Source organism: Eptesicus fuscus, chromosome 23 (assembly GCF_027574615.1).
Source record: "Eptesicus fuscus isolate TK198812 chromosome 23, DD_ASM_mEF_20220401, whole genome shotgun sequence".
NCBI classification, from domain to species: Eukaryota; Metazoa; Chordata; class Mammalia; order Chiroptera; family Vespertilionidae; genus Eptesicus; species Eptesicus fuscus.
In genome coordinates this window covers 8,553,649-8,680,261 of record NC_072495.1, presented here as the reverse complement: position 1 = coordinate 8,680,261, position 126,613 = coordinate 8,553,649, and the positions used below count along the sequence as shown (strand labels likewise).

Genomic DNA, 126,613 nt, shown 5'->3' with positions numbered 1-126,613 from the left:
GGATAGAGTGTTCCCAGTTCTTTTCAAGCCAGTATTTGGCCCTGCAATATTTAGAGTTTCGGGAATTTATTACTATTTTATCTTTTTTTTTTTTTCTTTCTGCTGGTCACTACTGGTGGTGCCCTGTTTCATTGTATGCCTGGTTATTTCTATGCTCGTCACAGTACTTGAAAGTATTTGTGAGGTAATTTGGAGCTTTGGATCATCTATCTCCCTGCAGAGGGAATTTTGTTTGCTTCTAGAAGGCACTTAGGAAGTGCTTGAAGTGCTTCCTCTGAGTTATTTTTCATAATATCCTTCTAAAAATTCTTTTTATTTATTTCAGAGAGGAAGGGAGAGGGAGAGAGAGAAACAGCAATGATGAGAGAGAATCATTGATCGACTGCCTCCTGCACGCCCCGCACTGGGGATCGAGCCTGCAACCTGGGCATGTGCCCTGACCGGGAATCGAACCGTGACCTCCTGGTTGATAGGTCGACGCTCAGCCACTGAGCAACACCGGCCGGGCTCATCATGTCCTTTTAAGGTAGATGCTGTTATTACCGTTCACTTGGTAAATGAGAAAAGCGAGGCTTTGAGAGTGGTCTGCCCAGCCCGGCCCGTGTGGCTCAATGGCTGAGCATCGACCTGGCACCAGGAGGTCACCAATTCCGTTGCCTGGGTGTGGGTTCTTTCTCATCGATGTTTCTATCTCTCTCTCCCTCTCCCTTCCTCTCTCCCTAAGAATCAATAAGGACATATTTGAAAGGAAGGAAGGAAGGAAGGAAGGAAGGAAGGAAGGAAGGAAGGAAGGGAAGGAAGGAAGGAAGGAAGGAAGGAAGGAAGGAAGGAAGGGAAGGAAGGAAGGAAGGAAGGAAGGAAGGAAAAAGAGTTGTCTCCCAGAATCAGGCGAGGTTGGAGCCAGGATTCAATCAGAATCCAGAGCCCCAGCCCTAACCAGGGTCAGCGACCTCTTTCCCTAAACCACGAGGTAGTAAATGTGTTAGACTGTGGGCACGTCTCTGTCTTGGCTACTCAACGCAGGCTTTGGAGCGGGAAAGCCACAGACGGCACATGCATGAGCGTGACTGCGCGCCAAGAAAACGTTATTTACAAAAGCAGGCGGGAGGCTGGATTCGGCCATTCAGCTCATTTTTCTGGCTGTTTTTCCTCCTCTCAGTGTAAGGAGAAACTTGAAAGTTCCCTGCCTCCTCAGTACGCCCTGGAGCTCCTGACGGTCTACGCTTGGGAGCGTGCAGGCCGGCAAACGGACTTCATCACAGCGCAGGGGTTTCAGACGGTCTTGGAATTAGTCGTGAACCACCGGCAGCTGTGCATCTACTGGACACAGTATTACGACATTTCACATCCCGTGATTGGTCCATACCTGCGGAGGCAGCTCCAGAAACCCAGGTACTCGGTCCCCACAGGGCTTCGCGCCCCCTCCCCGCGTGCATGGGCCCGGGGCTCAGCTCTGGTGCCTTGGGAATGAGGAAGCGGGAGGCTCCACGCCTGTGGGTCATCTGCTGCTGCCAATGCCAGTGGCGGGCACCTTTCGGCCATCCGATCAGACTACAGGCAGCCCCGCGAGGCAGGCACTGAGGGTCTGAGCGGGGAGGAGCTGGCCTGAACCTTCACAGGAAATGAGCGCAGAAGCTGCAGTGTGGGCTGAAACAGTTGTTCCCCGGGGTGAAAAGCTTGCTGTGGGGCTAACACACCCGAACAGGAAAACGTATTATCACGAGGACCGATGTGGATGGGCCCCCCCCCATGAGGCTGGGTCCCCAGTACTGGGCGGAGCATTTCACATCCTTGGAGGTGGGCATGTTCAGCTCGCCCCATTTCACAGATGAGGAAACCGAGGCTGAGGGAGCTCAAGTGACCTACCCAAGGGCACACCCCGAATCAAGGGCACAGGTGGCCTTCCAACTCAGGTCTGTAAGGCCCAAGCGCAAAGCTCCTTTTCCTGGGTTTGCTGTTCACCAGGACACTCGGGGTGAGCCCCAGGAAGTAGCGCCCTGCTGGGCCCTTCCGCCTACCCCCAGTCCCACCTGCCCCAGGCGTTTTGCAATTACAGGAGCATCTAGACTCCGGAGACCCAGCCCAGCTCCTCAGCTGTCCCTCTCTCAATGTTGCTCCTCAGGCCTGTGATTCTGGACCCAGCGGACCCTACGGGAAACGTCGGTGGTGGACATCAAAGAGGCTGGGTGCTGCTGGCGAGAGAGGCTAGGGCCTGGATGAAGTACCAGTGCTTTCGCAAAGGAGATGGGTCTCCAGTGGGCTCCTGGAACATACAGGTGAGACCGCCTGCTCCCTCCCTGTCCTCCCTCCCTGTCCCCTCCACACAGCTTGGGGACCCTTGTTTCCACAGAAATGGCCTCTCACATTCATGTAGCTTCAGGCTGAGCTCCCGATTTTACAGTCACTTCAGAATCACGTTGACTCCACGCTGAGGGTTCCTCGAATGTCCACGTCCTTTGTTCAAAGTTCATTCTTTAATTCAGGCCTCCTTGGCCGAAGGTCGCGTTTTTAATCACTCCAGTTGTCTCATTCTTCTAATGATAACAAACATAGCAACCACTGCTCGTGGAATGTTTGTCTGGCGCCCAGCTTCTGTCCCAAGCCCTTTAACACGCATTGTTTTATTCGATCATTGAGCCTCGCAGCACCCGATGAGGCAGGTTTTCTGCTCTCGTCTCACGGATGAGAGGAGGCTCAGAGGGGTGGTGCATTCAGCGAGGGAGCGGCAGAGCTGGGACTCAGACCTGCAGAGTCCAAGGCTGGTGCCCATTCCCCTGTGTAAACAGCCTGCCTGCCCCCGCCCCTCCCCAGACCTCCAGCACCTGACAAACAGGAGACTCAGCAGCCGAGTGGCGAGGGCATGTCACACAGCTAGTAGGGGCAGCAGCCACTCCTGAACTGGGGTCTTCCCACTCCCAGGGCCGGGGTCTTTCTCACGCCAGGGGATTGGTGATGTTATGGGGGTTCCCCCGGAAGCAGACTCTGAGAGGGGGTGTGGTGTGCAGGAACCGGCACCCGTGGAACAGAGTGGAAGGAAGCAGGTGTGGGCACAGGGCGAGTCCAGCTGGGATGCAGCCCGACCACAGTGTCAGCTCCCCTCACCCCCCGGGGCCCTGGAGCTCCAGTGGCCTTGAGAGTTGGCCTCCTGCAGTCTGAGGGGGTCAGGCGGTTATACCCGCCCTGGGCCCTGGATCGGTTCCTAAATGGGGCTACTGAGGAAGGGGAGTGGCCCAAGCCAGGGGCTCCCTGCAGCCCAGGGACCCTAAAGGGCCCATCACTGAAGTCCGTTGCAACAGCCCCCCTGGCCCACGTGGGACTTGCTCCCCTTTCCTTGAGGAGGAGCCGAGTGGCCTGTCACGGAGCCACCACAAAGCCAAGGCGGGCAGCAGCTCTACAATGTGATCGTGCACTTGACTCTTGCAGGCCTAAGGAGGCAGCGGAGATGCCTGGGTAACATCTGCTCTCAAGACACATCAGCTCCCCGATTGTGGACAGCACCCTGGGTCCTTTCGCAGCGGCCTTCACCAGGCAGAGTGCCCCTCCCGGGTGGAAGAGAACAGAACACACACCTGTTGCCTTTCAGATGCAAACCAGCCAATCAGAGCCCAGACCCCGACTCACCCAGGGCAGGTCCCAGACAACTGGGCAGAGCCCACTGGAATTATTCAAACTGGCCCATCCTAGGCCTGCTTACCCGCCTTGCCTTTTCCGTGGGAACTATGATAAAGGTTCTTCTTCTTTTTTTTTTTTTTTTGTTAATCCTCACCCACAGATATTTTTCCTATTGATTTTTAGAAACAGTGGAAGGGAGGGGAGAGACAGTGAGAGAAACATCGATGTGAGAGAGACACATTGACTGGTTGCCTCCCAGATGCGCCCCGACCAGGGCCAGGATGGAGCCTGCAGCCGAGGTACATGCCCTCGACCAGAATCAAACCCGGGACCTTTCCGCACGAGGGCCAAGGCTCTATCTACTGAGCCACACCAGCCAGGGCTGTGGTGAAGGTTCTCGCCCATGTTTTCCCTCACTCCCTGTGGCTCAACCCCGGTGCTTCCCGCGTGGCCCTGTGCGGGACCCTCCCTCCTGTTTCTAGGGATCTGTGAGCATAAACGTCTTCCTTCGTGACAATACCTAGTTATTGTCTTTAACATTCGCAAAATGAATCATTTGAAATAAAACAACAACACTCCCACAATCTTCCCCCTCCCACCTGGTAAAATCTGGGCGCCTGTCTCCTCAGCCCTTTTCTCTGCCTCTGCCTGTCTCCCTGGGTATGCGGTGTCTTTTTTAACGGGCGTGAGGTTAAAAAAGACACTGCTCTGACAGTCCCCCGAATTTCATGTGTGGTTTTTTTTCCATATTATTCTTAGGTACTTGTTTCTATGTTATTGTACGTAAGCATGTTTTCTTTAATTTCATTTTGTAATGATTGGTTCCTGGAAGACCTAAATGTTTCAGTGTGTATATTTGATTTTAGCATTATGAGTGATCTTAATACTTTTCTGAATTTTCTGATGTTATATAAATTTAAACTTGTATTGCTTGTATGACCACAAGAAAACACACACCATAATAAAGCAATTTTTCTTGCAAAAACATATTTTAAAATAAGTATTTCTCTCAGCTAAGCTCGGATTGTCTGTGAAATGCCAGCAAGACCAGGTTATAGAAAGATCTGGCGTGCTGGTATTTGGAGTTGGCTGGTTCAAGGGCAAGTTCATGAGATTTGGAAACAGGGGAGCAATTGTGGAAGGGATGATGGAAATTGAAACACCTGAGACAGCCTCGCTGGTGTGGCTCCGTTGTTTGGAGCATCGTCCTGTGCACCCAAAGGTGGCAGGTTCAATTCCTGGTCAGGGCACATACTGAGGTGGTGGGTTTGATCCCTGGTCAGGGCTTCTGGGAAGCAACCAATGGATGTTTCCCTCTCACATCGATGTTTCTCTTTTCCCCTCCCTTCCTAAAACAAACAAACAAACAAAAAACCCGAGACATAAATTTCTGGGCCCCAGAGATAAGGCTACTTTCTAGGTAACTTCCTGCTGGGGAAACGAAACTGAGAAAAGCGCTGATGCTTAGTCAGCAGATGAGGGTGTAGGTCACGGAGGCGATGAGAACACAGTGGAAAGGCTGTCAGAGAGGTTGTGTCGTGTGCGGTTTGCGGTCCTGGGTTAATGGGGACTCCCAGGGTGCTCGGGTTTATGCTGAGGTCCTCCCAGCTCAACTGGATTTTATTTTTGTTTATTTTTTCTTTTAATTGATTTTTTTTAGAGAGGAAGGGAGAGGGTTAGAGAAATAGAAACGTCAATGAGAGAGAAACATTATTGATCAGCTGCCTCCTGCATGCTCCCTACTGGGGATCGAGACCCAAACCAAACCTGACATGTGCCCTGCCCGAGAATCAACCAGTCAACCCTTGGTTCCTGGGTGGATGCTCAACCACTGAGCCACATCAGCCAGGCTTCACCGGACTGTAATGTACTGACACCTGGAAGCCTGTGTGATCGGTCCCAGATACCCCTTCTCCTCCTCCTCCCACAGCCCCTCCCTCCTGCCCCTCACCTCTGTCTGTGATATGCCAGGATCCCTTCCCTCCCGCATAGTTACCGCCTTCCTCCTGTGCTCTGGGTTCTAATTTCCTCCTCCATCCAACCCCACAGCTCCTTCAGGAGTCTCAGAGGACCCAGCAGCAGCAGCCGTTATGTTCATCTCTCCTGTTACTCCTAGAGGTCTGGGTGGAGAGGAAGGCTTGTGCACTGGGTCGGTCCACCACCTTGTTCCCATCTTGGCCCTTCTGCTTTTTACTTTCTAAAAACTGCTCAACTGTTCCGGGCCCTCGATGGCACGCTCTCTCCATTCCCCATCTGTTGAGTTGCATGATACTTAAAGTATATCTTTGCTGCCAGGCTGAGGTGGCTCAGTTGGTTGAGCGTCGCCCTGCGCACCGAAAGGTTGCCAGTTCAATTCCTGATCAGGGCACATACCTGGGTTTCAGGTTCGATCTCCGCGTGGGGCACGTACAGAAGGCAATCAATCACTGTTCTCTCTCACGCTGATGTTCCTCTCTCTCTCCCCCTCTCTCCCTTCCTCTCTCTAAGCATGTCCTCGGGTGAGGACTAAAAACATTTAATACATCTTTGCTGTCATTTCAGTAGGGTCTTGGGCATATGTTCAGTCCACCGTCCCACACAGAAGATTTCTCACGTGGCCTGTGAATCAGGAAGACGACTGTGATTAATGAGTAAGTGAATCCTCTTCACAACCTCTCACCTATGATCCAGTCTTCCTCCTCTACTTGAATGCCCCAGTGACGTGGCACTCACTACTCACAATATAGACTGTGTACACCCTGGCGGCCTACCACCACTCCCTCTGACCTCTGAAATGCTCTCACCCCCTGACCCCCCCTGTCATTGCCTCTCAGTTACTGCGGGCCTCAGGAAGCTCTTGTCAAGATTGACTGTCACCTGAGGGTTACTCAGAGGCAGAATAAATGCTGGATCCTTGAGTGACGTGGCAGAGGACTAATGGTCTGAGTGAGACAGGGAGGAGGGGGTGGGCCCTGGCACGGCCCCCCAGAGAAAGAAGGTGGGGAAGCAGCTGAACAGCGAGTCCAGGCCCGGAAGCTAGAAACAGCCACGGGCTGCCCTGCAGAGTCCAGTGTCCACGCTGCAGCTTACCTCCTGCTGGGGGCCAGGCCCCAAAGGAGTTGAGTCCTGAAGCCTTGTAACGTGCTAATAGGTGATACTGGGCGAAAGGTGCGGTTCTAAACTGACTTCCTTTCTCATTTCTCCTCGTTAAAAACAAAAACAAAAACGTAATTGTTAGTCACTTTAGAATGATGTGTTTGCAATGTTAGGAAATGGACTTTTTACTGGAATTGCATCCAATGTATAAACGATTTGGGAAGAGTTGGCTCCCGCAGGAATAGAGGGAGCCGTGAGAGCTGGCACAAACCGGTTTGAATCCCGTCCGACGACTTCCCACCCACCCGTGTGACCTTTGACAGGAGGCCCAGGTTCTGCACTCCTGGCCCGTGAAACGGAGTGATAACAAAACGGAGTGATAACAAAACGGAGTGATAACGCGGCGCGCACATCAGGGCCGTTGGGGGCGCTGAGTGAGGGGGTGTGTGTAGGGGGTGCAGGACCCCCTCTAGTTGCTCCTGGTCGGTGGGGTTCAGAGCGCACCCTCCAGCCGAGCGGGCGGAGCTCTGTTTGTGGGACTCTCCTGCCATCCACCCCAGAAGTCCTGCGGGGCCCGTGCACGCTCTGCGGACGTTACTCCGCGCCCCGGTCTGCGGTCTGCGGGCGGACGTGCTGCTTGAAGGCGCTTTGTTCCCGTGTGTTCCGTGCATCGGGCCCCGGGGAAGGTCGGCCCGGAGCTGGGAGAGGGGGGACCGAGCAAAAAGAGGGAGCGCGACTGGGAAGGCGACCGGAAATGGTAGCCCAGGCCCAGAAACGAAACTGAAAGCGGGAAAGGAGGGGACGAGGGAGGGCGGGGAGTGGGGTATGAGAGCTAGTGGGGAAGTGGGGAGACCGGCTCGGTAGCACCGCTCGTTCCCTCTCCCGAGCCGGGCGCACGACCGGGACGCACACCCAGAGGCGGAGAGCGCTCTGGAGCCCCGACCCCCGCGCCCGGCCGCCCCGGGCCATGGACGTGTACCGCACCCCCGCCGCCGCGCTGGACGGCCTGGTGGCCAGCAGCCTGCAGCCGCCCGCCGAGTTCGTGGGGACCGCGCGGCGCGCCCTGGGCGCCCTGGGAGCGGCCCTGAGAGAGCGCGGGGGCCGCCCCGGACCCGGACCCGGACCCGGAGCCGCTGCGCCGCCGTGGCGGGTGCTGAAAATCGCCAAGGTGGGCTCTCAGGGGACAGGGGCGACCTCGGGGGACCATCCTCGGAGGACGCCGGGCACGGGGGACACGGCGGGGCTTTATCAGTCTCTCCATTCATTTGAACACTTCCAGCACACTGACTCGCTCCTGGCGTTCAAAGGGGCCTGAACATGCACTACTGCTCACAACACCTCTGCACCCGAGGTACTATGTACCCCCCTTGACAGATGGGGAAACTGAGGCACAGCGAGCCGAAGCAACATACCCACGCCTATCAGAAGTCCAGTCAAGATTCAGTCAGGAAGTCTGATTCCTGGATCTGTGCTGCTAAGGGCTGCCTCTTGTACATTCATTCATTCATTCATTCACTCATTCATTCTTCACTCACATGCACCCAAACAGACCAGGGACCTCACTAGGCCTGCCCCTGAGGATGCAGCTGTGATAATTCTCTAGAATTGCTGTCACAGCCCCATTTACTGAGGAATCACCGAATAACAATGAGCATTGTCTCATTATCTTATCTCACGCAATCCTCCCATTTCGTCTGGTGGAGATGACTGTCCCTGTTTAATGGGTGAGGAAACTGAGCCTGGGTCACTTTTTGGCCGGGTCACTTTTTGTCATGCTGACTCTGGGCTCAGGACTCCCACAGACGCGGGGAGAAGGCAAGTGCCACCTGCTGTATCCCCAAGATAAACTCGGGGGTGCCGGGGTGGATCCGGGAAACCTGGGTGGGATAGAGGGGCACCTGGAGTTTATCAGGGGAGAGGTGAAAGCAGGTGCCAGATGGCCTCAGAGCAGCCGGCGGTGCTGGGGCTTCGGAGGCCAGGAGCGGTGCGGCCACAGTCCCCACCCAGCCCACTTGCCTCCCTCACCCTGCCAGCCCCGGGGCTCTAGGATGGGAGCGTGCAGAATTCTGAGGTCTGTGTTTTCTCCATAGGGAGGCTCCGCTGGCCGGGGCACAGCTCTGCGGGGTGGCTGCGATTCCGAACTTGTCGTCTTCCTCGACTGCTTCAAGAGCTACGAGGACCAGCGGGCGCTGCGGACAGAGATCCTCACGGAGATGAGGGCGCTGCTGGGGTCCTGGTGGCAGACGCCGGTCCCTGGTCTGAGCCTTGAGTTTCCTAAACAGGACACGCCCGGGGCCCTCCAGTTCCGACTGGCATCCACAGACCTTGAAAACTGGATGGACGTTAGCTTGGTGCCCGCCTTTGACGCTCTGGGTAAGACACTCCGGGGTTGGGGCAAGGTCATGAGGAGTAAGTCAGGGCTAACAGTTCGAGTCCTGCCACCAACTTGCTGTGTGACCTGGGCCACCCTCTCTGGGCTTCCGTTTCTTTCTTTTCTTTCTTTAGGTATATTTTTAAAATTGGTTTCAGAGAGGAAGGGAGAGGGAGAGAGATAGAAACATCGATGATGAGAGAGAATCATTGATAGGCTGCACACCCCCCTACTGGGGATCGAGCCCACAGCCCAGGCATGTGCCCTGACCATGAACGGAACCGTGACCTCCTGATGCATAGGTCGATGCTCAACCACGGAGCCACGCTGGCTGGGCATGGGCTTCAGTGTCTTGACTAAACGTACTGGGTTTGGACCAGACAAAGGCCCATTCCTCCTGGATCTGTGGTCCTTGCTCCAACAACTGGGGAGAGTTTCCTTCAGCCACTGCCTCGTGCAGCGCAGCTCAGCCCTTCCCTAGACACCCCACAGGACAAGGCAGATGGACACATGCCGGCAGCAGGGGTCTGGGGACAAGGCCAGAATTCTGCAAAATCTCATCTGTTATCTTAAAAGCATCAATGGGATTTTTTTCACTCCCCTTTGTAATAAACCCATGCTTGATTTAATGTAATAATATGCGTCTGCGGAATGCAGATGATAATTATAGGACAGTAGTAGTTTGTTCTGGAAAGACTTTATGCGTTAATGCATGTAATGAACTTAGAACAGTGCCTGGCGCGTGATAGGGCTATATGAGTGCTTGCTATTCTTATTTCTATTCTTATTATTGTTTCTGTTATCATCATCATCACCATCATTTACCATGATGCTCTGGGAGATAGCTGTCTTGAGTTTATCCAGGGTTCTGCTGACCTGGCAGACAGCCACACTCTCCCACACCTAACTACCCACCTTGTTATTAATCCTAATAGCTGCTCCTTATTAAATGCCTCACTATTCCAAGCACTTGACATGTTTTATCTCCGTTCTCCTCTAAACAAACCTATGAGGTCTGTACTGTCTCATCTTCCATTTTACCAATAGGAACTCTAAGGCACAGAGACATACGGTAACTCATCCGAAGTCACACAGCAAGTAAATGATGTCAGGGACCTAGGAAGTTCTGGGGAGTGTTTACTTTTCCCGAGCCTGGCCCAGCACAGCGGGGCACATACTGTAGAGTCAGCCGGCTCCGCATTCCAATCCTGTCTCCAGCTGCCTCCCTGAATGTCCTTGTGCCTCAGTTTCCACAGCTATAAAACGAGGTGGAGAACTGCCGGCTTTTAGTGGGGATACAATGAGGGGATTGGTGTAAAACTTGCAGCACAGTGAGTGCCTGGCATGTGGTAAGTGCTCAAAAAATATTAGCAATTACTGCTAAGGAATCAGAACCTCTTGCCTTGTATTTCTCTGGCATCATCTCCTCTTCGCAGGGCACCGATTAATTAAAGGTCTGTGCAGCGGTATTTTAGTATGGCCTGCGGGGAGCCTCGGGGAGGGAAGAACTGCCAGGTTATAGAACTCCCGACTCAGCAGGCAGCATCTTGCCTACTAACCTGGGAATGAGGCTGCACTTCTTCCGACGACCTCTGGGGGCGCCTGGCCATTTGGGAACAGGAACCCTCCCTTCTGGTCCAGAGCTTTCCCCTCTGGCTCCCTGAGACGCTCCAGGCTCTCTTCCTCATCCTCCAGTGCCCATGCAGGGGTACCCCGCCCCTCAAATCCTCCTCACGCTCCCCCAGCGCCCCAAGCGGAGCTCAGCACCAGCATTGCCCTTCATCCTGGGTCCTCAGCACCCTTCCTCACTCGCAGGCCTTCACATCCCCAGGTCAGCTCAGCTCCAATGTCAAACCCAAGCCCCAGGTCTACGCCACCCTCCTCAGAAGTGGCTGCCAGAAGGGCGAGCACGCGGCCTGCTTCGCAGAGCTGCGGAGGAACTTCGTGAACACGCGGCCAGCCAAGCTGAAGAACCTGATCCTGCTGGTGAAGCACTGGCACCGCCAGGTGAGGCCACTAGGGGGCGTCCCAGGCATGCGACCGATGGACTGTGTGCCTCCGTGATAGTGAGACCGTTTCCCTATGTTTAGCAGCCATTCGTGTTTCTCTTCCTGGGAATTGTCTGTTCATGTAATTTGCCCATTATTTTCTACTAGGTTAGCTGCCCCTTCTTGTTGTTGATTGGTTGGAGCTCTTTATATATTGTGGGTGCTGGTTTGTATTTCGTTAACACAGTGCAAATCTATCCTCCCCACCCGGGGCTTATACTTCCACTTTGTGTATAGATCTTTTGACACAGAAAGTGTTTGTGTTTTAATGGAGTCAGGTGTGTACACCCCTTTCTTATGTGATGTGGGCTTTGTGTGCCTTGTTTAAGAACTCTTTGCCTTTTCGGACTTTCTAAAATAATTCTCCCATGTTCCCTCCCAAAAAATGTTTGTGGTTTTGTGTTTGTTTTTTTAATATATTTTATTGATTTTTTTACAGAGAGGAAGGGAGAGGGAGAGAGAGTTAGAAACGTCGATGAGAGAGAAACATCGATCAGCTGCCTCCTGCACACCCCCCATCGGGGATGTGCCCGCAACCAAGGTACATGCCCTTGACCGGAATCGAACCTGGGACCCTTCAGTCCGAGGCCGATGCTCTATCCACTGAGCCAAACCGGTTAGGGCCCAAAGAATGTTTGAATGCTTTCTTTTACTATTTAGGGCTTTGAGACTGTCTGGAGTGTTTTATGTACAGTATGAAGTGTGTGGCGTCTGTGCACCTCCCATCCTGGCTCAGGAATGCCCTGACCTGCCCTTGGCTTGGTCCTTCTCCTCCTACAGCAGGTCTGGAAGGAGGAGATCCTGGACGCCCGTTCTGGCTCAGCCAGGGACTCGCTGTGCTTTTCCTTGGGGGATAACAGTCTCAGACTACCCGCTGGCCCCTCCCTGGCTGCTCCCCCCCCCCCCCCGAGGGGGGGCTTGCATCTCGTACCTCTCCCTCCCCCACCACAACATGAGCCAAGCACATTGCTGAAGCCCCAGCAGTGAGGGAGTGGGGGAAGCGCCAGCCTGCTTTTGGAACAGGCTTGGCACACAGCATCTCGTCCCAGGCTCAGCCTGCTGGTGTCCACCCCGGGAGACTGGGAGCTCCTGCAAAATTCTCCAGAGAGCTAGCTCCTCCTCCCTGTCCTCCTCTGAGCACCTCCCCCCGCCCTGTCCTCTTGCAGGTGTGCCCGCAGGCGAGGCGGGAGGAGATGCCCCCTGCCTACGCCCTGGAGCTGCTGACCATCTTCGCCTGGGAGCAGGGCTGTGGGAAGGAGGCCTTCAGCCTGGCCCGAGGCCTCCGCACCGTCCTGGGCCTGATCCAGCAGTACCAGCACCTGCGTGTTTTCTGGACCACCTACTACAGCTCGGAGGACCCTGCGCTTAAGAAGTTCTTGCAGCGCCAGCTTGAGGGACCCAGGTACCTCCTCGTACCCAGCACCCGCTCTCCTGTGCCTGTGCCTGTGCCTGGGAGAGAATTAACAATGACAAAGCAGGTCGTAGCTAATGAGAGTCAAAGCCAACTGCTACCAGGTCACCTCCTCATACAGCGCATCCAGCCCCAGGTGTAAATTAGAATCGCTTAAGATGTTGTTTCTTTTTAAATATATTTTTATTGATTTCAGAGAGGGAGAGGGAGAGACAGAGACAGAGAGAGAGACAGAGAGAGAGAGAGAGCGAGAGAGAGAAACATCAATGATGAGAGAGAATCATTGATCGGCTGCTTCCTGTACGCCCCACACTGGGGATCAAGCCCACAGCCTGGGCATGTGCCCTGATGAGGGATTGAACCATGACCTCCTGGTTCATAGGTTGATGTCAACCACTGAGCCATGCTGGCCGAGCGGGGGCAGTTTGTAAAGCATACCACCCGTTCTGTGTGTGAGCGTCTTCGTGGTGCACAGCACAGTTTGATGCCTTTCTCAGAAGTGAGCTCACCTGCGAACCCCCATTCGCTCACGGCAGAGTATCCCGGCACCCCAGGAGCTTCCCTTGTGCCCCTCCCACAGGGAACCCCCTTCTGACTGTGATCAGTCCAGCTGTGCTGTGAAATCACATTTCAGTGGGGCCGCACAGCATGGGCTCTTGTGTGGCCTTCTCTCTCCCAGAATTCAGTCTTTGAGGTTCTCCATACGGTTGCGTGTAGCCGTGGCTCCTTCTCGTCCGCTGCTGAACAGCATTTCCTGGTGTGAGTTTGTCGCCATGTGTTCTCCATCCCACTCAGCAGGCGTGTTTGGGTGAGGCGCACGGCCTCGCACTGCAGGGCAGACACTGGGCCCTGGTATCTTGTGACTCTTAACAGGCAGGTGAGGTTGAGGACCATCGCTCTCATGCGGTCTCCACGGCAGCCTGTCAGCTCAGGCATTGCTGTGGTCCCCGTTCTGCAGGTGAGGAAACCGAGGCGCCGAGAAGCCAGTCATCTGCCTCCGGTCACACAGCCGGAAAAGGAGCAGAGCTGAGATTGGAACCCGTCGGCCTGACTCCGGAGCCCCTGGCTCTGGCCATCTCGCTAACCAGAATCTTCTTGTCCCTGGGGATTGGCAGGCCCGTGATCCTGGACCCGGCTGACCCCACGTGGGACGTGGGGAGCGGGGCAGCCTGGCGCTGGGACGTGCTGGCCCGAGAGGCAGAGTCCTGCTCTGACCGCCCGTGTTTCCTGCAGCCGGCAGGGGGCGCTGTGCAGCCCTGGGAGGTGCCGGTGAGTGAGGGGCTCCTGGGATCCGTGGCGTTTACACCTAACTTGTGTGCTCCGTGTTTTCTGAGCATCTGCGGTGCGGTGCGCGGGAGGCCATGGGGGTGGAACAGAGCTGAAAAGTGGGGACAGCGGGCGTGTGAAACGGTCTAATCACCCATCTTTGTGTAGTTGCTGTCTGCTTACCAAGTGTCCCACCTCAGGGGGACCGTTTTATTTTTTTTTAATTAAATCTTTATTGTTGAAAGTATTACATATGCCCCCCTCTTTCCCCCATTGACCCCCTCTAGCCTGCCCTGGGGGAGTTTTTTATAATGTGTCCCCTTCATAAGGGCACCTCTTCTCATTTGCACAAGGCACCATATGGGCTACCTCTCCCTTCCCCTCTCTGAGCCTCAGTCACCCTGACCGAGGTGGGGGCGGGGGCTGCCAAGAGAAGGAACGTAGAACCCCGCATGTGTAAGACAGCTCCTTCCCCAACCTTCCAGGGCCTTCCATGCTCTGGGCGCTCAGGTGTGGACCAGCCCATCCTGCGAGGCCCGGCCCAGAGGACCCTCAAGGACAGCAGCAGTGTTGATGCTGGATGCTCAAAGGCAGGGAACAGGCGGCCCTTATGCCCAGCTCCCGACCCCTCGGTGGACGGCATCGCCCCCTGTACACCGGAGGGGGTCCCGGATCTGTCTCAGGTCCCCGCCAAGGAGCTGGACCGCTTCATCCAGGACCACCTCAAGCCCAGCCCCCAGTTCCAGAAGCAGGTGAGCAAGGCCGTCGATGGCATCCTGAGCCGCCTCCGGGAGAACTGTGTCCACAAGGCCTCGAGAGTCGGCAAGGTGAGCGGCCGGTGGAGACACCGATGGGACCCGACGGGGGGACCGCCGTGGGGACGGGAACAAGTCACAGAGACACAGCTAGGGCGGGCAGAGGACGTGGACATCAGGGAGGGATGTCCCCAGTTTGCTGGGGGAGGGATGTATCTATAAGAGCCAGCTGCTTTTTTTTAATGATATTTTTTTTTAACCACTATTACCATAATGAGATCACTTCCCTTCTCTGCACAAAATCCTCCAAGGTTTCACAGAGGACAGTGGCCTCAGGTTTGTGGGGTCTGGCCCTGGTCTCTCTCTGCCCCTCACTCCACACTGGCTCCCCAGGCACACCTCCCCGCTGGCTGTTTTCTCTTTCTCGAATGTTCTTCCTCCATCCACTTGGCTCTCTCCCTCTCCTGTGTGTGTGTGTGTGTGTGTGTGTGTGTGTGTAATTGATTTCAGAGAGGAAGGGAGAGGAAGAGAGAAATAGTAACCTCAATGATAAAAGTCATTAATCACCTGCCTCCTGCATGCCCCACACTAGGGATCGAGCCTGCAAACCCGGGCATGTGCCCTGACCAGTAATCAAACCGTGACTTCCTGGTTCATAGGTTGGCACTCAACCACTGAGCCACACCGGCCGGTCCCTCCCCTCCTTTAAATCTGTGATCCAAGCCCCCTTCTCAAGGAGCCTGGCTGCTCATTGACAATTACAACCTCCACTCCCCCGCCAGGCCCCTTATGATTGGCCTCTGCACAGCAGTTAGGGCTTTGGGGGGCTCCTGTTTGCTGACTGTCCCTGCCTCCCCCTCCCTCTCCTCCTGGTACAATATAAGTTCCAAGAAAACAAGCATTTTATCCACTTGCATACCCATATATGTAATTGCTCAATAAATATCTGTTGAATGCATACATGAATGAATGAATGAATGAATGAATGATTGAAAGAGGCCAAGTACATCTGCAGACCCTTATTGGGTCAGGACCCCAATTAGCAACCTGGGATCCAGATGTGCAGTCAGTAGGTGCTGCAGATGTTTGGCTAAAATCTTGGACCGCTGCCCTCTCCACCCGCCCGTCCCTGTTATCTGCGGCTGCACGTTGTCTGACTTCACGCACGCTTCGTGGGTTGGAAGGCAGACGCCTTCAGATATAGTCAGATATAGCCTGACCCTGCCGGCTTCTGATGGTCAGAGGTCACAGCCTGCGTCTGTCATGGTGCCCAAGAGCCAGCATCAGTGAGCGAGCAGTTCCAGGGCTGCAGCTGGGGGGTGCGGGGGTGCTGGGGGGTCCCAGTCTGACTTAAATCGAGTCATGAGTCTGAGACGCTGTTTTCTCTGCAGGGGGGCTCCTTCGGCCGGGGCACAGACCTCAAGGGTGGCTGTGATGCCGAACTCGTCATCTTCCTCAACTGCTTCGAGGACTACAAGGACCAGCGGCCCCGGCGGGCGGAGATCCTCACTGATATGCGGGACCAGCTGGAATCCTGGGGGCGGGATCCGGTCCCCGGCCTGACCCTGAACTTTCCAGAGCAGACCATGACCGAGGCGTTGCGGTTCCAGCTGATGGCCCCGGCCCTAGCGAGCTGGACGGACGTGAGCCTGCTGCCTGTCTTTGATGCCGTGGGTGAGGGGTGCCCAGCCTGTGCCGTGGGGGGGTCAGGGAACATCTCACGGGCTCTTGCAATCCTCTCTGTGGCTAATTCCCCTACCTCACCAAGCATTGGGACTACTATGAGATCCCGGAAGTCATGATCATCAACTCATAACTATTTAGTGCTTTTAACTTTACAGAAGTTTTAATTATAAACTATTTCAAACATACAGAAAACTATAGACATCATGTGACCCTGTACTCCAATTCCAATTTCACAAGTATTAACCATTCTCCATGTCTGCTTGAAACTTTTTTTTTTTTTAAAGAAATTACATGGCCCTAGCTGGTTTGGCTCAGTGGATAGAGTATCAGCCTGGGGGCTGAAAGGTCCTGGGTTCGATTCCAGTCAAGGGCACATGCCCAGGTTGCAGGCTCAATCCACAGTAGGGGGTGTGCAGAAGGCAGCCGATCAATGATTCTCTCTCATCATTGATGTTTCTGTCTCTCTCTTCCTTCCTCTCTGTAATCAATAAAAATATATTATATATATATAAAAAAAGAAATTACATGTAATTTCCTTTCTTTTTTCTTTCTTTTTTCTTTTTTTGGTTAATCCTCACTTGAGGGTATTTTTTTCCATTGATTTTTTAGAGAGAATGGGAGGAAGGGGTGGGGGAGAGAAAGAGAAACATCAGTGTGAGAGAGACACATTGATTGATAGCCTTTCGCAAGCGCCAGGGCTGGTGATCAGACCTGCAGCCCCACTATGTGCCCTTGCCTGGGAATAGAATCCACCACTGGGAATTGAACTGTGACCTCCTGGTTCATAGGTCGCTGCTCAACCACTGAGCAACACCGGGCTCTTTTTCTATTTTTAATTGTAGTCAGAAAATATACCCCCAACATATAAATTCTTTGGGATTTGTTAGCACTTCCTAAGTTTCCCATGGTGGGAAAGAGTGCACGATTCCCATTGGGGAATGCAGGCTTCTGTACAGATCCTTTAGGTTAGCTTAGGATCTTTGTTCAGATCTGTGTTACTTATTTTTTCCTTATTTTGTCCATCAGTTTATGAATGGGCTCCCAGAATCTCCTGCTCTGGGTAAAGATTTGTCAGTTTCTCCTTGTAATTCTGGAAAGTTTTGATTTTAATATTTTGAGGCGATGTTATTAAGGAACGTGTAAGAATATAATTATATTTTATTGGATTGTTCCTTTTATCATCAAGTAATAATCCTCATTATTTCTAAAAATATATATAAGTTTGCCTTAAAGCCTTTTATCTGACATTAATAGAGCTGCACTGGTCTTGGCAGTGTTTTCCTGAAATACCTTTTTCCATTTTTTATTTGTAAGGATATGCTATTAGATTTTAATTGTACCTTATATAAGTAACATAAAACTAGAAGACAAAAATGGAGCAAACAATAATAATATCATTTTGAGGGGATTAGCAATCTATTAGAACTAACATACAAGACACTAACAATAAGAAAGATTATCTTCTTTGCTTTTGTTTTTATAGCTGTGTAAATTAAAACCTATCCCTGTGTAAATTAAAACCTCTGAACATAATTAGAAATATTTTCCCCCTTGCTAATGCTTCTTAATTTCCAGTTCTTCCTCTGGATTCATGTCCTGCTTACAGAAATACATCCTGTAGTACTTCTTCAGAAGGGTGTATAAGTGATAAATTCTCACAGACTTTGTCTAAAACACCTGTCTCACCTTCCTCTTGGAGGAAATGTTTGACATTTGTTTTTCTCAGTTTCTACTGTCTTCTGACCTTTATAGTTGTTGATGAGAAGTTGGCTGTTTACTTCTTTGTTGGTGTGTGTGTGTGTGTGTTTCCTTTTTGGTAGCTTTTAAGACTTTTCTTAGTCCATAGAATCCTTCAGTTTCTGAGGTTTGTACATTGATTTCTTTTTAATTATACTATTTGGAATTTGTTGTGCTGATTGAATCTGAGGACTCCATTCTTCCTTTAGTTTTGGGAAAATGCCTCCCAGTAGCTCTTCAAATATCGCTTCTCCTCTGTGTCCTCCATTCTCTGCTTCTGGAACTCTATTAAATGGTGTCTCACTCCATCCTCCCTGTCTCATCGCTCTCATTTTCCCATCTCTCAGGGCTGCCTGCTGCTCCGTTGCTCAAAATAAATCTTCCAGTTTCTTTCTTCAAATGTGTCTGATCTGCCTAAGCTTACTTTTTAAAAACCCCAGGGACTTTGTCTTTCACGTCTAGAAGTTCTAGAAGTTCTGGTTGTTATTCTGTGTTCTAGATTGTGTGTCATTGATCGCAATGTTATATAATTAACTAGTAGCCCATTTGCAGGAAGAATCCTGCAAGCGGCCGCTGCGCCTGCACCTGCGTGCCGCTGCCGCCCGCCCCGCTCTGCCCCGCTCCACCCCGCCTGGGCTTTCCCTCTGGCAGCCACCTTGCTTTCCGCTTTTCCTCCCTCTTCCTTCTAAGTTGTCTTCAGTCTTCACTCCTCCCTCCTTCAGCGTATGCAAATTAACCGCCATCTTTGTTGGGTGATTTGCATACTCTCCCTGATTGGCTGGTGGGCGTGGCTTTGGCTGGTGAAGGTGCGGTCAATTTGCATATTACTGTTTTATTAGGTAGGCTGTTTAAATATTAGAGGCAGGTGAGCGGCCGGGTTGGGAAATGCTGCTGTCTTCCGTTAGAAATGCATCCTCAGCATCTTTCCAACATCCACAGGGCCGCTCAGTGCTGGCACCAAACCGGACCCCAAGATCTACCAGACTCTCCTGGACAGCGGCTGCCGGGAGGGGGAGCACGCGGCCTGCTTTGCAGAGCTGCGGAGGAGCTTCGTGAACTCGCGCCCAGCCAAGCTGAAGAACCTGATCCTGCTGGTGAAGCACTGGCACCGCCAGGTGAGGCCTCTCTGCCCCCTGGCTCCTCCCAGAAAACAGCCGCTGTCATGGCAACTGCCTCGGCCAATCAGCTCATCCCCGACACAGCGCCCCTCCTTTACATTTTATTGGCCATCCCAACCAGAAGGACTGCCTCCTCCACCCTTCATTCCCTGGTAGCCCCTGGCTGAGAGAGAATCTCCATCAAGTCCCCAAATCCTCGTGTCTTGTGATTGGGTCCCCGCCCCTCTCTAGCCTTCTCTCCTCACCCTGCTAATGCTTTCCCTGTTTCTCACCTCCAAGCCTTGGCTTATGTTGTTCCTCCATCACCATCTCCTGTGCAAGCTACGCTAACGCCTGAGCATCCTTCAGAGCCCCCTCAGCAAATATTCTCTGAATGCCAACTCTCTTTTTTTATTATTATTTTTTAAATATATTTTATTGATTTTTTTTACAGAGAGGAAGAGAGAGGGACAGAGAGTTAGAAACATCGATGAGAGAGAAACATCCATCAGCTGCCTCTTGCACAACCCCTACTGGGGATGTGCCCGCAACCAAGGTACATGCCCTTGACCAGAATCGAACCTGGGACCTTTCAGTCCGCAGGCCGATGCTCTATCCACTGAGCCAAACCTGTTTCGGCTGAATGCCAACTCTCTTATTCAACCGACATCTATTGACCACCCACTATTGCTAACTTCTTCTGGGTGTTGAAATGCCAAGATGACTATGTGGCAGACCCCACTCCTGTTCGAAAGACTCTAGGCACAGACCAAGTCTGACCTTCTTAGTCTCGCTCAGTGACCTTGGACAAGTCACTACCCCCGCTCTGGACCTCCGTTTATTCTCCTGTAAAACGAGGCGGGTGCGCCAGGCCATCCCCGAGGCTCTGTTCTTTCTGTTGTCTGTGCTGTGTTTTCTGTATTCCCCTCCTTCTCCAAGGAGGGCCATGCTCAGCAGACAGGAAGTGCTCACTCCACTGAGTCTTTGATTTGGGTGCCATAGGTTGCCGCCGGGAACAAAGGAGAATGGCCGGCCCGTGCCTCCCTGCCCCCAGCCTACGCCCTGGAGCTCCTGACCATCTTCGCCTGGGAGCAGGGCTGTGGGAAGGACCGCTTCAACACGGCCGAGGGCCTGAGGACCGTCCTGGGGCTTGTCCAGCAGCACCGGCAGCTCTGCGTCTTCTGGACGGTCAACTACAGCTCTGAGGACCCGGCTGTCAGAACGCACCTTCTTGGCCAGCTTCGGAAACCCAGGTGCACCCACTACCTCATCTCCCGCCCTATCATTTCCCCCTCCCCCCATTGTCACCTGGAGTCACTGCATCCAGGCGGGGCCCAGGGTGGGGTTTGGGTGCCCCAGCCCCATCCTCCTCGCTCTGCATCTTTCTGGACTCTTTGCTGAGGAAGCATGGAGACATGACCCCCAAAGGAAGCCAGGGCCAGTTTCATTAATACAAGACAATCCCCATCTCAAACTAAGGGGTCACCCCATAGCTTCCGGACCAAGGTGGCCAAGCAGGGACCCTGCTGTGCGTGGGCAAGATTGCACCAACCCTAAGGTGCTGACACTCTTCTCTCCCCGCCCCCACCCCTTCCCGATGTCTCCCACCCCCTGCTCCTTCACTGATTCTCACCTGCCTGCCCACCCGCTCTGCCCCCAGACCCCTGATCCTGGACCCCGCCGACCCCACCTGGAACGTGGGCCTGGGCAGCTGGGAGCTGTTGGCCCAGGAGGCGGCAGCCCTGGAGACGCAGGCCTGCTTTATGGGCACAGACGGGACGCCCGTGCAGCCCTGGGATGTGATGGTAAGAGGTGGGTCCCGGAGGGGGAAGACGCTGCGGGTGCCCCGTCCCCGATGCCCTTTCCCTGCAGGTGCCACATCCCCGGCTGCTCGGAGTGTTGGCTGCTGACGGCTTATAGCCAAGGCACAGGTTGTGCCGTCCCAGCCAGTGCTCGGGTGACATGCGCATAAAAGGCCCGCCCCGTTGCAAGGCAGGGCCAGCTCTGTGATGCAATTGCTGCTCCAGCGCCCGCTCTGGCTTTCGGGGGAAAAGCGTTCTCCAGCTGAGCCTCCCCACCAGCTCCTGCTCCCCTCCCTCCCCTTCTGCCAGCCCCGTCTCAGTTAATCACATGCACAGGAACCCCCGCCTCCGCTCTGCTTCTGGGGAACCCCACTCACCACAGTAGCCACGGGCAGCTCCCCAAAGGATGGAATGCCGTCGCATTTGCTATTTTGCGGAATCTCATAACCGGTGCTTAACAATCAAGGCAATCCAGTGAGGTGTGGGCCTCGTTCTTGCCCCCATTTAAAGATGGGGAAGCCTGGCCAGTGTGGCTCAGTGGTTGAGCGTCGACCTATGAACCAGGAGGTCGCGGTTCGATTCCCGGTCAGGGCACATGCCCAGGTTGTGGGGCTTGATCCCCAGTGTGGGGCGTGCAGGAGGCAGCTGATCGATGATTCTCTCTCCTCCTTGATGTTTCTCTCTCTCTCTCTCTCTCTCTCTCTCTCTCTCTCCCTCTCCCTCTCCCTTCCTCTCTGAAATGAATAAAAATATATTTTTTTAAAAAGATGGAGAAACTGAGGCTTGTGTGGTGGTGGTAGAACCAGAACTTGAACTCTGGTCCCTCTGATGCTGCAACCTGACAGCCAGGGGAGAAGAAAAGGAGCCACAGGAGATCATGGGAGGCTGTTCTCACGGGAAGCCAAGGGGCGGGGCCTGGGCCTTCACAGGCATCCCTTCTGCACGTGGCCCTCCCTGTGTTCTCCCTGCAGCCCACGCTCCTCTACCAGACCCCAGCCAGGGACCTGGACAAGTTCATCAGTGAGTTTCTGCAGCCCAGCCGCCGGTTCCTGGATCAGGTGAACAAGGCCGTTGACACCATCTGCTCCTTCCTGAGGGAACACTGCTTCCAGAACTCTCCCATCAAAGTGCTCAAGGTGGTCAAGGTGAGCTCCAGGGAGCTGTGGGCCCGGGGCTGCAGGCCGGTGGCCTCGTGTGGGCCCAGCCCAGGCCGGACCCACCTCTGAGGGCTCCGCAGCAGCCAGCACAAGGCCAGACATAGAAGAGGAAGTGGAACGAGGTCACGGCTAGATGGCCGAGGGAGGGCCCATACAGGCCCAAGAGGTTTCTCTGGGTTGCTCACGGCAGCCAGCTCAAGAGAAGCAACAAAGGCATGTGTTGGCCGATGTGAATGGACGGCCCTGGAATAGACTGCCTTCAGGCACGGCTGGATCCAGGAGCCCATGCCGGATCATCAGGACTCGGCTTTTCTTCCTAGCTCTGGGCTCTGCCTGCTGCTGCTTGGATGGGGCCTGTCCATGGGATGGTCCTTGGCATCGCTTCTAAAAAGGGGAATTCTCTTTTCTCAAAAGTCAAAGAAGTCTTGGAATTGAGTTTCACTGGCCTTGCGATGTAGCCCTTACCCGTCGCTAGGGCTGGGGAGACACCATGTGCCGGCTGGCCACGCCTGGGTCAGATGGTAGAGTCAGCCCGATGTGGACCTCCGGGGTGGAGTGTGGACGAGCAGTGATTCCCCAAAGAAAGCCCAGTGCTGATCCCAGAAGGAGGAAGGGATGCTGGGGGTAGGCAGGAAGTCACAGGATCCGCTGTATCAGATCTGACCTCGGTTCACCATTGGAGTCACCGGGAGGCATAGGTCCACTCTGGAAAGAGTGTCCGTGTAGACTTGGCCAGTGACAAGTCCTAGGCCTGGTGACGTGCTGTGTGACCCAGGCAAATACCTCCCCCTCCCTGTTCCTTGCCTTCCTCCTCCAGAACACTTGAGGACAGCAGCCTGGCTCACTGGTTCTCAACTGTGGCTTCACTTAGAATCACAGAGGCTTTTAAAAAATATACTGATGCCTAAGACCCCTCCCAGGACAATTAAATCACAGTCTCGGGGACCTAGGAACCAGGCTTGGGTCGTTTTTAAAAGATCACCAACCACAGGCCTAAAAAAAAGAAAGAAAAGTCTCAAATCCCTCCCAGCCCCCAAACATGAGGCAGTGGAGATTTTGCCTTCGTTGGAGGATTGCAACTTACGTCTTGCACGTTTCTCTTCCTCACAGCTATGCCCTATGTGGACCCCGCATTAACGAGCTAAGACAGAGACGTTAGGTGACTTGCCCAAGGTCACGCAGCCAGTGCCTAACTCAGTCCGGAGCCCGTCGGCTCGGGCAGGGGGACATCAAGCAGTACTTCGGGGCTCACACCTGCCATGTCCTCCCCAGGGCGGCTCTTCCGCGAAGGGAACGGCGCTGCGAGGCCGCTCGGACGCCGACCTGGTGGTGTTCCTCAGCTGCTTCCGCCATTTCTCCGAGCAAGGGAACACGCGGGCCGAGGTCATCTCGGAGATCCGAGCCCAGCTGGAGGCGTGTAAGCGGGCGCAGCAGTTCGAAGTGAAGTTCGACATCCCCAAGTGGGAGAATCCCCGCGTGCTGAGCTTCTCGCTGGCGTCCCAGACGATGCTGGACCAGAGCGTGGACTTCGATGTGCTGCCCGCCTTCGATGCCCTCGGTGAGGTGCCGGGCATGGTCCCGAGAAGGCAGATGCGGAGGCCGGGCCGCCGGGGCGGTGGTCGAGGTTGGGCGGGTCTCAGGCGTTGTTGGGGGGTGTGTCTATCACCACTTCCCTGCAAAGGGTCTGGAGAAAGGGACCCCGAGTGGCTTCGAGTTCCACCAACATGCTGGGTGACCTCGACTGGGGACTCCTCTACCTTGAGCCCCAGAGTCTTCATCGAAGTGTCTCAGTGCATCCCTAGCTTCGAATATTTGTGCGCCCCTCCCCCACCTGCCACAGACCCATTCGATCAGTCCAATCCATAAGTGCACCTACTCTGTGCCCAACACACTTCCAGGCACAGAGCGGGGAAAATCCCTCAACAAAAGACTCAAATCGCTTTTTTTTTTAAATATATTTTATTGATTTTTTACAGAGAGGAAGAGAGAGGGACAGAGAGTTAGAAACATCAATGAGAGAGAAATATTGATCAGCTGCCTCCTGCACACCCCCTACTGGGGATGTGCCCGCAACCAAGGTACATGCCCTTGACCGGAATCGAACCTGGGACCCTTGAGTCCGCAGGCCGACGCTCTATCCACTGAGCCAAACCGGTTTCGGCTCAAATTGCTTTGTATCTATTCAGTTCTGTGTCTGGATAGCAGAGTGTGCAGAGTGAGAAAATCCGCCCCCCTGCGCTCCCCCCCATATCTCAATGTATCCAGTTCCTGCATTTTACAAAACAAGTAGCAAGGGAGAGATTGGTCCAGAAATGTCTCTGAATCTGTTCAGTTCCTTAGTTCAGAGAGCGAGAGCTGGGATACCAGGGAATGCCTTCAAGTGCCCTGGGACCGGGGTGACACCAGCGCTCACCTACAATTCTGTCACCTGCAGGGGCCTCTCCCTTGGTGAGGGTCAGAGAGTCGGTAGAGAGAGGTTAGCCCCGAGCGGAGCCTTCCTTCATGGTGGGTAAGCAGGCGGGGTGTGAGGGGGCAGCAAAGGGAGTCAGATCCTCACCAGGGGTTCCGCTCTGGGTCCGGCCGCATCTGTGTTCCACCTAAACGAGATGAGGGTCACCTTCTCCCTGCCTCCAGGCCAGCTGGTCCCTGGCTCCAGGCCCTCGTCGCAAGTCTACGTGGACCTCATCCGCAGCTACAACTCCCCGGGCGAGTACTCCTCCTGCTTCACCGAGCTGCAGCGGGACTTCGTCGTCTCTCGCCCCACCAAGCTCAAGAGTCTGATCCGACTGGTGAAGCACTGGTACCGGCAGGTTCGGCACAGGGACGCTCCCTCCCCACACCCCGCCCCCTCCCGGTGGCCCTGGGCTCTGCCGATGGAGCTGTTTCCTGGGAGGAGGCAGGCCCAGCCCTGGCCGGAACCTGGGTCGGTGGAGATTTGTCCTAGTGGCGGGACCTTAGTTTTCTTACCTGGAAAATGGGGCTGGCATTACTGTATCACAGGAGTTGGTGGGACAGTGCAAGGGAAGGCATCTGGCAGAGTAGGGGCTCTGTCAATGTTTGGGGTGGGTTTGCCGGCTCCTCTTCACTGCTGTATGGACTGATCCAACGTCTTTCTCCTCGTTTCTTAGTGCAACAAGATGCCCAAGGGGAAGGGCTCTCTGCCCCCCCAGCACGGGCTGGAACTCCTGACGGTGTATGCCTGGGAGCAGGGCGGGCAGGACCCCCAGTTCAGCATGGCCGAGGGCTTTCGCACTGTCCTGGAGCTGGTCACCCAGTACCGCCAGCTCTGTGTCTACTGGACCGTCAACTACGGCCGCGAGGACCAGACCATCAGAGATTTCCTGGACCAGCAGCTTCGGAAGCCCAGGTTCGGACCCACCCCCACGTCCCAGAATCCCGGACCCAAGGTCACCTTTCTCCCCGCCTCCTGAGGGCACAGAGCAGAGGCGGAAACCCGCTTTCTAGGACTGAGCTCCTTCCCAGAAGTACATCCTCAGCAGCCGGGGGTCGGCAGTTAGCTTCCTGGTCACCTGTGAATAGGGCTGCAGGTGAAATGCGAGACTCCATGTTAAATTTGAATTTCAGATAAACAATGACGAACTTTTTAGTGTAAGAATATCCCATGTAGTCATTGGGATATACTTATGCTTAAAAAAACCAACACCCTTGCCTAGCAGAGAGGCTCAGTGGTTGAGCATTGACCTATGAACCAAGAGGTCACGGTTGGATTCCCAGTTAGGGCACATGCCTGGGTTGCAGGCTCGATCCCCAGTGTGGGGGTGCTGCAGGCAGCTGATCGATGATTCTCTCTCATCATCGATGTTTTGATCTCTCTCTCCCTCTCCCTTCCTCTCTGAGATCAATAAAAACATATTTAAAATTTTTATTAAAAAAAAAAACACCTATATTCATTGTTTATCTGGAGCTCAAATTTAACTGGGCAACTTCTCTATTTGTTTGCTAAATCTGGCCCCCCTGCCTGTGAACCACCAGGTAACAGAAGCTGCCCCATTCTGTGGGGTTTTGCCCTCTCTCTGAAATGCTACAGAGACGACAAAGACGCTTTCACAACATTGTGATGTATTTCCAGTCCGTGGGTAATGGCTACGTAGAGGGATGTGTTGATATATCAAGACCCTGAGGTTGTGAATGAGCTCCACTGAAAAGAGTGATCTCATCAGTTAGTGGCCATGGATCGGGGAGAGTGATGGAACCAGTGCTGTGGTTGATTAACAATGCCTGCTTTACATGCAGGTAGGGCAAGCATGGCCTGAGCTCTGTGGTTGAATAGTAATGTCTGTCCTGGATACAGAAGGCAGGAGGGGCTCGTGTGTAGCTTCTTCTCCATCCTGCCCTCAAGTGTGTGCCTGGAGCACAAAGGAGTCTCTGGGCCCTGCCCCCTGCAAAGTGTTGGGTGAGGGGGAGAATAGTTCAAGCAGTCCCGCAGGTAGATACCCAGATGTTGCCAGGAAGAGGACTGACCTTGGATGGGAATTGCAGGCCCATCATCCTGGATCCGGCAGACCCGACAGGCAACCTGGGCCCCAACGCCCGCTGGGACCTGCTGGCCAAGGAAGCTGCAGCCTGCACATCCTCCCTGTGCTGCATAGGCAGAGATGGTACCCCCATCCAGCCATGGCCAGTGAGGGTGAGAGACCTGTGGTACAGCAGGGAGCATCTTGGCTGGGGGGCAGTGTGGTCGGGGGAGGGGCATGATTCCTCCCAAAGGGGCAGGGTCCAGTCATGGCCCAGATGTGCCCCTGCGCCTCCATGTCCTGTCTGTTCCCATTGTCTCAGCTTCTCTAGGAAGGTTAGAGGTAACCAACATATTCTCTCATCTTCCCCAGGCCGCTGTGTGAAGCCAGAAAATCAGTGGTCCTGCCAGATGGACAGGTGGACACCAGCCCTCCACGTGGGGAGACTCAGGGTCACATGCCAGATGTGTGTGTGTGTGTGTGTGTGTGTGTGTGTTGTGTTATAGAGAGAGAGAGAGAGATTGATTCAGTGAATCCACCGTCCTCCTCAGTCCAGCCTCCCAACTGACATCCTTGCCTCCCACTCAGCTCTCTCTTCCCCGCAGCCCACTCTGCTTACCCAGCCCCATTGAATCCTCCCTTGTATCCAATGGGCACTACACATCTCAAACACTGCCCTGCCTCCCGCGGCCTACACGCTGGAGTGCAGCCTGCCTGGGTGGGCACCTTCCTGGGTTTCCAGCTTCTTCATCACCCTGGTGACCCTCTGGTCTCAGCTGCATCTGCCCCCACCGAGAATGTCCTCCTCCTCCCCGACTTCTCTCTTCCCATCCACACCAGCTCCCATCCTTCCTCCTGACGCTCATCTCTGACCTCCCAGTGGCTGCTCCTTCTTCCCTAATCTAAGAACTTTTCACAGGGATGGTAGAGTTTTAACGCTGGTGGTCTTGATCCAGCATCTAGAAGGGTTCAGAAATCTGGAGAAGGGCTGTGCATAAATTAAATAAGAGTCCAGAGACGAAACATAATTTTGAAAGGCATTATGGGGGCCAGACGAGACTTAGCTAAAGGAGCTAAGTCCCCCTTGTCTCAGGACCCGTTGCTTTTTATTAACACAATTTGTCCTAAGGCAAGGTGGAGATATACACATCAAAGGGTAGGGTTAGTACACAAACCCATTGTCAGATTGGAAGAATTTGCCTACGGCTGTTCAGGTGTTTGGCCAGTAGGAGGCAATAACATGTAGATTAAGATGCCCTGAGCTGTCTGGCAGCAAACAATCATCCTTTTCAGGTTTGGGGAAATGCCTTTAGCCATTCCCAACAGGTGATAACATATGTGACTCAGCCCTTGTTGAGTCCCCAAGTTCCATCAACCTTTTGATGAAACTCTTGCAATTATGACATGCTGGAATTGGCTTCCGGCAGAGTTTTCATCTCATTTGTCGGCCACATTCAGTTGGTTGTGGCTGTCCAGAGCCCTATGTGTTAAAGGATTTTGAAGAATGGATGCCTAGCCGGAAGGAGTGACCTAATCAATTAGTGATGTCTGCCATGGATGCACTAGAGAAAAGTAGTGGCATGAGTGCCGTGATTGATTAGCAATGTCTGGCCTGCATACAGGAAGAAGTGCTCAGAGACCTACAGTCTGTACAGGTCTGGGCTATTGAGAAGCTTTCTGAGCTCAGCTGCTAGAAGGACAGCATTCTGTGATCAGTTACTTATGTCTGCCACAGACACAGACAGAGGGAGTGGGACATGCATGTCGTGCGATCCCTGTCCTTGGACACTTCACCGGATGCCTTTTCATTGGAGGCCTCCTTTTGGTCACCTTTCCCCAGTTTGCACATCTTAATGCCATGCCATACTTCCTTTCTGAATTTGTGCCAAGTTCCTGTCTCTTTTCTGCCCTGCTACAATGCCACCAGTGGGATCCTCCATCCCCAGAGCCTACATGTGAGCCAGTGCCCTAGTGACAGTGCCAGCCTCCTCTGCCCTCCAGAGCAAACCCACCCGGCACATGCAGGGGGCACTCTGAGCTCCAGTGCAGTCAGTGTCCCTTCTCAGTCCAGGACCAGCATGGAAAACAGAAAGCACTCCGGAATCGGAAGTGGAAAGGGATTCCATCCAAACCCTGGACCGGCGGCAGGAGGCTGGGGCCACCTGGATGTTCGTTTCATTGTTGGACCACCGCGGCTGAATCAGAGGAAGCTGCTGCTGCTGTGCCCACCGCCTCTCCCACAAAGCTGGGGACCAGACCCAGGGACGTGGACTCCCGCAGCCACAAACATCTCCCAGGACTGGGCCACCAGGGCTGCAGGGGTGCTTCTGCGTCTCTTCTTCAAAATAAACTAAATTCCAGCCAGAACCTGGCTCGGGGGGTCTGAGAAGTGAGCATCTGTCCTCCCACCCCGGGCAGCACAGGGAGGAGTGGATGCCCAGGCCGGGGCAGCGTCCGGGACCGCCTTCCCAGCATAAGCACCGTGAATGTCTGTGGAGTGGGTGAGGGTGTGGTCCATCCAGAGGGGAGGCCCGGGAGGCGGAGAGGAAGCAGCCTGGTTCTTAGGGGATACGTATGGGAGGATTTAAGAGGAAAGGGTCTGGGTGATTAGGATGTGTCCATATAGTCATCGTTTGTAAAAAATGCCCCACCTTGGTCGGGAGGCTGTGCCTGTGTGGGGGCAGGGAGTACATAGGAAATCGCTGGGCCTTCTGCCCCATTTTGCTGTGAACCTAAATCTGCTAAAACAAACAAAAAAAAAAAACACACACACAACGATTTTAAACAAAGAAGAGGAAAGGGGCATAATATCTGCAGCATGCTCTCAAATGGCTCGGTAATGAGACTGCTGATAAGACGTGCGCAGAATAAGGGCAAATGTGAAATGTTCTGGGTGAGGATAGAAGAGGGAGTTCTTTGTACTCACCTCACACATTTCCTCAGTATTTCAGAATTGAATCTTTAAAAAGTAAAAAGAGCATGGACTTTGGAATCAGGTAGTGTGGAGTTAGAACCCAGCCAGACAGTTTACTAGCTGTGTGACCTTGAGCAAGTGTTCCCACCTCTCTGAGCCTCCACATTTTTACCTAAAAAGGGAGCCTTATGACCCCTGCCCAGCTGACCTCTAAGTGTTACAGTGAAAGTCAGATAAAGGCAAGTGAGGACCTTTAATGGACAGGTGTAATAGTCGAAGTTCTACAAACAACAACAACAATAGGATATATAGATGTAGATCTAGAGATTTCTTTTAAGGAATTGGCTCATGCTATTGTGGAAGTTGGCCAGTCCAAATTCTGCAAGGCAGGCTGGCAGGAGGGAGACCCAGGGAGGAGCTGAGGCAGCTCCAGGCTGAAGGCATCTGCTGGTGGGATCCCCACTTCCTCGAGGGGCGTCCGTCTTTTTTACATAGAGGCCCTCAGCTGATTAGACGAGGCCCACCCACATACTAGAGAGTAGTCAGCTTTATTCAAAGTCCACTGGTCTAAATGTTAGTCTCATCTTTAGAGTACCTTCCCAGAAAGATCTAGAATAATGTTTGACCAAATTAATCCTCATGGCAGAGAGGGGCTGCCATGGGGGTGAAAAACCCACCCCTTGGGGGTGTTTGCTTCTGAGGCAGCCTCTGGGAGTTTCGTTTTCACAGCTCTGGGCAGGAGTTGCACACCTGTCTCCCCTCCAACCGGTGTGCTTCTGAGCTTGTTTCCGTCCTTGCTGGGTGGGGCAAGTGGCCGATGAGGCCGTGCGGATTTCCGTGGATGCTGTGGAACTGGGCACGAGGAAGCTCCCACCCCACCCCCCAACCCCGACCACGCTGAGCCCAGCTCAGCCCTCATGTCGCTGAGTGTCCCTGAGCTAGTCTGTCACCTCCCTGAGTCGCTCTCATGGAGTCTGAATTCTCAGGCCCCTGGGAACAGGGAGAAGGGGGAAGAGGCTTAAGGAAGAACTCTCCCGCTATACAGTTTTATTTGCTTAGCAAACACGTCTCTAGCAGTGGCGACCTGCCCCGCCCTAAGCACTTGGCAGGTACTATTTTATCCTTGCATTCGCCCAATAGGAGAGACACCACTGCTGTCCCCGTTTCACAAAGGGGGAAGTCGAGGCTCCAAGAGGCAGGCGGCGTGCTCAGGGGCACAGGTCTAGCTCGTATCCAGCTCCAGCAGCCGCGTGTTACTCCCTGAGGACGCCTCCTCGGGAACAGCTGCTCACCAGAGCTGAGGGGCGGGCAGATCTCTGGATTGAGGAAGTCGGCCGAGAATGCCGTGAGTTTCGGTTTCCTGGCTCTTGCCCGCTTCCAAGCTCTCAGCCCAGAGATCCTCTCTCCCCTCTGCCTCCTGCTCTGCCGTGCGTGCGCCGTCACCCCGGGAGCCGGCAGCAGCAATGGGCAACTGGCTGTTCGGCGCCGGCCCAGAAACGGTGTACTCGGTACCTGCTCAGGACCTGGATGACTACGTGCAGACCTCGCTGAGGCCGACGGGAGACTGTCAGAAACAGATCGATGAGGCCGTGGACAGCATCTGCGCCGCCCTGCAGGGAGCCACGGCGCCTCCCATGGTGACAGACGTGGCCAGAGTGAGTGGAGGGCCGGGGTCGGGGCTCCTGGTGATCGGAAGTCAGAGTGACTTGGTGCTGAGCACCTACTGTGTGCCAGGCCCTGGGTGCACCAGACATCATCCTTTCCCCCCCCACCCTCGGTGAGAGGATGGGATATAGTTTAGAGTTTAAGAGCACAGACTCTGAAGTCCGCTCTGCCCCTTATTCCTGTGTGACCCGCGGTAGGTTGCTTAACCTCTCTGTGCTTCAGTCTCTGAATCTATAAAATGGGAGAGGAATAGCACCCATCTGAAAGTGTCACGAGGCTTGAGCATATAATGTTCTTAGTACAAGGCCTGGTACATGGTTAGTGTTCAGTAAATTGGCTGTGATTACTCCCTGTTCCTGTTCTATGGTTCCCATTTACAGAGCAGTAAACTGAGGCTAAAGGACTTCGGTGAAACTGCCCAAAAGTTTCTCGGTGGCTTTTCCAGCGAGAGGGGGTTGGGAGCTCTCTTCAGTTAGAAATGGTTGGTGCTATGGGCACAAACCCCAGGGCTGAGGCTAATGATTCTGGGCCTTTGGGGAGGGAAGGGTGCTGGGAAGGTGCCAGGACCCTAGGGTGCCACCCCCATGCTCTCCGGCGCTGGAGACTCGCTTCTCTGCAGCCACAGTGCTACCTGGCCTCTGCCGTTACACACACACACACACACACACACACACACACACACACTAGCCCCGGCAGTAAAGACACCCGGATACTGGTGTCTCCTGCCTTGGCCCAGAGGAGGAAACCGAGGCACAGGGAAGGTATTTAATAGCTGGGCGTTATTTAATAGCACCGCCCTGCCTCTCAATATGAATTAACTTAATCTAATAAAAATAAACATACAAAAAGATAAATGCACAGAGCTAAGTGTGCAGCCTGTTCGGATTGCCGCGCACAATGGAGATGTGTAACCTACACGGGGCTCGAGGAGCAAAACATTCCCAGCCCCCGAGGGCCCCTGCACGCCCCGTCCTGTCCCCGCCCTCACCCAGGGCAGCGCCCTCCCGCCTCCTGGCAGCGGAGATCATTTCGCCGGTATTTTAACTTCGTCTCCGTGGAAGGTGGCCAAGCATCCACGCCCTGTGTGGCTTTCGTGTATGGCCTCTCTGACCCACCCTGCTCATGCAATGCCTGTCGTGTGGGCGGGTGCCGTTTGTCACGTCACTGCGGGGTGGTATTCCACTGCATGGACACACCGTTGGGGTGTCCTCCAGGTCGGGGTGGCAGGAAGAGCATTGCCATGGCACCCTGGGCTTTGGGTGGACCAGTGGATGCCTGCCTCAACTTGATGACTGTGGTGACATTTGGGGGTTTTCCCCAAGTGAAGTAGCACTGCTGCCTCCTGGGGAGTGCCGGGACCCCCAAAGGGTCCAGACTCTCACACCTGCTTCTCCGTTCCTGGCAGGGTGGCTCCTACGGCCGGAAAACGGTCTTAAGGGGCAACTCCGATGGCACCCTTGTCCTCTTCGTCAGCGACCTTGAAAAATTCCAGGATCAGAAGGAAAGGCGACCTGAAATCCTCAGCGAAATCTGGCAGCGCCTGGGAGCTTGTCAGCTGGAAAGGAAGCTGACAGCCAAGATGGAGATCCAGAGGCCCAGCGGGGGCCTCACCATCCGGCTGTCCACGAAACAGCAGAGCGTCACGTTTGACGTGCTGCCCGCCTTCGATGCTCTGGGTGAGCCCTCGGGGTGTGTGGGGGTGGGTACGGGTCTTGAGGGGTGTGTTGAGAGAGCAGAGTCAAAGCGAGGGATGGTGGACGGATACCTCTGGTGCTTTCCGACGTGGAGGCCTTCAACAGAGGAAGTCGCTCCTACCCTGGCTTTCTCTCTTCTCTAGGACTTCTCCCCGTCTCCTCATTGACTTTTTGTTGTTGTTGTTGCTAATCCCCACCCGAGGATATTTTTCCATTGATTTTTAGGGAGAGTGGAAGGGAGAGGGAGAGACAGAGAGAAACGTCGAGGTGAGAGAAACACATCGATTGCTTGCCTCCTGCACAAGCCCTGACCAGGGCCTGGGCTGGGGAGGAGCCTGCAACCAAGGTACGTGCCCTTGACCATAATCGAACCTGGGACCCTTTGGTCCGCAGGCCGACGCTCTATCCACTGAGCCAAACCAGTTGGGGCTCCTCATTGACTTTTTTTAAAATTTATTGTCTAAAGTTTTACGTATGTCTCCTTTTCCCCTCGTGACCCTCCCCCACAAGCCATTCCCACCCCTGGTGCAGAGGGCCCCTGGGAAGGCATATGGACATTCTTTAAATTGTTGTCAGCTGAGTCCCAGGCAACTGGCAGAGACGCGTCTAGGATACACATTCCCCGAGAAGGCGGAAAGTGTTACTCAGTACTGGCTTCTACCTTTGTCCGTTTCGGGAGCGGGTCTAGATATGTAAATCCAGTCAAGCACCAGGAATGCTCGGGCCTACTCAAGAATGCAAATAAGCTCCTTTGATCCTAAGTTTTGGTGCTACTTCCTGGTATTTGGGGGTATAAAATAAATGCGCTGTGTGGGCTCGGGGTCCTGTCCCTCCATCAGAGTGGCAGCGTCCCACCCGGCTCCCAGCTTTAAATCTATTTCTGCATCTTCTTTCTTTCCTTCTTCCTTCCTTCCTTCCTTCCTTCCTTCCTTCTTTCCCTCTCTCTCTCTCTCTCTCTCTCTCTCTCTCTCTCTCTCCCCCCCGCCCACTTTCCTTTCTTTTCTTTTCTTTTCTTTTCTTTTCTTTTCTTTTCTTTTCTTTTCTTTTCTTTTCTTTTCTTTCTTTCTTTCTTTCTTTCTTTCTTTCTTTCTTTCTTTCTTTTTCTTTCTTTCTTCCTTTCCTTTCCTTTCCTTTCCCTTTCTTTCTTCCTTCCTTCCTTCCTTCCTTCCTTCCTTCCTTCCTTCCTTCCTTCCTTCCTTCCTTCCTTCCTTCCTTTCTTTCTTTCTTTCTCCCCAGCTCCTCTACTCAAGAATTGGACCTGTTCCTTTTCCGTGCTGGATGCGGAAAAGAGAGAACACCTCTACACCCGGGCAAGCCCCCACCACCCCAGTGTCTGTGTCCATTGGTTATGCTAATATGCATGCATACAAGTCCTTTGGTTGCTCTCTAACCCCCCCCCCCCCCCCCGTTTCCCCTACCATTTGTCTCTGGATCTATTCTTGTTCATCAAATTATGTTGATCATTATATCCCACATATGAGTGAGATCATGTGATATTTATCTTTCTCTGGCTGGCTTATTTCGCTTAGGGCAATGCTCTCCAGTTCCATCCATGCTGTTGCAAATGGTAAAAGTTCCTCCTTTTTTTATAGCAGCGTAGTATTCCATTGTGTAGATGTACCACAGTTTTTTAATCCACTCATCTGCCTCATTGACACAGGAGGCTCCTGTGCCTGTGTTCGTATTAGCTGTGCAGCAGGATTCTGATTGGCACCCCAGTCTCAGAGCCGCTGCCCTGCATCACCCTACTTTACAGGTTCAGTGCTGTGGGGAGTGCACCTGCCAACTGGCATCCACCCCAGCCTCCAGGGCTCTGCCTTCGCCTGCCTGCACCTGCCTCCTCAAGGTGCCTGTACCCTTGACTCTGAGCTGGAGCATTCATGGGATGGGCTCAATAGCGGAATATATTGTATGCGATATATAAACTTTATTTTCTTCCAGGTGTAGGCCAATGCCATTTTTCAAAGAAACCACCTTTTCCCTACTTGTTTGGAACTCCTTCTTTTTCATTTATACTTGTTCCTCCTTTCCTCTGTTTGGTCTCACTGGTCTTGTCTTCAGCCAGAGCCGTAGCATTTGCATGATGGTCATTTTAGACTTCATTTTTATCATCGAGCAGGGCAAGCCACCCCTCACCTTTTAAGCAAACACACCTGGCCTCTGACAGGGGAAGCACTTTGCTATCAAACCACATCCAACCTGCAAAGTCCCTTTTCTCTTTCCTGCCAGGCTTAAGTGGCAAGCCCAGCCCCTCGACCTATCGAGACCTCAAAAGAGCCTTGGACAAGGCAAGAGCCAGCCCCGGTGAATTCTCAGTCTGCTTCACAAAACTCCAGCAGAACTTTTTTAACAACCATCCCAGGAAGCTGAAGGATTTGATCCTCTTGGTAAAGGACTGGTATCGACAGGTACGTTTCATCTTGCATTACCTCTGGCTGGCATCCATTTTCCTATTGGGTCACAATAACTTGCAATCCAGTAAAGTACAACAATCTGAAGTCTACAGCTCGGTGCATTTTATATGTTTTAAGCAAAACCCAGGAAGTGGCCTCAAGCCCACTCCCAGTTAAGACTCCCCCAAACAGCCCACTATCCTAATAGCTGTCACCACAAGTTTGTTTTGCTTGCTTTTCAACTTGCTATGAATGGAATCTGACTCTATGTACATTGTGTCTGCTGTCTTCTGTTCCAACATTATGTCTGAGAGATTTGTCCATGTTGGGGCATGTGGTTGTCATTTTTCGTTGTTTTGTAATATTCCATCGTATTACTCTACCACACATGTACCCATTCTACTACTGATGGGCATTTGGGTCATTTCCAAATTGGAGCTATTATGAATTATGTGACTATGGGTATTCCCTGCATGTGTTTTTGTAAATGTGAGACTCCTTTTTAAAATATACGTTTTCTTTTATTGATTTCAGAGAGGAAGGGAGAGGGAGAGAGATAGAAACATCAAATAATAAGAGAAAATCATTGATCGGCTGCCTCCTGCATGCCCCCTCCTGGGGATTAAGCCTGCAACCTGGGCTTGTGTCCTGACCAGGAATTGAACCTCTTGGTTCATAGATCAACGCTCAACCACTGAGCCACACCAGCTGGGCAAGCACTCCTTTTTCTTGAGTAAATATGCAGGCATGGGACTGCTGGGCTATAAAGTCTATGTATATGAAAACGTGTGTGTGCGCGCATACATATGCACATGGCATATATGTATGCATATGTGTGTCCACAATGAGGAATAGTTACATATTTAACTTTAGGAAATACTGCCAAATACAGAGGGGCCTTGACTTACAATGGTTTGACTTAAGATTTATTTTTAAATATGTTTTTATTGATTTTAGAGAGAAAGGAAGGGAGAGAGAGAGAGAAACACCAATTGGATGCCTCCCGCACACACCCCACCCAGTGACCGAGCCTGAAACCAGGGTCTGTGCCCTGACCGGAAATTGAACTGTGACCTCCTAATTCATGGGTCGACGTTCAACCACTGAGCCACACCGGCCAATCTGGTTTCTTGATTTCAGAGCCCTGACATGGGAAGAACTGGGTCTCTAAATTAGCTGCTGCCCCATTCTCCTCCCGCAGTGCCAGAAACGGTCGGAGCATCGGTCCCTGCCATCCTCATATGCTCTAGAGCTGCTTACCGTCTATGCCTGGGAAGAGGGGTGTGGAGAGGAAGACTTTGATATCGTTCAAGGCCTCAGGACTGTCCTAGGGCTCATCGAGCAGCAGGAGAAGCTGTGTGTCTATTGGACAGTCAACTACAACTTTGAGGATGAGACCGTCCGGAACGTCATGCTGGGCCAGATCCGATCATCAAGGTACCAGCCTCCTCCAGGGCCCTCTCTCTTTCCCTCTCCATCGGCATGCCAGACTGTACCCCTTTAGAATGGGCGCTCACCCCTGTCCTTTCCAGCCAGGGGTGCGCCACACGGATGCCAGCAGCACTGGGCAGGGAAGCGAGGAGAGGTCTGTCTGAGGGAGGGGCCCTGACCCCTGCTTTCACATTACAAACCATCATCACATTTTTGTGCCCCAGGCAAACCCTTGCGAGGTATTTCCCTTTACAGAAGGGAGAGGCTAAGAGAGAAGAAAGGTCCGCAGGTAGAGGCCATCTTATTACATTATTAATGGAACGCCTCTCTCTGTCGACCGGAGAACACAGGACCAGAGAGGCTGGGCATCGCAGACAAAGCACCTCAGCAACTGAGAGAAACCACAGGAGTTACCAGAAGCGCAGACTAGGCCTCTTTCCCTAAAACTGATTTCTCTTCCCACCAGCAGCCCAACTGATTTTTTTTTTTTATAATCTAATGGAATTCATAGGCCAGTAATCTTGGATCCAACTGACCCCACCAATATGGTGAGCAAAGATAAGACGTGCTGGCGACTGCTAAAAGAAGAAGCTGAAGACTGGTTATCTTGTCCCAGCCTGAGAGAGTCACCTGGACCATCTTGGAATGTTCTGGTGAGAGGGCGTTCCACATAGAGCTCCTGTCATGCTTCAGGGAGGGCCCCCTGACACCCAGGCTGCGGTCTTCCTCGAGGTCACCCTATGGCGGTTTCCTAGAGCTGCTGTAACCAAGTCCCCTGCCCTGGGCGGCTTGAAGCAACAGAAATGTACGCTGTCCCAGTCCTGAGGATTAGAAGTCCAAGTTCAAGGTGTGGGCAGGGCTGTGCTCCCTCTGAAGCCTCCAGAGGAGGGATCTTCCATGCCTCTCCCAGACTCGGTGGTTGTCAGCAATCCTTGGCTTGTGGCAGCATCACTCCAATCTCTGCCTCCATGGTCTCATGGCCCTCCCTTCTGTGTCTTCACAAGGTCTTCCCTCCACGCTGTCTGTCTCGGCGCCTCTCTCCTCTTATTAGGACCCAGGGCGAATTGGATTAGGGCCCACCCGAATGACCTCATCTAACTCGATGGCCTCTTGCAAAGACCCTATTTCCAGATAAGTTCACATTCATCGATTAGGACTTCAACATACGTTTTGAGGGGACATACTTCGATCCCCTTCCAAGAGAACGATGGTAAAGTACAAATTGAACAAGAAGCAAAGGGGAAGGGCACCTGCAGGTAGAGATTGGGATTCATTTCTGCAGGTGGGAAGGTGGTGGCGGAGGACATGGAGCAGAGCCCAAGGGAAGTGGGTGACTCTCACCCCTGTGGGTGCCGGGACAGGCTGTGAGCGCCGTTCGGGCAAGCGTGCAGGGCCAGAGGGAGCAGTGGGGCTGGAGACAGGAGAACTATCTGAGGGGCCGGCTTGGAACCCGAGACATTCACTTTGCCCCTTCCACCCCCCAAAGGAGAAGCAAATCTGTCGCCGCAGAATCCCCCTGCACGCCCAGGCTTATCAGAGAAAGGCAGTCCCATGAGCACCTTCCCGGGTTAGACTGCTGACTCCGTAAAGTGTTCCTTGGGGTCGCAGGAGAGGGCGAGGGGACACAAACCCTTCAGTGAGGCCAGAGAAGTCAACGAAACGCCACCTGTCACAGAACGGGACCCCTTTATGCCCGAATGCGGGGAGGCAGCGTTAGTGTTCTGTCTGCACAGAAGCTTGAGGGCCAGTGGAGCAAAGGTCAGGGAGGTAAACGGAGATGTAAATGGACTGAGGCCCCAGAGGTGAAGCTCCCTGTGAACAGGAAACCCCTAGTTGGATGCAGAAGGATTGGGACCCTCTGAGGGGTCCCCCTTGTGCCTGCACCCCGCCCCCCTTCCCCCCCCACCCCCGCTTTCACCAGACTCCTGGTCTTTGCTCCCAGCCTCCTAAGACAGCTTTTGAAAACATGTTTCTCCCAACATTTTATTCTGAAAACTTTCAAATGGATAGAAAAGCTGCAGAAATGGTCAGTGCACTCCACCTCAGTGCCCTCCCATAGATGCCCTTCACCTAGGTGCCCAGTGGTTAGCGCTGTCCGCACTTGGTGGGACAGTGTGTGTGTGTGTGTGTGTGTGTGTGTGTGTGTGTGTGTGTGTGTGTCATTAATTGAGACTTGCATGGGACCTGACTCCAATAACCAGTGTCCTCACAAGAAGATACACAGAGCCCTGGCCGGTGTGGCTCAGTGGATAGAGTGTCGGCCTGCCCACTGAAGAGACCCAGGTTCGATTCCAGCCAAGGGCACGTACCTCGGTTGCAAGCTCAATCCCCGGCCCCGGTGGGGCACGTGAGGGAGGCAACCGATCGGTGTTTCTCTCTCACATGGATGTTTCTCTCTCTCTGTCTCTCCCCCCTCCTTCCACTCTCTCTAAAAATCAATGGGAAATATCCAGGGGTGAGGATGAACAACTACAACAAAAAGAAGACACACAGAGACACACACACACACAGAGGGGAGAAGGCCATGTGCACGCAGAGGCAGGGGTCAGAGTGACGCGCGTACCGGCCAAGGGGCACAAGGGCGACTGGTCCACCGGAAGCCAGAAGAGGCCAGGCAGGGCCTCCCGGGGGCGTCGGAGAGGGCACGGCCTGCCCACGCTTTCCTTTTGGATCTCTAGTCTCCGGGTTGTGAGAGAACGAACTTGTGTCGCTTTACGCCGCCCCGTTGTGATTTGTCACGGCAGCCCTGGGAACCGGTCCCCGGGTCCCCGCATGTTTCACAGAAGCCGATAGAACCTGGGGAAAGAAATGAGTATGTCCCTCAGAAATCTGTCATAGCCACAGGAAATAGGAAAGGAAGGGAGGAACAGAGGGGGAGGGGACGCTGAAAAGTGACTGGCGATGCCACAGCTGGAAACAGTGTGGAGGCGGGGGGAGGGGGGGCATGAAGGACCCCTGGGGAGAAGGATTCAGTTCTCAACTAGGGGAGAGTGGCGTTTCTGGGTACGCCCTAAACTCAAATATGTCCCTGGGGTATCCTATATAATAAAAGCCTAATATGCAAATCAACCGAATGGCGGAACGACCGGTGGGTGGGGGACGGGGCCTGTGAGCGGGTGGCACCGGGCCAGCCAAGGCGGGTGCCAGTGGGCAGAGGGAGGGGACGGCAATGGGGGGGGGGGGGTGACTGGCCCGCCCAGGCCCGCCTGTCGCCTCCCACAAAGGGAGGCCAGACTGTGGCTTAGGCCCGCTCCCCACACTGTCAGTTGGACATCCCCCAAGGGCTCCTGGACTGCAAGAGGGCGCAGGCGGGCTGAGGGACCCGCCCCCCCCCCCCCCCAGTGCATGAATTTTTGTGCACCGGGCCTCTAGTGTCACTATAAGAAGTAAGGACGACAAAGATACTGGGCTGGAGAGCAGGAGGGAGAGACGGGAAGAAAACCTGGGGCCAGCTGGCAGGGGGCGGCTCACAGCAGGGTCCTTCCACCCTCCCCCACCCCCAGCCAGCACCGCTCCACGAGACCCCAGGCCACCACCTGGATAAATTCATCAAGGACTTTCTCCAGCCCACGAAAACTGTCAAAATTCAGATCAAGACAGCGGTTGGCATCATCTCGAAGTTCCTTAAAGAAATCTGCTTCCGGCACTCGGCCACGAAGGTTCAGAAGCCCATCAAGGTGAGCACGGCCTGTCTCCACGGGGTCACTGGCAACTTGCTAAGCAGTGGCTGGCGCTGCCCCCCAGCAGAGGCCAGGGATGAGGAAGGGCAGCTGGGGAGGGCAGCAACCAGGACGCTGATTCTCCGGGTGGGGGTGGGGGTGGGGGTGGTGCCGAGGGACTGCTTACGTCATTAACAACATACTTTTTTTAAAAATATATATTTTATTGATTTTTCACAGAGAGGAAGGGAGAGGGATAGAGAGTTAGAAACATCGATCAGCTGCCTCCTGCACACCCCCTACTGGGGAGGTGCCCGCAACCAAGGTACATGCCCTTGACCAGAATCGAACCTGGGACCCTTCAGTCCACAGGCCGACGCTCTACCCACTGAGCCACACCAGTCAGGGCAACAACAGACTTTTGACTCTGCAAGCTTCCTGGGGCTGCCGGCATCCGGGCGGTCCTGGGCTTGTAGCTGCTTCCCTCAGGCCTCTGCCCCCCTCTTCCCGTCACCGTCTCCTCTCTGTGCCTCCTCTCCCCTTCTCTTCTCTTAAGGACACTTGTCATGGGATTTAGGGCCCGCAGATCCCCGATTTAGTTAAATCTACAGAGACCCTTTTTCCAAAATCAGATCGCATCCCCGCAGACTTACCTTTGCAGGGCCACCATTCAAACCACGGGAGGTTCTAAGCTTGGTGTGGAATGAACCAGAGTGACCTCTTTCTTGCTTCAGTGACTGGGGCCTGGCTCCTCCCGTCAGCTGAGCTAGCGATTCCGTGGATCGGACCACGCTTGTCCGTGACCCGGAGGCCGGGGCTTGACACTCTTCCCTCTGTCTGCCTGAATGAATTGGGCTGGGACGGGGGTTAATTGAAGATGTGGATACAGGAAACAGAATACTCCCCTCTCGGCCCTCACCCGCACAGCCAGGCATTTACTCCCTGTGGGTAAAAGGGTCCTTTTCTCTACAAAAGTGGACCGAGCCCGACCAGCGTGGCTCAGTGTTTGAGCCGACCTATACACCAGGAGGTCAGGGTTCGATTCCTGGTCAGGGCACAGGCCCGGGGTTGCAGGATCAATCCCCAGGGTGGGGCATGCAGGAGGCAGCCGATCAATGATTCTCTCTCATCATCGATGTTTCTATCTCTCTCCCTCCCCCTTAATCTCTTCTTAACACACACACACACACACACACACACACACACACACACACACACACCAGGGAATGAGCTTTCTAGGAGCAGCCAGGGCAATGGGGATGAAGGTTGGTGCCCAGCACAAGCCCAGCCCATGGCGGCATTGTGGGGGGTCCTTCGTGAGGCAGCTGGCTTCTCCGTAAGAAATGGCTCACCTGTCCGAATTTCAAATGACGGCCTGGGAAACAGAAACGTGGCAAAAAGGATACTTTTAATAACTCTCCTAATGGGGTACCCGTGGGGCAGGGAACACAGCCTATTTATTTAGTCCCTCCTCCGGTTCCTCATTGGCTGAGTACTATTCGGTCACCTGTTTCCTAATACGCCGCCTACGTCCTGCTGTCTCCCATTGGGCCATTTACAATATTGGCCTGAGACCTTCCTAGCCGCCTCCACCTCCCTTTGTGTAGGGGAATCTTCCTGGAAAATGTGCTCTCAGCCATGAGCACAGCTCTCATACCCTCTCCCCACCCCCCACATCCTGTGTGCTCTGGGGAAATTCAGTAACCGCCTGGCCACATGCTGTTTCTTTTCTGTGGAGATGAATCGGAGGCATGTTTCTTACATCTCCCCCACTGACCCTCGGAGAAGCCCATCAGGCCTGCAGACAGAGCCCCTCAACATAGAACGGGCCTGGCAGCTCCCCCAGGGGCTGTCAAACCAGGGCCCGGGTGCTCAGACTCCTTTTTACATTTTCACAGAGTCGTTGAGAAAGGAAAGGGGGTGGGGTGGGGAAAAGGCAGGAAGGAGGAAGTGGAGAAACCCCTTATCAAAAGTTTGCCAAACCCGGTATCTAAATTATGAATATTCACCCGACGATGCCCGGATTGCAGGAGAAAGCAATGAATCAGGGGACAGACGACAAATGTCAACGCAGTGACTGCATCCAGTGGATTTCTTTCAGGTCACAGGAGTTGAACGCGAGGTACGGTTTAGGTCAGGAGACGTGGTGAGGGCGTTGACTTGAGACGTGGGGTGGTTTATAACCAACCCAGGAATATTCACAAGCACCTCAAAGGGTGTGAGAACTGCCGCCTTCGGAACCCCATCGTTCGATCCGTGTGAGAAAGTCGACAGTCTGCTGGGGACTCGGCCCTCACTGGACCCCAACTTGGACTCTCATTCCTCAGTCCCACCGGTGGGAGCCCAGGGGGGTGAGGGGCTCTCGCTGGGTCTCAGCCTGCCTGTCCTCGCTAGGCAGGGTCGTCCGGCAAAGGCACCGCCCTCAAGACCGGCTCTGACGCCGACCTCGTGGTGTTCGTGGACTCGCTGACCGGCTTCCCCTCCCAAAGGGCTGAGCGGTACGACGTCATCAAGGAGATCAAACAGCAGCTGGAAGCCTATCAGCAGCTCGCGGCCGAGCAGGACCTGGAAGTGACGTTCGAGATCTCCAAGTGGGAGGCTCCCAGGGTGCTGAGCTTCTCTCTGAAATCCAAACATCTCCCCGGGCCTGTTGACATGGATGTGCTGCCGGCATTCAATGCGCTGGGTGAGACCCCCACGCCTTCGCTCCGGGAGGAGGGAGGATCTGGAATGCTGGTGGGAGGGGGGTGGAGAGAAAGCCACGAGACTCAGGCAGGGGTCCTCAAACTTTTTAAACGGGGGGCCAGCTCACTGTCCCTCAGACCGTTGGAGGGCCGGACTATAGTTTAAAAAAAACTATGAACAAATTCCTATGCACACTGCACATATCTTATTTTGAAGTAAAAAAAACAAAACGGCAAAAACACCCGCATGTGGCCCGCGGGCCGTAGTTTGAGGACGCCTGCAGTAATGGGTCATGGGGCCAGGGCCCCCCAGGTGGCATGAGTAATGGCGGCAACACCCTGGATAAGTAGTCCCCCCCCCACACCCCCACATCCATGGTTTTGCTCTCCCCGGTTTCAGTTCTCCGTGACCAACCATGGTCGGAAGACATTAAGTGGAAAATTCCAGAAGTAAGCATCTCATCAGCTTTAAATCGCATGCCGTTCGGAGTAGCGTGGTGAAATGCTGCTCCATTCGGCCTAGGATGTGACTCCTCCTCTTGTCCCCCCGTGTCGCGCTGTCTCTGCTCCCCGCCCGGTAGGCCTTAGCCGCCATCTGGATGATCAGACCACGCGCTGTGTCGCAGTGCTGTGTCCACGTCACCCTATTCTACTGCAGAATGTCCCCAGAGCCCAAGAGTGGGTGCTGCTGGTCACTCAGATGTGCAGGGAGAAGCATGAAGTACTTCCTGCACATGCAAAGTTCTGTATGTACAGGAAATACATAGTATAGAGGCCTCTTAGAGCGTGTCCCCTGGAGATAAGGGAGAACTGAGTGTACCTTACATTTCCTTATTTTTCTTTATTTTGTGTGTGTGTGTGTGTGTGTGTGTGTGTGTGTGTGTGTGTGTTTGATTTGATTTCAGAGAGGAAGGGAGAGGGAGAGAGAGATTGAAACAGCAATGGAAAAATATCCTAGGCTGAGGATTAACAAGAACAACTAAGAAAGTCCCTTACAAATTCCATTCATGGGTGACAGAAGCATAACGGGGTATTAAAAGAATCCAAGGAGCCCTGGCCGGCATGGCTCAGTGGTTAGAGCGTCGATCCGCGTACCAAAGAGTCGTAGGTTCGATTCCCAGTCAAGGGCTCGTATCTGGGTTGTGGGTTCGCTCCGTGCCCCCAGTCGGGGCACGTGCGGGAGGCAACCAGTCGATGTGGCTCTTTCACATCCATGATGTTCTCTCTCTGCCTCTCCCCCTCCCTTCCACTCCTCTAAAAACCAATGGGAAAGTGTCCTGGCGAGAGGGTTAACCAAAAATAAGAAAATAAAAATAATAATACCACTAGTAAAGATACAAACCACATCATTTGTAGTGTCGTTACTCTAGAGATGCTCTTACAGGTACACCAATAGAATTCAGACTGGGTTCCCAGAATTGAATTACAATTGTCAAGCATGTTTTGAAACTGTTACTTCCTGTCTCTGTAGATTGAGGCATCGTGTCATTCTCTCTCTCCCACGTAGAGAAGCTGGGACCTCTCTGGAGAGTCTACACCAAGCTCATCGCTCAGTACCAGCAGCACCCCGACACCCCGGGGGGCGAGTTTTCTGCCTGCTTCACAGAGCTGCAGCGAGACTTCGTCAGCTGCCGGCCCACCAAGCTGAAGGATCTGCTTCGCCTGGTGAAGCACTGGTACAAGCAGGTCTGCATGGGACGGTGAAGCCAGCACTTACCCAGTCCCCGCGCCCACACTCTGCCAGGCCGGGGCCCAGCCGCCTTCACCCTGGGGACCTTTGTGGAGGGACCCCCCTCAGTGACCCCATGGAGTCGGGCTGGGTGGAGAGCTCCTCCTACCATCAAAGCGGCTGCCTGGGGTTTCCTTGGCCCTTGCTCTGCCACCCAAAGCGTCCTGCAGGGTGCCAGTGGCCCTGCCTGCAGGGCCGATGCCATGGGCTTGCATGCCTCCAAGGTGCCAGCCCAGCTTTCCTGCTGCTCCGAGCCCCTAACTAACAGACACTGGTGCCATCTCCTGGAGGCAGGTGGAAGCTACAGGTGGTCCCAGGGGCTGCATTTAGTATTGGTTAGCCCGCCTTCACTTATTTTTAAATATATTTTTTATTGATTTCAGAGAGGGAGGGAGAGGGAGAGAGAGATAGAAACATCAATAATGAGAGAGAATCATTGATTGGCTGCCTCCTGCACGCCCCCTACTGGGGATGGAGCCCGCAACCCAGGCATGTGCCCTTGACCGGAATCGAACCTGGGACCCTTCAGTCCACGGGCCGACGCTCTATCCACTGAGCCACACCGGCCAGGGTCTGCCTTCACTTTTATCACGTCTTGCAGACAGGGTACTTTCTGAGTATTTTTCGACAGCAGGCGCCCAGCACTATATCCGTTCTTGCTAAACTGTCTCCTTCCTGTGTCCGGCTCCCCGAAACCCGAGCTGAAGCCTGAGCTCTGCTCCCAGCCCAGAACATTAGAGAGATCCCTCCACACCCCGCCAGCCGCAGGGTCCTCGGAGGGCTGAGGCTACAGGCTGGCCTGGAGCAGGTCACTCACTTCCGAAGCCTCGTGGCTTCATCTAAACCCGCAGTCGCCACGCCTGCTTTGTGGGGTGGCTGGGAAGGTTAGGAATGGCCTCGGCAAAATGCCCGGCCCCATCATTAGCACGCGGTGGGGTTTCAGCATGAGGTTGCCACAGTATAACTCTAGGACAGTGGTCAGCAAACTCATTAGTCAACAGAGCCAAATATCAACAGTACAACGATTGAAATTTCTTTTGAGAGCCAAATTTTTTAAACTTTAACTTCTTCTAACGCCACTTCTTCAAAATAGACTCGCCCAGGCCGTGGTATTTTGTGGAAGAGCCACACTCAAGGGGCCAAAGAGCCGCAGTTTGCCGACCACAGCTCTAGGAAGTCATAGATGGTCAAATCACAACAGAGCAGCCTCCACGTGCTGCCTGGGAGAGGCTAAGTGAATGTCTGCAGACATGCACTGTTCACACCTGCCCAGGCCACTCCCACCACACAGCCTGCTCACACCTGCCCAGGCCACTCCCACCACACAGCCTGCTCACACCTCCCCAGGCCACTCCCGGACTCACTGCCCTGCCATGGCTCCTTAATGTACAGTGTGCCGCCCTGGCTTGGCCAGTATCATCTGACGATCTCCCTCTCCCCTCAGTGTGAAAGGAGACTGAAGAAAAAGGGGTCGCTGCCCCCCAAGTACGCCTTGGAGCTGCTCACCATCTACGCCTGGGAGCAGGGCAGTGGGGCCACGAGTTTTGACACCGCCCAAGGTTTCCGGACGGTCCTGGAGCTGGTCACCCGGTATCAGCAGCTCTGTGTCTTCTGGACGGTCAACTACAACTTCGAGAATGAGACTGTGAGGAACTTCCTGCTGAGCCAGCTCCAGAAACCCAGGTGCGCCAAACCCTCCCCTCCCCTTTTCTTAACCTGATTCCTTCCAATCCTACCTCCGCGAAACTGGGGGTGGGTGGGGGGGGCAGTGCCAACCAACAGAACCTCCTGCAGAGATAAGCCCCAGGGAGGCGGGAGGAAATGTCACCCAGAATGGACAGGAGGAGGCCCCAGGCCCCAGGCTCCAGGCCCCTGTGTGGCATCCATCTTTCTCGGTCACAAGGAAAAGGGATTGGTTAGCAGGCCTACGAGGCGGAGCGAGTGTGTTCCTGAGCACTAACGGTGTCATTCACAGGCTGAGGATCCTACAGGCATGTTACTGTCAGGTTTCACCTACCCTTTCAGGACCGCATCCCACAAAACCTTGATCCTTCCAGGATAAGAAGGCATCTCGGTTCATCTGCTCAGAGTCACCAGCCAGGGACAAACACAGCAGAAGCAAAAGAAAAGGAAATGGGAGAAAAGGAAGGAGTATGGAGAGCGTCTAGGGAAGAAGAAAGAGAGAACAAGATGCCCTGGGTTGCCTACCATGGGGGCGGCCGACTTAGCAACATTCTCTTGGGTTATAATTATGCATTATCGTTCAGTTGGCCTGGCGTGGAGGAGATGTTTGTACGATGCCTTCACGTGTATAATAATTAGTAGCTTTCAAAACATTTTCGACAATTATTATTTAACTAGAGGCCCGGTGCACGAAATTCGTGCACGGGGGGTGTCCCTCAGCCCAGCCTGTACCCTCTCCAATCTGGGACCCCTCAGACATCCCTATCACAATCCAGGACTTCTGGCTCCCAACTGCTCGCCTGCCTGCCTTCCTGATTGCCCCTAACCGCTTCTGCCTGCCAGCCTGATCACCCACTAACCACTCTGCTGCCAGCCTGATTGATGCCTAACTGCTCCCCTTGCCAGCCTGTTTGCCCCCAACTTCCCTCCTCTGCTGGCCCAGTCACCCCTAACTGCCCTCCCCTGCAGGGTTGATCGCCTCCAACTTCCCTCCCTTGCAGGCCGGGTGCCTCCCAACCGCCCTCCCCTGCTGGCCATCTTGTGGTGGCCACCTTGTGTCCACATGGGGGCAGCCCTCTTGTGTGTTGGAGTGATGGTCAATCTGCATATTACTCTTTTATTAGATAGGATTCCTGAACATTACTTTGCACAGTTTTAGTACACGTGAATTCTTGATATCCAAGTAATAAAGACACATTGTTTTATTGCTGAGAGGAGAATGGGCCCCCAACTCTGAGACCACTGACTCTAAGAAGCATGCTCCTAACGCAGTGGTCGGCAAACTGTGGCTCGCGAGCCACGGTTTGCCGCTCTGTTGACTAATGAGTTTGCCGACCACTGCCCTAACGCTTCTAACCCCTCGTGCAGGCCTGTGATCTTGGACCCGGCCGATCCTACTGGCGACGTGGGCGGAGGGAACCGCTGGTGCTGGCATCATCTGGCGAACGAAGCTGCCGAATGGCTGTCCTCTTCTCTCTGCTTCAAGGATGGAACGGGCGGTCCCGTCCCATCGTGGAAAGTGCCAGTAAGAATAGCCTCAAGGCCGTGTTGTCTGGGGATTGCTCTGTGCGGGGCTTAGATCAAAGAGCTTCTCCTGCTCTCGCAACTTGGAATTTATTCAACCACAAACGACAGATCACCCAAAGGGCTTAAGCAATGTTTGTTTGTTTGTGTTTCTTTCCTATTATAAGAAATCCTAAGGCAGGGAACCCAGGACTCTCCTAACGGCTCCACCGTGCTCCCACCGTGAGCCGTTTCTCCGCTGCGGCACTATTTGCGTTTCGGGCTGGATCGTTCTTTGTGGGGGGCGGGGGGGGGGGCTGCCCTGGGCCGTGTAGGATGCTGAGCGGCATCCCTGGTCCCTACCCCCTAGATGTGACGATGTCTCCGGACAGGGCCTCCGTGCCTCCAGGTGGCAGGTTCACGGTCCAGGCAGGAAGGACGGGAAGGGAAAGGTACCTACTCGGGGCATCTTCTCAGAAGCCTCATCCAGCAAGTTCTCTTCATGTCAGTGCCCAGAACGGTCACGTGGCATCTGTTACTTAAAAGTGACTCCAAAAGGGGTGGCAGGGGGGCCAAGGATGGGATTGGGTCAGCAACCAGGACTCTGCCACACCTGCTCATAGTGCCCCTCTGACCAGGACACCTGCCACCAGGTACGCTTGGCTCTCCCGCCGGGACCTTGCTCAGGGTCCCTTCAAAGCAGGGTTTCTCAGCCTCAGCGCGAGGGACATGTTGGGCCAGGCAGCCAGGTGATTCTTATCGCAGGGGCTGTCCTGTGCACTATAGGGCGCTGGGCAACATCCTATCTCCACCCACTTGATGCCACCCTCTTGTGATCGTTAAAAATGTCTCAAGACATTGCCTCATGTCCTGTGGGGGCAAAATCGCCTGCTCTGAAAGCCGCCCCCCGCCCCACTCCACTCCAGGGTCACCTTTAGTTAGCAAGATCTGTGCTATCAACAAGCACCCCAAAATCATCCCTGATAATATTTTACCCTCTCAGAGACACTTCCTTCTCCTTTTTTTTTTTTTTCTGACCCTTTTAACCAAAGGGTTTTTAATGCTTAGAACACATATTTTTCTCACATATCTATTTCTTTCTTTCTAGACAGTGCAGACACCAGGAAGCTGTGGGGCCGGTGTCCGGCCTGTGGTCAATGAGATGTTCTCATACAGAAGTCGTGGAATCCTAGACTGACAATGCTAGGAGAAACTTCTGGAGGTCACCTGACAATTGCTTCTGAAGAATCAGTTCACTGTGTAAATGCGTATCCCAGATCCCTTCCTCCCCCCGGCCCCCTTCCGGCTCCTTCCCTGGTTTCCCGGATGCCTCTTCTCATCAAGACTGCCTTGTCCTTCTCAGAAAGTCTCGTAAACTCTCGCCTTGCTGGGCTCTCACTCTGTGAGTGGCCTGCTTTATTAAAAATACTTGCTCTCATCCGTATTTTTCCCATTCGCTCCTTCCTTTTCCTTCAAGTTTTGGAAGAGGATTCTCGCCGTCTTCTGAGAGTGGAGCCCTTGACCTGCCCCTTGGTTCCCAGAAGCCAGTGGCCCTGCTTTCATAACCTCCCACCTCACCCACCTCCCTCTGGACGCAAACCCCACCTGTGCCTGCTGATCGAAGGCCTCCTAAGCCAGGAGCACATCAGCCTCTTTTAAGACCTTCACACTCTCCTAAGCCTCGGATTACAACTGTGGAAATATATTTATCTCCCGCTTCCTCCCTCTGAGCCTACCTTTAGTCCCCCACCCAGGAGTGTCTTCTGGCCAAATCTAAAGGCTTTATCCTCTGGCTTTTCCTTCAAAGATACTTGAAGGTCTAAGTGTTTTAGCCTCATATGTATCCTCTGAAAGTCTTATTACTCTCACATATGCCAACTGTCATGCAGTAAAAGAAAATGCCTGGCCCTGGCCGTTTTGCTCAGTGGTTAGAGCGTAGGCCCTCAGACCGACGGGTCGTGGGTTCGGTTCCCAGTCAAGGGCACGTACCTCCGTTGCAGGTTCCGCACCCCCAGGCCAACCAATGTGTGGGAGGCAACCAATCGATGTGTTTCTCTCACTTCAATGTTTCTCTCTCTCTCCCCCTCCTCCCTCCCTTCCGCTCTTTCTAGAAATCAGTGGGAAGAATATCCTCGGGTGAGGATTAAAAACAAACAAACAAAAAAAGAACATGTCTGGTCTTTATCCCCAGTTCCTAGCACAGAGTTTCAAAAACCCTTGCAATTTCCTATAGGAGTGTCTTGTATTCATAATGAGCCCCTCCCAGCCAGCCATGAGTTTATGCTAATGAGGCCTGGGCTCTTACATTTCAAGGGAGGGGTTGGCCATGCCAGAAAGATCAAGCCAGAAACGCCAAGCTTATGATTAGAGGATTGAACTCCCAAGAGAAGAGAGGGTTGGAGATGGAGCTCAAGCATGTGGCCAGGGATTTAATCAGTCATGCCTCTCTAATGAACCCCAATAAAAACGCTGGATGACCAGCTTGAGGAGCTTCCTGGTCGGTAAGCGCATCGATGTGCTGAGAAGATGGCACATCCCGACTCCACGGGGCAGAAGCTCTCTGCCCAAGACCCTTCCAGACCTCACCCCCTATGGGCCTCTTCACCTGGCTGTTCCTCCGTGCCCTTGACCATAAGATGGTGCCTGCAGGTAGAATGCTTTCCTGAGTTCTATGAGTCATTCTGGTGAATTACTGGACTTGAATTTGGAGTCAAGTTAGACAGAAGTACAAGTGGTCTGGGGACCCCACTTGTGACGGGCATCTGAAGCGGTGAAGTGTGGACAGTCTTGCTGGGACCTTGCCCTTGAACTGTGGGGTCTGCACTAACTCCGGGAGGGTCAGGATTGACCTGAATTGTGGGGCACCCAGTTAGTGTCCAAGAGTTAGTTTTAGAATGCACCACTGCTCCCGTCTAGAAAAAGACAAAGAAAACAGCTATGACTTGCGGTTAAAGAATGAAAGAATGACCACTCTAAGTTGACATCTGCTCAGTCTACAACGAGGTCCCATTCCCTTCAAGATGCACAAACTTGCCCCAGATACACAGAGAGGGAACTCTCAGACACTGGCCCCCTCCTCACAGGGCGAAGATGACCCAGAGGGACTAGAACACACCTCGTTACCCTTAACCAAAAACGAAGGGCCACTTACAGCCACGCGCCAAGTGACTTCCCCAGGCACCTCAAAGGCAGGGAGGGGCCCTTCTGTCTTTCCTGCCAGTGTCTTCTCAGCATTCAGTAGACACTGAAGTTCCTCGAGAGCAAAGATAAGAAAGACTTCACAGCGATCAAGAAAGGTGAGGTAGAAAAACAAAAGAAAGAAACGTGTTATTATTGGTCCTCATGAGAAGTAACAAGGGCACCAACCCTTTTTTCAAAAAAACAAAAATAAAAATGGCAACTATCAGCAATGAAGAGGAAATCTTTAAACCCAGCCTTTCTTGCACAAATTGTATTTCAGGGGGGAAAAAACAGCCGTGACTGTTAAGGAAAACAAGTTTGAACAGGAGAATTACACTGAGGAGCCAGATTATTATGATCTCTGAATGCATAATAATCTGGTCACTCAGTATATATATATTAGAGGTCCAGTGCATGAATTCGTGCATGGGTGGGGTCCGGCCAGCCTGGCCAGGGGGAGGGGACATGGGCGGTTGGCCGGCCTGCCTGCTGGTCGAACTCCTGGTTGAGAGGACAATTTGCATATTAGCCTTTTATTATATAGGATATACACTGAGTGGCCAGATTATTATGCGTTCAGAGATCATAATAATCTGGCCACTCAGTGTATATTTACTAGATGTGAAAGGGATGACACGTTAGAAGCCACCATTTTGCAAACGTCTGATGAAACAAATGGTTTGGGCAGAGATGACGGATGGAGGAGACCATTCGATGACATGCCGCTGGGGGCAGACTGTCACCTCCCAGATCCACGGTTTCATCATAGCATCCCTAGAAGGACAGCCAGACGTGGTGGTCCCTGCTGGCGCAAGGCACACAGCAACATTCATTATTTTTGCCAAACAACCACCAAAAAAAGGCTAACAATAAACAAAAGGAATTGAGTTAGAAAGTCAAAAGTTCCAGGGAAAATGTAGCCCAGACAGACTTCAGAAGAGATCAGCAAAGGAAGGAGAAGGAGGACGGAAGGTGGAAGGGTGTGCCCTCTTACCCCGAAGGGAGATGAACCTGGAACAGAGCAAGAATCCAACTAAGTGGGTTAAAGGTCAAGATTCCAGCCCATAATCCACTCCCGGTTACCCTGGCAATGAGGGCCCCACTACGTCAGAGAAAGTCAGAGATGATTAGAAGCAGGGCCACACGTGGCGAGTGGCCCAGGAGGAGTCTGGGAAGAGTTTGATGGGAAGACCATGAACGTGACCACGAGTGAGGAGAATTGTGGGTAACAGGACTTTCTGGAGCCTGTATGCTGGGGAGCCACAGCTGCTCTGCCGTGAGGCTCCTCTGGCTGAGCTGGGTCACATCTGAGCAGGCAAAACGTTGTCACTCTTCAGTGCTATTTCTTTTTTTTTTCTTTTAAAATATATTTTTAGGGTGAGGCCGTGCGCCCCTGGATCCAGGTGAAGCTGGGTCCCGGGTCCGGGTGAAGCTCAATCCCGGGTCCGGGTGAGGTCGTGTGCCCCTGGATCCGGATGAGGCTGGATTCCAGGACCAGGTGAGACCGCACACATCTGGGTCCGGGTGAGGCCACGCACCCCGGGGCCTGGGTGATGCTGGGTCCCAGGTCCGGGTGAAGCCGCGCCCCTGCGTCCGGGCGAGACCAAACCAGAGGGAGTCGGACCTGCATTACCACCATTTGTCCACCATCCAGAGCTGAAAAGTCAGTGCCGACATGTACACATAAGGAACTGGTGGACATTGAAATTGGGTCTCAAAAGAACTGTTGGTCCAGAAAGAAACTCACTACAGACTGATTCATTTGCCTGTCAGCATAACTATTATTGCTCGTCTCACATTCGGTTCTTATAAGTATATCTCTAGTGACACATGATCTCGCTCATGTCGGGCCTCAGAGGGAGGGTAGGAGAGGGTGGGGGTCAGGGGGAGAGATCAACCAAGGGACTTGTGTGCATGCATACGAGCCTAACCAATGGTTAAGGACAACAGGGGTGTGGGGGCATCCGTGGGGAGGGGTGGGGGATGGGAATGGGGGGATGAGGACAAATATGTGACACCTTAATCAATAAAGAAATTTAAAAAATATATATATATATATATATATATATATATATATATATATATTTTTATTTCAGAGAGGAAGGGAGAGGGAGAGAGAGAGAGAAACATCAATGATGAGAGAGAATCATTGATCGGCTGCCTGCAACCCCGGCATGTGCCCTGACCGGGAATCAAACCGAGACCTCCTGGTTCATAGGTCGATGCTCAACCACTGAGCCAGGCCGGTGGGCTCTTCAGCTCTAGGTCTTGGCATCAGTGCTGGGAGGAGCCTCGGAGCCGGGGACGTGAAGAAAGCTCTCCCTGTGTGAGCGGGCCCCGAGGAGTGGGACCTGTGGGAGGACGTCAGCAGAAGCAGGATGTGAGGATCCGAGTGGCCCGACCGGACCGAGAGGCCCAGGGGCCCTGCTGGCTCTCCTGGGGTGGAGTTCCTCAGACAGGAGCCGAGTCCAGGCCCCTGTCCCTTCGCTGCGGGGCGGGCTGGGGGTTGCCAGGGTAACATCTCTGGTTCTGAGGAAGGAGGCGTCAGTTGATGGAGCGGGAAGGCGTCACCAGGAGAAGGGGAAAGGCTCAGTTTTGGGGGGGCCCCGAGGGATTTCTGGAAAAGAGACCCTTCCCCAAGGCCTGGCCATGATAATGTCCGGAATAATGGGAGAATGCGAGAGCCAGGCAGATGACTCTGACCAGGGAAGAGAGAATGCCTCTAAACCCCCCGGAGGCCTGGGGAAGCAGGTTGGGGTGGGGGGGTCAGGCACCATGACAGCCCCCCACCCCCCAAAGATGTCCACGTCCTAACCCCGGAGCCTGCCACTATGTTACCTGACGTGGCAAAGTTAAGGATCTCGCGATGGGGCGTGTCCTGGGTTCCCCAGGTGAGCCCCATCAACCTCCCGGCCCTGAAGCAGAGATCCTGCCCACCTGACGTCAGAGGCCCAGGGGAGGAGAGGCAGAGCCATGAGCCAGGGACGGTGGGCGGAGAAGGACCCCCAGCGGGCAGCCGGCCATGACACCGGGCCCGCAGGCCTGCAGCCACGTGGAGACGGACTCCAACAACCCGGGCGAACCCGGAGCTTCCAGTCGGGAACGCAGCCCGGCCAAGCCCTTGATCGCGGGCTTGGGGGACCCGGAGCAGAGAAACCGGACAGGCCCGCTGGGCTTCCACCTGCGGACTGCGAGGTAATGAGCTCGCCTCGTTTTGAGCCCCTGGATGTGCGGCCATTTGTCTGGGCAGTTACCAGCCTCTCGGGGCGGGCAGCAGGGAGCAGCTGGGGGGCTGGGGCTGGGGCTGGGGCTGGGCCCAGTGGGGACTCAGAGGTGCCCACGGCGGGCACGTCACGTGTGAGCGGGAGGAGTCTGCCCTCCATTCTTCTGACACCAGCCTGGGGAGAGGGGTCCCCGCACTGACCAATCCCCCAACACTGGTCAGGTGTCCTACAATTCAATTAGCCTCGGACACAGTCCCCCTGGAGTTGGTGTCAGAGGCCGCAGGTTAAGGACTCGGTCCCACAAGACGCCCTCCCCCCCGCCACCCCTGCAGACACAGACACGAGTCCTGGCCTCCTGGGTTCCTGACCGACGTGTTACAAATCGGGGTCCCCAGCCCCTCCTCAGGTTCAGTCATTTGTTAGAATGGCTCACAGGCCTCCGAGAAGCAGCTTGCTTGCTGGATCACCGGTTTCTTATAAAAGCTGTAACGCAGGTGAAGGCTGTCCTCCTGGCTTGCAGGTAGCTGCCTTCCCCCATGTCTGCACGTGGGGGAGGCGGGGGGGGAGGGAGGGAGAGGAGAGGGGGTTCTTGCTCTCCTAGATTTCCCCCTTGCTTCCCCATTCCCACTGTTAAAGGAAAATACTGCATTTCTAACAATCTCATGTCAACCCACTTGCGTGGGGTAATTCGCACTCAGAGTCAGCATCCCAGCCACACACAACCCCCCCTCCCCCGCAGGGTGCGGCTCCAGGGCGCCATCCACGGAGTTCTGTCTTTCCCGCTCACACCCTCCTCCTCCGTTCTCAGTCCTCCTCCCGCATCTCCCTCCCCCTCTCTCCTGCGGGACCTGTGGCTACTCCTGCAGCGGCCCTTAGCAGCCCAGCTTTGACTGCCATCGTGTGGCACCAGAATGAAATTCGCCTGAGCAGGAAGCAGGCCAGTCCTAGGAAACGGCGAGGCCTGCCTGCCGGAAGCCCCGGTGACGTGGTCTGGGGCGGGGGTTCGTTTTGAATCATGACCCCTGCCGTGAGGCATCATTAAACAATCTGTTAGTTCCACAGAGAGCCCACGTGCTCACTAGGAGCAGGGAAGGGAAAGCCAGCCAGTGGCCCTTAAACAACTTTGTTTTCTTCGGATAAAGATTTTTATTGATTTTTTTTAGAGAAAGAGGGGATTGAAGGAGAGAGAAAGGCCTACTTATTGGGTGATTCTTGTATGTGCCCTGACCGGGGATCAACCCACAACCTTGGTGTATTAGATGATGCTCTAAGCAACTGAGCCTCCATGCTGGCCACTGGGACTCGGGGGGACACGAGGGACAGTCTGCTGGGGTCTCCAGAAATCTCCTGTGTTCCTGACACCGGGGCGGCCTCGGTTGGCCACTGCCACACAGGCCCCCTTACTTTGCCTCGAACTCGCTATCAAGTCCGTAGGTGCGATAGTCGCTTAGCAAGGATAAGGGACAAGCTTGAGTCCCCAAAGCCACCGCACTCAGTATGGCAATTCACCAGGGCAAGCGTGGGTCCTCCGTGGCGTGCTTGAGCAGCTGCTAGAAACAGCACCCACCTGCATGCCAACGTCTGGTCCCTGGAGACAGTATCCCCCAGCTGAGCTGGGTCCCCAACATCCTTCCCACCCTCACAAACTATGGAAATCAAGGCCTGTCACTCACCTGTTCAGGGAAGCCCATGTTCATCGCAGCACTATTCCTAGTTGAGAGGTGGAAGCAACCCAGGTGCTCATGGACAGCTGAATGGCTGAACAGAACGTGGTGTTTACATACAATGGAAAGTTACTCAGCCTTAAAAAGGAAGGAAGTTTTGACACATGCTACAACATGGATGAACCTTGAAGACATTATGCTAAGTGAAAAAGGCCAGTCACAAAAGGACCAATGCTGTATAATTCCATTTATATGACGTATCTAGAGTAGTCACAATCAGAGACAGAATTACCCCACGCAAGTGGGTTTACATGAGAAGGGAGGAATGGGGAGTTAGGGTTTAATGGGTACCGAGTTTCAGTTTTGCAAGATGAGAAAGTTCTGAAGATTGGTTGCACAACAATGTGAATGTACTTAGCACTACTTAATGCACACTTAGAAATAGTAACGCACCGCTGCCATAGCTCAGTGGTTGAGCATTGACCTATGAACCAGGAGGTCACAGTTCGATTCCAGGTCAGGGCACATGCCGGGTTGTGGGCTCTATCCCCAGTGTGGGGCATGCAGGAGGCAGCGAATCGATGATTCTCTCCCATTATTGATGTTTCTGCCTCTCTCTCACTCTCCCTTCCTCTCTGAAATATATATAAATATATATATATAAAAATATGTATATATATATATATATATATATATATATATATATATTATTGGTTTTTACAGAGAGGAAGGGAGAGGGATAGAGAGTCAGAAACATCAATGAGAGAGAAACATCGATCCGTTGCCTCCTGCACACCTCCTACTGGGGATGTGCCCGCAACCAAGGTACACGGCCTTGACCGGAATCGAACCTGGGACGCTTCAGTCCGCAGGCCGACGCTCTATCCACTGAGCCAAACTGGTTAGGGCAGAAATATATTTTTAAAAAGAAAAGAAATCCCTACAATGGTAAATTTTATGTTACCACATAAAATTGTTTTTGCCACAATAAAAAGTAAATAAAGACGAATTACCTGGAAATCCTTCCAGCATTAGAGCAAAATGGCCCCAAAATGACCACCAGGGGGCGCAGTGCACCCATTCCTATGTCATTTCAATGGTAGTTTCTAGAGGAGGGGAAACACTAGGGTCCCTGAGAAAGTTAGATCTCCTCTCTCGCCCTCTCCCCCTCTTCCCTTCTCCATCTCTCCATCTCTCCCCCTCTCCCGCTCTCCCCCTCTCTCCCTCACCCCCTCTCCCCCTCTCCCCCTCTCCCCCTCTCCATCTCTCCCCCTCTCCCGCTCTCCCCCTCGCCCTCTCGCCCCCTCTCCATCCCTCCCTCTCTCCCTTTTTACCTCTTTCCCTCTCTCCCTCTCTCTTCTCTCACCCTGTCTCCAAGTTGGACCAGATCTGCTCAGCACTCCAGGGACATCCCTGTCCCTCCCCACTCTGAGCCCCGTTTTTCCTCTGGGTCCCCTCCCTCTGTGTTGGAGACACCGCGGTCCTGGATGCTGTGTGCCCACCCGCCCAGCTGCCCTCAGGCCTCCAGATGGCCCGGCGCTGGAGAAGAGGGAGCGGTGACAAGGTCTCGCCTGCCCCAGGTTCCCCACAGATGAGGGCACATGGCACTGGAAGTGGGCCACACACCTCCTATCCCAGGGCCAAGGGCGCCAAAGGATTTTCTGGTTCGGCTGCTCACTGTGCATGTCACAACTCCGTGGGCGTCCGTTTCCTCGTCTGTGAAATCTGTAATAATACCAGGGAGGATTGAAATTGCTTAATGAAGTCTCCAAGCCCAGCCAGTGCGGCTTAGTAGTTGACCTATGAACCAGGAGGTCTCGGTTCGATTCCCGGTCAGGGCACATGCCTGGGTTGCAGGATCGATCCCCAGTAGGGGGCGTGCAGGAGGCAGCCGATCAACAATTCTCTCTCATGGGTGATGTTTCTATCTCTCTCTCCCTCCTCTCCCTTCCTCTCTGAAACCAATAAAAATATATTTTAAAAATAAATCATAAATATGATGCCTAGAAAGCACTCCGTGAACGGGCTAGTTCCCGTTCCACAGCCACATCCGCGCTGGCCTGGGTCTCCGCCCATCGCCCAGGGCTGGTCCCCGGCACAGCGCCTGCTCTCCACTTCGCATTTCCTCCTAAGAAACCTGCACCATGCCGAAGCCGGTTTGGCTCAGTGGATAGAGCGTCAGCCTGCGGACTGAAGGGTCCCGGGTTCGATTCCAGTCAAGGGCATGTACCTTGGTTGCGGGCACATCCCCAGTAGGGGGTATGCAAGAGGCAGCTGATCGATGTTTCTCTCTCATCGATGTTTCTAACTCTCTATCCCTCTCCCTTCCTCTCTGTAAAAAATCAATAAAAAATATATTAAAAAAAAAAAAAAAAAAGGAAAAGAAACCTGCACCAGGAGCTTCTGGCCACAGGGTCAGCCCTTTAACCAGGGAGGACTCAGCTAACTTGCAACCAGTTAAGCCACCTCAAGGCAACTGAACTGCCTCACGGAACCCGAGGAAAGAACTGAACAGCACATCGCTGGGGAGAGCCGACTCCGGATGTGGGCTCTTTGGGGAGCCCTGAGCATCCTCTCTCTCCTCCCCCCTCCCTCCCTAAGCCTGCTTGATTCAGGACACACACGAGCTCACCCTCAGCCCACAGACCTCACTGCCATGCCTAGAGCACGCCATCTCAGGGCCTTTGCACGTGCTGTGCTCTCAGCTTGTGGTTCACTGACTCCCTCCTCCCAGTCTCTCGGCTCAGCTGTCACCTCAGTGGCATCTCCCTGGACCGACGGATTGAATATTGCAACCCCCCATCCCACATGCTCTAGCCCCCTCCCCTGGTGCTTGTTCTCCTCCTTTTTATCTTGGTTCAGAACAAAAAAGGATTAAACATAGTCCTTGGTTCATCACCCACTCTCATCAGCTTTTAATGATTAATTTTAATAAACGCTGTGAAACCACCATCCCAAACGAAAACCAGAATCTTGGCAATAACCTACATCTAACCATGTGGTTCCCCCACTGCAGCACCACGTCACCCCAACACCATCATCCTCATCTTGAATCCCGTATTTATTGTTTTTAAATATATATATATATATATATATTATTGATTTTTTACAGAGAGGAAGGGAGAGGGAGAGTTAGAAACATCGATGAGAGAGAAACATCGATCAGCTGCCTCCTACATACCCTCTACTGGGGATGTGCCCACAACCAAGGTACATGCCCTTGACCGGAATCGAACCTGGGACCCTTCAGTCCGCAGGCCAACGCTCTATCCACTGAGCCAAACCGGTTAGGGCCCGTATTTATTCTTTTTAAAGTGTATTATGACATATGCGTGTGTATAATTAGTTGCTTTTAGCTTTATATAAAGGGGATCATGTTTATGTAAGGGGCCGTTTTCACTGGCTGTTCTGAGATCCATCCGTATTGTGCTCTGTGGCTCTCGCTCCTTCATTTTGACTGCCGTGTAGCATTTCATCGTGGGAATTCATGCATCTGCTCTCCCACAGCTGGGCATTGGGTTTGCTTCGCGGTTTGGGGCACCGTGAACAGAGCCCCTATAAATATTCTCCATTCCTGCAGGAGATGGGCAGGAATTTCTCCAGGGTCCATACTTAAAGTCGAATCGCTGGGTCGGGGGGCCTGCATGTGCCCAGCTTTAGGAGATAAAGCCAGACTGTATTCCAATAGGGAGGCGCCAATTTACATCCCCACCAGCAATGTCTAAGATGTCCATTTTCCTCTAGGGCAGTGGTCGGCAAACTCATTAGTCAACAGAGCCAAATATCAACGGCACAACGATTGAAATTTCTTTTGAGAGCCAAACTTTTTAAACTTAAACTTCTTCTAACGCCACTTCTTCAAAATAGACTCGCCCAGGCCGTGGTATTTTGTGGAAGAGCCACACTCAAGGGGCCAAAGAGCCGCATGTGGCTCGCGAGCCACGGTTTGCCGACCACTGCTCTAGGGCACTCACACTTTATGATATACTAGAGGCCCAGTGCACGAAATTCATGCAAGGGGCTCGGCCCCCACCACCACACGGCGGGGGGGGGGGGCTCTGCCACCTCTGCCTCAGCCCCCGCTGCCGTGGCTTCGTCCAGAAGGTCATCCGGAAGGACGTCCAGAAGGACGTCTGGTCTAATTAGCATATTACGCTTTTATTATTATAGATTATGTATTTTAACTATGAACCTGTTTGTTTATTCTCTATCCCCACCCCCTACACACACACTCTAAAATGTCAGCACCAGGAGGGCAGAAATTTTGGACTCTTGTTCACTACTCTGTCCCCAGCGCCGCCCAGACTGGTGACTGGCACATAGTAGTTGCTCAGTAAGTATCTCTGGTTGTACAAACAAGGTGATGGCCCAATACAAGCGGAGAGCTCATAATTGTACTGTTGGCCCAATCACCAGGAGATGGGCTGATTGAACCCTCTCTCAGTTTCAATCCTCCCCGCGCCCCAATCCAGGAAAGGACCACTGGCCAAGAACTACTGAAGCTAGACTCCCAGGCCAGCTGAACCAGCGTTTCTGAAAGTGGGGCCGCCCCTTCAGTCATTCCCTATGGCTCTCAGGGTAAAACTCCCCAACCCACGCTGGGGTGTCTGGGGCCCCACGTGGTGGCCCTGCCCACTTCGTCTTGCTCCACACTCACCCCTGCTCCGTCTCTGGCCTCCTCGCTGTTGCTCTAACACACCAAGCTCTTTCCCGCCCCTGGGCCTCTGTGCACCCCTGTGCCCTCCGGTCTTCCTCTGCTTAGCCTATTAAGACTATGAATCTTCTGGGGGAGTCGCTGAAATGTCACCTCCCCTGAGAGGCCCTCCTGGTTCCCGAGACCCAGTCAGATCCCTGTTAGAGACCCTCAGGACATCTACGGCTCTTGCAACATTCTGTAATCACACTTGGTGCGAGCCTTTGATTTGCCTCTCTCTCTCCCACTAGACTATGCTGTTTTGGTTTTCTCTCTGTCTCAGCACACAGCCCAGTGCCTGCCACGGAGACAGAATCCCGTATTTGGGGACGGAGGGGTGGTTGAGTAGGAGGAAGGAGGGAGGGGCGGAGGGTACGCTCACAGATGAATGTTTAGATGAGTGAATGAATAGAGGGATGGCTAGAGAATGAATAAGAGAACAAAAGCAAGTTAGTTCATCTCTCTCTGCCGTCTTTCCATGCCGCCATAATGGTGCACGTGAGTGGCCTGGCCGGGCGCGCTCAAGAACATCCACAGTGCCGAGAAGAGAGGCCATCTCCAGCTTCCTTTGGGTCATGTTCAAAGTCATCGTCTGGTTTCTCCCTGTGGTAGCGAAGCATGATTCCATGGGCAAACTGAAATCATGGGTGACCACAGAGTGAGACCATCACTGTGAACGTCACTCACGTGCAGCTGAGATGAGGGTGATTGGCCCCGGATTTGATGTGGAGCTCGAACAGCTAGGAAAGTGGCCGAATCACCTTCTTCTGTCTCATCAGTTTGATTCCGTCGTACTGATAACGCACTAATATCATGGCTGCGAGGAAGCAAGACGATAACACGCAGAAGAGAAAATCCCGGGATTCTTTTTCTAGGGATTTAATACATACACTTTTTTTTTTAAGTTCACGATCGAGGGTTTGTCCTATTGGCTTGTAAGTGCCTGGCACATGATAGGTACTCAACACCCGATAACCATCACGTACAGAGCACCAGCCACATCGTACACAGTCCCTGGTCTCCTGGGTGTCTCACGCTAGCAGGGGCGGCACTGAAGTGGCTAATGGTGATACAGTGTGTCCCATCAAGGTGTGGGGAAAGGAGGAGAAGGGAAAATGGAATGAGTTCAGGGAAGGCTTCCCGGAGGAGGTGGCATTGAGTCAACCCTTAAATGGCATTCTAAGGTCTGGTGTCTTGGGTTCTTCTTTGCAGCTTCCTGCTAAATTTCCATGTGACCCTGAACGAGGCTTTTCCCCACCCTGGGGTCCCCCATCCCCTTCTCTAACATAAGGTTGTTGAGCATCACAGCCTCCTTTAAGAAGAATCTCTGAAAGACAGCCCGTCTTCCCAGAAAAATGCACAGACATGTCTGTGTGTAAGGGGGGAGGAGGCCTTCACGGACCCCCCAGAAAGCCATCGGTGGGGCCTAGGCTAAGATCCCAGAGCTCAGGGGTCCTGGGGAGCCTTATCCCTGCAGCGCTGGCCCTGCCCCCGACAGAACCTCACTCTCTAGACTGCGCAGGCCCAAGCAAGCAGCAGCGTTGACCCAATCTGGAAAAGCCCATCAGGCCCGGGGCTGCGGACAGAGCAGGGGCCTGGGGAGGGGAGGTCACTCCCGCTGGCTGGGGAACCGGAGTTCAGGCTCTGGGAAAGCGCCCCCGAGCAGCCTGCCCATGACCTCGACTAGTTTATCACCATCTGCCCTGGGGAGGAAGGGGAGCGTGGGCCGCCGTGGGCAGGCTCCCAAACAGGCCACTGACCCCCATCTGCTGCCCAGACTGGAGTTCCCGGATGCATCCTTCATCTTCCCTAATCTAAACACCCGCCCGCCCCGGTGGCCCACCCCTCCCAGCTGATGTGTGTCCTCAGCTGCATCCAGCTTGCCAGAGGAGGGAGAGCCGGCCATCCCATCAACACTTGAGCCGCTGCCATCATCACCTGCATCCCTTTCCAGCCAGCCAGCCCTCACCCAGCATTTATTGAGCACCTATTGTTTGCAAGCAACTGTGAATGAGATGAGGAGGGCTCGCACTTGTCTTCTCCGAAAGTCTCTGCCTCCTGGCCTAGGCCCCCCACCACACCCCGGGCAGGATGCTGCTGCTACCCCACTCACCTGGAGCAGGTGTGGGCGTTGGGGACTCGAGCTCTGGGCTGGCAAATTGGATTCTAGGAGAATCTGCTCTGGGTTGGTGTTTGGGCACTGCTCTTAGCTGCTGTGTGATCCTGGGCCTGTTTCTTACCCTCTCTGGGCCTCAGTGTCCCTCTGTGTACACTTCAGATTCCATGATTCCGTTCGGCTCAGAAATGGGCCCCACCTCACTCCCCGCCCCCAGAATAATTGAAGAAGAGAATGCTCCTCTAGAATGGTTTTAAGATCCTTCTTTAGACAGTCTCTGGGTCTTATTAATTCAGCCAAGCACTTACTGAGCACCTAGTATATGCCAGGCCCTGGACTGGGCAACGGGATTGTAAAGATGACCACGCTTCAAGCAGGCGACCCACCGGCACCTCACCCCATGCCTTGCGCCTGCTTGGGGTAAGGAGACCTCCTGGGTCCCCGGCGGGGGGCCTGGCGAGGATTTAGGGCGCCCCAGGGACTGGTGTGTGAGCGCCCAGGGCTGTGATCTGTCTCCTCCCCTTCCTCCTCCGCCCTCTCCTCCTCCCCGCCCCTGAGCGCGGCCGCGGCCGCCTCCCACCCGCGGGATCCCGGCGGCCGGCAGCCGGCTCACGCGTCCGTCCGTCGGCGGCGTAGTCTGTCCGCGCGTGGAAAGCCCAGCGGCCCGGCGCGGGCGGCCGCGGGAGGAAAGGGCGCGGAGGCGGGACCGCGGCTCCCTCCCTCCCGCTCCGGGAGGCGGCGGCGCCGAAGCGCGATCGGGAAGGCAGAGGAGAGGCAGAGGCGAGGCGGTGAGAGCGCGGGGCTGCGGGACCCCACCCCTGGCTCCTGCGGGCCCACGCGCGCTTTGGGAGGGCTGGGCTCGGGGAGGGGGTTCTCACCCCCAGGGCGGGAGCCAGGACGACCCAGCTCCGGCTTCATCTCCCAGGACGCGACCCCCGAGGGGCCTGGGCCGCGCCTGCAGCGCCGCGCATCCCCGCGCATCCCCGCGCACCCCGCATCCCCGGCTGGGGGAGGAGCGCGCCCGGGAAGCTGAGGAGGGGGCTTCGCAGGCGAGAGTCTCCGAAAACCCCCCCCCCGGCCCCAGCCCTGCCTCAGGCCTGCCCCTAGGGACCGCGGGCGGGACCCCTTTCACCCCCTTGCTGCCCACCCCCACCGGTTCCCCATTGTTCTCCGGCGATCGCTCTCCGGGGAAGGGAGAGGGGGTGCCGCGCTCTATTCTTAAAGGGCCCTCTCTCCTCCTTGTCTCCCGGCAGGTCGCGAGCACGCGTGGGGTGGGGCGTGCCCGCGGGCCCCCGCCCCCTGGGCCCTCCGCGCAGCTCGGGAGCCGCAGCCGGGAGGCCGGCTGGGGACACGCCGCCCCGCTCCCCCGTGCATTCCTCAGCCACCCAGGCCTCCCAGGACGCGTGGAGCAGGGCCCCGGGGGACAGGGACACCCCTGCCGGCAGGAGCCGTCGGTGGGGCGGCCGAGAGGAGGCCAGCAGCCCCACCGGACCGGGCGCAGGGCCTGGGACGCAGTTGCCAGCGCAGAGGGCTGGCTGGGCGCCGCAGAGAGCGGCAGGCTGGGCCCCGCCTCGGGGACAGGCCCTGCGCTGACCGGGAAGGAGGACAGACCAGCCGGCAAGAGGCTGGACCGGGAGCAGGGGCGGCTGCCTCTCTCCCTTCGCTGAGCCGAGGGAGCCAAGGAATTCAGAGCAACAACGTTTGTCATAAGAAAGACACTTGCTGTCGGAGCAGCACCGTCACCGAGACCGGCCGCGGGGACGGGTCCTGGAGCCTGGAACACGCCACACGCATGTAGCTGAGGCCCCTGGGCCTCCTGGAGGCCAGGCAGGCAGCACGGAGGCCACGCAGGCCTGGCTGCCTCCCTGGGGAGAGGGGACGTCCCCCGCCTGCTCCCCGGCCCCGGCGCTGGGCCAGTCACCGTGGGGTCCTGGCCCCCGAGGCGGCAGCGGCCATGTCCCGGCCAGGCCAGGGTGTCATGATGCAGGCGAACGGGCTGGGCTTCCCGCCGCAGAACGTGGCCCGCGTGGTGGTGTGGGAGTGGCTGAATGAGCACAACCGCTGGCGGCCCTACACGGCCACCGTGTGCCACCACATCGAGAACGTGCTCAAGGAGGACGCCCGCGGCTCCGTGGTCCTGGGGCAGGTGGACGCCCAGCTGGTGCCCTACATCATCGACCTGCAGTCCATGCACCAGTTTCGCCAGGACACAGGTGAGTGGACTGGCTACCCACCCCACCCACCCCACCCTGCCCCACCCCACCCCACCCCACCCCACCCAAGGGCCAGGCTGAGCCACTCACGCCACCAGCATCACTCCCTCGCACCACCTCTCCTGGTGAGATGCTGAAATCCCCCAGCATCCCTCAGGAGGGAGCCTGGGGCTTCAGGAAGGCCAGTCTGCTGATCCAACCTCCCCCCCCCCCCCCCCACCTCCCCCCAAAAAGGGACAGCCTGGCCTCGTCCAGTTTAAGAGTTCAGTCCCAATCCAGCCTCTTAGTTGCAGGGCCTTGGGCAAGTTACATCATCACCTCTCCGGGGCTCAGTTTCCTCATCTGTAAAATGGGTCCATAGCTCTCACCGCCGTGTGAGGATCGAATAAAACTGGGCTCACTGAGCACAGAACGTAGGACACTAGCGCTCAATTATCGCAGTGAAAGGACTTGCCATGCACTGCCTCACTTGATTCTTTTCCATCACGGGCAGTTCCATCTTATGATTGCGTTAGTATCAGCCGTCATCCCATTTTACAGAGGAAGCAACTGAGACTCACGCAGCTAAGGGATTTAAACTCAGAGCTGGGATACAAGCCCAGGCCACTGACTTCCACAGCCAAAGCTCTGAACTGGTACCCTATACTGGCTCCCCGTGCTGGTGGTGTCGGGATGGTATGATGCTGGTGGTGTTGATGGGGGGCGGGGCCGTAATGACGGAGGAGAGAGAGTCGGTGGTGGGAGTAGCGATTGTGGTGCTGACGGCTGTGTTGGTGGTTGTCTGGGGGTCGATGAGATGGGGTGGTGGTGATGGAGAGAATGAGGTTGGTGGCAGTCTTGGCGGTGGTGTGAGAGGTGACAATAGCGATAAAAATGGGGAGGCCCAGTCCCGGCATTTTGGTTCCGGAGACGTGCCATCACCGTGGCCATCTCCCCGCGTCGTTGCCTGGTGGTCTCTGTGCCAAGCTGGTGGGCAGTGCGGGATGGTGAGGCCCGGCCTCCTGGAGGCTGCCGACGGATCCTTGTCCTGATCGATCCCGAGGGCCAGTTGGTGGGGGTTTGGGGGCTTTGCTGGGAATCCCTGGATGGCAGAACCACATGGAACAGACAGTAGGACACGTCCCTTCTCTCTAGAACCGTGCCGTCCCATACGGCAGCCACGAACCCCAGGTGGCTATTGAAATTCACATGAATGAAAGTTAAACACAATTTAAAATTCAGTGCCTCGGTCCTGCTAGCCACTAGCAAGTGCTCAGTAGCCACCTGCGTCGCACGGCGGACCCACGGGACAGGCAGATCCAGAACGGGGCCATCACCGCCACGTGCCGGAGGGTCACTCTGCTCTAGGACGCTGCGCGGTGCCCACCGAATGGTCACCGAGTGTGGAAACCACAACAAATGGTTTATTGACGTTACTTCTCAGAACATCTATGTTCCCATAACTCCGGGCACTGACTGCGGCCCCTGGCGTGCGAGCTTTCATTCCCGCCACCATGTGACCGTTTATTCATTTCCTGCTGTGTGTCCGACCCTGTGCGGGGCCCTAGGCCACGGCCAGGAGCCGGCCCTGAGCAGAGGGTCACCACGGGGGCCCTCGGCTGGAGGTCCCGGTGGAGTTGGTGCAGTCGGAGAGCAAACACACACGTAATCTCACAGATCATCGGCTGCAGGTCTGCGAGCGTGAAATAAACCTGGCCTCGGGCTGGTCACGGAGGGCTCATTGAGGAAGGGGTGTTAGAACAGGAGTTTGAAGAGTGAGTGAAGGGCGCAGTGTTCCGGGCAGGGGGGACAGTGCAAAGGCCCTGTGGTAGGGAGGAGAGGGCGTCCAAATCCATTGCGTTTGGTGCGTAATTGTGGGGAAGGCGACACAAGATGAGGTGGGAGCCCGGCCTGGACGGCCACGAGAAGGACTTTAAATGTTTCGAACAAATCACCATGCTCTGGTTTCTCCCGGAGGCTGAGGTCGGCCGCAGGAGGTGGCTTTTCTCGCGGCTCCGAGTTTGGTGTTTTCTGCAGATTCAGAGCTAGTGCTGGATGGAAATGTTCCAGGGTCTGGTGTGGGGAGTTGGGTTCCTTAGAACAGGGGTAGTCCCACCCAAGGCTGCCTAGCTGGCCAATTTGTCTTTGATCCCCCCCACCCCTGTGTTGGGGCCCTTTTCTCTTCACAGCACCCCCACTTGGGGTCCTCGCTCCTCCATTCCCCCCTTCAGCAGGCCCTTCCTCTCCGCCGCACCTCGGCCACAGCGCAGCCTCTCTGGGTGCCCCAGAGGTTCAGCGTCAGTCCCTTCCCCACACCCCCTCCCGGAACTGCTCACTCCACACCTGCCCCTGTTTGCCGGAAAAGGGAAAAAAGCCCTCATCCCTCCGTGGGCTCCTGGGAGCCTGCCCAGACCCCAGCGAGGGAGGAAGACTGGGAACCTATGGGGCTGGTGGGGGACCTCGAAAGCCTGGCAAACTGCTAGAGGGCGGGGCACGATGCCTCCCCACCGGACATGTCCTAGTGTGCGCCCCACTTCTCCCAGGACATCTTGTCCTCATTGCTAATGGTCCAGGGAAGACCCTCAGGCAGGTGTCCTCACCTCCCCAGGCCTCAGTTTCCACATCTATGAAATGGACAACAGCGTCGCTATGCGAGGAAGGTTGTTGGGTTAATGGAAAGAACCAAGCCTGTTATTTTATCCCACAAACCTTGACTGATCGTGTGCTGAATATTATGGATGCACAAGACGAGTGGCAGAGCCTAAATCTTAAAATGATTCTCTCTTCTCTTCTCTTCTCTTCTCTTCTCTTCTCTTCTCTTCTCTTCTCTTCTCTTCTCTTCCCTTCTCTTTCCTCCTCTCTCTCTCTCTCTCCCCCTCCCTCCCTCCCCCCCCACAAAACAATATAAAGTTGTAAAACCCAAAGCTTGCATATATGTACTGAAATAGACACAGCTTCTATCTAGATCTTGTCATTGTAAAATTCTTGACACGTCCCTTGAGGCCGAACTTGAACTTGGGGGATACAGCAGCATGCCCAGCTTTGCTAGTGCCCTAACATTGGAGCCAGCAGGCTTCCCAAGAAGGTCAGACAGGACCTTTTTGGCCTGTGTGGGCCCCACAGTCTCTGCTGAAACAGCTCGCCGCCGCCGCCGCCGCGGTAGCGTAGGAGCAGGGAAGGTGTGTAGATGAATGAAGGCGGCCGTGTTCTCACGCTCAGCTCGCGAGCCGCACAAAAGCAGGCGGAAGGCAGTGGCCTGGGCTGCAGGGTGCCAACCCCTGCCCATCATGTTCTTATCCTGCACGTGGAGCAAGCCAGCACTGGTGCCACGGCTCGCCCGGCGCGGCGTATGCTGAGATGCAGGCCTGTGGTGTGTGCGGGTGTGGCACACACAGCACCAGCCCGCGTGAACGCCGCCGGGAAAGGAAATCCAGGTGACAGGCTTGGACCGCAGGCCGGGGCTGCTGTTTGTTCAGCCGGCGCCCCCTCACCTCTCCCTCATGGGCTGCTGCCATTGCTCCCCACGGCATGTGAGGTTCCCTTTGAAGCCTGGCAGGTCCATGTGGCGGGGAATGCGGTGACCCTGGGCCACATGACCCCCCCCGGAGGGGCATTTGCCAGCCCCACCCCTTCCCCCGGAGCCTGGGTTTTCCACGCGGTCCCCACAGCTGGACAGAGATGTGACTTAGCCGCTTTCCCGGCAATTCCCAGATTCCTCCCTGGGCTCCCGTGGCGGGGGCAGGGCGGAGGGGCACCTTTCTGACTGCCGGTGTCTCCCACCCTCCTCTCCCTCTGCGGCTGGGGGAGCGTATGGCAGCCTTCTGCCCATTCTGTAGCTGGGACAGCTGAGGCTGGGGGAGGCCAGGCTGGGGACCATCCACAACTGCTGTCCCCAAGGCTCAAACCACGACTGTGCCTGCGCTCCCAAGCTGCCAGGCTGGAGTAACAGGTGGCCCCTGGCTTCCGAATCTCCCAAGCCCACACCATCCCTTGGATGGGGGGCCTGGGCTCCACTCAGGCCCGGTCCCCGCCTTTATGGGCACATCTGTCTGAAGAGTCCGACCTATAGCTGTGATGGGAGGTGGTGGGAGACTGGGTGGGGCCGGCCGGAAGGAGGAGCAGTCATCACCAGGGAAAACACGGCCGGAATGTAGACTCCTAGGCAGGTCATTGTACAGATAGAAGACTGAGGCTCAGAGAGGGTGAGTAACCTGCCCAGGGTAACACAGCCCAGCCATCCCAAGCTGGAACCCAGGCCTTTCAAACAGTTCTCAGGGATGAAGAACAAGGTGACCTTCAATGCTGGGCTGAGAAAGTCCCCTCTCCCTTCCCCCCTTGAGAACCGAGTTGGGATTTGTTGTCAGGGTTTCTACCAAGTCAGGAACAGCCAGTGCAACCCAGAGGCCTCCAGGGCCAGCTCCCTCGTTGCAGGACCCTTTGGGACCCTCTCCCAGCCAAGCACGGAGGCACAGGGCGCTGGGCCTGACATCAGGGCGAGAGGGTTATGCATGTTTGGGTGGGGAGGTGTCTGTTCCATGTGGTGCAGGTTCGTCCACACACGGGTGTCTTTCATTCCCACCTGTCACACTGCCTCCATTTCCACCATTGCAGAGCCTCCTCCCCACCCCCCCCACCCCCACCTTTTGGCCTCTGGCTGCTTGTCTGGCTCCGGAGTCTCTTCTGACACCATCAGTCCATCCTCACTTTTATTTACAGTCAGAGGTGCCTGCTCAGGGCCAGGCCCTGGGCTGGGTCCTGGGGACCCCTGCCTAATGCATGTAGGAGCCCAGGGGAGGCAACGGCCGAGAAAATGATGGGAATAGCAGCTGAGCCCTCTGACCGTGAGGCCACAGATAGAGATCTTGGGGGGCTCTGTGACCACGGGCAAGCCCCTCCCCCTCTCGGAGCCTCCGTTCCTTGCCCTAAAATGGGAACAAGAATAGGCCCTGCCAGAGAGGGTTGTCGTGAGGATTACATGAGGTAATACAGGGAAAGCACAAAGAACATCACTTTGCACGTAATTAGCACTCACGCTCAAGTAGGAAACACGTAAGTGCCTCATAGGAGAGGTACCTGGGGCGGGCGATGGGGGAAGTGTGTGCCTGAGGCCCACACTTCCTGGAGGGGGAGTCCTCGGCAGGTCTGTATGGTTTGAGGAACGCTTTGAGGTGGAGGGAACAGCGTCAGCAAGATCCCGGACAAGACCTGGGGCCCGGGTGGGGTGGGAGGCTGTGACAGGAGAGAGGAGGAGGGGGGAGGGGGGAAGGGAGGCCTCTTGGGTCCCCTGGGGCCTGGCTGGGCTGCCAGCTGCTGCTTTTTAGTGGTCAGGCCCCAAGGGACCCAGAGCCACGCTGCAGAACCAGCCCTGTTAATTACGGGTCCTCAGAGGCCGGAGCTGGAGCTGAGGCAGACACTTCCTCACAGTCCGCGGGCTCTCGCCACCAGCCAGCAGGCATCGCCCCCTTTGTCACTTAGCAAGGCTGAGGCGCAGAGGGAGCCACCCGCCCCAGCAAGGAAGAGGTGGGCCGGGGATTCAGATTCCGGTCGGCAAGCGCCCACCCCGCCGGTCCCAGCACCTTGGACAGCGCCGTCAGGGCTCTGCCCACTCCTGCAGGGTTAGGGGTGCGGGATCCTGGGTCAGATCCTCCTCCCGGCCCCTCTCTCCCCCCTCACGCTCCTGTCCCCCTTCTCCCCTCTCCATCCTCTCCTGCTCTCTCCCAGCCCTCCAGCCTCATGGGTCTAAGGGAGCTGTAGAGTCCGACCTAGAGATGCGGGAGGTGATAGAAGCTGTGATGGGAGGTGATGGGCTGGAGTAGGGAGGTGATGGGGAAGGCGATGAGAGCTGGGGTGGGGGAGGGATGGGAGGCCATGGGGGCTGTGATTGGAGCTACTCATGGTAAGGTGGAGGGAGGGGGCACGAAGAAGCGGGTCAGCTGGGGAGGGTAACAGCGCTGTCTGTCGTGGGGAGGTGATGGGAGAGGTGACAGGGATGCCGTGGGGGCTGTGACCGAGGGTGATGAAGAAGGTGAGCGTGTAGGGGAGGCATGGGGTTCTATGGGGAGGTGACAGAGGATGTGGTGAGCGGGTGGTGAGGAGGGGCCAGCGTGGGAAGGGGATGGGCAGGGCTGGTCACAGGGGCGGCGCCCATTCAGGCTGTGGACAATGGGTCCCTAGCTTCCTCCTCAGCGTGGAGTTGTCAGGGTGTGGAGGTGCCCAGAGCCCTCCAAGACCTCCCTCCCGCCACGTCTGTCTTCCTCCTTCCTCTCATGCCTTTATCACGCTCCGTGGGAACCGCTCCCCAGGACAGCTGACTGCCCCCCCCCCACCATCCCATCCAGCCTCCCCGCTGCCCCTGACTGATACCAGCCAAGAACATGGGGCCCCAGATCTGGAGCTGTCTGCCTCAGGGAGCCTAGTTGGTGAGGCCCAGACTCCAGACTTCCTAGCTGCTCTCCAGGGATGGGGGCGGGGAGGGGTGTGACTTTGGGTAAACCACATTCCCTCCCTCAGCCTCAGTTTCCCCCTCTAATATGGGTCCAACTACACCGCGTGGGATTTTGGTCAGTAGTAATTCATTTATTCAGCGGGAATTTAATGAGCACCTACTGTGTGCCAGACACGGTCCTTAGTACCATGGGTGCAGAGTGAGTAGGAAGACACAGACTGCTGCCCTCAGAGCCTTCTGTTCTGGTGGGTGAGGTGGCAGGTGCCACAGGAGCCGCACACTGAGGAGGTGCCGGGACGCGGGGCTATTCCCGACCCTGCAGCCTCAGGAGCCCCAGGTCCTGTGTGGCTGCGCCCATTCGAGCCAAATGCCTACCTCTCTGGGCTCCTCCCATTGTCTCTCTGGAGCTGCGCCAGGCTGCCACCTCCACCTGCCCAGGCAGGAGTGGCCGGCAGGTGATGGGGTCCCGGAGGGAGTCGGGCACCAGGCCTGGAGCTGAGCGCCCTGAAACGCAGAACAAAGGACGAGGCAGTCAGAGGAGGCAGCACTGGCGGCCACCACGGTCCTGCCAGCAGCCGCGGCACAGCCACCCTCTCCCGGTGACAGGCTGGGCCTGCCGCCACCAGCCCTCATCCCTGCTCCCTCCGACGGCAAGCCGAGCGCCGGGGGAGACCTCGAATTTACCCGAAATCACACCGTTCTGGAGCCCTTCCCACTCTTCTCTTCTGGGGAACAAAGCTTCATTCATTCCAGGTGCTGGTCACCGGGTCCTGTGGGAATGGGAGTCAAGGGGCCTGGGGTCAAGGTGTACCTCTAATTTGTAAGTGATTTGGGCCATGACACACACACACTCACTCTCTCTCTCCCTCTCTCTCCCTCTCTCTCTCTCAGAATCAGTTTCCCCATCTAGACAGAGACTGGGAATTGAGATGGTTACAGGCCTGGGCAGCTAACAGAAGTGTGTGCAGTGGCTGGGAAGGCAAAGGTTTTCAAATGTTGTTCTCTGGTGCCTGGCACACAGTAGGTGCTCAATAAATACTTGAAGACACGAACGAGGCCACTGTGGCTCAGCTTCCATGAACCCTTGCCAAGAAGGCCAATCCTTGTGGCCACATCTTTGGATATCTTGGTGTCGTTGAAATCCAGGCTTGAGCGAGCCCACCCCAATGTTTAAATGCCTGGTCATTGCCACTATGCCAGGGGGTCTAAACCCAAATGGAACCCAGACGGCCTGGCTCAGTGGTTGAGCATCAACCTATGAACCAGGAGGTCACGGTTCTATTCCCCGGTCAAGGCACAGGCCCAGGTTGCAGGCTCAATCTCCAGTGGGGAATGTGCAGGAGGCAGCCGATCAATGAGTCTCTCTCGTCATTGATGTTTCCATCTCTCTCTTCCTCTCCCTTCCTCTCTGAAATCAATAAAAAATATATATATTTTTAAAAATAAGAATAAGTTTTAAAAACCCAAATGGATTGGGAGCCAGATGACTGGGAAGACCCCACACAGAACCGTAAAGTGGGGAGAGCCAGCTTCCGGCGGCCAGCGGCCTCAGGGTGAAGGTGGTGACCTCTCTGACTGCCCTGCAGCCCCTCGGCCTCCCCGGGCACGGCTGGAGAGCCCCCTCCCCCTCCCCCTCCATCCCCACTGCCCTGGCCCAGCAGCCAGCGGACCCTGCGGAGCCTGGCCAGCCTCAGACGTGCAGAAACCGCTAATGGGCTGTTGCTCAGCCTGACAAGCCCACTGGGAGAGCTTGGTGGAAATAGAACACTGCGGGATTATTGATCCCAGGGCGGAGGGGTGGCACCTGGCCGCAGACTGCAGTTCGGACCCCAGCCGGGCCCCTGCCCCAGCCAGACCTCCGTGCCTCCCAAGGAGTCCTGGGAGTCAGCCAGCCCTGAGGGTCCTCAGTTTGGGGGTTGGGGGGGGGGGGGCGTTAAGGGAGACGCGCTGGGTCACAACGTGAGTTCTCTGAATGCAGACAGTTGTTAGGGTTACTTCTGGGTTGGTGGAGGATTCGGCCAAGTCCCTTCTGGGGCCCGGCATCCAGTGGGTGCTCAGTTCATGCTTAACCCTCTGCCCAGCCCCTAGTCACGGGCCTCCGCCTGCCGCGGGACTCCCCCACCTGACAGGATGTCCCATGACTGCCTCCCACAGGCCCCTTCCCGTCAGGGTCTGCGGGCCCCCAAGCTGAGGTCACTTCCCTCCGGGAAGCCACCCCCGGGGGAGGGCTCCCTGCTGGGCCGGGGAAGGAACCCTTTGGAGGCTGAGGGGCAGGCAGGAGGGCTCAGGGGCCCCTCATTTCTCTACAGAGATAGCTTCTTCTTGAGGCAAAAAGCTGGGTCCTGAGACACCCACACACCGACCTGCAGGCAGAGGGTCAGATCGGGACCACGTTCTCAGAGCAGGAAGCTCTCACCGCAAAGCTGAGGGCAAAGCTGAGGTAGTGAGTTCCCCGTCGCTGGAGGTATCCTAGGCCGGGCTACCACTAAGCCGAGTTGAACCCCTAAGCACCAGTCCATTCCTGGCCTTTCCTTGAATACAGGAATGGAGCATCCTTCCCAGCCCCCCAAGATTACACTTCTCTGGGCCTTGGTTGCCTCCTCTGTAAAACAGAAATAAATGCTGGTCCCTCCCTGGAAGAGACCCTGTGAGCATAAAGTGAGTTCGCGCAAGGAAAGTACTGAGCACAGCACCTGGCCGTTGTGGGTGCTCCGTCAACACTGGCTCTGTTGACAGTCCCGTAGCTACTGTTCGCCTCATGGTCTCTCCTCTCCGCTCCCCATCTCCTGGCCTCACTCCCTTGTTCTCACTCTACCGTCTCAGCCTCGCGGTTTGGGGATTTTGTTTCTTTATGTCTCCCAAACTGGCTCTCTCTCCGCAGCTGTCCTATATCTGCCCCAGCGGCTCCCACTTTGATCTTGGCCTCTGGCAGTCTCTCTCGCCTGTGGTCTCTGTCTCGGTGCCTATCTCTCCCTCTCTCTCTCTGGGTCTCCATCTCTCTCTTGTCTCTGCCCCAGGCGTGAACTGGTCACTGGCGGCCGTGGCTGCGGCCGCCCCCACACCCGGTCTCAGGGGGCCCAGCTCCTGCAACCCTCCCGCTGACCTTCGGCCAAAGCCTCTTTCCCCTCGGTTCAGCTGGAACAAGATTGGAATTTTGCAACCAAACATTCCTAAGGAACGGAGGAGGGGGTGGGGGACAGACAACAAAAGCAGACGCACAAAAACAGGCCCAGAAATGGAGCGTGCCTGACCCGCGCTCCGCACTGCCATGGGGACAGGCCCTGGCGGCCAGCACAGCCGGGCGCCCTCGAGGCCCAGGAGGCGGGAGGGGCGGGGCCTGCTCAAGGACACCCAGCGAGTGGGTCAGTGAGAAAGCCCAGCCGCCCTCCACGCCGCCGGGCTGAGGCCCTCCCCGACTCCCGGGCTGAAGAACCTCCAGCCCCATCTTAGACCCATTGTTCTGGCTGAAAATCTAGGCCAAGGCCGCGGTGGCGGAGAAGGCATTATTTCCGCCTCTGCTCCCTGGAACACCTCGAGATTGCAGCCCAGGCAGGTCACCAGGGAGCCAGCTGGCCCCCCTCGGCCTGGTGCGGGGCCAGGGCCAGCGGGAGAGGTGGACGGGCGGGCAGCAGCGGGCGTGGTGGGGCGCAGCGCTCCGGCGGGAGGACGGCAGCTGCCCTAATTACTCCGGCTCTCCAGGTTCCAATCTCGTTTGAAAAGGACTCCGGGGACGCAGCCTTTAATAACTACCAGTAAACAGGCAGGAAAATCGATACCTGGTAAATAGAGCCCTGGAGAGAGGGCCGACTGGGCGGGCGGGCGGGCTCTGGCCAGGCCCAGAGGAGCTCCCAGAGTCCTTTGTTGTAGAGCTGGCCAAGGCTGCCCTCCGGAACCTTGTCCCCAGCCCTGGCCCCAGGGGCCCCTGTGTGCTTTGGCTCCTGGTCCAGTCTCCACTCCCTCTCCATGAACACGCCTCCTCCTCCTCCTTCCCCGCCATCTGAGCCCTGACCTGTGCCAAGGAGGCTGCCTGTTTCCGTTGCAGATGCCTCCTTTGTGCCGGGCTTTGTGCCTCGTACTGGTAACACCGATCTGGTCCTTATCCTCCTCAAAGCCATCAACCAGTGAGGACGATTAAGAACAAAAACGAATAACTGAATCACAGTACAAGGGTAGACATGCAAGAAGAGCTGTATACAGCCGTGAACAGAAAAGCACTTCCTGGAGGAGATGAGCGTGTGGAGGGTTTTGTTGGGTGAATAGGAGTTTGCAAAGTGAACAAGGGCTGGGAGAGGGTGAATGTGGGTAATTGTGTAATAACAACAGGCATCTTCGCTAACGTCCACCTGGCACTTACTCTAGCCCAGCGCTCTGCCAAGCACCCATGACATACACTATCTCACTTTGTCCCACAGTTGGTGTCACTACCCCCATTTTACAGATGAGAACCCTGAGGCTATATGTGGATCCAGAATTTGCACCTGGCCTGTGAGACTTCTGAGTTGTTTCAACCACTTCACTCTGCATCTCCCACACCTGACCCTGCTCTGCCGGTCCCAAGACTTGGCACCCAGAGGTGGTTAAATAAAGCGAGTCCCCATCCCTTCTCTTTCCTTCCCTTCCCATCCAGGGCTCACACCTTCCAGGTAACATAGCACCTTGACCCTCTGCAGGAGGCTAAGGGCGCTACTTTAGGCATATCAGACCTGAAGATCAATCTCTCATGAGCCCCCATTTTGCAGACAGGGAAACTGAGGCCCTGGGAGGAGAAGACCAGCACTCGGGAGCAGAGGCAGGAACAGGACCTGGGATTTCCCCTCTAAGTCATCCCCTCTCAGGCCTGCCCTGGAAGAACACTGTTGTCAAGGGAAAAAAAATCAATATGCACACACTCCATTAAAATGATAAATCAGACATCCGAAGGAGGCTGCCCGGAGGCCCTGGGGAACTTTTCATGTGATTGGTTGGAACATCACAGGAGCCCAGGGACCCATCCCCTCCCTGCTTCTCCCACACCAGCAGCTGCAGCTCTGTGCCTCGATTTCCTCAGCTCTTGGGGTCTAGGCGGCTGACACAGGGTAGAGCAAGTCCATAGCCCTTGGATTCTAAGTTCTAACAGAGAGAGCCAGCCAGCGTGGCACCGTGGTTGAGCATTGACCTATGACCCAGGAGGTCACGGTTCAATTCCTGATCAGGGCACATGCCCGGGGTTGCGGGCTCGATCCTCAGTGGGGGGCGTGCAGGAGGCAGCCCATCAATGGTTCACTCTCATCATTGATGTTTCTATCTCCCTCTCCCTTCCTCTCTGAAATCAATAAAAAAATGTACTTAAAAAATAAATTCGAACAGAGAGAGAGCAGGACCCAAGTGAGAACAGTCAGAGGAATCTGAGCAAGTGGAGTGTGGGGGAAAGGGGGGTGGATCATGATGGGTCCCCACCCATCTGGCTGCAGATTCCTGGGCCAGGCTCCCTGGGGGATGCCAACTACCAATGGAAACACGGTCGTGAGGGCCTGCTGTGTGCCAGGCACCGTGCTAGACCCTTGGGATGCAGCAGCCACGAGCAAAGCAATCAAGATCTCTGTCCCCGTGGGCTGACGGCCTCGTGGGCGGTGACAGAGAGGGGAGACAGTGTGCAGCTGATACGTCAGGGCAGGCCGTGCTAGGAGCCAGGCGGATGGGAAAGGGAGGGCAGCCGTTCCGGGGGTCTGGGAAGGTCTTGAACGGAGATCTGAGAGAAAGGAGGGAGGGAACGATGGGAGCTTCTAGGCGTGGCTATGCCTTTTCCCGGGGAGGGGACAGCGAATGCAAAGGCCCTGAGGCTGGCAGCGTTTGGGGTGTTTGAGGAGCAGCAAGCAGGTGAGGGGGCTGGAGTGGAGTGAGCGGGGCACTGTGTGGACCACGTGGGGCCTCATAGGTCATGGCCAGGACTTTCATGCCACGGGAGCCGGGGAGGGTTGGGGGCAGAAGAAGGATGCCAGCTGCCTCGCACTGAGCAGGGTCCCTCCGGCTGCCATGTGGGGAACACGGTACAGAAGGCACGGCCAGAAGCAGAGACCGGCCACGAGTCTACAGCGATGGTCCAGGCGGGAGACAGGCAGCGGCTCGGGGTGGGGAGGACCGGTGCCGTGGGAGGGGAAGGGTCCGAGGTGGGAGGTATCTGAAGGTGGAGGTGACTGGATTTACTGAGAGACTAGACATGGGGTATGAGGGAAGAAGCGAAGCCCACGTTTGGGGGTTTGGTGGCGCAAGCAGCGGGAAGGACAGAGCTTCCAGTAACGCAGCAAAGAAGACTTGAGGAGGAGCGGGTTCGGGTGGGGACAGATCGGAGCTGTGCTTTAGCGGAACTAAGGTCAGGAAGGTGCCGAGGGGGCAACTGGACACACGCGCCTGGCTCTCAGCGGAGAAGATGTGTCGGGAAATGACCAACTTTAGAATCATCAGAGACGAGGCAGTCTTTGTCGTGATGGTTCCTTTTATCAGCCCCACAAGGAAAGCCTGCTTGTGCCCATTTTAGAGATGCGGACAGGGAGGCTCAGAGACGTTGAGTCGCCTGACCATCTTCATAAAGCTGGAAAGTCAGGACCTGAAATGAGGTCAGCCTGCCTCCCGGCCCCGGGGCCCCGCCCACACCCTGTGCTCTGTGGCTCTTCTCACCGAATCCTCCCAGCAGCCCTAGGTGAGAGGGGCAGGGTGAGTCACAAACTAGCATCACCTTCGCTTTCGAGATGGGGAGGAACCACTGAAACCTCGGGGGGCCTAAGGGACTTGCCCACAGCGGAGGAGCAGGCAGGTTTGCCATTGTCCGCGGGCGTGCCAGATGAGCGCAGCCAGAGTGTTTCCACGCTGGCCCCAGGCCAGGGCAGGCCAAAGGCTCTGAGAAGTCCTGCAGCCTGGGCGTTGGGTTATGTCTCCTTAACCCAGTGTCCCATGGAGCCGTGCTCTCGGGGGGCACCTGGAGCTCTGGGAGCCCGGGAGCAGGGGTTGGGAGCGAAGCCTCAGTGCCCTCGTCTTTGAAATAGGGGCATTGGGTCTCCGCCTGGCTGGGTGACCGTGTGTTTTTTACGTTTCTTTTCGAATGAGCACTCAGCATGGAGTCCCCCAAAGAGCCGACGTCAGCGAATGTTTGTTAAAGGAAGGCGCAAACGAACGAACAGATGAAGGAAAAAAACACATAAGTGGACCCAGGAATGGGCCAGGGCAGGGATAGGCAGAAAGGCAGGAGGGAAGTGAGAAGAAGGGGCCCATGTCTGAGCTAATGAATCCACTCTTGAGCCCCGACTGTGTGTAGGTGCTGGGGTTACAGCCGCGACTAAAACAAAGTCCCTGCATTGTGGCGGGGATATTCCGGCCAGAGGAGGCAGAAAGCAAGACGAGGAGGTAAAATAGAAAGTATCCCAGACGGAGAGAAGGGAGGACGAAGGAGAGAGGGGAAGGGAAATGTGGACCGGGGCGCACATTTACAATAGGATGGTCGTGAAGGAAGGAATGGCCGTGCATGGATAATGGAGTGAGGGCATGGTGGCCGACCGCGGGCATGGGTGAGGGGACCAGTGGAGGATTGTTGAATGAGTGAACCGAGGAATATATGAATGTGTGGACGAGGGCAGGAAGCAATGACTGCGCCAAGGAAAGAATGGTGGGATGAATGAGTGAACTAATGAGGGTCTGCATGCCACCCACGTGTCTGCATGGATCTCTGCCCCCGCGAGTGCTGACTCTGCTTGACCTTGCCTGGGGAGCCCCTCCCCACCCCCACCCCCACCCCAGGGCCGTGATGTAGTTCGGTGCCTGGCTGGCCCCTGGGAGGGGGAGGGAGCCTGCCCGTCCTGCCCTCGCCCTGCCTTGCTGACGTGCATCGCGTGCTGCCCTGACACCACCTTTGTGGACCCTCATCCCCGCCCTGCACGGCTCGCACCCACCCCGTCTGTGCTGCCCCTCCTGCCCCTCCGCGCGCCCTCAGCCTCGGCCCTGACTCCTCCCCTTGTGAGCGCAGGCACCATGCGGCCCGTGCGGCGCAACTTCTACGACCCGTCGTCGGCGCCGGGCAAGGGCATCGTGTGGGAGTGGGAGAACGACGGCGGCGCCTGGACGGCCTACGACATGGACATCTGCATCACCATCCAGAACGCCTACGAGAAGCAGCACCCCTGGCTCGACCTCTCGTCGCTCGGCTTCTGCTACCTCATCTACTTCAACAGCATGTCGCAGATGAACCGCCAGACGCGCAGGCGCCGCCGGCTGCGCCGCCGCCTGGACCTCGCCTACCCGCTCACCGTGGGCTCCATCCCCAAGTCGCAGTCGTGGCCCGTGGGCGCCAGCTCCGGCCAGCCCTGCTCCTGCCAGCAGTGCCTGCTGGTCAACAGCACGCGCGCCGCCTCCAACGCCATCCTGGCCTCGCAGCGCCGCAAGGCGCCCCCCGCCGCGCTCCCGCCGCCCCCGCCGCCCCCCGGAGGACCCCCCGGCGCGCTCGCCGTGCGCCCCAGCGCCACCTTCGCCGGCCCCGCGCTCTGGGCCGCGCCCGCCACCAGCCCCACCGAACCTGCGCCGCCCTCCGGGGCGCCCCCGCGGAGCCCGAGCGCCCCCAGCGGCGCGCCCACCCCGGGCCAGAACAACCTCAACCGGCCCGGACCCCAGCGCGCCTCCGGCGTGAGCGCACGTGCCTCCATCCCGCCCGGGTAAGACGCCCCTGGCGCAGGCGTGGCTGCCCAGAGGGCTAGGAGCAGAGAATTACAATCGTAGTAATAAGCATAAGCAGTATTTAGCATCTATTAAGTATTCACTTTATGTCAGGCCTTAACTAAGCGCCATAAGGCGTTTCCACTCATTTATCTCCACGCACGAGGACCCTGTGCGGTAGGTACCGCTCACTCCCAATTACAGATGAAGACCCTGGAGGGGGAGGGTCTATAGTTCACAAGTGGCGGGACTGGAGCAACAATAATAAGGGTGTGCAGTCCATGTTTATTTGCTGAACTTGATCTGCATCGTCTCGACTGTTACTCCAGCTAACCCTGTCACGCCCACATGACAGATGGAGAGGCTGAGGCCGGGAGAGGTGTGGTACCTGCTGCGAGTCACCCAGGGGGAGAGCAGGGGTGGAAACTCAGGCCTGTAGGGTCCAGAGTCTGTGTTGTGTTGACTTTGAATTATTAGATGATTTCCGCCCCCAGCCCCGTCCATGCCCATCTCACGGGAAGGCTCAAGCGAGCACGGGCCACTTATCCAAAATAGTCCCCCAGAGGCCACACCTGAATTACCACCGTCACTTTGGCCTGATACTGTGGTTTGCAAACTGGGTTCCAGGGACCCCTGGGGTGACCAGAGATAGTGGCAGGAGAGGGTGATGGATAAGGAGATGTCACACGCAGGAACCCGCCTCTGCTCTTGTTTTAACCAAAATGGCCCTTTTTGGGAATCTTTTACGAACTGGCAGGATGTCCCAGTGGATTTCATCGAGGCAGGGAACCCAGGTCAGACCGAGATTGGAAATTCCTGCGTTAAGGCATCCAAGCCCAGGCTGGGGACCCAGTGAGCCTGCCCGCTGCTCGCCCAGACTGGTTTCAGCAGGAACAGGCCCTGAGGGAGTGGGAATGAGAGCCAGGAGCCACGACCTTGACCTTGGGACAGCCCAGAGGGGAAAAGACCAGGTGGCGTTTGGATCATGATGCCCAAGAGGAGGGGCGGGCACCAGAAGCCAGCGCTGCTTGTTTCACTATGGCACGGCCCAGGGGATTGACCGTGACGACCTGAGAGCAGCAAAGGTCATATCTGGATACAATCTTTGAGGTCACCTCCTCCAGACCTCCCCTTTCACCAAGGGAAACTGAGGCCTTGAGAAGGGAAGGGACCCCGAAGTGAGGTGGCTTCTGTCCTCTTGAGAGCCTGCTTAGGTTCAAATCCCCTCTTGGCCACTTCTGAGCCGTGAGATCTGGGCCTAGTCCCTCCCCTTCATCCAGCCTCAGTTTCACCATCTGTGAAATGGGAGCAGGACTCCCCATCGTGTTGGAGAGGCTGTGTACCTGAACATGGTGTCTGCACCCCGCAGCCGTCCAGCAGTGACAGGGGGACTGTTTTTGTTATCCGGGAGGAGGGTTGGTGTGGGGGACGGGGGCCGTAACTTTCCATGGGAAGATCGCAGCTGCCACCTGCCTGCCTCACCCTTCCCTTCCCCGCCAGGCCCCTCCTCTCGGGCAGGCCCAGAGCCAACAGACCGGAGACCTCAGGAGGCCCGGGAGCTGGAGTGTTCATTGTGGCTCCGGCTCCCTGATGAAGAGGAAGGGTTGGGGGGGCCCCAGAACGACAAGAAGAGCGGACGACCAACTGGGGTGGGGGTGGGAGGGGGCAGAACCAGGGAAGGTCCAGGGACCTCGGCAGCAAGAACGGGGAGCCTTCTCTTTGGGGCTGCATTGTGTCCGCACTGGTGGGTCATGGGATTGGAATGGAGTGGGACGGAATAGGGTGGAGCAGCAAGCACGGCTCTGTGTGTGCATAGCCATAGTGAGAACTGCTCCGTGAGCCTTCCGCATCGTTTCTGCTTGTGTTCCATGGGTTGCCCGGTGAAGTGAATTTCTCAGTCACTGAGACACTGGTGAAGGCCGCTGTTTTAGAGCAGGCTGGGGATTAATCGGCTTTTATTGCGCAACATTAATCCTTCACGTGTGGACTGTGGGCGCAGGTTCGCAGAGCACACCAGACAAACAGGGTCCAGACTGGTGGGGAGACAGACAGAGAGCAGGTAAACGCGGAAATGAACACAATCCCTGGAGGGGGGGGGCGCGCTGGGAAGGGAGGGGGCGGGGCAGTGCGGCTGAGAGGGGATGGGCGGTCAGGGCAGACCCCTCTGAGGAGGCAGCCAGATCGGAGAAAGGCTGTTCCCGGCAGAGGGAACAGCATGCACGACGTCAGAGGCACTAGAAGGACGTGGCTCGCTCGCTCAGGGAAGGGCTTGATGTGAGAGGGGGGCGGGGTGTGAGAAGGGGAAGGCCCCAGGCAGGGGCGCTGTGAGTGCAGAGGGTGGCGGTTGGGCTGCAGCCAGCAGGTCCGGGCACCCCACGGGGGTAGAGGTTCCTGCTGGGACCTTAGGAGCTGAGATGTTTCCCAGGTGGAACCACAGAGCCAGGGTGGGTCATTGGGGAGCCATAGAGTGTGCTGGAGCTCACCGGGGCTGTGAGGAGAGAAGGATGGCTCCTGAGGGCGCTGATCATTACACATGTCCCCTGGGACATACCAGAACTCCGTTCTCCTCAGCCACGTGCCCCTACCCCGCCTATATCCTTCCGTCCTCCTCCTCCTCCTCCTCCTCCTGGGAGCTGTTTGTGACCCTCAGAGACCGGACAAAGGCTCCCTCACCCCTCCCTAGCCTCGCAGAGCCGACGCAGTCTCCCCTCCCCGCCTCTGGCCTACCCTCCCCAGCCAGACAAGCCACGTGGAGATCCCCCAACCCTCATCTCCAAGGAACGCCAGTTAAAAATACCCCTGGCTCAGAGTGAGGGGTGGGCGCAGGACCCGTGAAGTCTGCTGCCGTGAGGGGAGGGGGAGGCAGGCGGGGGGGGGGGGGGGGGCAGACCCTGGTCCCTCCCACCTGCAGCGTCCTGTTGCCAAGGCAGTGGAGGCCCAGGTGCGGCCAAATGAGGGGATAGGGATGGGGTCTCTGAGGAGCCAGGCAACCAGGCCTCCCACCCCCACCCTGGTCCCCAGCACCCCACCCCCACCCCCAGTCCTCACAGCCCCGCCCACGGTCTCACCTCTGTGTCCTGGTGTCCACATGTCCTTCTCTAAGGACACAGTCATGTTGCTCAGGGCCCGCCCGAGTGACCTCATCTCACTCACTTCTGCAAGGGCCCTGCCCCCACAGTGTCTAGGGCCTGGGGTCAGAGTTCAACGAGAGAGGCCTGGACGCCATGCACCCGGGGGCATTCTCTGTGACTCCGCAGCTGAGTCTTGGTCTCTCAACCTGTGTCTCCCTGGCTCTGTCTGCCTGTCTGTGTCTGTTGCTCCTTCTCTCCCGCCTTTTTCTTCTCAGCTCCTTCTCCCTTCCCCTGCTCCCTGCTCTCCACCCTCCCTCTCTCCCACGCGGGACTCACACAGACCCAGAGTCCGGTCCTACCCCGTCCTTTCCCAGCTGGGCGACCCTGTGCGCCCAGCGTTCCCTCCCTGGCCTCCCGGCCCCGCTCTGCCAAACAGCTAACACCACGCCGCTCGCACGGGAACCTAAAACGCGGCTGACCAGCATGGAAGGGAGTGGACTCTTCAGAGCGCTCTGAGTCCATCCTCATCCCACCCTCACCTCAGCCCTGGGTGGGCCACAGCCTGGGGGCCCAGAGACGGCCACGGCCTTGCCCCAGGCCACACAGCCAGTGGGGGCCGTGCCTCCAGGGCCGGGGTTTTTTCCACTCGCCCCTGCGCGGGGGCGGGGAGCCAGCTGGCGGCCGGGCCGGGGGACAGACAGCAGGGGTGGGGAAGATCCGCCCGGTCTCCCGAGAGGGCAGCGTCCAGCGCTTTGGAACACAGCTGTGGGCAGACTCAGAGTTTCCACCCCGAGGTGGAGGGAGGGAGGGAGGGAGAGGGGGGCAGCTGCGGGCCTGTTTTGCTGTACTGCGCACTCACATGTCGCATGTCGGCCCAGCCTCCTGCTGTGGCTGCGGCATGCGATCGCCTCTCTTGGTCCCCACTTGGCGGGAGGCAGGTCCTATGACCATTTCGCACGCGAGGAAATGGAGGCTCCCAAGGCCCCGGCGCCTGCTCGAGGTCACACAACCAGGACTCTGACTCAGAGTCCCCCCTCAGGATACTGGGGTGTCCCACCCTCCTGCCTGCCCTCTCCACATTTCGAGCCATGGTCCCAAAGACACCCCCCAGCCCCCGCCACAGCCCCGATTCCACAGGGTGTGAGGGGCCCCGGAGCAGAGGCCGGGTTTGGGCCCTGCTCCAACATCTCCTCTCCCTGTGCGCCCGGCGGAGCCCAGGGGTGGGGCACCTGTGGGGTGGGGCAGACAACCCCGTCCGTGTCCAGCTTGAGGCCAAATGTCAAAGCGGCGGCCTTTGGAAGTCTGCGCCACTGACATCCCCTCGGTGGCAGCGGGAGAGGGTGCGTCTCGCTCCCCCCTGAGGCGGGCACATGGCCATCCTCCTCGGTGCCCGGGCGATGCCGTTGGCCTTTTCAACCTCTGGTTCTTCCTGTTTGCTGGGCGCCCGCGGTTCCTGCTTTTTTTAATCGTTTGTTTCTTCCCCTTGCCCTTCTCTTTGGGCTGTTGGCTGCTTCGTGATCGGCCCGCCCGCACTCCTTCTGCGTTAAGGGCGCTGACCCTGTACCTGTCATCTCTCCCCCAGTTTGCTGTTTCTTGTTACCTTCCTTCTGCCTTGCGTTCGTCTGTTCCCTAATTAATGAATCCACACACATCAAGCAACTGCTGTGTGGCAGGTGCTAGTCGGGACCCTGGAAACACATGGATGAACAAAACAGACCACCCCCACCTCCTGGAGCTCACATTCAATACGCAAACCATAAACATAAATTCTAGAATATGGTAGAGTCGTAACTGCTACAGAGTAAAAAAGGAAAATTTGTAAAGGGGTGTAGGGAGTGGTGAGAGGGGTGTCATTTTAAGCAAAGAGGCCAGAAAAGGCCTCCCTGAGAAGGTAACGTTTGAGCAAAGATTGACGGAGGCTGAGAAGTAGTCCACTCACAGAACTGGGGTGAGCGTTCCAGACAGAGGGAGCAGCTTGTGCAAAGGCCCTGAGGCAGCGGCAGCAGCTGGTATGTTGGAGGAGGCCAGTGCGGCTGATGAGGCTGCAGGGGGTGAGCAGGGGGAGAGGAGGTCAGACATGAAATGGGGCCAGTTCTCCGGGGCCCCGAGGGCTGCGTCGGGGACTTGGGCTTTGACTTGTGCGTGAGGTGGGAGCCCGCAGAGTTGTGAGCCGGGGAGAGACGGGTGTGACTTTGTTGTAACGGGGTCACTGGAGATTGAGAACAGCCTGCAGGTGGGCTGAGCAGGAGGCGGGAGCGGTGGGGAGGTGGGCTTTGATGTGGTGGTTATGCTTGAGTGTTTTCCTCCTCCTCCTCCTTTTTTTTTTTTTTCACTCCTAGCAGTGATTTTACGTTTTCACTTAAAAGAGTCCACATTCTGTTTCTGCAGTTCTTTAATAGGTGTCACATCTAAATGCTTGAAAAAAAAAAAAAAAAAAGAACTGAAAAGCGCAACATGAGGAGTCTCGCCCTCAGTGTGTCCCCACCTGGCCTCCCGCCTGCCCACCCTCCCCCTTCCTGGCCTCACGGGTGTGCAGGGGCTGTAACTCCACGGCTGCTGTTTCCCCGCCGCCTCAGCCTCATCACAAGGTCAAACCAGACACCCCCACCCCACCCCGCAGACCTGAAGCACTTCCTGCCCCGCTCCCTGGGAGGCCAAACCACACACTCCTGCCTGCACAGGGCGCCCCAGGCCGTGGGAACCAGCCCAGTTCGCCTCTCCCCTCCCCTCCCCTCCCCTCCCGGCTGGGCTCCCCCCCACAGAGCGCTGCACTGGGCAGGCAGGGAGACCAAGGAGGTGGGGGAGAGTGACCCTGATCCCCAGGCCTCTGGGTAAATCTGACCCCCAAGTGGCAACCGCCCCTCAAAATGTCTCCCCAGGGGACTTTTGCCCCTTTCATCCCTAAGAGTGGATGGGTGTGCAGGGGGGAGAGGCCCTGTTTGACAGTGGGGAAACTGAGGCCCATGGAAGCTCTGGGCTTGTCCAAGCAGACAGTTGCCGGGGTGAGGAAAGGGGAAGTGAGCAGGCCTCCAGGCAGCAGCCAGGCGGCTGGCACGTTTTGCTGGGTCCGTGGGGCACCCCGTCTTCCCAGCGCTGGCCGGGATGTCCTCAGGCTTCTGGCTTCTGCAGAGGGGTGGGCGGGACCCGGTTGGGTGGGACCTGGTGGGGCCCAGGACTATGGAGGGCAGGGGTTCGGGTGCAGGTAGATTGGGCACTGGAAGGGGACAGGGGACAGGAGCAGGCCCAGGGAGCATGGAAACCCTATGGCATGGCACTCTCACTTCTGCCTCCTCCTCACCCTCTTGGACCCAAATGCCTGAGGCCTGGGCTCCCCTAGGCCTCCCAAGGGGCTCCTGACGCCCTTTGGGGGGCCTGGAAACCATCATCAGGGAACAATGACATCGTTGGCAGGACGTCCAGGGGCAGGGAGACCAGGTGCAGGTAGAGGGGTGGAAACTCAGCTGCCCTCAGGGAGTGTCAGTGTAGCTTCCTGCTGCCCCGGGGCCCCGACCTGCCCTGATGCCTGGGCCAGAGCGGGGTTCCCGAGCAGACAGAGGGACCGACCCACTGTGCAGCCTGCTCAGAGCTGAGCCAGCTCCAGGGCCCAGGGCACAGGCTTCAGCCCACCAGGAGGGCACAGAGGTCTCAGAAGGCTGGCGCCTATCCAGATGGCCCCACAGATCAGCCTGGTGGGATCACCCTGCCCACTGACTCACAACTCCAGGACCCAGAGCCAGCTGGGTGACCCTAGTGAAGTCGCTTCCCCTCTCTGGGCCTCAGTCCCCCATCTGCAAAAATAAACGACGAACAGATTCCATCCTGAGCCATCTCTGCCCACATGGCAGCGACTCCCCGGAGCACGGTGTTGAGGAGGATTCTGCAGTTGCGTTTCTGGCTCGTGGGAAGGGGTGCTGGGATTGATTGGTGATGCCTGTCATGGGTGTAGTACTACACCTGTCATATATTTGCCATCCCTGCTCCAGTCTTGTGTTGGGTGGGGGTTGTGTTTGGCATTGGAGCCACTGTTTCTAAAGATACTGGACCGCCCTCTGAAGAGACCACAGAGCTAGTAGAGCGCTTCCCTATTGGGCTCAGCTTCCCCATTGAGTACGTACTGGGAACCCATGTGAGCGAGTTTCATCCTCAATCCGGGGTCACAGGGCCGGGTCAGAGACGCTTCCAGAAGCTCACAATCTGGGGGAAGAGGCAGGGGAGGAACCACACAAGTAGAAAGCAAGCGCGAAAATGTCTGAGTCCTCAAGAGAAGAGAAGCACAGTCCCTGGGGAACGGAAAGGAGGCGTGGCTATGAATTCGCGTGATGGGGGTCCGAAGTGTCCTCCCGAGGACAGTCACCTTTGACCCTGTCTTCAGGGGGCAGCTGTGACCTGTCTGGGCTCCCCAAACCCTTGCCGTGGAACCCCTGCCTCGGATTGGATGGGGAGCATTTCCGGGAATTTTTCCGAGAATGTTCGCTTGGGCTGTTCCCACAGCTGCCCTCACTGAATGTGGCCACTTAGAATGCACGTTGGCCGAGACCCTCCAGGACCAGCAGCTGCAGGGGCTGTTTCCCTGGGACTCCTGCTCAAGGCTCACTCAGATGTGTAAACAGGTTCATGTGGACCATGTCCCTGAGCATGTGCACAGGAGTCTTCTTGGAACCTCCCCCCCCAAAATCCGGGCTGCCTTCCTTCACTCACGAAATAAGTGTTTACTGAACATCTACTATGTGCTAGACCAGAGGTTCTCACCCTTTCTAATGCCGCGGCCCTTTAATACAGTTCCTCATGTTGTGGTGACCCCCAGCCATAAAATTATTTTCGTTGCTACTTCATCACTGTAATTTTGCTACTGTTATGAATCGTAATGTAAATACCTGTGTTTTCCGATGGTCTTAGGCGACCCTGCTAGCAGTTCTCAACCTGTGGGTCACGACACACAGATATTTACATTACGATTCATAACAGTAGCAAAATTACAGTTATGAAGTAGCAATGAAGATAATTTTATGGTTGGGGGTCACCACAACATGAGGAACTGTATTAAAGGGTCGCGGCATTAGGAAGGGTGAGAACCACTAGACAGTGGATGGTCAGGAGGGGCTCTCTGATGAGGTGGGGTTGCAACAGAGACAGGAGTGAGCCCTTCAGCATCGGGGGGGCAAGCCTTTTGGGCAGAGGCCTTGAGAGGGGACCGTGCTCGGCAGGTTAGAGCAGCAGCAGGGGCGTCTAGAGTAGAGATGGAGGGAGTAGGAGGTGAGGTCACAGAGGCAGGGGGGCCTGGTCATGCCACAGAGTTTATGACCTCAGGTCACCGTCAGTGCTGTGACCAAAAATGTAAGTTAAGGGCAAGGACAGAGGTGCCTCGGGATAAGGTGGTAGGGAAGGCCTCCGGTAAGAAGCCGTTAATTAGGACAACCGGCCAGAGTGGCTCAGTTGCTTGAGCATCATCCCACAAACCGAAAAGTCACTGGTTGGATTCCTGGTCAGGGCACATACCTAGGTTGGGGGCTCCATCCCCAGTAGGGGGAGTGCAGGAGGCAGCCGAATGATGCTTCTCTCTCTCTCTCTCTCTCTCTCTCTCTCTCTCTCTCTCCTTTTCTCTCTCTCTCTCTAAAATCAACAAGAACTTTTTCTTTTTAATTAAAAGAAGACATTGGGGCAGAAGCCTGTGTTAAGTGAGGAAGCAAGACATGTGGATACCTGGGAAGAGCATCCTGGGAGAGGGATCAGCAAGTGCAAAGGCCCTGGGGTGGGGATGTGCCTGGCATGTTTGAGGAGCAGCAGGGAGACCAGGGACGCGGGGGTGGAGGGACAGGGGGTGAGCACGGGGGAAGTGGCGTTCCAGGGGTCAGTACTAGCTATACCGTGCAGGGTAACAAAGCCGCATTTACTCTGAGCAAGGTAGGAGCCACCAGGGAATGGGGGCAGAGGACAGACAGGATCTGATGGGGGTGGGGAACGAGCAGGAAGACCAGCGGGACCCACTTCTCCCCTGGGGGGGGGGGGGGGCGCAGGCCTGGCTTCTGGTCAGAGCAGATTTCAAGGGGATTTAAAGGTTCCTGTGACCCTTCGCCAGGCTGGGCCCCCAAAGGGCGGGGCAGAGAGTGGAGGGTGGCCCCGCTTCCGGAGGCCTGCGGGCAGCGGCCCCCTGTCCAGGGCAGGAGGATGTTCTCACTGACTTGGAGGAAGCGGCACATCCCACATCAAAAGGGGGCCCAGGTGGCTCCCACGCTCGGGCGTCGTGGGAACCCTGCTCCCCTGGGTTCTCGCAGGGAGCCTGCAGATGGAGAGGGGCTGGGGCCGCTTTGGGACTGTCCCCCAGCTCCCTGATAGGTAAATAAAAACCAGCCCCGCCGTCACCCCCAACTCACCTCCCTCTTCCCAGGAGCACGGCTCACTTTGGTAGCCCAGGGCTCTGTGGCTTTTCAGGGGCGCCAGAAATTGTAAGAAAGCCGAGACCTAAAACCTTCCCAGGCCAAAGGCTCAGCAGGACCAGGGCCAGGAGCTGCACCCACGTCTGCCAAGCATGCTGTTTGCTTGAAGCCAGCTCCCTGGTGCCCGCTGTGCCTGCCAGGGGCCGGGGACAAGGCGGCATTGGGCAGGCTCCGTCCTTAGCGAGCAGGCTGTGGGGCTGGAGCAGCTTCTTCCCCCGCTGTCCCTGCCCCCTCCCTCCCTGCACCCCTTCCTGGCACAGCCCCCAGGCCCTCGGGCTGCCCCTGGCTTTCAGAACACACTTCTTTATCAAAAGGCACCCATCCAGGGACCATGCCCATCCACAGCTGAGCACTGAGGTCATGAAGACACAGGCAGACACACTGTGCAGGTCACAGCAGGCTCTCTCTCACCCGGCTCTTATAGGTGAGGTATCATCATCCCCATTTTACAGACAAGGAAACTGAGGGTCACAGAGGTTAAGTGACTTGCCCCAGCTTGTCACTGCAATACATTCATGGTTTCCTCTCCACCATGGAGAGAAGTCACACCATGATTTAGGGGGCGGAGGTGCAGGGAGGTGAAACTACTCATTGAGATGACACAGGGACCGTGACAATGGGGGCAGTGATGGTGACTGCTGTTAGAGTCTTTCTTAGGTACCGGGGATGGTGCTCGGCCGCTGACGTGTAGAATTTCATTGACTCTTCACAGCAAACAGAAGGAAGGTGCCGCGTTATCCCGTGTTACACAGGAAACAGGCTTATGAGGGGGAGGAGGATGCTCTGGGGGTCACCCAGCTGGTCAGTGGTTGACCTGAGATATGAGAGCAGCTCCGGGTGATTTCCCAAAGTCGGAGCTCTCTGCGGGGAGGGCGAAGAGGATGAGCAGACGGCATTTTCCTAGGGTCTCTTCATGTGAAGAGAGGACGATGCCTGAGTCTCAGGCCCCGACGGCAGTAGATACTGCAGAGATGCAAAAAAATGTCCGTTATCACATGTCTTTGGAAAACCTGGGTGTACCGTCGCTCGCCATACTTCCTTATGCAGGACTTATCAGAGCCTTTAACATGCTCATATACGTTGTGAATTTTCCAAGAGGGAGACTTTGAAGTGTTGGCTAACTTACTGGATCCCTGAATCCTTCTTTCCCAAAGCCTCTGATGGGGATCAGGCCTCATACAGCAAACTGTGAGAGGGGCGGGAATGACTAAGTCACTGATGGCTGGGTTTCAGGCACAGTGGCCAGTGAGAGGGAGCCGTTGGAGCCCAGATGCTCTGACCAGGGAGGAGGCCGGCTGAAGAATGGGGGAGAGTCAGTACCAAGTCTAGGGGTTCGTTTCATTATAACCGGGTGAGGCCCTGGCCACACCCACCTTACCACAGAAGGATGTCGGAGTAGGAATGCAGTTCCCTGGGGATCGTTCTGGATCACTGGGACAGGCACAAGGCTGTCACCTATGCCCAGGTATGGGGACTGCAGCCTCTTCTCTCCTCTCCTCAGGGTCCCCGCGCTCCCGGTGAAGAACCTGAATGGGACCGGCCCAGTCCACCCGGCCCTGGCAGGTGAGATCCAGCCCACGAGGAAGGGGGGAAGCCGGCCCACCTGTTGGCTTCATGATTCCATCCCTTAATGAGCTCGTGGGCGGGGCCCAGAGGACACACCCTCTCTCTGGGTGGGCGGGGCCCGCAGAAGGCATTCTTCTTGGCTTCAACCTGGGGTGGGGTTGAGGGGGGAGGCCCAGGGCACACCCCACTCATCCACCTGAGAACCCCAAGATCCCTGGATGCAAGCAGGTAGGCGGAGTCTGAGAGAGAGGCCCCAGGCGTACACCCAATAACAGAAGGGTGGGAAGCGCGGGGTGGGCGGGGCCTGGAGGGCGCCCCGCCCCTGACTGCGCAGGCCACGCCCCCAGGGATGACCGGGATCCTGCTTTGCGCCGCCGGGCTGCCCGTGTGCCTGACCCGGGCACCCAAACCTATCCTGCACCCGCCCCCGGTGAGCAAGAGCGACGTCAAGCCCGTGCCCGGTGTGCCTGGGGTGTGCCGCAAGACCAAGAAGAAGCACCTCAAGAAAAGTACGCCTTCCGTGCCCCCCCTACCCCTGAACTGAACCCCACTAACCCTGCACCACGATCCCTCTGACGGCCAGCTCCAGTCTGCTCTGGGACTCACCTCCATGTCCTGATCTCAATTCCCGTTGCCCCCACCCCTTCTGCTCGAACTCCAATTGCATCCCACCTGCAGCAACCCCTGACCTTTCACCTCTGCCAACCCCATCTCTCCAACCCCTGACTCCATCCGAGCTGCCTTGGCCTGGGTGTAGACTCCGGGCGCCCTCGAGCCCACCCCCTTGTGTCCTTGCAGGTAAGAACCCTGAGGATGTGGTTCGAAGGTACATGCAGAAGGTGAAGAACCCACCTGATGAGGTGAGTGCCAGCGGCCGCGGACCTGGGCTGAGGGCGGCCTTCCCTGCAGAGAAGAGAGCCCTCCTCTCCCCTCCCCTCCTCTCCTCTCCCTTCTCCTCCTCTCCCCTCCTCTCCCCTCTCCCATACGAATTCCTCCTGGTTCTGTTACAGTCCCTCCTCCCAGTTTGTGGGTTTGCCCTTTCACTTTCTCAACAATGTCTTTTGATAAACAGAAAGCTGAGTGTCACAGAATCACAGGTGTCAATCTTTTGGTGATTGACAGTGTTTGTATCTTATTTTCACCATGGTTTTTAGGTTTTGCTGCTGATAGTCCTTAATCCCTAGGGGGGCGGGGGGTGAGGGAGCCGCTTATCTGAATTTGGTAGATGGGCATCCTCTCCCTGTGATAGATGGGTGCCCGAGAAGGGGCGTCCTGCCCTGCCCAGCCCTCAGCCTGCCCTCTGTGCCCGCAGGACTGCACCATCTGCATGGAGCGGCTGGTCACGGCGTCCGGCTACGAGGGCGTGCTGCGGCGCAAGGGTGTGCGGCCCGAGCTCGTGGGCCGCCTGGGCCGCTGCGGCCACATGTACCACCTGCTGTGCCTCGTGGCCATGTACTCCAATGGCAACAAGGTGGGCTGGGGGACCGTGCGTGGGGAGCTGGCGAGGGAGCCCAGGGCAGCCGGGGCCTCCGGGGACCTCACCCCGCCTCCCCCGCTGCAGGACGGCAGCCTGCAGTGCCCGACCTGCAAGGCCATCTACGGGGAGAAGACGGGCACTCAGCCCCCCGGGAAGATGGAGTTCCACCTCATCCCCCACTCGCTGCCTGGCTTCCCTGACACCCAGACCATCCGCATTGTCTACGACATCCCCACCGGCATCCAGGTGAGCCCCCTCGGGCCCTGACCCCAACTCCTTCCGCCCCTCCAGAGGCCCCCCACCCCTGTCTGTGGTTCCAGCCCCTGCTGCTCCTTCCCGCAGGGCCCTGAGCACCCCAACCCAGGCAAGAAGTTCACCGCAAGAGGCTTCCCGCGCCACTGCTACCTGCCCAACAACGAGAAGGGCCGGAAGGTGGGTGTCGTGAGGGGGCAGGGCTGTGGGCCAGGGCTGCCTCCCCCACCAGCAGGGACATGACCACCTACTGTGCGTCTAGCCCTGCCAGGCACTGCTGAGGTCAAAGTCTTGGCTCCATGTTACAGATGAAGAAACAGCCTCAGAGAGGGCAAGTAACCTCCTCAAGGTCACACAGCTAGTAAGTGGTGGAGCCTGTACTTGAACCCACGCAGTCCGGGCTTTTCACCACCACACTATAGGTGTTGTCTGCTTCTACTTATTATTTTTCGAGAGAAGCCAGAAATTCTGATTTTTTTAAAATATTGCCAACAAAGTCACGTAGTGTGGGGTCCAAACCAAACTGCAGAGGGCCATCGCTTTGAGACCCTTCCTTCACCCCGGAAGAAACAGGCAGATAACTTGGAACAAGTCTGTCCTGGGAAGGAAACGGACAAGCCCAGCAGCCACAGGGCGCCCTGCTGGGCTCAGGAGGCCTCAGGGAGCCACAGCGTGGCAGGGAGGGGAGGCGGGGCTGGAGGGAGCCAGGGGCGGGGCTTGCCTCTGACCCCGCCCATCACCCGGCTCTCCAGGTGTTGCGACTGCTCATCACCGCCTGGGAGCGGAGGCTCATCTTCACCATCGGCACCTCCAACACCACGGGCGAGTCGGACACCGTGGTGTGGAACGAGATCCACCACAAGACCGAGTTCGGATCCAACCTCACGGGCCACGGCTACCCAGACGCCAGCTACCTAGACAACGTGCTGGCCGAGCTCACAGCCCAGGGCGTGTCCGAGGCCACGGCCAAAGCCTGAGGCCCCAGGCTGCCCACCTTCCCTCCTGCTTTGCCCCTGGCCCAGCACAGGCCGCCCTCCGCCAGCTGTGTCCTCCTCGTGGCCCAGGTTCAGGGCTGGGGAGGAGCCCGTGGAAGAAGCCGGACGCGTCCTGGAAATGGGGCTGGTGGCCACTGGGGATGATGGGGAGACGGCGGCCCAGCCAGCTCCGACCCGGAGCGGGCCGCAGGGAGAGCACCGGAAACCACAGCGACCTCCCTACCACAAGGACGGAGGCCCACCCCGCACACGGACACGTGTCCCGTCGAACACATGCACGCGCACCCACGTGCCTCTACTCGCCCCCGGTCCGGGGGGGAAGAGACAGAAGACCCCTGTGACCCTCCGTGCGGATCCCTTGTGTGTCTGTCACCTCCGTGCAAGCTCGTCTGCCAGCAGGAGGATTCAGGTCAAGCACTTAGGGACCTGCTGGGGCTCCTGGGGGACAAAGGGGCGCTTGGGGCGCTCGGCTGACCCCGTCTGTGTCTCCGTCTCCGCCCCCAGATTATTGCGCAGTTCTGCAAAGGCGCAGGCCAGAGAGAGGGGGCGCTAGAGGGACCTTACTTTGTGCTCGTGTCGCCTCATCCTCTGGGACCCTGACCTCCTTCCTCCTCCCCGCCCATCCCCAGGCCCCTGTCTGTCCCAGATGAAGGCACTCACTGTTCGCCTCTCCTCCCCACCCGCCCCATCCTCCCCACCGAATCGTTTCCAATGTCCAGCTCCGAAGGCTGGAGCTCCTGGCTTCAGGAGCGAGAGGAGGAGGCCTGGTTTGAGCCAGCAGGTCTGAGAAAGCAGACCGGAGAGCAGCGTCCGTTCCCCTTGCTTGGGAGTGGGCCGCGGGGTGGCTGATGGTCTCCACCAACCAGGCGCCTGTTGCCCAGGCAACTCACCAGCTCCGCCTCTGTGGATTGGCTGCCACGGTGGAAGTCAGCCAAGAATTAAAGGGACGCCAGTGATTGCTCTTTTGAAAACCTACCAGTCCCACTGTGGGTGGAGAAATAAACGGTCTTTCTCCTCCTCGCCCTGTCTTTTCCTGCCAAGGAAGGAGGGCGGGGGGGTAGCTCTGTTCCTGGGGACCTTCCAACCAATGACGACCCTAGGACCATTGCCCCTCTGGGCCTTGGGCAGCTGGCGAGGCAGGGTTCCCATAATTCTCTTGTCCTGGGGCAGAGGGTGTGATGGTGGCAGAGGCAGACCTACCCAAGAGGACAGAGGGTAAGGTTTGTTCTCGGGCAGGGGCACCAAGCAGCGCACACAGTGCTCCCTGGTACAATTACTAGGAAGGAGGGGCTTGGCTGGGAGCTCAGAGCCTCTGGGAAAATAGGGGAGAAAGCTGGGAGACGCCATGACCAGCTCCTTGGTACCTCAGAACCCCAGTCTCTGCCCTGGAGGAGGAGGGCCAGGTTCTGTCCACTGAGAGAAGAGCCGGGGACACATGCCAGGATCTGCAACAAGCTTCTGATGAGCGCTTGCAACAGCCAGGAATGCCCAGGAGGCTGTGGTGGGTGCTGCGGCTCCAAGCGACCCCTGCTGGCCACACATGGGATAGCGCCGCATCCTGCTCCACCTCCCAATTCAGGTAGGTTCCGTTTCTGTCCCGCCCTATACAGCAGTCACACAAAACCAGAGTCCTTGGAGACCCTACCAGGTCTGCCCGTTGGGTGTTTCCAAACATTTTATCCTCTGGGATTCATTCTTAAACAGACTCTCACCCCAAACTCTAATAGGTAAAATTGCCCAGCCCCGTGATCCTCAAATCCCATGATCATTCAGGTCACCTGAGGAACTTGTTAAGAATCCTGACTCCTCCCACCCACCCTCCTTCAGATTGTGATGCAGTAGATCCCGGTGCAGCCCAGGGAGCTGCATTTCTAGCAGACACCCCGGGGGGAGGGGAGACTTTGGGCCACAGTCTGAGAAACTCCTCCCTGGTTCCGGAGCTATTTCTAAGTCACTCCCTCCTCGTTGTATACAGGGTGAACTGAGGCTCAAAGAGGGGCAAGGAGCCTGGCTGAAGGTGTCCCAGACTCCAAGGGTCTGTCTGGGCCTTGCACATTGCACACCTGATTCTGGAAGCTTGTGGTTAGGACCGTCCGCCCAGGGCACGGCTCAGAAGGATCAGTGAGGTTACAGTGATTGGCAGACGTGAAAACAGGAAGGGCTGAGCCCGTTTAGTGCTTGCCTGGGGCAACAAGGCCACATGGGCATCAGGGATTCAGGTACAGCTGTATCCAGCAGCCTCATGGGGGTGGGTAGAGGCCAGTCCCGTGAAGCAGAGACCTCAGGCTGAGCCAACTGAGTCAGGTTCCTTATCCCAGCCACTCCAGTCTGCCTCAACCCGGAGAGTGAGACTCGTTGGGGGTGAGGCTGGCCCCCTGCCTCCAGGCGCCAGGTTTTGGGCTTAGGGCACGTGGGACTAGGAGGTCTCCGGAAGCCTCCAAGCCTCAGCATCGACAAAGAAGGTGCAGGACAGCCACAAGGAGACCCCAGGGCCAGGGTGTGCCGAGACGGACCCAGTGGCTCCTCATTCTTCCTCCCAGGCTGGCTGTGGCGTTTCCTCAGGGCCCGCGGAGACCAGGGACCGCCTTCCTCTGCTCCTGCTGCTGGAACTCCTCGTGGGCTCGATCCAGGTCCTCCAGCACCTCCAGCAGGCGGGCAGCTGCCTCTCTCTGCCCGGCCAGGGCATCGGGACAGGCCCCTGGGAGGGAGACAAGGGGGGGGGGGCAGGGGCTTAGCTAGGGCTGGACAGGCTGCCAGAACCCACACCCCGTGGCTTTCTCAGGCTCCAGATTTGCCTTGTGCCGTGAGAATCCTTAAAGGTACTAGAACCCACACACACAGCCGTGGGCCTGCTGGTGGATACCGGAGAGTGGCTTGGAGGTCTCAGGGTTTACGTGCCGGTTGTGGGAGGTGTCAGAGCGCGCAAAGCAAAGGGACCGCCGTAACTTAACCCTTACCTTCCATGGCACCGGAGTCCTCCCTGTCTGCCTCCGGACTCGAATCCGTGTTGAAATCCTCCAGGAATTTCATCCTAGAAATTGAGAGGGAGAAAGACAAGGCTGGTCCCTGCCTCTGGGATTCTCTGCTGGTTGCAGGAGACATTCAGGTTCTCACTAACCAGCACCACCCACATCCTCATCACAGCCAATGTCTGTAGAGTCCCAGACACTATTCTCGGCCCTTCGCATGGGTTAACTTATTCAGTTATCACAAAAAAGGACCTGAGGTAGGTGCGTACTATTACCTCCATTTACTGATGATCACCAAGACACAGAGAGGTGACGTAACCTGCCTAAGGCTGCACAGCATCACAATAGTTACCATTCATCGAAAGCTACCTATGTGGCCGGAGCCTACACAGGGCTCTACTGTGTTAGCTCATTTGATCCCCAGGACAACCCCATGAGGTGGGGACTATTACTAACCCTAGTTTCCAAAAGAGGAAACTGAGGTCCAGAGAAGGTAAGCAACTTGCCCAAGACCACACAGCCAGCACGTGGCCAGGCCAGGATCTGAACCCGCACAGGCCAGCTTCAGAACCCACTCTGTAATGAGTTAGAACAAATCTCTGTCGCTGGGTAACAATGACCCTGCGGCCAGGAAGGGGGAGGGGCACAGCCAAGGTCTGGGCCAGTGTCTCTGGAGCCCCAGGTATTAGAAGATGCTAAGATCCAGGGATTAGGGTCCACCTGAGGGTGCTTCCCACCCTCACCTTGAGCTTGCCCCACCCCCCGCCCCACCCTCAGCGGATACGCATGGAAAGAATGACTAGTTGAGTAGGGGAGGCCTCCGTGGGCAGCTGGCCCAGCTGGTCATGGGGGTGAAGTGGGATGGGGGGCACCCACCTGAGCTGGTCCCGCCCCAGGAGCAGCTGCCGATACACCATCTGGGTCTCAGCATCGGGATCCAGGGGGTCGCTCCAGTCTCCCAGGGTGACGGCCGAGTGTGTGTGGCTGCAACCAGCAGCTGAGGGGACACGGCATGACCCATAACCCCTCTCGTCCCCCCCCATCCCCAGGAGCCCCCAAGGCAGGATGTCGCCAAGCCCTGCCCCTTCTGCCTCTACTTCAGGCCCTGCGGCCTCCACCCTCGCCCAGCAGAGCAGTGGCCTCCCCTCTCTCCAGCCTCCCCCAGTCTAGGCGCCAGCCACACGGGGCCCTTCTAACCCTGCTGCCCTCTCTGCCTCCGGTCCAGGCCTTTGCTCCCGTTTGCTCGCCGGCAACACCCTCCCTTACCCCATCCCCGAACCCAGCTTCGCTGCTCCACTCCTACTCTCTGAAGGTCACATCGAAGCAGCGCCTCCTCCAGAACGCCCTCCTTGATCTCCTCCTACCCATTCTCTGGAGTCCCAAAAGCCTCATCTTGGCACTTAGGAAGCTGTATTACAAGTGTCTGGTTATTCGCTTGTCTTCCTTGAGAGCAGGCCTGACGCCTGTCTGTGGACCACTCGATGCCTGGTGCGTAGTGGGTGCTTTACAGGATAACACCCCACATTGAATCCTCACAAAACTGTTATAACCGCATCCCACACTTCAGGAGCCTGAGGCATAGAGAGGTTAAGTAACTGGCTCAGTGTTGCTCTGCGAGCCCAGACAGCTGATTGGCAGGTGGGGAGGGCGGGGCCTGCGTCCGCCCTGCCCCCTCACCTGAGAGCTCGGCCTGGAGGCAGCAGGTCCAGCGCGCGCTGCGGAAGGCACCGGGGTGGCAGGTGGCCAGCTTGTCCGGGTTGGGGGCGCTGGCCTTGCGCAGGGCTGACAGCCATTGGTTGAGGTCGTTCACATTCTGCAGGGAGTGGGTGGGGGTCAGGGGTGAGGTGGGACTCAGGGGACGCCCTGCGCCCCCCCAGCCCGGCGGCGGCGCCTCACTTTGCACTGGAGGTAGGTGGTGTGCAGCGTCCCCGAGCCGTCCTGCGTCACCACCTGCATCACGTGCGGCAGCTGGAAGGCGCCCTCGTCCACACGCTCCACGGCGCGGATGTGCGACACGGGAATGGAGGAGCGCATCTGGGAGACAGGGTTGTCGCGGGGTGGGCTGGGAGCTGAGGGGGGCGAGGGGGGGCGGGGACAGCTTTCCTCTGGGTGTGTGCACCACGTGGTGTCCCCGGAGGTGGGAGGGGGACATTCAGCCTCGTGTATCTGATCGGTGCGCATCCCCGCTCAGCTGTCCCATGACTTCCCGGTCGTGCCCTGCGCTCTAATTCAGTGACAACTTCCCTGGGCATCAGTTTCCACCATCACCACCACCATCCTCCTCCTCACCCTGACGTGGCACTTGGGATGTTTGGTCATCCCAACACATTCCCGCGGCTGGGTCCGTTATTCTCCCCAATTTGCAGATGAGGAAACTGAGGCGCAAGAGGTCATTCACCCTGTGGAGCCAGAACTGGCTCCCAGGGAGTTGAACTCTAGAATCTACGCTCTGCTGACCAAGTAGAGACACCAAGTTGGCCCCTCTCCACCGTTAGCTGCTATTTATGTTGCGCACACAGAAGTGGGCGGACCCAGTGTGTGAGTCTGTTTGTGCTGGAGTTGAATGGCAGCCCGGTGAGGACAGGGATTCTGTCTTGTTTGCTGCTGTGTGCCCTGTCCGTACCTAGCGCGCTGCCCCGTGCACAGTAGGAACTCAATAAACGTTTAACGAATGAATGAGAGTGAACGGGGGCCTGGCTGTGTGTGCCCAGCAGCCGGGCACGGACCTCTCCGTGAGCAGATCCGATGTGACGTGAGTGTCCGTGGTCCGTGGGCAGAGACCCGGCTGGGAACAGCTGAGGGTGCTGAAGCATCGGCACCGTGTGTGTCCACATCGGGGAGGGGACGTCTGGGCAGAGTGCACACTCTGGAGGGCGTTTGCTGGGGAGTGTGTGTCGGTGCACGCCTGAGCCCTCACACCTGGGCCCAAGGGTGTGAGCAGAGCCTGGCCTGAGAATCTGAATTTGCCAGGTTGCTATGGGGCCTGGGGCAAGTCTTTGCCCATCCTGGGCCTCAGTGTCCCCTCGGGTGCAAAGGCCGCTCTGTGAGGGGCCCCCACGGGAGGCGCCTCCATGGTGGACTGCAGGCCCACCTGGCACTCAGGACTCTTGGAGTAGGAGAGGGTCTCCCCACTGAGCCAGAAGTAGCGCTTCTTGAAGGCAAAGCGTGTGGCCAGACTGGCGGGCTCCTCCTTGCGCTTCAGCAGGTAGCCTTCCCGGACGGTCACGGAGGGCGGGACCAGGGCCCTGGCTGGGCCCTCGGCCTCTGGGAAAAGGGGAGGGGGACAGTGAGCCTTCCCATCCAGGCTCCGCGTGGCCAGGGCCTCATGGATGAGCATGATTCTCTGTTCCCGCAGAGGCAGGAGGAGGAGTCCACTCCCTCCATAGGGACGGGGTGTCACTGGTGGCTGGGCACGGAGCACACGCTTGGCCTTGGTTCCTCTCTACCTGTGGGACCTGCAGGCAGGGTCGCAGGCAGCCAGCAGGGGGAGCCATGCCGTGCGGAGTCAGTCCAGGGAGTGAGTGCCTGAGATCCAGCCACTCCCTGGGAGCCCAGCACAAGCTCCTCCCCAGCACCACAGGGACCCCTCCAGCCATACCCCGGCTCCACGTTTCCACAGGTTGCTCCTATGTGACTTGGACCCAACTCTCTCTCGTGACCTGGGCCCCACATTGTGATATGGACTCAACCCCAACTCTGCTTAAAACTGCCCTGCGGCTCCATTTCACTCCAAGTCAAAGCCAGAATCCTTCCCACTGCCTACAAAGCCCCACACAACCTGGCCCCTCACCCCTCCTTCGCTCCCCCTGCCCCCCACCCCATTCACTCTTCTCCACTGGCCTCCTCACTGCTACTCTCCGCCCCCACCTCAGGGCCTTTGCACATGCTGTTCCCGGCCTGGAACTCTTCCCCAGGATCCTCATGGCTTGCTCTACGTCCTCTTTCAGGGTTTCACTTTTGCTCTAGCGAGACTACTTCTGGCCACCCCCACCCCAACATTCCCTTCCCTCCTTTACTGTTTCTCCTTGGCCCTTGTCACTGCCTAACGCACCATGATTTGCTGAGTCCTCTTATTTACAGCCTGTTGTCTCCACTGGAATAAAACTTCCACGACAGCAGGACTTTCTTCTGTCTTGCTCACTGCTGTTTCCCCAGCTCATGGGACAGTGCCTATTACATAGTAGGCACTTAACAGATGTTTGTCGATTGCGTGAACACCATGCCACAATCCCCACCTACATCTCCACATCGGCTGGAATGGCACAGTAGGTGCCAGGAAATGTTAGTTGACTGACTAGCTGACGCACAGGTCCACAGGCTCCGTGCTAGGGGTGGGGGAGGGGTAGAGGGAGGGCAGGTCCCAAGGGTCTAGGGGAGTGACAAGCCAGACGTGGCAGGGCCACCGGAACTCACCCTCCTCCCCATCCACGTCCACCAGCTGGTCCAGGAAGTCTCTCACACGTAAGATACTCTGCAGCAGGAAGGGGTGCAGGGGGGCCATCCACAGCTCCTTGCCCTGGCCCAGCTGCTGGCCCAGGTTTCCGATGCTCTGCACAGCCTGGAGCAAAGAAGCAGGGGATTCCAGGGTCAAGGTCACTGCAGGGGCGGAGCCCTCTGTAGACCCAGAACAGAGTCCCAGAGTCCTGGCTCCCACATCAGTATTCAAAGAAGAAGTCTCATAGCAGCACCTGCTCTGGGCAATATCTGTCCCTCCTTGTGGACAGACATGCACCCCCAGAGCCCTTATTATTCTGTTCCCTCCTGAGCCCAGGTCCCCATACCCAGGATTGCCTGATCCTATCATGCATTATCTGGAGCCCATCAGAACCTCAACATGTGGCCACTTGGCCAAGGATGGTCTAATTCATACTAAGGTGTAAAGGACTACTAGCCTGCTTCCCACTTTCCTCCTGGAAGAGCAGGTCTTTGTTTCCAAAGAGGAAATTAGAGAGTGTAATGGTTGCCTTCCCCCTCGGGATGAGAGCTAATGGTGGCGTTTCAGTCGGGTGTTTCTGGGTCTCATTTGGGTCTCCTGCAGGCCTGGCCTCCCCGCTCTGTTCCCACCATGCTTCCCCTCACTCAGCGCCCCCAGGACGGGGCCTCCAGTGCCGGCACCTTGGCAAGCAGCAGCAGTGAGCGGCCGGTCTGGGGGTCTGCGTGCTGGTCCCGGAGGTCAAACAACTTCGGGGTGAGGATGGCAGGTGCGAAGAATCGCAGGAAGAGAAAGCCGCTTATGGCCAGGTACTTGACGTCCTGCCGAGAAACGCAGCAGGTGAGAGCCCCCCTGCCCCGAGACCCATCCCCTCCCCTGTGGAAACTGAGGAAGTGAAATGGGAGATGGGTCAGAAGGCCATCGTGGTCTGCCCAGGAGGCTTCTCCGTTGGGGCCTCAGTGTTTCCCTCTGGAAAATGAAGTAATAATACCAATTCTGCACAAGCAGATGTAGCCAGACATCCTGAGTCCGCTAAGGTCGCTGTCCTATGAAGGGAGCATTGTCATTATTCCCATGTTACAGGTGAGGAAGCAGAAGCTCAGAGAGGTCAACTGACTTGCCCAAGGTCACACAGCTGATGAGCAAAGGAGGCAGGATTCAATCTCAGATCTATGACTTGTGATAGTGAATAGCAACAGGCCAGACACGTCTCCATACGTTTGTTTATTTAATACGCACCCAGGTGGCATTTCACCCCCATTTTATGGAGGAGGCAACTGAAGCCCAGAGAGGGAAGGCGACTTGCCCAAGGCCTCACAGCAGTAGGTGGCAGAACCGAGTCTGAGCCCAGGCAGGATCTGAACTCCCAGCTCTCCACCACACTCTCTTGCATTCAACACTAGCTACTGCGGAGCGCTCACTTAGTCAGGAACTGAGCCCAAACTATCACATTTAATCTTCAAACATCCCATGGGGTAGACACTATTCTCTCCTTTTTCTAGATGAGGAAACTGAGGCTCCAGAGCCTGTCCCATGGGCACCCGCAGCCCCAGCCTCTGCCCTGTACAAACTGTAAAGCATGGCCTGTCCATGTGAACCCTGGGCCTGCCCCCCCCCCCACCCCGCAGGTGTGGCTGGTTCCCCCAGCACAGCAGAGGGTGTGTCTCCATCTGGGTGCATCTGGCGCCCCCCAAGCCACTCCCCACTTGCCTCTCCTACTCGGGCTATATTTAGCCTGAGAGTGTTCCGGAGCTTATTTAGGGGCTGTGTTCACACAGGAGACAATGCCCTCCCTGGTGGGTGCCAACTCCCTGGCCACAGTGAGCCCCGCCAGGGGCTGGGGACCTGGAGCTGCCCCTCCCTCCCTCCTCTGGAACCCTGAACCGCCCCCAAGGGTAATTTTAGCCTTCGGCATCAGCACGTGACTTCCTCCTTTTTGAGAAGGAGGAACAGGTGTCAGGGAGGCAGGGCAAGGGGCTCCCCTGACCCCATCCAGACTTGTGGGCCGGAAAAAGTCCCTGCTCCCTGCCCAAGGCCTTTCCCCCTGTGGGGGTGAGAACGGGGGACACTTGGGTGTCACTGATATTGGCTCCACCCGCAAGGGTCAGACTGTCTGGGGAGCCCAGTAGGCACCTCCCTCCCTCCCGCCTCCCTGCCTGTGTCCCACTTAGCACCTCTGCCGGCAGCCCAGGCGAGAGCCCGGCAAAGTGGGGCGTAAAGCAAGCCGCGTCCCAGTTTGGAGGCCACTCCTCAGCCGGGACTGAGCGAGAGAAAGCAGACACCCCAGCTGGGAGTCTGGAGGCCAAGGCTCTTTACCCCTCTGGGCCTCAATTTCCCCATCCGTAAACAGGAAGTGGGGAGCGATGTGGCATAAGTCAAGAGCTCTGAGCCCAGGCTCCAGGGATGGGCCACAGAGTACTCTAGCGTGGCAGCCCGGTGTCTGCCTGCCTGCCTCTGCCCTGCCTCTCCACGGGACCCTGGACAAGCTACTGCCCTCCCAGCCTCAGTCTCCCCATCCGCCCAATGGGAGCGCCCGGCCCACCTTGTGCTCGTCCTGTGGGAAGCGCTCCTCCACGCGCCGGTGCAGCTGCTTGAAGGCGAGGCGCATGGCAGGCGGGCAGCGCCCCACGGAGCCCACGATGGCATCCACGATAGGCCCCAGGTAGCCCATCAGCAGCGCCAGGCTGGCCTCCCGCACATGCTCCTCTGAGGCCGTGCCCTTGAAGGAGAGCCTCCTGGGGGAGCAAACGGAGTGACTGTCTCAGAGCCCAGCCCCTGCCCACCCTCCAGCGGCCCCCACTGAGCTCAGACAGCGCCCACCTTCCCACCCCCCACCTCCGCAACCTCCCCTCCTACCATTCCCAAGGCTCCTGGCTGCTGCGTAATTCTTGTCTGGAGCTCATTCTTGTCTGGAGCCTTCGTACGTGCTGTTCCCTCTGCCTGGGACATTCTTGTCCCCACATTCAGCTTAGATGTCACCTCCTCAAAGAGGCCACCCCTCCCCCATCGCACATCATCCCAGACCCTGAAAATGCATTTCAGCCTGGACACGCCAGACACACGCTTCCACCCCAGGGCCTTTGCACTTGCTGTTCCCCCTGCCTGCACATGACTTTCTCCCGCCCCTCCTTCAAGTGTTTGCTTAAATGTCCCCTTCTCTGTGAGGCTGCAGCCACCCCTATGGAACCCCGCAAGCCCCTCCCCTGCTCCCGGCACTTCCCTCGACCCTCCCCAGCTTCATTTTCCTCCATAACACTGATCATTTGCAGGAAGCTTCTTCTTTAGTTTATGATCTGTCTCCCCCAGAAGAGGGATCTGTGTCCACGTGTCCTCTGCTGTGAACTCAGTGTTCAGACCATGCCCGGCACACAGTAGGTGCTCAAGACTTGTTTTGTTGAGCGGATGAGGGAGTAGCAGTTTCCTGTCTGCAGTTATGTTGTTCCTTCCTTTCCTGTTCCCATCCAGGTGAAGGGTCTGTGTCGCCCACTCTCAGACTGTGACCTCCGCAGAAGCCAGGCTGGGGGTTCCCTGCCCCGCCCCCCTGTGTCCTGGACCCGAGGAGCCAATGCCTCTGACATTGTAGCATTTAATCCTAATGGCAACCTGATGGACTAAGTAGCCCATTTAACAGATGAGGAAACTGAGGCTCAGAGAGGTCTCCTTGCAAACGGGGCAGACTCGAGATTAGAACTCAGGACTTCCCCCTCGGGTCTGGCTACTACCCTGCACTGCCCAGGTGCTGGATGCCCTGCTGCATCCTTGCCAGGTGTGCTGGGAAACGTCTGTCTTGGGGTTTCACAGACCCACCCTGCCCTTGTGCTCAGGGCCTGGGTTCAAATCCCTGCTGTGCAACTTCTTCCCAACTGTGCAGCCCTAGGCGGGTGACCTCCCCTCTCTGAGGCTGTTTCCTCACCTGGAAAAAGGGGTCCTGGTGCCTGCCTCCAGGGTGGTCAGAAGCTGTGGGCAGCACTTGCTGGGCAGGGCCCAAAATAAAGGTAAGGCTCTCCCCTGTCCCCACCAGAGTCCCCGATGGGCTGCCCAGCAACCAGCCTCAAGGCCTGGCGGGAACACACCCGCCCACCCTGGCTGGAGTGGGGAAGGGTCCCGGAAAGAGAAGAGGAGCCCACGGAGGCGTGGAGTGATCCAGCCCCTGCCCGGCATCCTCCAATCGCGTCCAGTGCTCCCGGGCCGCCCCTGCACGCAGGGCACGCAGGCCCCGCCCCTGCACGCAGGGCCGCCCGCAATGCTAGAAATTAGAGTCCCGTGTACTTGGGGAGCATCAGTTAACGCTGGGCGGTGCGTGCAGGACTCAGTTCATCCTCACGGCCCCACAGGGCGAGGTGACTTGCACACCGGTGGTGGCAGAGCGGGGTTTGAACCCAGGGAGCTCAGATTCCGAGTCCTGCCCGGAACCACTACACCAGGCAGCGTGAGGACTGAGGTGCCGCAGGGGAGACTTTGAGGTGGGAGGCAGGGCTGCGGGGAACCGGGGACGGGGTGAGGGGGGCGGGGGAGCCGGGGAGCCGGGGAGGGGTTAGCAAGGGACACAGGCCCGGCCTGACAAGGCTCGGGGACAAGGGGGCTGTCGGGGGTCAGGGTCACCCCCTCAGCTCTGCTCACTTGGTGCGGCCCAGGTCCATCTTGCTTGGGTCCAGCTCGATGTACTTCTTCTCCTCGAAGACGCGGCTAATCACCGGCTTCAGGACCTCGTGCAGGTAGGGCATGCCCACGAGCTGGGGGCGGGAGGCACCACACGGGGTGGGGCTGAGGGCGAGGCCGGGGCGGGACCCTGAGCTGGGGGCAGGGGCACCATGCAGGGAGACGCTCAGAGCAAGGCCAAGGCATGCCCAAGGGCTGGGTGGGGGCACTACCCGGGCTGCCACTCGGGGTGAGAGGCCAGGCACCTGCCGCCAGCTCCCCAGCTCAGCTGCTCACTGCCGCCTGAAGCCAGCCAAGCTGGGGGTCCAGGTAAACCCTGGAGGGAGGGGGGCCCTTGAGGAAGCTGCTGGGCCCCAGCAGGCCTTCGCCTACTCACCTTCATGAACTGCTCCATGGACTTGGATGCCAGGGAGTTGGAACGGAAGAGGGTGTTGGGGTCGGCTGGGAGGGCAGAAGGAAGTGTTTTCTGGGATTGGGGGGAATGACCCACCTCACCCCACCCACCCAAGGTGGAGGTCAGGATGCTTCCAGCCTCAGGGATTGAGGAGCCCCCAACCTCAGCTCTGTTCACAGTACGGAGGCCCAGGGTGGTTAAGCAATCAGCCTGCGGTCACACAGCTCAAGAGTAACAAAACCACACACACACACACACACACACACACACACACAGGAGCCCTGTCCTCTGCTTGAGCACCCCTCTGAGTCCCCCAGAGACCCTCTGCAGACTCATCCTTGGGGGCGTGCTGTCCGGGGGTCCTGTGGGCAACTCACTGGTCCGCGCCAACTCCCGCCGGGTGAGATAGTCCAGAAAGGGCCCGGCCAGACCCTGGCCAAGAAAGAGCTTCGCCAGCTTGGTGGCGAGGTCCTGGCGGCAGTCCCCCGAGGTCAGCTCCTCCAGCACGGCCAGGGGGCTGGAGACGTCCTCCTGGAAGGACAGGCGGCAGGCGAGCTGGCCGGGGCCTGGGACTCCGGAGCAGCTCAGACAGGTTTCCCTGAAGCAGGGTGGCCAGGGTCCGGATCCTCCCCCAGATCCTCCCCCAGCCCCTCCCCAGCCCCCCGAGTGCGTGCTTGTCTGACGCACCCACCTCTGCCGGCTGCAGCACCGACTCCATGAGCAGCTCCAGGAGTGGCCGGTAGCACCGGGAGGGCAGCACGCGGTCCTCCAGGAGGCGCACCTTCAGCCGCAGGGCACCCAGGCTCCCCCTGACCGGGTCAGAGCACACGTATGTACGGATGGAAGAATGTACGGGCCGGCGCGGAGATGGGCAGGTGAGAACACAGGTAAGGAGCATGGATGTTTGCAAAACAAGGTGAGTGTGGGTAGCTGTGAACAGGCGTGGCCAAGTCTAAAGGGGTGTGAACAGATGTTGACAGGTCTAAACAGGCCTTGACAAGCACAGACAGTGTGAACAATGTGGCTGGTATAAACCAGTGGTCAGGAATGGACAGTGTGAACAGTGGACAGGTGTGGAGGGACCCAGGGTTCTAATCACGTATCAACAGGTGTGAACTGACGTGTTCGCAGGTGGGTGGGCTAAAGGTGAGCTCGTTTGGACATGTGTAAACACAGCTGGGAGACATTCACAGGCATTTGTTAAATGAATGAACAGTGCGCCATGGTGATGGTCTGTGGGCTGACGTGGGCGCCCATGAGGACCCGCCACGAGCTGAAGATGGTACCCAGCATGGTTCCCACATTTACCCAGAATCCTCCTCCGCTCTGGGAAAGGGCAGGAGACGGAACCAGCCGTTGGGTGGGTTCTGCTGCAGGACCTTCGGGGGGAACTCCACCTGTGCGGGGACACATAGAGCTTCAGCGGAGCCCTGCCCAGCCCCGCCCAGCCCTGGGAGAAGCACTCAGACTGCCCGCCCAAGGCAGGGTGGCATAGCCTGCCAGGGGCCACGTCTTCCTCCCCCTCTGTGTCCCATCAACACAACCGCAGTGACACTCCCTCCCTGAGTCCTAAATGATGAGCCCTGCCAGGGCACTGACGCCTCCAGGGACATTTATTTGAGGAAACTGAGGCTCAGAGAGGTGGAGTGACTTGCCTAAGGTCACACAGCTGCTGGAGACAGCATGTCAGACTGGGTGTGTTTTCAGCTCTGTTCGGGGACACCATTGCATCTATCACAAAGCTTAAAGAGCCCGAAGGCCCCCGAGCCCCACCCCCTCTTTTAAATAACGTTATAGAGATATAATTGTGCCCCATACAATTCACCTATTTCAAGTGTATCACTCAAGGGCTTTTAGTATGGTCAGACTTGTGCTAACATCACTACTAACTTCAGAACATTTCCTATGAGCCCCCCAAAAGCCTGTACCCATTAACAGTTACTCCCCAGCCCCTGACAACCACTAATCTATTTTGTCTTCATAGATATATTCATCAATTCTAAACATTTCCTATAAATGAAATCACATCGCGTATGGGGTTTTTTTAGACTGGCTTCTTTCATTTAGCATGTTTTGAAGATTCATCCATGTTGTAGCATCTGTCGGTACTTTGTTCCTTTTTAAAAATATTTTTTAACTGATTTCAGAGAGGAAGGGAGAGGGATTGAGAGATAGAAATATCAATGATGAGAGAATCATTGATGGGCTGCCTCCTGCACGCCCCCTACTGGGGATGGAGCCTGCAACCCCTGGCATGTGGTCTGACCAGGAATTGAACTCTGACCTCCTGCTTCATAGGTCAAAGCTGAACCACTGAGCCACACCAGCTGGGCGGTACTTTGGTCCTTTATATGGCTCAGTGATGGGCAACCTTTTGAGCGTGGTGTGTCAAACTTCGCCAAAAAACTGAGCATAACTCGGGTAGTGTGTCACTTTGAGGAAAAAACATTATTTCGCAAATGTTTCATCCTCGGCATGCGGCCGCTGCAGAAATGGCTACGCGTGTCAGTGCTGACACGCGTGTCATAGGTTCGCCATCACTGATATGGCTGAATGCTATTCCATTGTAGGCTATAGCACCTTTGTTTATTTATTCGGCTGCTGATAGATATTTGGGTTACTTCCGCTTTGGCTATTATGAACAATGCTGCTGTGAACATTCATGTACAAGTTTTTGTGTGGACATGTGTATATTTTCATTGCTTGGGTACAGACCTAGGAGTGGAATTGCTGGGTCACGTGGTAACTCTATTTTCAACCACTTCAGGCACTGCCAGCATTGCATGACCAAGCCTCCCTCTTATTTGCTCTAATCTTGCCTCCTTTTAATAACTATCAGCCCTGCTATACCTGCACTGCTACCCAGAGGCAGGAACAATCCACCCATTGTACAGATGGGGAAACTGAGGTTCCAAGAGAAAGACCTTGACCCCAGTGCTTCCAGGAAGAGGAGGCAAAGGCTTAGATTCTGGAGTAAGAGAGGCCTGCACTCAGATCCCAGCTCTGCTATTTCCTAGTCATGTGACCGTGGGAAAGCCACTAGCCTCTCTCAGTTTCCCCAGCCCAGCCTTTTAGGGTGGCCCTGAGGGTAAATGAGGTTATGCTGGAGAAGCGCGCAGCACGGGGCCAGCACAAGGTCATGCCAGGTACTCTCACTGTAGAATCAGGATATGGGCCCACCCGTGACCTTGGCAGCTTCCTGCACCTTTGAGAGCCGCAGTCTCCCCAAATGTACAAGGGGGCAGTAGGACTCCATTTCCCTGGACCTGGTGAGGCAGCCTCCACTTCTACCCTTCTGAGCCCCAGGGGACCAGCCCATCTCCCCTTCCTCCCCCCTTGGAGGCCGTGGGGAGCCAGGGGGAGTGCTGGAGGGGGTGCTCACCATGCCCAGGAAGTCGTTCTTGCCCACCATGTCCCAGTCCCAGAGCTCCACCCGCAGGGGGGAGGGGGCACCCGGCATCTCCCGCAGCTCCAGCACCTCATCCCAGTGAGGGAAGCGAGTCTTCTTGATGGTCTGGGGGAGGAGGGGGGTGAAGAGAGAGCTGACTGGGACCCCACCACCCGATGCCCCACTCTTTCCCAGCTCCCCTCCACCACTCACCGAAGTCTCCAAGCTCTGGCTGCCCCAAAATACACGTGCGAATGGGTCCGATGTGCCGGAGATGTCTCGGGGGGCCAGGTCCCTGGGGACAGATGAGGATGGGAGTGGGGACTACAGGACCCTCAAGGACCAAAACCCAAACTGGACCTTGGAAAGTAGATTCAGGGTAGACCATTCGAGTGCCCCTGGTTTCCAAGGTGATAAACTGCTCCATGGTAGGGACCCAGCGGGGAGCACCCCTCACCATGCCCGTCCTATTGACTAACGCTGCCCTATGAGGAGGCACTAGTAATGCCCCTATTTTCCAGATGAGCAAACTGAGGCACAGAAAGCTCAGGTCCTGCATCACAACGCCCAGCAGACAAAGATGTCGTGGGGAGGGAGAAAGGAGTCCCTGGATGGGAGACCAGAGGCCAGGACCCAAAGCCTGGCTCTGTGCTTCGTTGTCTGGGCGACACAGGAATGAATAGCCACTCACCTCCCTGAGCCTCAGTTTCCTCATCTGGAAAACGCGAGTAATAACAGACCTCAGGGGGCCAAGAGTAAATGAGATGACGTGTGGAAAGGGCTCAGGATAGCAGCTGGCAGCTGGTGAGGGCTCAGATCAGTCATTCATTCAACAAACACCATGCCCACACCTGCCTAGAACCCAAGAAAAAGGATGACAGAGACCCCTGCCTCTGGTTGTCATGACAACCCAAAAGTCTCACCCCAATCAGCCTTCCCCACTCCTCCTTCCTGAGGCCCCCCAAATCTAGAGACACCCCCCGCCCAGAGGATCTTCCTCCTGCTGCTCCTCTCCCACCCATGCTCAGCATCCAAAGCCTTCTTTGGTTTCCTAGGAGCCAGCCCAGTTGCTAAGCGACAGCAATCGGTCCCTTTCCTGTTGCAAGAATCCTGCACAGCCTTGTGGCTGGGGAGGAGGCCCTGGGCGAACAGCAGATAAGGAGCCCCTGTCCCATGCTGAGTCCTTTCTCCTGTCCCCTGCCTCTCCCCCGCCCCCAACACCCCCCATGCTTCCCGCCCCCAGTACTTCATCCAGACTCCAGGGATCCCCAGCTGGGGACAGAAATCTGGAGGTGGTGGGAGAGACACAGAGAGGGCAAGAAAGGACTTAAAGTCACACAGCAAACTAGAAATTGAGATGCTCCCCAACCTTGGCAAGAATCAGTCTAAAAGGGAAGGCTGGGGGAGTAAGGTGTGGGGGGAAAAAGGCAGAAAGACAAGATGGGAGATAAGAGGGGAATGGGGGAGGGGAAGTAGTTAAGGAAGCAGAATAATGGGGGAGCTCAGAGAGAGAAAGGGGATTACAGAGTGATACGCAGGCAGGAGGAGTGAGGGCTATCCCATGAGCTGGTGCCCCTGGAGGGTCACTGTGGGGGTTGCGGGTCCTGCATCTGTCTTCCTCCCGATGTTTCCTCGGGCGCAGGGCCTCCCCTCCTCACTCGCAGCCCACATGATGTCTTCGGGGCTGACCCTCCCTCCACTCCAGGAATGGCTGTGACTCAGGCCTGACAGGTCAGTCAGTGTAACTGACTCAGAGACAGGCATGTGCCCCAGACTGAGCCAATAAGAAATGCTTCCAAAATTATTGGAAATGGTAAGAGATAGAAGTTCTTTTTCAGTTGGGGCTGCCAGGTTGTTAGGATGGCAGCTGAGGCTGCTGGGGAAAGACTTAGAATGAAGCTAACACAAAAGACAGCTGAGGAATCTGTGTCTACAGAGTCCTGATGTCACCCTTTGAGCACCTGGATCCAGCCATGCCTGAAGCTACATGTCATTCATATGAGACAGTCTGCTTACGTCCATGTGAACTGGGTGTCTACTGCTTACAGTTTGACTAATACACCTCCTCGCTCATGTCTGGCCATCCTGAGGGTCTGGCCTTTGGTTGCTGGTCCCTGCTCATTCTCAGATCGCCGCCTACACCCCACACCACGACCATACCTGGCCTTGAGCACATGGCAGCGAAGACAGCGGCCCCGCACATCTTCCAGCATCTGCACAGCCAGGTAGATCTCACCTTGCACCTCGGCATCCGGGTCCACGGGGCTCAGGTTAATCCAGCTATCGATTCCTGGAGGGCACAGGCGTTAACATTTGTTAAGCGTCTACCATGTACTCGGCGTTGTGTGTGCGATGATCTTTGTGAATTCATGTTTGTTTGATCTCATTCTGTGGGAAACCGGGCATGAGGATGCTTATCCCTGGAGAGGAGAGGTGCTTGCTCATTCTGGGCCTCTTTAGGGGTCTCGGTCTAACGGGGAAGTCTTGGGGTCAGTACCATCTGCCTTCGCCCTAGCTGCTCAAGATTTAGCCTGTTGACTGCAGATTAGATACTGGCATTGACTTTCGGGGAACTCCTTCCTTGTTCCCTCGCTGTTGCTCACCGCTCCCTGTTAAGTTTGGCTGACGATTGGGGGGTGGGAGGAGAGTACTGGGCAGTTTTCCTTCTTTACAGCAAGTCCAACAATGTATTAGGAACCGCATCTAATTCAGGAGCTCACTGTCACATAGCAGGAGGGCCCTTCTGAAGGTGTAGTGCCGGGCTGCTGGAAATGAAAGTTCCACTGCACCTCTGTCTCCACTCCAACCCCCAAGTGCAGGATGTGTCCGCTTTCTCTCGCTGGATTATTGCACCGACTCCAAATTGATCTCTCAGCTCTGCTCCCGTCCCCCTGTGCTCCAACATCCACAAAGCAGCACAGAGATCTTCTGAAAATGTCTCTAATCTCTCTTGTCAGTCTGTCCTCCTCTGATATGGCTCCGCTCTCTCCGCTGTCTTGCTCAAGGACTATCAATGGCTCCCCAGTACCTCCAAGAAAAGGCCCAGGCACCGAGGGCCATCTCCAATCAACCCCCACACAATCCTCCATCTGGCCCCGCCCACACCTGGCCCTAGAAGAGAACCCATGGAGATGGGCCTTCGCCTCTTTGCCAAAGCACCTTTAAGGCCCAACTCCTGCCCCTTCCTCCAGGAAGCCTTCTTTGACCACCTGCCCACTCCTCCTCACGCACCGTCATACCAGTGATGTTCCATATCCCGCCTCCCCCACATTTCTGTCCTGTTTGAAAACAGAAACTGAAATAATTTTCCACGGAGGGCTCTGTGCTTCTCATGACACTTGCTCTGCCCTTGCAACGCCCACTCTGGGCATGGCCACCCCTCCTCCCTCTGCCGGCTGAGGGCCGGCGCCCCTCGCCCACCTCGGGGGTCGGCAGCGATGGCCTCCCTGCTCAGCGAGATCTTGCCGATGATGTCGTCATGCCTGTGGAAAGGGGGCAGGGGAGGGTCCAGGTCAGGAAAGGGACGGACATCAAGGGTGGGTAGGAAGGTGGAGACTTTGCTTTGGGGTGTCCGCCTCCCCTCAGATGCCCAGGCTTGGGTCCCAGCACACATACCCCACCGTGTCCTCGTCCAGCACATAGAAGGCCAGATGGTGGAAATCCAGGGGCAGGTGCACCGTGTACTCCTCCCCCCAGAAGGGGCTCAGGCTCCGCCAGACAGTTGCCGTCCTGCAAAGGGGGGCACAGGGGGCTGGGGGGACTTGGGCCACACAACCCGCAGACACCTGGGCACCCAGGTGCACATGCGCGGCACACACACACACACACACACACACACACACACACTCCCACAGGGATACACTGAAATACACTCATGAGATACCACAAGGAAGCCAGAGACACAGACACACATATGCAGCCTCAGAAACTTCTAGAAATACAAATCGATGCGTTTCTACACACTGACACATGTAGACATGCACAAAGAAAACAGACACAGTCACACAAACCCACAGACACACTCACATACATACACAGCAGATACACATATAGAATCACACAAACACAGTAACCAACAACACGCATGATTCCATCCATCCATCCATCCATTCATTCACGGGGTGCCAAGGCATATGGGTTCTGGGGGAATCAGAGGAAGAGATACCAAGGCCCATGCTCCCTCCGAGCCCCCTCAGCAGCCAGGCGCACTCTCCTGAGCGCCATGGCACAGTGAGAGTCCTGTGCTGTGGTGAGTACCTGGTTGGGTCAGGGAGTGGGGGCTGGAGGGGTCCAGAAAGGCTTTCTGCAAGAGCTATTCAGGCAAAGTGGGGAGAGAGGGTGAGGACAAGCATTCCCAATGGCTAGGACAGCACGTGCAAAGGCCCTGAGGCAGGGATGAGCTTGGTACTTTTGAGGAACAGGAAGGTGCTGGTTGGAAAGGGAGGAGTGTGAGGGGCCAGGAGATAAGTCAGCAGGATCCAGAGCACTCAGTAAGCAAGGGGGAACCACAGCAGGGTCAGGGACCAAGACAAGCTCAGGCACAGGCACACACAGAGCATCTTCACCCCGACACCCCTGCAGACCCACTTCCCTTTACCCAACAGAGAACAAAGGACCTCCGTGCTCAGTGAGACACACCCAAATGTATGGCTGCAAAATCTGGCTCGTACACCTGCCACTCCCATGCTTCCTTTTGCACACTCTTCCCCAACAGAGAGCGTGAGTGTGCACACGCACCCATACATGCACCACGCTCTGCCCCCTAGCCCAGGCACCACCATCAGGTGGACACTTCTTCCCCCTAACCCTGCCTTTTCCCTGCTGGAAGCCCCTCCCCAGCCCCTGAGGTGGGATGCTCCTCCGAGCCCAGGGCGGGGGGCGGGGACAGCAGTCTGCTGCGACACAGAACATCAGCCTGTGGGTTTGTGGGTAAGGGGGCAGCGTGAGCACGGAGAGCATGAGGGAGGGGGTCAGCTGGGCGCTGTAGGCTGACCTTCCCCCATATGGGCTCCCTGCCCCCAGCTCCCAGTCCATCTGGACCGGAACCACGCCAGCGGCATCCTGAATCCTGCTGTCTCCATAGGAACCGAGGCCTCAGCCATCCACCCACCCACACCCCTCAGGCCTGCGGGGGCTGAGAGCTGTCCCTTGATCGGCCTGCGGGGGTGGGAACCAAGCATGACCCAGCCCGATGTGCCCCCTGCCCAGACTCGCTCACACATCAAATACCCTCACACCCTCGCGTGTGTTCACATTGGTGCCTGTGGACCCAAATCAGCGGGCAGTGGTGCGCACGTGTGTACAGGGCAGCCCGTGTGTGGGGGCACACATGCACACAGACCACACACTGCTACACATGGTGAGCCTGCATTCCCACAGGGACACGTACATCTGGACACCAGCCCTCCCACACCCCCACGGACACTCAGGCAGGCCCGCTGGGCGCAGGCGCGCGCACACACACCCTGTGCCCGCAGCACCCAGCAAGCAGGCCCGGAACCAGCCAGCCCAGCCAAGCGTGAGATGCCCGCCCCCGGGGAGGCCACCATGGGAGGCACAGGCTGGCAGCCGCTGAGTCAGCCCCGGGAGCCAGCAGGGACATCGTCAAGTCCAGGGGGAAGGTGCGGGCCAGCTGGGGCTGGGTGGGGAGAGGAGCTGGTGGGGCACAAAGCTGGGTGGGTTCTTGTGCCTGGACTCCCCAGGGCTAGAAGGAGCCCCTCCCCCGGCCCCTGCCCTGCTCGCCTCGCCCCAGCCCAGCCTCCACTCCTCACCTGGCCACCACCTCGTCGTCCACTTTCACTATGCAGTAGGGGTCACTGCTCCCAGACCTGCGGAAGGAGGAGGTTGAGAGGGCAGTCATGGGCGGGGACCCCAAACCACCTTCATGTCACAGGAGGGTGCCACTGAGGCCCAGAGAGGGGAGGGGACCTGCCCAGGGTCACACAGCAAGTCCAGCTACGAGGCTGGGGACCAGCAGGATGTCGTGGCCGCTCGGCCTGCCCACTGCGACCCACAGAAATAGAACACTGAGGCACCAAGCGAGGAAGTGCAGAGGCCCTGTCCCGGGAAGTCCAAAGCCAGTGCGTGCGGGGGAGTCACACCTGCTTCCCCACCTGCTGGCTGTGGGGCCCTGGCCAGCCCCGCCCCTCTGTGTCCCGCAGCGCCTCTGCCCTATGAATCAGGAAGAACATTAACATCCACCCCCCGGGGCAGAGGAACTAAGGAGCACGAGGTGCAGGCAGCCCAGGCTCCCCCAGAGCCTCGGCGATGAGCTTGGCCTCTCTGGCCTTTCATGGCAGTGGGGTCCCCTGGGCAGGGGACACACGTTGCCCAGCCGTCAGCAGGGACGGACCTCGGCAGCTCTCACTGCAGACAGACCAGGGCACCCAGACCTCACGCCTCCACCAGCCCACCTGGCAGTCAGGACCCAAGCCCAGGTCCAGAGGGCTCAGCGCACCAGCTCTTGACCAAGGCTGCCTCCAGCCCAAACGGCCCTCCCTCCATGCCCGGCCCCCACCCTCTCTCTCTGCCACCTCCTCTCAGTTCCGCTGGCCACCCATCCACAAATGCCTCAGGGATTCCAAGGAGCAGGGACGTTGGCACCGGGAGCTGGCTCCACCCCGAGGCTTGTCTGCTGGCTGAGCCCTCCCTGCGCCTCAGTCTCCTCTCGGGATTCCTCCCTGAGCCCCCTTTGCTGGGCGCTCCAGTGCCTTCATTCCTCCATCTGGGCCCCCGCCCTGCACATCTCAGACTGGGCGCTGGCCTGTGTCTCTCAGTTCCTCTCTAGGTTCTCCCCTCTGATCCCCCTTCCCTGGAGTGCCCTGGGCCTCAGTTTCCCCACCTGGCTCTCTGAATGCCCGAGGCTGGGTAACCCCCTACATCTCATTCCTCTCTCTGGGCTCTCTAGCCCTGAGCTTCTTTAAAGCAGGCTCCCGTTCCTCAGTTTCCCCAACTGCGGATGTGGGCTGGATTCTCCCCAGCAAAGGGCTGGGAGACACGCCCCCCCCCCCCCCCGTGAACCCCGCCTGACCCCCGGCCCCTCATGGGAGCCGAGCTCACACGTCAGCTGCAGGCTCTGACGCACGAGGGCCTTATCAGGCTCCTATCAGGTAGGGGCAACGGCGGGAGGGGGCTGCCGCGCCGGCCGGCCGTCTCTCCAGAGCCTGGCCTCTCCCACGGCCGCTGCCCCACCCCAGCGTGGGAAAGCAGGCCCTGCGGCCGTGGCCTGCCCAGCCTGGTGTGAGCATGGGAGCGGTCCGGCTTCATATCCCGGCTGCCAGTGACCTCGGGCAAGTGACTTTGCCACTCTGGGCCTCAGTTTCCCCATTTGTAAAATAGAAGTGCTAACAGAACCATAGGAAATGCTAAGCGCAGAACCTGGTCCCTGGTCAGCCCTCGGCGACTTACAGCTATTATTTTTATTATTTTTTTGTTGTTAATCCTCGCCCGAGGATGCTTTTCCCATTGATTTTTAGAAAGAGTGGAAGGGAGGGAGGGGGAGAGAGAGAGAAACATTGATGTGAGAGAGACACATTGACCGATTGCTTCCCCACATGTGCCCGGACTGGGGCCGGAGGTCGAACCTGCAACCCTGTGCCCTGGACCAGGAGTCAAACCCTCGACCCTTCAGTGCACAAGTCGATGCTCTAACCACTGAGCAATCAGCCAGGGCACAGCTGCTATTATCAATGACTGCAGTAACTCTAAAGTCATCCGCTGAGTCTTCCTCTTACGCCAAGTCCAGACGCCCTAACATCTGGGGAGGCTTCAGGAAGAATCCAGCCTTTTCCTTAGGGGAGGGGCGAGAGAGCACGCCCTAGCTGAGTCCCCGCGGGCGGGGAGATCCCAGCATGCTCCGAGGAGAGCGCCTGTGAAGAAGGGAGCCAACAGCCAGGGAAACTGAGGCAGGGTGGCCAGATCCCCAACTGGGGCTTAGTGACTCCCTACCCTTGCTCGAGGGCGTGGCCGTGGCCCAGGAACATGGGGAGGAGGGTGGCATGGCAGCCACGCGTGACTCAGCTCCCTCGCAGGCGGGACAGATGGCGCTCCCTCGAGGCCCTCACCAGCCTCCATCAGCCTCCAGGCCCCCACTCCTGGCTTCACTGCCCCAACACTTCGGGGGTCTCTCTTCTCGGGGCTCGGGGAGGACATCTCAGAGAGGGAGGCAGGGCTTGTCCAGGTGCCGCATTCGCACAGCGAGCCCTCGGCCTCCGTGGGTTGCAGGGCGGTGCTGATTGGGGGTGGCTGGGGAGGATGGAGGAGCTCTAAGCAGCGCCCCCCTTGACACGCCGCAGTGTCGGGGAGGGGGCAGGTGGTGGAATCCAAGGCAGGGTACTCCTCCTGCTGGGGGCCTGCAGCTGGGGGAGGCGGGCAGAGCGAAGGCTCAGCACCCAGGCTCCTGCTCACCTTGGCCGCGGGGTAAGTCCTAGCTGGCCCTCCACCCTCCCAGCTGCACAGGGCTGGGGACCCTGGCCAGGGCTCCCATTGCACAGATGGGAGATGGAGACCCAGAGAGAACCAGGTTCAAGGTCAAGCAGCCCAAGTCCTGCCAAGGATCACAGACCTACTCCTGGTGCTGACACCCTCAGAACCCTCTCCGGGCTCCAGGCCAAGCAGGAGGGGGACCCCTCCCACCATTCTGCTGATCCGGCAACTGCTGACTCAGCCCCAGGGAAGCCCAGCCAAGGACTGGTACTAGGGGGCCCAAGGGTTCTCCAGACCCATCACACCTGGTGGGGAGGGGGATGCTGGGGGCGGGGGGGTTAGCTCCTCAAGCCGCTCAACATGCAGGGAGGGCCCACACTTGCTGGGAGCTACTGGCTGGGGAGCCGGGGGCTCTGGGTCAAAGCACCCCAGTTTTCCCCCAAGGCTGGCGGGCTGGCCATCTGGTGACACTCTGCAAATCTAAACCCCAGATGCACACAGAGGAATGCTGGGCCACCTGGATCCCCCGTCTTTTGTTGATAGGAGCTCACCCAAGCCTGGAGCGACACCTGCCCATCCCCATCCCCATCCCCAGCTGCGACAGAATCCGTCCCTCCAATCTCCGGCTGACGCTCTGTAAGACCCTTTAGTACATCCCAGGATCAAAGACATCCACCCTTGGGGGGCAGGGCGGGCACGTGGGCACGGGGCAGCGATGGGCATGGGGCCTCTCCCCCCATGAAGGTGTATCTGCCTCAATACAGGGTCTTAGCGTCTTAGACAGGAACCCGTGCCTAGTTCACCGACCCTCCCTGGCACGCGGAACGGGCGACCCCCACCCCATCCCGTGCCCCGTACGCCCCTCGCTCCGGGAGTACTCACACGTCCTTGGCGGGCAGCGCCCGGCCCTCCACCACGCGGACATTCAGGGAGCTGATCTTGGCCATGGCGCCCAACCCCAAACTTTCAGGGCGGGAGGGCGCCCAGGTTCCGAGGCTGGACCGCGGGGAAGGGGGTTGGCAGAGAAAAGAATCTACATGTCACCAGCTGCAAGCCTGGCGCCCTGTCCCGGGGTCCCAGCGCCACCTGTCCGAGACGCGGGTAGCTGGGCGCGAGGTTTTCGGAGGAGGAGAAAGGATCGGTGTCCTCGGAGGGGGCGCCCTCCCCCCTCCCCCGCGGACTCTACAGGTAGGATCCGCGTGCGGAGCAGGTAGAGCGCGCAGGGAGCGCCGCCGGCTTTTGCCTCCTCGTCTGGAGCTCCCGGTGGGCGGGCAGGGCGGAAGGGGGCGGCCCCGGGCCCTCCCCGCAATCCCGCCTCCCTCCGGGCCCCCCGCCGGCCCCGGGGCCCCCTCGCGCGCTCTCTGCCGGCACCCCAGCCAAGCGCACCAGAGCGCACCGGCCGCGGAGACCAGGGCGCACCGAGGCTGGGACTGCCAGGTGGGGCGTGGCCTACGGCCATGATGGGCGTGGCCAGTGGTTCCTGGTGAGTTGGCATCGGGCTCGGAAAACGTAGTGTGTCCCCTGCCTGTCCTCCCTTCCACACCTTCACGTCTCCTCGGCCCTCCCCTCCTACCATCCCGGCGCCGCCTCCCGGTCCAAACGCCCCCTCCCCGCCCCGCCCTGTCCGGAGCAGTATCCGCCTCTCCGGGAGGTGTCGCAAGAGAGAGTCGCACATTCCCTGGGGGTCCGTTAGATTCAAGGGAGGGGCCTCGATACCCCCTTCTATCTCTTCGTTTCCAATTAAACCCAGACTGTGCGAGCCGCCGCGCCCACGTCACGGGCTGGCGCTGCGGGGGAGGACGCCGCGGCCGGGGGGAGGGGCACAGCCGCTGCAGCGATGATAAAAGTCGTTTACAATGTTTGAACACCTAGCTGTGTGCCGGGCGCTGCCCTAAGCCGCGGCCGGTTTGTCCCATCTTCGTCTTCACAAGAGCTCTCTGGGCTGCAGAGGACTGTCCTGTCACCCCCATTTTATGGGTAAAGAAACGGAGGTTCAGAGGGATGAGAGGACTGCAGGCAGGTGTCAGTCAGCAGTGGGTTTGCCTTGCTGGATGTGAATCCTGACGCCGGCCTCTTGGCCTCTGTGCGATGTTGGGCACGTGAAGCTGTCTGTGCCTTGGTTTGGTTTTCTCGTCTGTTCCGAGGGAGCACGGTAGCTCGCTCACAGGGTTTGGGGAGAATTCGGTGAGATCAAGAAGGTACAGGTCTCAGAGCAGCGACAGGAGCTTGGGAAGCTTAAAAAAGTGTTTGATGTTATTATGATTGTTCTTTAAGGCATAGCTCGAATGTCACCTCTTCCGGGGCGTCTTCCAGGATTTCCTCAACGAGCAGAGATTTTTTTTTTCTTCCCTTTTTCTCTGCTCCTGCAGCTCCGGGTTTGTACATTTATTCAAGTTTTAAATGAGATAATATGACGGGAAGGGCCTGTCCCGGGGCAGGTACTTACACACACTATTTCTCCCCGTGAGTTCCATTGTTTACCTGCTTAAGAGCTCTTAGAAGGGCTGGTGCCCAGCCTGAGTCACTCGGGTCAGCCCAGGGCTGGGCACCAGTGGGAAGTCCCCTGCTGCATGAGTGTGGGCACACCCAGACCGGCGGGACTGGGAGGGCTGCCCAGCCAGTGACCTGCCTCCCAGTCTCCCTCCTCGACTCCCACCCAGCCACTCTCATTAGGGGTTCAGATCCCTGGAATTTTCTCCCCAGTTGGCCACTGACTGGTGAGTCCTCCAACTTCCAAAGTCTGGGCCTCCAGTTACCCCATCTGGGAAATGGGTCTAGCAGGACTGGCCCCCAAGCCTTAGAAGTATTGCCACATCCTTCAGATGGGGGTGAGGGATGATCCAGGGTTGAATTCAGAACAGTGGTAGCTCCAAGGGAGTAGGTAAAACACCCCCTAATCGTTCCCAGTCACCCCAGATCCTCACCAGTGGAAAACTGTACCGGCTTCAAGACAGGTGTTCAGGCCTTCCCCTCCGCCAACCTAAGTGGGAGCTTTTGGCTGAACCTTTGTCTTTTGAGATCGTGCAGAGACACAGCCCCTGGCGACCCCGATGGAACCTGGGGGCCTAGTTCTGGGGCCACCTGGGAAGCCAGCCAAGCTGTCAGCAGCCATGTCCGCCCGCCTTCCGGAGCTGAGCAGGAAGTCACGTTCCTCGGCACCCCTCCCCACCCAACCCCCACCCCGGGGGGGTTACAAAGGTCATGGACTGCGCCAGCCAGGTCTCTAGGGAGTCAGCTCTGTCACCTGCCCAGTATCTGGCGTCTGACCCTGCCGTTCCCCTGGGGCTATGGCCAGAGTCCCCAACGTTTCCAAATGGCCTGGCCACTTCCTGTTATTGTGAGAAGCTTTGACCCCGAACTGGCAGAGGGTTTCAGGTCTCCTGGAACAGCCTCTGCCAAGGGACCCAAGGGGGAAAGGTGGCCCGAGCGGGCATGTGACCTGCTGGAGGCCGCCCAGCTAGGAGAGCGGAGGGCAGGCTCCTGAGCGCCCGGGCCGGGCTGCCACGTGGGAGGGGTCTCACCTTTCTCAGGGGACTGTTGTTGAGAAGTAATTAAGACGGCGGTGTAAGGCACCTGGCTTCCTTCCTGGCACACAGTAGTTGCCCAATAAATGGTTAACCTCCTCCCATTCCTCTTCTGCTAAGATCCCTAAAGACAAAGCCATGGTCACTGCCAACTCCACACACAGTCCAGCACCAGGCAGTGCACACAGCAGGTGCTACATGAAACCTTACTCAGGAGGCGATGCTCAGCTCGGGGTTTAAGAGCAGAGGTTTTAGCATCCAGCCCGCCTAGGACTGAATCCTGGCACCTACACTTTAGAGCTGGATGTTCTTAGGCAAGTGAGTTATCCTCCCCGTGCCTCGGTTTCCTCATCTGTAAACGGGGGATAATACACCCACCTCATAGGCTGGGTGTGAGGATGCGATGAAGTAAATGTCAGACATTTAACAGAGCCTGGCATACAGCAAGTGCTCAGTAAGCGTCATGGCCATTGTGTGATGTCCTGAACCCACTGCTGCGCCTGACACGGAGACCCCCTTGGTGGCTGAGCTCTGAGGCTGGGCAGAACGCCAGGCCCAGCCCCGAATTCCAGGGGTGGATGGAGCAGCCACACTCCAGTGGCTGGGGCGGCTCCGGATTGCTGAGCTGGGGGAATCTGTGCGTTTGTATCCAGCTGAGAAATCTGATAGACAGATCCCAAGATAGGGTTCCTGCCGCCCTGATGGGCCCACTGCCCAGGACTGAGCCCTCCCCTTCGTCTGAGATGCTGGGCCTGAGGCCCCGAGAACTCACAGACATGGAGTAGAGAGGGCTTCTCATCCCGGAGCAGGGACCAGGCAGGGCTGCGCTGAGCCGATCCTGCGGGCCTGTGAGGGCTGACTGTCCCCTGCCTCGCAACTCCACATTCAGCAATGCTATCTTGGGAACTAACAATCAACCATGGTGGGAGAATTTACACCATGGACATTGGCAAATGCCACAGATATATATTTGGAGAGTTAGTTTAACAACACGCCACTGGGCATAAGGTTTCCTGGCCACATGGCCCACTAGACACCACTTCTGAATTCAACACCCTTAAGATTTCCCTCAGCTCCTCACACCGCACCCACAATGCCTTCTCCCAGAGAGTTCCTTCTCTCAGAAAAGCCTTCCCATTCCTTTTCTTCCTATTTCCTTGTTTAAGTCCTGCAGACAGAACTGAATAAAGACCAAGAAGGGTGGCATGAAAGAAAGTAAAAATGATGCAATAGCAAAGTGATGGAATACTATACAGCTGTCAAAAAGGATGTTCTTAAAGACTAATGACAGGAGAAATGCAAAAAAAAAAAAAGTACAAATGCCACATAAGTAGTGGGGAAAGCACAGAACATACAGCCATCGGCATGCCCTGATCCTGATGCATGGCGTATATTTATATATATAAAATATTCTTTCTTATTCACCAAATATGCTTTTTAAAAATATATTTCTTTATTGATTTCAGAGAGGAAGGGAGAGGGAGAGAGAGATAGAAACATCAATGATGAGAGAGAAGCATTGATCGGCTGCCTCCTGCATGCCCCCTCCTGGGGATGGAGCCCGCAACCCAGGCATGTGCCCTGACCAGGAATCGAACCTGGGACCCTTCAGTCTGCAGACGGACGCTCTATCCACTGAGCTAAGCCAGCTAGGGACCTGGGACCCTTCAGTCTGCAGACAGACGCTCTATCCACTGAGCTAAGCCAGCTAGGGCACCAAGTGTGTTTTGAGCACCTACTCTGTTGTCGGCAGCGGGGCTCAGTGAGGCAGAGGACAGCCCTGCTCTGCGGAGGAAGCAGACAGAGTAACGCAGAAGGCGCACACTCAGCAGGAAGCAGGAAGTGGTGCGGGGATGCGGGGCAGGCCCGGGGGAGTGGAGGGCGCTCGGACTCCATGGCGTGTGCTTCTTTTACAATCGAAACGTGGCTGTGGCTCCCTCTGGTTTCTGAAGGCTCACGGCTCTTGCCTTGTAGCTGGGCTCCCAGCCTCCGGGAAGCCCTGGCTGGCGGCTGGGAAGGCAGCGACGGTCGCCCCCACCCCCTGCCCACTGGCAGCCCCGCTCTGTGACCTTGGTCTCCCGTCCCCTTGTTTTCGTGGTGATTTACACGCTCGTCTTATCTCCTAAATGTCAGGGACAATGTCTGATTCATGCCGCGCCTCCCACACCGCCTGGCGCACAGGAAGATCCAGCACACACTCTGCGGGCTAAAGAGGAGGACCCAGGTCCCCTCCAGGGCTGGAATCGGGAATGTGACGGGAGCCGTGTTGTTTTTCCTTCCTTCCCTTCTCCCCACGGTGCCTAGGATGGCAGCTCCACCGTTGCCAACCTGCCACCGCCCCGCTCCATCTTCACCCCCAAACCAGAAGGCAGACTCCTGCCCTGACTCCACGGACCCGTTCCTCTCGAGGCCTCAGTTTCCCCTCCTGGGAAGTGGCCAAGATGGGAGCAAGGCAGGCAGGCCCGGGCCCAGGTCGGGGTAAGAAGTGTGTTCTTTGTCCCGGGAACACAAAGCCCCATTTGTGATCGCTGGGCACGAAGCTGGGCAGGGAGCCACGTGGGACAGGAGGCGGCGGCGGGAGGAGGGGGCAGGATTTCCAAACCCCCTCCCGCGGGCGGGCCGCCAGGAAGCAGGCGGCAAAGCCCCTCCTCCCGCGGCCGCCTGAACACGGTGTCTCTCCATCCCCGCCCTGCTTCCTCCTTCCTCCTTCCTCAGCCCAAGTCCCCGAGTTCCCCACCCGCCTCTGCACACACGCACCCCTGCCTTGGAATGGAGAAGCAGGAAGGGGGAAGCCTGCAAAGCCTGAGACGTGGGGGCGGGGGGGTGGGGGAGAGTGGATATTTCCAGAGCTGGTGGGTTTGTGGCCAAGGGCAAGGCCCACGGAGTGTGTCCTCCTGTCGTTGAGCGGCCCCACCCAGCCCGTTCCCCAGGACATGCGGACAGAGACAGGTGGGAGGCTGGGACCTCGGCCTCGTCAGTGTGGCAGGGGAGCACCATCAGGACTTGGGAGTGGCACCCCATTTAACAGAGAGGAATGCTGAGGCCGGGGGTGGAGTGGCTGGCCCCAGGGACCGGCTCTCCTTTCTTCTGTGCTGTGAACAGTTCCTGAGCAGGGATGGGGGAGGGGTGATCTCTATATGAACCAACGCCAGGGTCCATCGCTTCTCAGCTTCATATCTTTGGAGGAGTCACCTGACTCCCTCATCGGTCACTTGTAGCACAGGTGTGGCCACGCCTTGGCCCTATCCAGGCCTGACCTACCCCATCATCCTTGAATTCTGCACACCAACCCACAGACCTTTGTTCTCTTCTAGGAGGGTCCCATCCTCCTGCCTCAGGGCCTTTGCACATGCTGTTTTCTCTACTTGGAGTACTGCCCCTCTCCTCTAGCCACCCTTCCTCCTCCTTCAGGTCTGGGTTGACGTGTCACTTCCTCAGGAGGCCTCCCTGCCCCCTCCTTGTACTCTAGACCTCCCCTCACCCTATCAGAGTGTGATGACACATTTTCAAGACTATTTGATTCACATGGCCATCCCATTAGCCTGCAAGCCCCATGAAGGCGGGTCTTATCCGCTACTGCATCCTCACAGAGTATCTGGTACATAGTAGGTGCTCAATAAACATTTGAAACCATTCACCTCTAAAACAATAGACATTGAGAAAGGAAGGATGCACACTGGCTTCAAGATGATGGCATCTTCGGGGGTGGGGGGTGGGGGGACAGAGGGGGAAATGGGCTTGAGGAAGGAAAGACCCAAGAAGGGCTCACCTATATCTGCAGTGTTGTAGTTAAGATGGTGACTCTACACCCAGACGGCCTGAGTTCAAATCCCATCTTGGATTTGAGACCAAAAGCTCGATCCATAAAGTAAACGGTGGCAAATCGCACATCATCAAAATGTAAAACGTTGCTTTGTGAAAGATTGTGGGAGAGGCTGAAAAGAGAGGCTCCAGCCTCGAGGGGAATACATATCGGACAGAGGCTCACCTGGAGCACAGAGACATAGACCTAGCGTGCGCCTGGAGCACAGAGACATAGACCTAGCGTGCGCCTGGAGCACAGAGACATAGACCTAGCGTGCGCCTGGAGCACAGACATAGATCTAGCGTGCGCCTGGAGCACAGAGACACAGACCTAGCGTGCGCCTGGAGCACAGAGACACAGATCTAGCGTGCGCCTGGAGCACAGACATAGACCTAGCGTGCACCTGGAGCACAGAGACATAGATCTAGCGTGCACCTGGAGCACAGAGACATAGATCTAGCGTGCGCCTGGAGCACAGAGACACAGATCTAGCGTGCGCCTGGAGCACAGAGACATAGATCTAGCGTGCGCCTGGAGCACAGAGACATAGACCTAGCGTGCGCCTGGAGCACAGAGACATAGATCTAGCGTGCACCTGGAGCACAGACATAGATCTAGCGTGCGCCTGGAGCACAGAGACATAGATCTAGCGTGCGCCTGGAGCACAGAGACACAGATCTAGCGTGCGCCTGGAGCACAGAGACATAGATCTAGCGTGCGCCTGGAGCACAGAGACATAGATCTAGCGTGCGCCTGGAGCACAGAGACGTAGACCTAGCGTGCGCCTGGAGCACAGAGACATAGACCTAGCGTGCGCCTGGAGCACAGAGACATAGATCTAGCGTGCGCCTGGAGCACAGAGACATAGACCTAGCGTGCGCCTGGAGCACAGAGACATAGATCTAGCGTGCGCCTGGAGCACAGAGACATAGATCTAGCGTGCGCCTGGAGCACAGACATAGATCTAGCGTGCGCCTGGAGCACAGAGACATAGATCTAGCGTGCGCCTGGAGCACAGACATAGATCTAGCGTGCGCCTGGAGCACAGAGACATAGACCTAGCGTGCACCTGGAGCACAGAGACATAGATCTAGCGTGCGCCTGGAGCACAGAGACATAGACCTAGCGTGCGCCTGGAGCACAGAGACATAGACCTAGCGTGCGCCTGGAGCACAGAGACATAGAC

The 126,613-nt window shown here is 56.8% G+C and overlaps 5 protein-coding genes across 6 annotated transcripts in view; 4 read left to right on the top strand and 1 right to left on the bottom strand.

Annotated features, from left to right (window-relative positions):
* The window catches only part of OAS1 (2'-5'-oligoadenylate synthetase 1), a 7,231-nt gene extending 3,668 nt beyond the window's left edge, over positions 1-3,563 (top strand). For both annotated transcript variants that reach the window (XM_054712571.1, XM_054712570.1), the window contains 3 exons: positions 1,160-1,392; positions 2,123-2,276; positions 3,424-3,563. In XM_054712571.1, the coding sequence (XP_054568546.1) occupies positions 1,160-1,392; positions 2,123-2,276; positions 3,424-3,429 (393 nt within the window). In that variant the 3' untranslated portion in view covers positions 3,430-3,563. The remainder of the gene's footprint in view (positions 1-1,159; positions 1,393-2,122; positions 2,277-3,423) is intronic.
* Positions 3,564-7,654: 4,091 nt separating this feature from the next.
* On the top strand, positions 7,655-26,823 carry OAS3 (2'-5'-oligoadenylate synthetase 3). Its single transcript, XM_054712842.1, has 16 exons — positions 7,655-7,855; positions 8,778-9,060; positions 10,890-11,065; positions 12,273-12,508; positions 13,633-13,786; positions 14,269-14,610; positions 15,930-16,212; positions 18,901-19,076; positions 20,061-20,311; positions 20,719-20,863; positions 21,832-22,005; positions 23,290-23,575; positions 24,652-24,827; positions 25,146-25,384; positions 26,518-26,665; positions 26,815-26,823. The coding sequence occupies exons 1-16, from the start codon at positions 7,655-7,657 to the stop codon at positions 26,821-26,823; spliced, it is 3,279 nt and encodes a 1,092-aa protein (XP_054568817.1).
* A 4,019-nt stretch (positions 26,824-30,842) lies between these two features.
* OAS2 (2'-5'-oligoadenylate synthetase 2) lies at positions 30,843-49,274 on the top strand. The gene is made up of 11 exons (XM_054712586.1): positions 30,843-31,061; positions 32,477-32,747; positions 34,995-35,173; positions 36,360-36,595; positions 37,101-37,242; positions 40,093-40,266; positions 42,643-42,934; positions 44,440-44,618; positions 46,106-46,344; positions 47,713-47,869; positions 48,956-49,274. Exons 1-11 carry the CDS (start codon positions 30,870-30,872, stop codon positions 49,043-49,045), a joined length of 2,151 nt encoding a protein of 716 aa, XP_054568561.1. The 5' UTR covers positions 30,843-30,869; the 3' UTR covers positions 49,046-49,274.
* A 14,041-nt stretch (positions 49,275-63,315) lies between these two features.
* DTX1 (deltex E3 ubiquitin ligase 1) lies at positions 63,316-94,840 on the top strand. Its single transcript, XM_054712787.1, has 10 exons — positions 63,316-63,512; positions 63,978-64,937; positions 79,355-80,036; positions 91,044-91,105; positions 91,456-91,617; positions 91,907-91,968; positions 92,421-92,579; positions 92,670-92,831; positions 92,928-93,017; positions 93,590-94,840. The coding sequence occupies exons 2-10, from the start codon at positions 64,679-64,681 to the stop codon at positions 93,812-93,814; spliced, it is 1,863 nt and encodes a 620-aa protein (XP_054568762.1). The 5' UTR covers positions 63,316-63,512; positions 63,978-64,678; the 3' UTR covers positions 93,815-94,840.
* Positions 94,841-95,673: 833 nt separating this feature from the next.
* Positions 95,674-119,231, bottom strand: RASAL1 (RAS protein activator like 1). The gene is made up of 21 exons (XM_028147263.2): positions 118,981-119,231; positions 115,446-115,502; positions 113,290-113,403; positions 113,095-113,156; positions 111,835-111,964; positions 109,888-109,969; positions 109,669-109,800; positions 107,595-107,683; positions 106,978-107,095; positions 106,664-106,817; positions 106,269-106,333; positions 105,854-105,966; positions 103,776-103,968; positions 101,917-102,054; positions 101,215-101,359; positions 99,893-100,065; positions 98,698-98,835; positions 98,479-98,614; positions 97,678-97,798; positions 96,790-96,863; positions 95,674-96,530 (listed from the first exon to the last, which is right to left on the bottom strand). The coding sequence occupies exons 1-21, from the start codon at positions 119,043-119,045 to the stop codon at positions 96,391-96,393; spliced, it is 2,439 nt and encodes an 812-aa protein (XP_028003064.1). The 5' UTR covers positions 119,046-119,231; the 3' UTR covers positions 95,674-96,390.
* Positions 119,232-126,613: the final 7,382 nt, after the last annotated feature.

Excerpts from the sequence above, each read along its gene's own strand:
- OAS3 (XM_054712842.1), top strand. The coding sequence starts at position 7,655 with ATGGACGTGTACCGCACCCCCGCCGCCGCGCTGGACGGCCTGGTGGCC. Across the intron at positions 9,061-10,889 it reads GCCCGCCTTTGACGCTCTGG|GTCAGCTCAGCTCCAATGTC; the intron begins GTAAGACACTCC and ends TCACATCCCCAG. Across the intron at positions 20,864-21,831 it reads TGCAGCCCTGGGATGTGATG|CCCACGCTCCTCTACCAGAC; the intron begins GTAAGAGGTGGG and ends TTCTCCCTGCAG.
- OAS2 (XM_054712586.1), top strand. The coding sequence starts at position 30,870 with ATGGGCAACTGGCTGTTCGGCGCCGGCCCAGAAACGGTGTACTCGGTA. Across the intron at positions 35,174-36,359 it reads TAAAGGACTGGTATCGACAG|TGCCAGAAACGGTCGGAGCA; the intron begins GTACGTTTCATC and ends CTCCTCCCGCAG. Across the intron at positions 44,619-46,105 it reads TGAAGCACTGGTACAAGCAG|TGTGAAAGGAGACTGAAGAA; the intron begins GTCTGCATGGGA and ends CTCTCCCCTCAG.
- DTX1 (XM_054712787.1), top strand. The coding sequence starts at position 64,679 with ATGTCCCGGCCAGGCCAGGGTGTCATGATGCAGGCGAACGGGCTGGGC. Across the intron at positions 91,618-91,906 it reads GAAGAAGCACCTCAAGAAAA|GTAAGAACCCTGAGGATGTG; the intron begins GTACGCCTTCCG and ends GTGTCCTTGCAG. Across the intron at positions 92,832-92,927 it reads ACATCCCCACCGGCATCCAG|GGCCCTGAGCACCCCAACCC; the intron begins GTGAGCCCCCTC and ends TCCTTCCCGCAG.
- RASAL1 (XM_028147263.2), bottom strand. The coding sequence starts at position 119,045 with ATGGCCAAGATCAGCTCCCTGAATGTCCGCGTGGTGGAGGGCCGGGCG. Across the intron at positions 109,970-111,834 it reads TGCCATGTGCTCAAGGCCAG|GGACCTGGCCCCCCGAGACA; the intron begins GTATGGTCGTGG and ends ATCTGTCCCCAG. Across the intron at positions 101,360-101,916 it reads CACTGCTGCTGCTTGCCAAG|GCTGTGCAGAGCATCGGAAA; the intron begins GTGCCGGCACTG and ends TCTTTGCTCCAG.